Source organism: Anser cygnoides, chromosome 20, assembly GCF_040182565.1.
Source record: "Anser cygnoides isolate HZ-2024a breed goose chromosome 20, Taihu_goose_T2T_genome, whole genome shotgun sequence".
Lineage (NCBI taxonomy): Eukaryota > Metazoa > Chordata > Aves > Anseriformes > Anatidae > Anser > Anser cygnoides.
This window is the reverse complement of record NC_089892.1, coordinates 9452975-9563969: the sequence shown is the minus strand read 5'-3', so window position 1 is coordinate 9563969 and position 110995 is coordinate 9452975. Positions and strand designations below refer to the sequence as shown.

Here is a 110995-nt window from a genome sequence, read left to right as displayed (position 1 = left end):
TGCCCTCTCGGGCCCCACCACAGAGGGGCGGGAGGGCAGGATCCAGGGCCAGACGCGCTCACCTGGCTCTGTGGGATTGCTGAGGGCAGCAGCCCACCCGCTCGTACCCGATCCCCACCTCATCCCTGGTGCCTGCTCCCAGAAAGGCATGCTGGAATGGGGGGTGCAGACCCAGGGGTGCTGGAGCTGTGACCGTGCAGTCACACATCTGTCCCCAAGGGGCCCCCGGGGGGGACGGAAGCAGCGGGCGAAGCTGTGCCCTCTCTGTCCCTGAAGCCGCCTTCCCTGGGGACACATTGCAGCCCCTGGGGCAAGTCGTTTGGTGGCTCCCTGGGCTGTAAGGTGGGACGGGAAGCTGTAAGGTGGGAAGCTGTAAGGTGGGAAGCTGTAAGGTGGGAAGCTGTAAGGTGGGAAGCCGTCCAGCATTTTGGTTCCTCTTTACCCGTTTATGTCTGCCTCCAGCGCTGGCGAGGTGGAAACAGCTTCCCCTTTTCGCGGCCTCCGGAGCAGGCAGCAGCCGTTTGCGGGGAAGCCCTTGGGGTTTCAGCCAAGGTGACGGGGCTCCGGTGGCATGAAATGGCCGCTGCAGGGCAGGATGGCTGCCCCGAGGCGTTTTGGGTGCCGTGGTCCAGCCTCCGGTCCCAAATCCAGAGGCTCCTCTTGATTTCTTGAACGGAGCAAATGCTGCTGCTTGGTTATTTATTTTTTTTCTGCCAGATGCGATGGAAGCAAGGAAAGCCACACGGACGCTGGGGCGCCGGGTGTCCCCGAGGGCAGGGCCGGGGCCGGCTCGGACACGTGCCGTGTTTTTGCCTTCAGCCTGGTGATGCTCGGCCTGCCCGGGAAGATTGACGGGGCGATGGGAAGGCAATATAAATACCTCGCTTGTAAATAGCAGGCTGGTATTTATAGCTCGTGGCTGGCACCGAGTCCAGGAGCTCTGACAAACCAAACTCCGGCTTATTTTTAACAAAGAGAGCGGCGTTGGGAGCGGAGGATCGATGGGGACGTCCGCCCCGGGGTGACTGGGGGGGGGGGGGGGGGGAGCCGGGACGAGCCTCCCACCCCCTTGGATTTCCCCGAGGCCCCCATTTTCCTTCCGAAGCACCAAAACGCGCCGGGAACCCGGCGTGGCAGAGCTCAGCCATCCCACAGCATCCCGGTAAATGGAGTGGAAGCAGAGTGGAAATAGAGCCAAAGCTGGGTGCGTGACCCCACAGCAAACACCCAGCCCCGCACCCGCACCCATGGGGGGGCCTTCGGGAGCCCCCCGAGCCCCCTCCCCACCCCCCTGCCCCTTACACCCCGTTACACCCTGCCCCCGAATCCGGCCCTGGGAGCCGGCACAAGGCTTCCACAACCCCCCCCCCGGGACCCCCCTGTCCCCCACCCCGGGGAAATGCCCCCCCCAGCAGCACCCAGCATTGCCCCCCCCCCCGTTTACACCCCCCCCAGTGGGAGCAGGGGCTGTGCCCATCCCGCGTGTCCCCATCCCCAGCATCCTGGGGGGGGGGGGGGCGCGGATATTTTGCCGCAAAATAAACCCAAAACACGCTGGGGACCGGCGGGGGGGGGCACATTTCCCACCGCCCCACCAACCGCAGGGTGTGGGTAGAGGGGAGACTGGAGGGGGGGGGGGCAGGACACAAATACCGCGAAATATGGCAAAATATGGCAAAAATAGTCCAAAACATGGCCAAATACGGCCAAATACGGCAAAATACGGCAAAATATTGCGAAATGGGGTGCGGGGCTGGGGGCGCAGCGACGGAAGGGGGGGGGATGCTGGGGGGGGCGGTCGCTGCGGGGGGGGGGCGGGGAGGGGGGGCGGGGCTAAGTGACGTGTGTGCCCCCCCCCCCCCTTGTCCCCCCCCCCCCCCCGTCCCGCCCCCTGCGCGCAGTCAGCTGAGCCCCGCCGCGGCCACCACCGGAGCCCGGTGTCCCCCCCCCGCCCCTCCGCGGCCCCGGTGTCGCCCCCCCCCCATCCCTTGCCCCCCCCCCCCCGCATCCTCTGTCCCCGCATCCTCGCTGCCACCGCCACCCGCGGCGGCTGTCCGGCTGTCCGGCCGTTTGTCCGGCCCCCCCGCCCCCCCCATACTCCTCGTTTCCTTGCGCCCCCCCCCCCCCCCACCCCGGCACGACCCCCCCCCAGGCACCATGGCCCCCATCGGACTCAAGGCTGTGGTCGGAGAAAGTAAGAGCCCGGCCGCGCGTCGCTGGGGGGGGGGGGCTGAAAATTGAGCCGGGGGGGGGGGGGGGGGCAGAATAAAAAAGGGGGGGGGGGGGGAGATGAAAAAGGCCGGGCTCCGGGCTGGGGGGGGGCAACCCGCGGGGAGATGCCCCCCGGGGGGGGGGGGGGGGGGATGCTGCGGATGCGCCAAACGGAGCCGGGGGGGGGCGGGGGGGGGGGCAGCGGCGCCGGGGGGGGGCTCGAGGGACAACGGGCAGGACGCGGGGACAGCGGGGGGGGGGGGGGGGCGGGGGGTTGTCCCCCTCCGTTTTTTATTTTTATTTTTTTTTTTTGGGGGGGGGGGGTGTTTTGAAGCCGTCGGGGTTTGTCTGCAGTGCTGAAGGGCGGCGCGGGGGGGGGGGGGGAGCGGCGGTAAAAAAAAAAAAAAAATAATAATAATAAATAAATGGCGGGGGGGGGGGGAAGGAGGAAGCGGGAGGCGCCGGAGCCTTTTTCCCCGGATCTGAACGGGCGAGAGGCGAGCGGGGCGCAAGCAGCAAAAGCCGAACGGCCCCCAAATGGGACCGGGGGGGGGGGGGGGGCACCGAGGGGGGGGGCATAAAAAGGGGGGGGGGGGGGGGGGGCACGGGGGTGTCCGTGCCCAGCGCCGCGCCAGGCCGTGCGCCCGCCGCTTTGTCTGCGCCAAAGCCCTCCCCGGGGGGGTCCTTAATGCAAATATAAATAATTTTTTCCCCTCGTCCGCGGGGAGGGGGTGACCCCCCCCCACCCCGATCAGCCCCCCCCCCGGGGCCGAGGGGATTTCGGTGCCCTCCGGGGTCGCTGTTTTTGGCCGGGGCTGCGGGGCGGAGCGGAGGAGCCGCGGCTCCGCTTCCTCCTTCCCCTCCTGCCGCAAGCCCAGCTGCTCCCCAACGGCCTGCAGCGGGGGGGGGGGGGCTCCGAAAAGCCCCCCCAGGCTGGACGTGGTGGTGGGGGGGGGGAAATGTCTGTGCCTCCCTTCCCCGGTGCGAAAATCTGCGCGGAGAAAATGAGGAAACCGGAGCGAAAAGGGCAGGAACCGGGGGAAACTTCCCCCGGGGCTCCCCGCAGCCTTTCTGCCCCCCCCCCGCGCCCATCTTGCGGGACTGATTTCCGTAGCAGGGGCTGGGTTTTATTTTATATATATATTTTTTTTTTTTTTTGGGGGGGGGGGGGGAGCAATGGGAGCAATGGCGAAAGCCTCCCGCAGCGGTGCGGGTGGTGCGGCCGGGGCTGGTGGCGTGATCGGGTGGGTGGGGATGGAGGGGGGGGGAATCCCCCCCCAAACCCCGAATTGATGTCCCCCCCCCCGGATTGATGCCCCCCCCCCCCCGGATTGATGGCCCCGCTTTGTTCCCAGCCGGCACCTGCCCGGGGAGGGGGCTGCGCAAGTGTCCCCCCCCCCCCCCCCAACCCACCCTGGGGTGCTGCATTAAGGGGGGGTGCTGGGGGGGGTGGGGGGGGGTCGGAGCCGAGCAGGTTGGGAAACGAAATGGAAAATGCAGGAAAATGCCCCCCCCCCCCCACCCCCCCGCTTCTCTGCTGCAGGATGGGCTCAGGGAGGGGGGGGCTTTGCTGGGTGTCAGCTGGGGGGGCTGGACCCCCCCCTGCCCGAGCAGGGGGCTGGGGAGAGAAAGGGGCAGCCCCCAGCTGGGGGGGGGGGGGGAACGGATCCTGCGCCCCCCCAAACAGGGCCCCGGGACCTTGCCCTCGGTGACGAGGGGACAGAGACCGGCACCGCTGCGTGTCCCCTGTCCCTTATTTTCATTCATTGTCACAGGCTGGGGGCGATCACAGCTGTGCACACACACACACACACACACACACGCACACACACGCGTGTGCACGCACACGGGCTCAAGCCAGCATCGTGGAAATCTGGCCGGATCCGTCCCTTCGGGGTTTGGTTCCCCAAAAACAGGGGTCCGGGCTGGGGAACGTAAGGGGCAGCAGGGCGCCAGCCCCCCGGCCGGGCTGCCTGCGGAGCGTGGGTGGCTGGAAGGAGAGGGCAGGGCTCCGCGTGCGGGCAAAATGCTGCATAGGATGGAGGGATGGGGCCCCCGCGGGAGCTCCGGGGGGGTCCAGCCCACCCCCACCGTGGGGCTGGGGGCTCCTCAGGCTGCCGTGGGATGCTCCGGGTCTCACTGGGGCCGTTCCTGCTTTGTGGTGCTGTTCTCAGCCGGGGCTGCTCCCCGGTGCCAGGAGCCGCAGGGTACCCGGAGCTCCCCCTCCCCGCTGCGGCTCTCCCCCACTGCGCCAGGGCAGCGATTCCCCGAGGGGCACCCACCGGGGGGGGAGGGGGGGGGAAACGCTCACCCAGGAGAGCAGGAGGGCTGAGCCCGTGCCCTGGGGCTGACCCGAGGGCAGGATCCCTCTGCGGGCATCCTCGGAGGAGGGAAGGAAGGAGGGAGGAGGGATGGATGGAGGGATGCTGCGCGCTGCCACGGCCCCACCTCCAGAGCTGCATTCCGCCCTGGCTTCCCTCCAGGCCAGGATTATTCCTCTGACCAGCTGGTGCTGGAGCGAGATGCGCTCCGGGGGCCCCCAGAGAGCTGGGAGCGGGTGGGCAGGGTGTCGCAGGTGCCACGGGCACCCGTTGTCACCCCCCAGCTGGGCTGTCCCTGCACCTCCCCGCATCCAGCAGCGATGGCCGCATCCATACCAGGACCTGCTCTCCTCTGGGGCCGGTCCTTCAGGTGTCTTCGGGTGCCAGCTGGAAAAATTTTGCCCGATCGTGGCAGCTGGGCCCACCTCCGAGGCCCCCCATCCCCAAACCTTCACCTAACCCCCACCAGGTGGACGTTCCTCCTGTCCTCGCCTGTCCCTGGGCTACACGCTGCCCCCAGGCAGCCTCAGAGCCTCTTTGGGTCCCCGAGCCTTCCCGCAGCACCCTGCGGTGAGGAGGAGGAGGAGGAGGAGGAGGAGGAAGGTAGGCTTACTTCACCGAGCCATCACCAGCGAGGCAAGCTGCCACCACGGTGCTGGGTCTGAAAGCCCCCGGAGACCTTCACCTGCAAGAGGGGAGCGACGTCCCCGGGGGGGCCCTTTTGTCACCAAGGGTGGCTGAAGCAGAGCAGCCCCAGGAGAGCTCCAACCTCAGTGGTTCTGGGACTCTGGCAGCTGCCCAGCGCCCTGCTGCCCCCCGGGGCCACCCCGCCCCAGGGCAGAGCATCCTCACGGCAGCTCCCTCCAGCCCACGCTAAAATCCCCCCTGGACCCCCAGCGCCGAGGCCGTGCCATGTCACCCGGTGTCCCCATCTGTCTCTCCGGGGAGGTGACAGCCCAGGGAGCGGGTGCATGCCGAGCTGGGTGGCACCGGCAGGGCAGGGCAGGGCCGCGGGCTCGCTGCCAGCCTCAGGGCACGGCCGGGGCCCCCGGGGACCTGCGGAGCTGGTGCGTGACTCACCCGGGCGGCTGGGGGCACCTCGTGCTGCCAACACCTTTCTGAGGGCACGGGAGGATTTTGGGGCCAAGTACGGGATTCTCCGAGTCCATCTTGGGGTATGGGGCTTGTGTACTGCCCCAGAGCCAGCTCCGGGCAGGCCCCTGCCACGCACAAGAGGAGGAAGAGGAGGTGGTGAAGGGCATGGGACCGGGCCAGCGTGGTGGGGACATGGTGTGGGTGCACGTCGCATCCTCCTCATCCTCCTCCCTGCACGGGGCAGAGCCTCCAGCCCTGCCATCAGCTTGGCACGCCCCGTCCTCACAGCCAGGAGCAGACCCCACAACTCTGATGGGAGCAGGTGCTTGGCAAAGCCCCTGCTGGGGCTTTTGTGTTTGTCCTCGGGGATCGTTTTGCCTTGCCTCCAGCATCGGCTCCAAGTTGGGTCACGGCTTGAAAATTTAGCACTTTTAGCCTCCAGTCCATGGTCTACACCTGGGCCTGAAAAAATTCTTTTCCATACGTCGCTGTGAGCGCTACAGATCACTTCGGCAGGTCTGCGTCCACCCACTGATGTCTGCATGTGCAAGAAATCTGCAAAAGCCACCAGACCTAGAAATTTCCTCTCTTAATAAATAAATAAATAAGGTCTGGGCCCAATTCCCTGGCGCCTCTGAGGAAAAATGGCCTGGGAGAAATCCCCCCAAAAACCAGGCGTTTAAGAAGAGACTCAGCACCATGCGGCCGTCAGATGCTGCGCCCACCAGCTCGCTGTGCAGGGGGGAGCTCACGGCTGCTGTGTTCTGGAGGGAGAAAATAAATCGGGCTGAAGGCGCAGTGACGTGGGGGCTTCCGCATCAAACACGTAGAAACACACACATGGGTACGCACAGGTCGGCACACGTACGGCACGGAGGGTCCTTCGTGGAGCCCATGGGATGCAGAGATGTGCCACTAGGGGACCGCTTGGAGTTGGACCCGTGCAACCCCAGGTTGTTGGCGTTTTGCTCCCTCTCGGTCAACGCGGAGGAGAACCAGGGCAGAAAGCCATGGCTGTGCGCAGAGGAGAGCATCGCCTACCCCTGGGGGTCATCTACCCCAGGACGCGGTGGCCCTGCATGTCCCATCCTGCCACAGGAAAGCTCCTGGCTCCTGCAGCTGCTGGCAGCCGGGTACGGCATCTCTTCAGCATCTCCACCAAGGATGGGAACGCCTCGGGGAAGAGAACAAGCACAGGGAAGGGCCGTGCCTTCAGAAGGGACCTGCTGTGGTCTGTGCCCCGTTGAGCACCCAGCAGGAGAAGCTCTGCTCGACTCCCAGGTCCTCATGCAGACCTGAAGAACCCGTGTCAGGAGCGGTCCCGCAGTGAAAATCCTTATGAATTTTACCATTTTTTGATTTTTTGATCGTGCCTTTCATCTTCCTCACGTCCTTCTGGCCATGCTCCCAACGTCCTGAGCCATTCTTCAGGTCTCTGCCCTGCCCCTGTCGAGGCTGTGAAGTCGTTTTGGCTCCCATAAATGCAGTTCTTCTCTGTGCCCCAATGGGTTCGTGGCCTCCTTGCCACCCTCTGGTCCTATTTGACCAGGGACTGCCTGCGGACGGGATGCTGGCACCTGTAGGTCCCCAGCTGAGGGCGGTTTGGAGGTGGATACGTGGTCTGCTACATCCGAGTGTGGTTCTGTCTAGGTAACATTCGCACTGCCTTCACCAATTAGTTAACGAACCAGCAAAAAGCAGTTGCCAAGCCAACCCGAAGACAAACACGCTCGTCTCAAGGATGCGTCGTGACAGCTCCGTGAGGGAGGTGGGTCTGGAGCAAACCTCACCGTGGGTCCTGGGGTCCAGCTCCCCGGGTGGCTCCAGGACGCTGGATCTCAAATGGAGGACACAGGAGGAGGGTGAAGGGACTGAGCCCTGCCTGTGGCAAGGAGAAGCCCGTGGTTAGGGTCACCCAGCCCTGTAGGACCACGGGCAGTTCTGGTCTCCTGCCATCCCTCATGGCACTCCATCCCACACCACACCAGGACAAGGTATGCTGCACACGAGGGCCAGGGACATGGTGGCAGAGGAGCATTTCCGAGCAGCAGGAGTTTGGTTTTGTGATTTCTGCGTTAGGGAAGGGCTTGGCCATCGCTGCCAAACACCCCCGGGAGCAGCGCCCCCGTCCTGGTGCTCCAGCACCCGGTGCTGGCCGGGACCCGGCTCTGCTGCTTCCACTGCCGGTGGGCTTTGGGGCTGCTCACCGGGCTCCGGGCTCTTGCTGAAGCACGACAACTGGCTTGGGGCACCCCAAATGAGTCTGTCCCCACCCAGCCTGAGTTGGTCACAGCTTTTTCGGTGCCTTTCCCCCCAGGAGCAGAGGTGTGGGGTCGGACCCCGGGTCAGTAACACCGCTAAGCCTCTTGCAGCGACGGATGGGCTCGAGTCCTACTAGGCCACCGTGTCACCAGCCTCTGGCCCTGGCTGAAGACGATGCGGTGGGACATCTTCCTGCCACCCGTCACCCCAGGAGGAGCCCTGCCGAGGGAGGTAGCAGCTCGTGGGTGCGTCGCTCAAGGTGTCCCAGGGTGGCACAAAAGTGCCACCGTGTTAGGACCATCTTAGTGGAGGTCCTCCGTTTGAGGTGAGACGGGCTTCCTTGTCCAAAGGTGTTGGTGTCTTCTCTCCATCGGAGGATAAGCCCCGAGCCGTCTGCGTTGTCCGTTCTCAGCAGAAATTGTGATTAAAATCCTTCCAGCCTGAAGGGAGCAGAAGCAACGCGTTGAAGGCGTCCGAGAGGTGGAGGCACTGGGTGGGTTGGGTACACACACGTATTCCCCCCTGAAACCTGGGCTATCTCCAGGATGAAAAGCTCGGCTGCGGGCGTCACCAGCTGACGTTAGAGCCCAAAAGCTCTGGCTGAGACCATTTGAGGGCACGGGCTGCAGCATCTGACCTGCTGTCGTGTGTACGTGAGAGCATCTCTTCCCAGGAGCGACCAGGCTTGACTCGAGGCCGCAGGGAACAGGGGAGCTGCTGTTTCCCCTCTTGCCGAGTGCCGAATTGGCTCAGGGATGCCTTTGCATTGCTCATCCTCGACGGCTCGTCTTCGCTGGCATCCCCTCTCCCTTGCCATCCTCACCAGTTTTGGTCCACGGACAAACAGCTGCAGGGCCAGCAGCAGCTGAGGCACCCGAGGCACCTTCCCCGCAGCCCCTGGCTGCAGGACGCTCATTCCCAGCCTCCTTCCTTCTTGTTCCCAGCCTCCTGCCTTCCTTCCTCTCCCTGTCCCGGAGCAAAACGCTGCTGCAGGGGCAGGATTTCTGCCCGGCCGTCCGGCTCCAGGAGCCCAGCCGTGTCCCCACCGGGATCGCCTCGGTGCTCTGTTTGCGTGGGGTGTGGGACGGTGCCTGGCAAACAGCGCTGTTATCCCCGGGTCCTCGCTCGGGGGAAGGAGCCAAAGATGAGGAATGAAAAGAGGGAAGGAGCCTCTGGCAGGAGCCGGCAATGTTTGTCACCGGGCGCTGGCTGCTCAAAGCTGAGCGAACGCAGCCCCGGTGGGGACCGCGGCTGTCGGCGCAGTGCGGGGGCTGCGGAGGGTCCCCAGCACCAGCAGGGAACCAGGGGACAGCGTGGGCAGCCCTCTCTGCTGCATCCTGCCCACGGCAAAGGAAGATTCCCCGTTAAGGCATTGCATTTTTGCTGCTTGGGTGACCTGGGTCTGGGTGCACCACGGGGCTTGGGGGCGCACAGGGCGGCCCCACCGCGGTACCAACGCCGCCTGTTCCCAGTTACACCCCCATGGCCTGCAGGTGCCCCGCACCCAAGGGAGAGGCTACGGGATGTGAGCAAGGCCGGGCAGCACCCCAAGGTCACGGCCAGCATCTTTTGGGGTTCCCCAGGGGGACCTAGCAGGGAAGGAGCCACGTGTGCACTGACAGCAGCGGGAACCTCCGAGTTCTGCAGCGGGTTTTACGCTGCTGCCAGCCCCGTGCCCCTGCAGCACCTGGTAGGGCAGGAAAACGGGGCTGTGCACCCAAACTGAGCATCACCCAAACACAGACATTTATAGGGCCGGGAGCTCCCCAGGCAGTCCCCTCGGTGTGCCTCCCTCAAGCCCTGTCCTGGAACGAGGCAAATTCAGGCCCCCAGCTGCCCCATATAAACCTGCGTCGAGCTCTGCCCGTGGGACCAGCACCCGTGGGGTTGCTCCCGTGGGGGAAGCTCCCCAGGATGAGGGTGGCACCTGCACCAACTGGCCCCCACAACCCTCCACATTATGTAATTTAGAAACATTTCCTGATGGGGTTTTAATTGGGGTTTTAATTGGGTACCCCCATCCCTGTCCTGGGGACCAGGGGGTCGGAGCAAAGCCCCCCAGGAGGGCAGCACCGGGACGTGGCACGGCACCACACGGACGCAGACCCTTCCCCAAGCCCAGCCAGGCAGTGCACCAGCTCTGCAGGGGGTGGCCCTTCATTTGCCAGGGACAAAGGGGACCTTTGGGGCTTGCCCCCCCCACCCCAGCGCTGATACCGGGGTGCCTGCTCCCAGGGGACGGGCAGGGGTGGCCCGGCCGCGAGGGGACAGCGCGGGGACGACGGCCCCGGCTGGTTGTGTAAGCGCGGCAGGGACGGGTGTGAAATGAGCTTGCGGGGGATTACAAGGAGCAGGCCGAGGCCGCCTGGGTCTTGTTGCTAAAAGGAGCCCTTAAGCCGCTGTTGTTTTCCCGGCCCTTCGGATTAGGGCTGAGGCGCGTGGGGTGGCCCCTGGGGACCCCCACGTCCCTCTGCCATCCGGGGCGTGCTTTTGGGTCCTGCTCCCTGCTCCCCGCTCCGTGGGCTCAGCTCCTGTGCTCAGCCATGTGTGGGTGCCGGGGGCCACCCCTCTTGCCAGGTCCCCAAAACACCCCTGCCACCCCAAAAAGAAACCCTACTGAGCGAGTGGCTGCCCTCAACCGTCCCAGGATGGCAATTTTAGGACCCCCAGGAGGGGTGCGGTGGGGCTGGCACGGCCCCATAAGCAATGGGGGGGTTGCAGCGCCCCCAGTACAACCCCCCAGCTGCAGGTGGGCACCCCGGGGTGCTGCGGGGAGGCTCGGGGTGCTCACACCACCCCCTGCTCCCTGTCTCTTGCAGAGATTATGCACGATGTGATCCGGAAGGTGAAGAAGAAGGGAGAATGGAAGGTGAGCAGGGGGGCTGGAGGAGGAGGAGGAGGAGGAGGAGGATGAAGCTGGGAAGGGGTCGGAGCGGGCTGGGAGCCCCAGGGCACCGGTGGGGTGCAGGGCAGGGCTTTTCCCTGCTTCCCCGTCCCCAGCTGGTGTCCGCTCTCCCCAGGTGCTGGTGGTGGACCAGCTCAGCATGCGCATGCTGTCCTCCTGCTGCAAAATGACCGACATCATGACGGAGGGCATCACGAGTGAGTACAGCGCCGCGCACACCTCCCGCAGAGCTTGTTGCGGGAAGGGCAGGCGCACCCCTGGCGCTCAGCCCCCCGTCTCCATCCCGTGCCGGGTGCCTGTGGGCCCCCTCCCAGCCCACGGGGGCCGAGGGAGCCCGAGCACCTCACCTCCTGGCAGTGCTTGGGTCCAAGGAGGATGGCGAGGAGGAGGCCAGGTGTTATTTTATCTCAGCCCTATAAATAGCTGCCTGCGGCACTCGGAGAGGAGACGGAAACACTGGCGGTGCCTCGGGAGGTGCTGGGGGCTCGTCCCAGGGGGTACCACCAAGTCCCAAGCCACAGCATCACCCCCAAGTGTTCCCCTGCAGCACAGGGACACGGGGACGGACCAAAGCAGCCACGGCACAGCAACACACAGACAAATCCACCGCCCCCACCCGGGACCTTTCCAAGCACCCAAGTGCCTCCCGTAGGGTGACAGAGGGCTGGGACGGGCTGGGGACAGCCCCAGCTGCCACGTGGGCAGGGATGAGCAGCCGGGGACGTTTTGGCCACCGAGGGGCTGGCAGCTGGTGCCACCACCCTGGCACAGCCCCTGTGTTTCCCCCCCCCCAGTCGTGGAAGACATCAACAAGCGCCGGGAGCCGCTGCCCAGCCTGGAGGCCGTCTATCTCATCACGCCCTCCGAGAAGGTGAGCAGGGGCTTGGGGCAGGAGGAGGAGGAGGATCTGCACCCATGGGAGCCACCCGGGCTCTGGCACGGGTCGTGGTGCCGAGGGGGCTGTGCCAAGCCCGCGGGGTGCAGGGCTGGGGGTGCAGGGTGCTGCTCCCCGCGCTCGGGGGTGCCGCGACGCGGGGCCGCCCTGCCCAGCCCAGCCGCTCGCGTCTCTCTTGCAGTCCATCCACTCCCTCATCAACGACTTCAAGGACCCCCCCACCTCCAAGTACAGAGCTGCCCACGTCTTCTTCACTGACTGTGAGTACTGCGGGGCCGGGGCAAGGAGCAGAGAGCGGGGGGTGCCTGCGGGGAGCTGCGGGACGGGGCTGGGCCGTGGCCACGGGCGGGTTTGTGCGCACCAAAAGTGGGATCTGGGCTCCTCACCCCCAGGCGTTGCAGGCAGCGTCCCCCCCATCACAAAACACATCATGCAACCAAGAGAAGGGAACGATTCCACTAAAACATGCACAGAAAAGCAGGTGGGAGGGATGCCTGGGCAGGGCAGGACCACGGGAGCACGGCCACCACGCCCTGAGCCCTGCTTCCTCCTCTCCCTCCCCTCCAGCCTGCCCCGATGCCCTCTTCAACGAGCTGGTGAAATCCCGAGCTGCCAAGGTCATCAAGACCCTGACCGAGATCAACATCGCCTTCCTGCCCTCCGAGTCCCAGGTGGGTCCGGGTTGGGGACGGCCCAGGGGACGGGGCAGAGGGGGGTGCTCCGGGTCCCTCCCCAGCCCAGCAGGATTTGCGTAAGAGCCACAACCCCCCACGAGCCCTCTCCCCACACTGCTCCCACCGCCCTGTCTCCTTCGATTACGTCTCGGGGCTGATCGGCTGCGGGGGATTTAGCGCCTTGGCCCCGCGCCCGTGCTGTCAGGCTCTGCCCCCCCGGCACGGCACCAGCCGGGGGCACCGGGCAGCCAGCCCCCTGCCAAGGGGGACAGGGAGGAACGGGTGGCACCAGATTTCGGGGGAGACCATGGTGAGGGCAGGTGGAAGATGAGCTCCTAGTGGCCCCATGCATGCCAAAACTGGCTTTGGTTTTACCGTCCCTGCTCCTCCTCGCCTCCCTGGTTCCCTGCCTGGGCGCAGGTGATGCTGCATGCAGGGGCTGGGCGAGCTCCTGGGGGCTCCGCACGTGCCTGGGGGCTGCACCAAGGAGCAGGGGATGGGGAGGGGATCGGGGCACGGAGGTGGCAGCCGAAAGCCCAAGGGACACCCCGAACATCGCTGAACCTGCAGCGAGGACCCGGCATCTCCCTGGGTTTGGGTTGGGTTTCCCAACCCGCCAGGGCTGCTCGAATCCCCCCGCAGCCCGGCCCCGCTAAGCGCCCTCCCACCACACCCCCCAGGTCTACTCCCTGGATTCGGCCGACTCCTTCCAGAGCTTTTACAGCCCCCACAAGGCCCAGATGAAGAACCCGATCCTGGAGCGGCTGGCGGAGCAGATCGCCACGCTGTGCGCCACGCTGAAGGAGTACCCGGCCGTGCGGTACCGCGGGTGAGGACGGGAGGGAGGTGGCACAAAGGGGCACGCCGAGGCACCCAGGAGCCGGGGACTGGGAGCCTGGCATCCAGGTGACGCCTCGTGTAGGACGGAGCAGGGCAAAGCAGAGCACCAGATTCCCCGGGGAGAGGGGAAAAGGCAAATTCCCTCCTCCCCCTTCCCCAGGGACTACAAAGACAACGCCATGCTGGCGCAGCTCATCCAGGACAAGCTGGATGCCTACAAGGCTGACGACCCCACCATGGGCGAGGTGAGCAGGGGGAGGCACGAGGGGGGGCATTTTGCTCGGCGGGCGCTCCCTGACCGGGGGTGGCACCGGGGACCGCTGCTGACGGCTGCGGTGGCTCGGCAGGGCCCGGACAAGGCTCGCTCCCAGCTCCTCATCCTGGACCGCGGCTTCGACCCCGCTTCCCCGGTGCTGCACGAGCTGACCTTCCAGGCCATGAGCTACGACCTGCTGCCCATCGAGAACGACGTCTACAAGTGAGTGCTGCCCCCGTGGTGACCTGCCCCCGCGGAGAGCCCGTCCCCAGCTGCAGCCTGGCGGGCGCGATGTTGGCCCAGCACAGGGCTGATGCAAAAGCCTTTTCTAAACCCCTTCCCAACCTATAAATGGGTAGAAGGTGGTGGGAAGTAAAATCAAATTGTGAAATAACCTCGCCCCGTCGCTGGCAGAGCCGAGAACAGCCCCCACCTGCCCCCCTGTCTCCCCCGAGCCACGTGTGACCGTGCGCCCCGTCCCCTCCACCCCGCTCCTGCCCTCTTCCCAGGTATGAGACGAGCGGCATCGGGGAAGCCCGGGTTAAGGAGGTTCTCCTGGACGAGGACGACGACCTCTGGGTCTCCCTTCGCCACAAGCACATCGCGGAGGTGTCCCAGTGAGTGTCCCCGCGGCGCCTCGCTGCTGCCCCTGCCCCACGTGGGTGCGTTTGGGCACCCCACCGGCCCCTCGGGTCGGGCCCTCCCCGCTGACGGCTGCGCCCTCCTCCTGTCCCCAGGGAGGTGACCCGGTCCCTGAAGGAGTTTTCATCGAGCAAGAGGATGAACACAGGCGATAAGGTGACACCTCCCGGCGAGCACAGGCACCCAAGGGCCAGGATACAGCAAAGCCTCTCGGGGACACCTGCAAAGGGTCCCTGATGGGCAGGGGGGCAGCCGTGGGGCACTGGCCCCACACCTGGGGCTGAGGGAATGGGGAAAGTGCCCTTGGAGGGGCACCAGGGTCCCCCCAGCACGGGGTGCACATGTGTCCCACCAAACCCCGACAGAGGGGGATGTTTGGGCAGGGTCATCTCCTTCCCGCTCAGGGTCCTGGCCCCAGGTCCCCCAGGGTGACCTCGTCCCCTTCCCTCACAGACCACCATGAGAGACCTGTCCCAGATGCTGAAGAAGATGCCGCAGTACCAGAAGGAGCTCAGCAAGGTAAAGCAGGCGGGGGAAAGGTCCGAGCAAGGCCACTGGTGCTGAGCCTCACGGGCAGCACCCAAAGGTGGCTTTCCCGGCGGGTCCGTGGCCATGGGAGGTGGCTCCGGGCTGGGGCTGGCAGCACTGGGGTGGTGGCACGGGGACCTTGGGCTGCTCCAGCCCTGCAAGGGTGTCCGCCCCGCGCGTGTCTCCCCAGTACTCCACTCACCTGCACCTGGCCGAGGACTGCATGAAGCACTACCAGGGCACGGTGGACAAGCTCTGCAGAGTCGAACAGGTACCAGCACCCCCTCACACCCCCCGGCATCCCCAAGGGACAGCGGCTCCTGCCCGGCAGCCCAGAGCCACCACTGAGCAGTGACGAACGCGCCCATGCTCTGCAGGACCTGGCCATGGGCACCGATGCCGAAGGCGAGAAGATCAAGGACCCCATGAGGGCCATCGTCCCCATCCTGCTGGACGGGAACGTCAGCACCTATGACAAGATCCGCATCATCTTGCTGTACATCTTCCTGAAGAACGGTGAGGAGGAGAGCGGGGCGGGGGGAGAAGGGGCACAGGCAGCTCTGGGAGCAGGGTGCAGGATTGGGCCAGCAAAAGCTGGGTGGAAAAGCTCAGCCCTGTGTGACCGCCACCCAGCCAGGTGTCCCGAGGTGACCACGGAGGGGCCGTGCCCCCGCTCGCAGGCATTCCTCAGGAGGGCCCGTTTTCCAAAATTTCCCCATTTCTCTCCAGGCATCACCGAGGAGAACCTGAACAAGCTGATCCAGCACGCCCAGATCCCGGCAGAGGACAGCGAGATCATCACCAACATGGCCCACCTCGGGGTGCCCATCATCACAGACGTGAGTGTCCGCCCCCCGCCCCCCCCTCGGCCCCTGGGAAGGCCCCCACCCTGCTCGTGTCCCCCGGGACGTCCCCGGTGGGGTGGCCCTCCTGTGGCTCAGGGTGTCCCCATCCTCCTTGTGCCCAGTCCACCCTGCGCCGCCGGAGCAAGCCGGAGCGGAAGGAGCGGATCAGCGAGCAGACCTACCAGCTCTCCCGATGGACCCCCGTCATTAAGGACATCATGGAGGTGAGACAGCGACGGCAGGGATGGGGAGCACAGCAGGGACCTCAGCACCACCGGGCAGGGACCTGTGGGGAGCAGGGGGCTCCCAGCCCAACGCCCCCAGCACATCTCCCTGCCACGCGCCCTCTGCGCCGCTCGCAGCCCCGCGGTGCCATGCAGGCAGTGGCTGCGGGGGGTTTCTTTGAGATAGCACCAACGTAGGGGGGATTTTGGAAGCTTTCCTGGCCCCCATATGCACGCTGGGCTGTGGGGGGGTTGCACAGCCCCCAGAGCACGGTGTCCCAAGCGTCCCCGCAGTACAAAGCCCAGCCCTGCGCTCGGGCAGAGCCAAGAAATGATTTTCTCAAGGCATCGCCTTCCTCCTCGCTGCTTCCCCTCGGCCGCCCCTCAAATCTGGGTAACCTTGTGGGGCTCACCCACAGCATCCCAGGCACCGAGGCTGCACCCCAGCACGGGCATTTCCCACCTGCTCCCACAGACAGACAGACAGACAGACAGACTGGCCAGCCGGCCCCGGGGCCATATTTTGATGGGGGGACACGGCAGCAGCCCAGGCTCTGCCCAAAGGCACCCTTCATTGCCAAAAGCACACAGCCTCGCTCTTGCCTTCCTCCACCCAACTCCGTGCAAACTTTCTCACCCCGTTTTGCACCTGGGGCACCCTAAAGCTGATCCCCCAGATCTGTGGGGACTGCACAGCGCAGCCAGGTCCCAGCAAACAGCTCGTTAATCCCCCACCTGCGATCACCGAGACCAAAGCAGCAGCTTCCTTACCTTACCCCAGGGCTGGGTCCCCCAGCTGGGATGCTTGGAGATCAGCTCCAGCCCTTGAGGCTCTCAGAAGGCCCCCGTCCTCCTTTCCCCACCTCGGCAGGCACCTCGAGGTCGGGGTGAGCCTCGAGCCCACGCCCCGCTGCAGCCCCTGTGCTGCCCCTGCCCCGCAGCAAAGGCACCACCTTCCCCCTCCCAGCTGCGCTGAATTTCAGGAGCTCAACCAAATCCTCCCCAAAGCCAGCCCATGCAAATGTATGCAGATATATGCAAATGGATGACACCTAATTGAATTGACGGGGCTTTGCCTGCCCAACGTCTGTGCCGTGAGGCTGTACCCTGGTGGGGTTTGGGGACAGGGAAAGGGAGGAGTGGGGACGTGGGCATCGGGCAGCGCCCGGCTGCTCGCTGAGCGCCCGCGTGGGGCTCTCCCCTGCAGGATGCCATCGATGACAAGCTGGACACCAAGCACTACCCGTACATCTCCACCCGCTCCTCCGCCTCCTTCAGCACCACCGCCGTCAGGTGGGTCCCGCCGGGGCGGGCACCCAGCCCCTGCCCTACCCCTCGCGGCCATCCCGTGCCTCAGTTTCCCCACCCCTAACAGAAAAAGAGCCGCCCTTATGGCTGAAAAGCCACCCAGGACGTCACCTGCTTTCGCAGCAATTTGGGAACTAATTAATTTGGGATTTTTTTAATGAGATAATTCAATGCGGGGTGCGCTGCAGAGCCAGCCCTAACCCCTCTCCTCTCTCTCTCTAGTGCCCGCTACGGCCACTGGCACAAGAACAAGGCCCCCGGCGAGTACCGCAGCGGCCCCCGCCTCATCATCTTCATCCTGGGGGGGGTGAGCATGAACGAGATGCGCTGCGCCTACGAGGTGACGCAAGCCAGCGGCAAGTGGGAAGTGCTAATAGGTGAGTGGGGGCCCGGCCCCGCGCCCCCCGCCCGCTGCTCATCCCACGCTCGCCCCGCGCCGCCGCCGCCGCCAAATCCGGCCTCCGGGGGACTGCAGGGCCTCTGCGCGAAGGTGTCCTGCTGGTGTCACCCCCCCTGGGGGCACAGCGTGACCCCCCCAGCCGCCCCCCTCTCTGCCCCCCTCTTCGTCGCCTGGGTGAGTTTTGCTCCGCGACGTGCAGGAGCTGGGGAGGGGGGTGCAGCTGGCGCTGGCCCCGTCGCACCCAGCGCTGCGTGCTCGTCTGGGGGCGTGTCGCAGGGAGGAAGGAAGCGGCGTGCAACCCGGCACGCTGACCACAGCATGCACCGGGTGTGCAACGCACCGGGAGTGCAACAGGGCGTGTGCAACCCGGCACGGCTTGCAGGATGCGTGCCGTGCGTGCATCCTGCCCTGCGCAGCGCGCCCGCGTTCGGCACCCGCCGTGCTGTCGGAGGGGCTGCAGGTCAGATGTGATGTGCACGGTGGCAGCGCTGCCTGCTGCCAGCGGGGGCTCCGAGACCCCCCCCCCAGACCCCCGGGGGAACGCAGCCAGACCCAGGACAGGCTCAGGCAGCCGGTCGCCGTCCCCACCTGTCCCCTGACCCGTCGCCGTCCCGCGTCTCGCCCATCTCATGCCGCGCACCTCTCCGCGCCCACCGTCCTCGCATGCTCGGGGCGGGCGGTGCATCCTTCGTTGTCCCCCCCCTTCCCCAAAATGCGCCCGAGCCACCGCGGGCTCCCCGGCCGGCGCCGGTGCATGCTGTGTGCCCCCCGGGGCTGCGGCCGGGACGTCAGCCCCGCTCTGTTCTCCCGCAGGTTCTACTCACATTCTCACTCCCACCAAATTTCTCATGGACCTGAGGCACCCCGACTTCAGGGACTCCACTAGGGTATCATTTGAGGATCAGGCTCCAGCAATGGAGTGAGCCAAAGAAACCAAGTAAAGGCAGCCTACTAACGAAAAAAGAAACTCTTCCTCCCCGAAGGGCTTTCTTTGATTCTACCGTCCTTCCGTTAATTATGATTTCGGTTTGCTTTTCCTTTCGGGTTCTTTTGACGAGAAAATGCTTGCAGTTCCTCCTGCCTCCTGGGCTGGAACGCCTCCAGCGTCGCCTCCATCATCCCGCCGCCATGGCTCCGGCCCCGCCGGCCCCCTCATGCCATCCGCTCCCCATCGCGCGCTCCGGAGGGGCCGGGACGGCGGGGCAGGGTCCCACGCGCTCGGGGACACGTGGAGCGGTGTCCCTGGGGGGGCCGCGTGTGCGTGTGGGGCAGCCCCCGCCGCCTGCCCCGGCTCCTCTCGCCGTTGCGGTGCGTCGGGGGAGAAATTGGGCTGAAATCCTTGGTTCTGTAGGACATCTTGGTTTTGCTCGGCTCTTCGTGGTGGCGGCGTGGTGGCCCCCCCGGGATGGGGCAGGGCCACGTGCTGTCCCCCCCCCCGGGGCACACGGGGACAGAGGTCCCTCCTCCTGCCGCAGCAGCGGTCGGGCACAGGGCGCCCAGCATCGCGCCGGCCGCATCCTGCTCCGGGCACAAGCAGCCCCCTGCAGCCCCCTGCGGGGACATGGGGACCAAGCAAGGCACAGCCCGGGGGGGCAGCCAGGCAGGAGCAGGGCTGCAGAACTCAGGCCCCCCCCCTTCTCCTCCTCCTCCTCCTCTCCGACCCCTTTTTTCCCCCCCTGTCACCCCTTCTGCCCAGGGATGCTCGGTGCCATGTCCCGCCGACCCCCCCCTTGCGATGCGTCCCCCCCACCCCAATGCCCCCCCGCCGGCTTTCCAGCAGGTGCCCGCTGCATCCCGCGGTGGGGACAGGAGGGTCCCCATCGTCCCCGTCCCCGCTGCGCCTCCGGCACCTCCCGGCCCCCCCGGCCTCATCCCGCCGCCCTCCAGCTCCATCCATCTCCTTCATCTCTCCTGTTCCTTTTCCTTTCCCCGTTTTTCCTCCCATGGGCGTTCATTTCTGTGCAAGCATTTCCAGTAGCGTGCGCACCCTCCCGCCAGGTAAGGCCTCGCCGGGGGGGGACGGGGACCCTTTGGGGGGGTGGGGGGAGCGGGGCCATCGGCCGGGGCGTGGGGGGAACGCACGAAGCCGGCGCTGACGCCCTCGCCCTCTCTGCCCCCCGCAGGGTCCACGCACATCCTCACCCCACAGAAACTGCTGGACACGCTGAAGAAGCTCAATAAAACAGAGGAGGAAAGCAGCAGTTAAAAGGAAACGCCGCCAGCGACCCGACGCCGACTGCACCCCCCCGCCGGGCACCCGGCCCGGGGCGCGCTCCCGTGCCGAACCGCGTCCCCGTCCCTGTCCCCGTCCCTGTCCCCAAACCCAACCCGACCCCGGCCCGGCCGAGCTTTCTCTCTTGTTCTTGTGTTGAGCCCCCCCCCGGCTCCTTCCCCGTCTCATTCTGACCGCAGGGAGGGGACACCAGATGCAAGCGCGTTCAGAGAAGCGCTGCGTCCTGGCTAAAGAGGAAAAGGAACAATAACAACATCCGCATCCCGAGCTGCCGCTGTCTGAGGAGCTCACTTCCCAGTAACCCGCCAACGGCGGCGACAAAAAACAACAGGAAAAAACACCAAAAAAAAAAAAAAAAAACAAACCCTCCCTGAAATTTTCACTCCTCCTTGGGTTCCTGCAGGGACAGTCGGACGGACGGACAGCCGGCCGCCCCTCCTGCCCCGCATCGCGCCCGTGCTGCTGCTGGCGGTGTTTCCCCCCCCCCCCCCCCGGCTCTTTTTGGGGTAGAAGCCTCCCCCCGGTGCCCTTTCCCTTGTTTTTGGGGGCGGCTGCCCCCCCAGATGCGCGTGCCAACATCTGGCAGGGGACGGGGGGGGCTCTGCCCCACGCTGCCCCAAATCCCCACGCAAAAAGGGACCAGAACGGTCAAACCCCGCAGACGGGACCCGTTTGCTTGCACGGCCCCTCCCTCCCCGTCAGGCTGCGTACTCCTTCAGACGACAGATATATATATATATTTTTAACAGGCAGCACACGTACACACATATATATATATATCCCTGCAGACAAGGAAGCTATGAGGCCCCCACCCCGCTCGTGTCCCCCCCGTGGTGAAGCGTTCCCGAGCGTGCCGTCGCCCCGAGGCCCCGCAGCCCCCCGGGCCCCCCAGCGGACCCTGTGTATATGAATTATGTGTCTCGTGCAGTTCTTACAGCTTGGTGTATAGTGATTTAACCAAAACTCCTCTTATTTTGTTTTTTACATCCCAGGATTGCCCCCCCCCCCCCCGCCCCGCCACTAGATGCACTGCAATATTTTGGGGTCCTTCGTTTTGTTCTCTTCTGTTCCCTCCCTCTGAAGGCTGTGACCCCTTTTCCTTCCCCAAAATCTCTTTCTTGCCTCGTTGGTGGTTCTCCCCCTCTCTCCTTTCCCTGTCTGCTCCTTGCCCATAAAGTTAAATATATATTTTTAGGGCAAAGGCTGTATCATTGCACTGATATTTGTTGGTTCCCCCTTGGTCCTCCTGCCCCGTTTGAGTTCCTTCTCAGTTTAGCAATGCGAACGCTTCAGGATCCTGTATGTTGGACATTATTAATTTTTTTTTTCTGTTACAGTTATTTATATAAAAAATAATTTATCAAAAAGAAAAACTAAAAAAAAAAAAAAAATCTAGTCTGTCTTGGAACTTGTTTACCTTGAAGTTACTGGAATCTAAATGTTTGACGGTGTTGAAGCACAACCATGTATCATCTCTGTATAGCTGTTCTGTACCAAGCACTCGAGTGGCTCAATAAACGCGATCTCCATACCCAGTGCAAGGAGGCTGCGCCTGCCGCTTGCTTGGGGGCTGCGGGGAGGAGGGAGGCAGGATTTGGGGAGCACCCCCCCCCCCCCCAAAAAACGCCTCCGGGGCGAGGCGAAGCGGTGACCCTGAGGGCAGCGTCCCGAAGAGAGAGCTTAAAAACGAGAGGGAAAACCAGAAGCAAAACAACCGCGTTTATTTCGTTAAAAAATAGGCAATTATCTTATTACAAAATACCATCTGGATGGCTCTGTTGGGTATCACAAAATAGGAAACGTGGGGAAAAAAAACGACATCTTTGCTCCTCGCCGCTGCATTTCAGGCTCTTTGAAGCCAGGCTGGGGGCATCCCCCCGACCCGGAGGCTCTGCTTGGGCACCGTGGCGATGCCCGCAGCGCCCGACCCCGGCCCCATGGGGTGGCCCCAGGAACGGGACAGGGGTTTGGTGGCTTTGCAAGCCCTCGGGGAGGCTCCCGACCTGAGTAAAGTCGCCTTGGGCGCGAGCGATCCCCCCCCCCCGAAACGGGTCTTTGTACGAGAAAGTTCAACAATAAATAAGCTTGAGGCGGGCACTTCAGGTAGGTCCTACACAAACGTAGGTGGGGGGCTCTGAGCAGGGAGGGTGGGGGCTGGAGGGGATTTTGGCTGTCCCCAACCTGGGGACAGGACCTCGTTGGGGAGCTCGTGCTGATCCCCAACCATTTTGCTAAAAATCAGATGTTATCTTATTATAAAACCACCTGGGACCGCCTCGGGGCCGCATCCTGCCCAAGTCTGGGTCTCACCGGACTCATTTCCCTCTACCAGCCCACTTTCCCTGGAAATCCCAAGGAAAACACGAAATCCCTTCTTTTTCTGCCTGGACACGGGCACAGGCAGCCACGTGCAGGGCCGGACCCCAGAGACCCCCCGGCACCCCCATCCCCACCGCCAGACACCCGCTCAGGGGCCGCTTCAGAGCGGCAGCAATAAATTACGGGAAAAGCCCTCGAATGCCCTCGGGATCCTGCTGGAAATTAAAAAGGAACCGCATATACGTACCTATAAATAGATACCTACACACACAGCCCTATTGTACAGCCAACAGCCCCACCGGAGCCTAGGGAAAGCCACACGAAGCGGGGCCGCGGCGCTTTGCCGGGCAGGACTGGAGGCAGAGCAGAAAGCACAGGGCAGGAGAGCTGAGCTGCGGGGGCTGAGCCCCAGCAGCGTGCCCAAAGGGGCTGGAATGCAGGGACAGTACCTAAAAACCCCAGGTTTGGACCCAAAGGAGAGGCTCGCGACGCAGCAGGGTGGGGGTTAAGTGCGGGCGCTGCCGGGGCGAGGTCTGGGGGCAGCCGGTGAGCTGCAACGTACCAAAAAAAAACCCCTAAAAACACCTGGAATGGTCAAAGCAGCGAGACGTGGCTGCAGAAAAAAATGGCTAATTCTGCACGGGCATGGCACCGGGGTAAACGCAGCCGCAAATGGGGCCCGGCCCCGTGTTATGGTAGGGCCTACACAAAGTCCGAGCCTCGCCTCAGGGTGCCCAGCTCAGGGCAGCCCCACGGACACGTCCCCCTGGGGGGGCTGTGCCCTCGGCGCGGTGTGTGCGTGGCCTCACCCCTTCCTGCAGCACGGACAGACGGACGGACGGACGGACAGACGGACAGAGGGCCCAGCGGTGCAGGAGGGGAGGAATAAAGCGAGCAGGACGGGGCCGGGGCAGCTCCAGAGCCCCACGGAGATGCCTCCAGCTCCAGATCTCGTGGCGAGCATCCACTGCGGGGATGCTGACGGGAGGACAGCCTTCCTCCTCCTCCTCCTCGTCCTCCTGCCCCAGAGACGGGCCGGGGGGGCCCTCAGAAGAGGCAGGACCCCCGCAGGCCCCGCGCCCTGCTCAGCTCGGAGGCCAGCGAGCGGCCCATCCTCTTGGTGGTGAGCCTGGCGCGCTGCGCGGCCTCCACGGCGCGGCCCAGCGACCGCTGCAGCTCCTCCAGGTCGGCCAGGGGCAGGCCGAGGGGGGGGCGCTGCGGGGGGGCCGGGGCTGAGGTAGGTACGGCCGGGGAGCAGTAGCTGGGGGGAGGAAGAAGAAGAAGGGGGTCATCACATTGCTTTGCACCCCCGCAGTCTGCTCCCCTCAATTTTTTTTAAATCCCCCCAAATCTCACCCATCTCCCCCCCCCCCCGACACCTCAGCCCCCCCAGAAGTTGCTGGGACCCCCCTCCCGCAGCCCAGCCCCGGTGCCTGGGGTCCGTGGCCACGCCAGGGGATGTGGGGCAGCCCTGGGGTGCTTGTGGCCCCCCCGGACAAGTTGGTGTCCCCCCCCCCCCCCGGTGCAGAGCATCCTTACAGCAGGGGGGGCGCGTAAGGCACGAGGGGGACGGGGGCGAGGTAGCCGACGGGGGGGCCGCCCGCCAGGTACCACAGTCCCGGCTGCTCCGGCGGCTCGGCTCGGGGACGGGGACGGGAGCCCGGCGAGGACGCGGCGTCGGTGCCAAGCTCTGCTGTGGGGAGAAAGGTGCTGGGGTTAATGGAGGGGGTGTCCCCTGTCCCTGTCCCCCCCCCCCAGAGCTGGGCCAGCCCCTGCCACGCACCGTGCGCGGCTCCGTCCCTGCTGCCTGACGTGGGGACGGCTCGGGGTGCCCGGCACGTGGGGCAGCGCCGTGTCCTGGGGGTGCTCTGCCGGGGCTGCCGCACGGCGTCGCCCGCCGGGGAACCGGCTGCAGGGAGAGGGAGGAAACACGTCCAGAAAATAGCACACGGAGAAGGCACGAGGCGTTTTGGGAAGAGCGCAGCAGGGAGCATGGCGGGCACCAAAGCCATCTCCCCGCAGGAACCCACGGCTCTGCCATTGGGTCCAACCAAGGGGCAACCCCAGCTCCCTGTGCATTAAGTAATTAATGCCTGAAGTCATTAATTAACAGGCTTGGGAAGCAGCCAGAATGGGCCAGGGATGCTCACCCGATGCCGTCCTGTTCCCGTGGCACTGGGGGCACCCCGGGGTGCTGGGCTCTCCTCGGGGTGCCGGGGTGGCGGGCGGTGGCACCTGGTACCGCGTCCCTGCAAATCCCGGTGTCAGCACGGCCAGGGTACGGCAGCACCCCGTCACCCGCCGTGTGGGGTCAGCCTGCCCGGCACCCACCTGTGTACTGCCCCCGCACCGTCCCCATGCCCGGGGGGCTCCGAGAGCGCTTCTGTGTGGCCGGGGTGCCCTGGTGCCGCCCGTCCCCGTGCCCAGCCAGCGAGCGGCCCGACTCGGAGCCTGCAGGGGAGGAAGTGGCGCTGGTCACAGGATCTGGCCGTGGGCCGTGCTGGGTCCCATGGGGTCAGCGGGACGTGCCCGGTCCCCTTGGTCCCCCTGGCCCAGCCAGCAGCCCCTCTCCACCGCCCCCTCCGCCCCAGCACGGTCCCCACTCACTGAGGTCCAGCTCGGTCCTGTCCCGCGGCAGCGATGCCGACCTGCCCCTTGTCACAGCGGCGGGGGCCACCCTGCCCCGTGCCGGGGGGCTCGGCTCCCTGCGGAGGGCAGGGAGCTGTCAGCACCCAGCCGGGTCCGCAGCAGGGCCCAGACTTCGGCAGCAGAGTCACGGGGAGAAAACTGGGGTGTTTGTGACCCCCGGCGTGGTGCTGCTGGGAGGGGGGCACCTCAAGGGGCCTGACCCCACTCTCACGGCATCCCTGGGGACCCCCGTGTGTCCCCTCCCCACCCCACCCACGGCCAGGCTGCTGTCCCCCTCCCGAGGTCCCACAGCACTATCGGGACGGGCTTGGGTCCCGCTGTCATGTGGGGAAAAGCCGGGCCCTGCCGTGCCACCTACCCCGCGGGCGCTGCGTCCCGGGGGGACGAGGGTCCTCTCGCCGCCGGCTGCCTCCTGGCCTGGGCGCTCCGCGGGGCGGCCTTGCCCTCGGGGTAGCTGCGGGACCGGCGCAGGCTCTCCTCCAGCCTCCGCCGCAGCCGCCACACCTCGTCCCGCAGCGCCCGGATGGCCCGGCTGGGGGGGACAGGCACGGTGAGGGGGGGCTGCCGGCCCCAGCCCCAGCCCCACAACCCGTCCCCATAACCACCTCGGGACGCGGCTGATGCCCACCCTCAAAATGAGACCGGGGCTGCTGTGCCCGCAGAGCTGGGCCAGCCCACACGTGTCACGAGTTTGCCGGTCTCAGCCCTACCCAGGAGCTGCTCTCCCAAGCCCAGCTCCCCCCCCCCCCAAAAAAAACCCCCCACCAACCCGAGGAATAAACTCAGGGACCCGCTTCCCGTTCGCACCCCGCACCCCGTCCCAACTCACTCGCGCTCCACGCGGGAGCCCAGCAGGTCGCAGGGAGCCGGGGCAGGGGACGGCGAGGCGGTGCCCCCCCCGGGCAGGGGGCCGCAGGCGCTGGCGCAGCTCCTGCCCCCCCCCTCCGAGTCGCTGCGAGCTGGGGAGCAGGGAGGGGGCGGTGAAGGCGGCGGCGGGGGGCGCAGGGCAGCGCCGGGTGCCGGCTGCTCGCCGCCGTCACCGTCGGGTCCCAGCTCGCTGCCCAGGCTCTCGGCCCAGCGCGGGGGGGAGCTGCTGTGCGAGGCGGTGCTGGGGGGCAGGCTGGGCCCCCCAACGCCGCCCCTGGGGGGAAGGTGCCTGGGGGACGGGTAGGTGCCCATCAGCGCCTTCTCGGGGGGCAGCGGCTGTGCATCCTTCTTCTGCGGAGGACGGAGGGGTGCAGGGATCGGGGCGGGTGGTCCCAGCGAGCCTGGCGTCCTGGGGAGGGACAGGGCATGGAGACAGCCCCCCACATCCCACCCACACCCCAAACCCCCCCAGCGCCCCTTTTCCCTGCTCCCCTCCGCCTCTCTCCCCGCACCCCGCTGCCCTCCCGTGCCCCAAACCCCATCGGATGCAGCAAGCAGCCGGTGCCAGGGCCGTACCCGGTGCCCAGGGGACGATGCTCGGGGGTGCGCACCAGCGGGGACACGCGGCTGGCCTCCGAGCCCACGAAGCCGCTGTCCGTCTCCGGCGACACCATGCGCTGCTCCTGCAATGGGAGCAGGATTGGTGCTGTGCACCCCTGGGAGACCCCGGCAGGGTGACGGCCAGCGGGGACCCACCACCCCCAGCGCTCACCTGGCGGCAGGGCTTGAGGGGACGGCGCTGGGTGGCAGCGGTGCCCGCCCCGCTGCTGTGCCGGGACAAGGGCAGCCGTGCTGGCAGAGGCTCGGGGAGCGCCGGTGGTGGCGGCCGGGGGGCAGCTGGGGGCTCCTGGTGGTGGCCACGCGTCCCCTCCGGCCGCAGGGGGTCCCCGTGGGGCAGCGGCGCTGCTCTCCTCTGCGGGGGGGGCCTGTGGGGAGAGGGCAGAGGATGAGGAGCGGGGCCGAGCAGCCAGCTGCCCCACGGAGGCTGTTAACCCTGAAGCCTATCGATGCCGGTGAGGACCACGAGAGCCAGCTGGTCTCCAAAGGGATTCAATCCCCGTGCGCCCACACCCAGCACACCAAACAAACGATGTCCAAAGGCTCCTAAACACACCCAACCTATAAAGCCGCATGGGGAGCATCGGCAGCCAGCTTGCTTCGAGACACAACCCCTCCCTGGGCCCTCACGCTCACCCTGCCGGGGCATCCGTGCGCCCGCAGCACTTACGAGGGGGAGGTCTCGAGGTCAGTCCCCTCCTCCAGTGACCGTGCCCTGCAGGGGACCTGCCCGGGGCCGCCGTCCCCTGCCACGGGGCCATCCGCCTCCTCCAGGGAGCCGCTGCCCGCCAGGCTCAGGTGCTCCAGGCTCAGCGATGCTGGCAAGGACTTGAAGTGCTGGTACCTGTGAGAGGCGCAGGCGGGAGCGGGTGGGTTTGGGGTGCCGGGAGCTGCCCCCCCACACCCCCATGAGGGGCACTTACTGCTCCAGCAGGTCCCCAAAGTCATCCTCCGCTCGTAGCTGCTTGTGCCAGAGTGGCCGGGGCAGCCCCCCTGCCACCATCTCGCCATCCCCCGATGTCCCCTGGGTGCTGGGGGGAGCCTCGGTCACCGCTGGGCTCAGCTGGGGGCGCGGGGAGCCCGGGGGGCGTGCTGCCCACTCCAGCCGCTCCTTCAGCTCCTCCAGGCGCATCCCCAGGCAGAATATTTCTCCTTCCACCGCACTGAAAGACAGAACCCATCAGGACACCGAGCCTGGGGGGGCTGCTCCTGCAAAGGGCTTGGAGCAGTGGGGTTGGGGTGCTGCTGGCTGAGGTGCTGCTGGCAGGTCACCGGCACCCCCAGGAAACGCACACAGCCAGAACCAACGAGCAGGAGCCCAGCAGAGCGCTCCCACCCCACAGCCGGGGGCCAATTAAGCAGCACAACCCCAGGAACCCCCCGTGTGCCCCCCCGTGTGCCCCATGCCGAGCCGCTCACCGCTCCGGGTCAAAGTCCCCCGAGGCTGCGGGGCGCTGCCGCCCGTGCTCCTCCCGCGCCCGCAGGTACGCCCGCTCCAGCGCGTCCTGCGCCTCCTTCAGCCGCCTGAACCGCTGCAGCGAAAAGGCAGCCTGAGAGCTCGGCCCCACGCAGCCCCAAAACCCCCCTCAGCGCTGGGACTGCACCCTGCCTCTCCCGGCATGGGGATGGAGCCCCTGGGGACAGCAGGGGGGTAAAAGCGAGGGGCTCAGCCAGCCCGGGCACCCGCGCGGCCCTAGGAAGGACGCACCTGGAGCTGCTCCTGCGGCACCGCGCTCCCTGCCCGGACCCAGCCCTCGAAGGACTCCACCTGGTTGGGAGAGCAGGGGCTGAGCCGGGGTACGAGCCCGCTCCGTGCTCCTGCTGGAGGGTCCAGGTCTGACCCCCCCCACCCCCCCCACGGCCACGCGGGACTTGCCTGTGCCTGCAGCTTGCGGGTCTGCCCCGCCAGCGTCCGCGTGAGCTGGGGCCCCGGGCACCGGCACTGCCCCGCGCACGTGGGGCAGCCCCCCGAGGAGGAGAGGGGCGAGCGGGGCCTCTGCGACGCCCCCCATTTGGCCGGTCCCAGATCTGCAATCAGCACAAGGTGATGCTGCTGGGGTGAGCCCCCCCGGCACTGCTTCCCCCTCTCTGGGGCAAGCCGTGGGCCCCGATGCGTTGGGTCATGGCCAACCCCCCCAGCGCTCAACCCACCTCCATCCACCGAGAGCGGCGGGGTCGGGGCCGGATTCGGGTTTGGGGCCGGATTCGGGTTTGGGGCCGTGCTGACGGTGGCCGTGCTGGCCCGCGGGATGCTGAAGGCCATCACCCTGCAGCCGCTGCCCAGGGTGCCGGCGTGGGCGCTGCGGCTGGCGCGCGGCGGGTCGGCGTACAGGCTCACCTGCGCCGGGACAGACGGCTCGGGCACCCCGGGGAGAGCACCCCAAACCCCAAACCCCGACACGAAGGTGCCACGGGGACGGCACCCGGTCTTTGAGGCACGGAGCCCCTCTGAGTGAGAGCCTGGGAGCGCAGTGTCGCACCCATGGGTGCCCCCCGGACCCCCGTGGCACCCTGAGCACCGCCGGGTGCCCTGCCTCAGCGCGGGAGGACACGGGGACACCCCCGGCCCCGCCGGCGCTTCCTGCCATTTTGGTGCCCTGCGTCAGCCTCCCCGGCCATTTTGGGGAGGTTTCGGCACCGCCCCGGCGCAGGGAGGAAGGGTGACTCGCTGCGGTGACAGCGCTGTCACCGTCCCCACCGCCACCCTTCCTCAACCGCAGCTCCGTCGGGAGGAAGAGCGCGGCTGGGGGAGGAAGGCGCGGGGGCCGCAGGGGAGGCGCTGCGCAGCTGCACCGCTGCCACTGCTGCGTGTCCCCTCCAGCAGGGCCACCGCCGTGTGTCCCCTATGGCAGTGCCCCTCGGGCAGTGCCCCCCCACGTGTCCCCCCCGGGTCCCACCCAGCACCCACCTTGGCACCCAGCCGCAGCTGGTCGATGGTGTTCTCGGCCTCGGCGTACTTGGTCAGCAGCTTGTGGTAGTCGTCCTGCGGAGCCGGGGCGGGGGGGACACGTCCCCGTGTCATGGGGACGGCCACCGGGGTGGGGTGGCAGGAGGCATCCCAGTGCAGTGGGGGGGGAAAGGGGCCCTGAATGTGGCCTCACTTCCCTGCGTGGGGGGGACGGGAGCCTCCCTCTCCTCCCAGGGGACAGGAGGGCACCGGGGGGTACACGAGCAGCCCAGGGCGGGGGACACAAGCAAATGGGGGGGACACAAGCAGCCCAGGGGGGACACGAGCAGCCCTGGCTCCAGTCCTGGAGGTGCTGGGTCCTCGCAGGACAGGGAAAAGCAGACCAGACCCAACGCCCCCACGCCGCAGCTCCCCAGAGGGGTCACGCCATTCCACTGGTGGCCCGAGGTCCCCCCGCAGCCCCTCCCAGTACGGCCCCAAACTGGGAGAGCTGGGCCTTACCTGCAGCTGCTGCACCAGCGCCGTGGCCTGCCGGGGGGACCTGAGCTCCTGCGGCACGCCGGGGGGCGCGGGGGGCTGCGGCGGGGCCCCCTCCCCGCTGCTCAGCAGCACCTCCCGGACGATTTCGGCCGGGGACTTGGGGATGAGGGGGCCGCCGGGGGTCCTGGCGCGGGCGGGCAGGGCTCTGCTGGGCGGCGGGCGGTAGCTCTGGTCGAACTTCACCCGCGCCTCCACCTTGGAGAGGTCGGGCAGGGGGTGGTTGAGCTGCCCCCGGCCGTACCGGCACCCGTCGGTGGCCTCCTTCGGCTTTTTGGTGCCGGCGTGCCGCCGGGGGCTCAGGGACCGCGACAGCCGGCCGGGCTCGGGCACCCGGGGCCTCTGGTGCAGGGTTTGGGGGCTCCCCAAAGGGCCAGGCTTGGGGCCGGGCTCAGCCCTGCTGCCAGCGGTGTTTTGGGGCGCTGAGCGGCTCTGGCTGGGGCCCCAGCCCTGCCTGCGGCTCCCATGGGTGTCCCCGGCCCTGCCCCAGCCCCGGCGCCGTCTTGAGGGGGTGGCGAGGCCGGGGCTGGTGTCCGAAGGCCCCGAGGTGTCACCGCCATCCGTGGTGACACCCGGGGCTTTCTGGAGGGGCCCTGCCTCGGGGTGCAGCTCCCCATCGCTCTCTGCCCCCCAGGGCCCCTCCAGCCGCTCATCCTCCATGGAGCTGCCCCGCTCCTCCTCCTCCTCCTCCCCTTCCTCCTCCTCCTCCTCGGTCAGGTCCTGCCGTGGGTGCCAGCGAGCCGGCTCCACTGGGGACCCCTCGTCCAGGTCCTCGCCGTCACCTGCAAAGCGCCACTGCCACCAGCCAGCCCGCAGCGTCCCCACACCCCCCTGGCTGCCCAGGGCGAGCTCCTGCTGTCCCGAGACACCCGGGTCCCCCCCCACGAGGGCTTTGGGGCAGCGGGAGAGGACTCACCCGATGGGGGGCTCCCGGCATCCTCCCGGCCCCACTCCTCCGAGCCCGAGTCCTGCAGGTCGCTGAGGTCCATGCTGCCGGCGGGTGCCTCCCCGAAACGGGAGCTCCCCGGCCGGCTGGTGACAGCCACCAGCCCATCCTCCTCCAGGCCGATGACACCGTTCTCGTCCATGTGTCTCTCAAAGTCTTCCTCCTCCTCCTCCTCCTCCTCTTCCTCCCAGCGCTTCAGCTCCTTGCAGCCGCTGCCCAGGTCCGTCTGCGTCCAGCGCAGCCACGGCGCTGAGCTGGCCATGGCCGGCAGGGCAGGGCAGGGCAGGGCACGGCGTGCCACGCTGTCCCTTGTCACTTGTGCCGCTTCATGGCAGGGTGGCAGCGAGGGGCGGGTGCCCGCTGGGGCTGGGGACCTCCTTGCGGCGAATGTAGGTCACATCGCGGCGCTCAGCGCTGCAGCATCCTGGAGGGAGAGAGGGAAGGATGCTCAGCAGGACACAGCGGGCTCTGTTCGAGGTCCCCCCTCCTCCCCACACGGAGATGTCACCCGCTGCCAGGGCTTTTCCCTGTCCCTGGGGACAGGAATCGCCCCCATGGTGGGGACCGTGGCACCCTGGGGTGTGCACACCACATCCCAGGGGAAGGAACGCGCCGGGGGGGTTTCCAGTGCTCCCCCCATCCCATCACCTCCTTCCCGCGCTGCCACCCCCACGTTCATCCCCGTCCCCCCCAGGACACCAGCCCCGGCCCCATTTCTCCTGGCCTGAGGACCCCCCAGCCCCCCCACAAGCCCCCGGTGGGCTCCGATCCACCCCAAACAGCCACGAGCCCGCGGCAGCGAGGTCCAGGCTGGGGTTGGGGGCGAGGAGCAGCGAGCGTGGGGGGAGCGGGGTTGGAGGGGGGGACCCAAATCCTGCCTCGCCGAGGCCCCGCGCGCTTGCTCCGCCGGGGCCCTAAAAGCAGGATGTGTCCCGGCGTTCCCATAGCAGCAGCGGGACAAAACCTGGCCGCGGCGGGGGGGGGAACGAGGCTCTCCGGGGTTTTTCTAGCAGCTGGAACGGAGCCCCCAGCCCTGGGAGCAGCCCAGGTCCTAAGGGGAGGTGGGACCGGAGCCCCCCCGGCTGCGGGGCTGGGGGTGCACGCGGGGCTGGGGACGGGCGCGAAGCGGGAAGGCAGGAACCCCAAACGGGGATGGGGGCTCGCAGCCCACCCCCCCCACACCCACCTCAGCGCGTCCCCGTCACCGTGAGGTCCCCACGGCGGCCCCCGGAGCCCTGCCGCGTCCCCCCCGGGGCCGGGAGCCCTGCGCCCAAGTCGGAAACGTGCTCGGAGCTTCCTGCGGGCCGCCACAGCCGCCCTCAGCCCAGCAGGCTCCGCGCGGCGCGGCCCAGCCCCGCACCGCCTCCGCCGGCACAGCCAGGGGAATAAAAATCTCTTCTTGCGTCTAATCCAGCCGGGAGCGAGGCGCCGAAGCGAAGCGGGGATGCCCGGCACCGTCGGCAGCTGCCACGGGGCCGAAGGTCTTCGAGGACCTCCCCGATGTCACCGGTGGGGACAAGCGGCCCCAAAATTCAGCCAGGCTGACCCCCCCATGGAAAGCAGGATAGGGCCGACGCAGCGCAGGCGGTGTCACAGCCCTGTCCCCTGTCACCCCCCCCCGGTCCCACCCTCCGGGCCTGGGGGTCCCAGCCCCACACCTCCACCCCATGGGGTCTGGGGGACTGGGAACAAGGGCAGGGCCGGCAGAAGCCCCGCAGCGCTCGTCCCCGCATCCCCTCCCACCCCAAGCACCGTTCGGGACGGCCCCAGGGGGGATGCAGAGGGGCAGAGAGGGTTCAGGGTCTCCGAGCTGAGGCCTCCACGCTTCTCTTTGGCTCCTTGTCCAAAATGCAAGCTTTCAAGTGGGATTAAAACCCTACACACATACACACTTGGGATCGTTTTCGTTTGCTTTGTGGTTTGCTGAGTCCAGGGCCACATCGTTTTTCGCCAGGCTTTTCTCTGCTAGCGACTCGTTTAAAGGGAAGTTTAAGAAAGAAAAAAAAAAAAAAAAAAGGGTTTTCTCTCTTCCCATCATGCCGTCTGGTGGTGGGCTTTCTGGAAAGGTGATAAACGCGGCTGAACTCGGAAACAAACCCCAAACCTGCAGCTGTGGGCAGTGCGGGGGGGGGATGCTGCCTGGGAAGGGGGGGAGGCGATGAACACGGGTACCACCGAGGAGCTGCAGCTCTCCCAGCCCAGCAGAGCCCAGAAACCAGCAGCACCTGGGGGTCCGCAGCCCAGGGGGCTCCCCAAAAGGTGGAGGGGGCCGATTTAACCCCCCCCCCACCAGGGCACCTCGCGGCGCAGGGCTCTGGGGCTCCCCTTCCCCCCTGGGGCTCGAGGCCACTTTTCTTTTGCCGTGCCAGGAAGCGGGCCAGGATCTGCGTTTGGAAACGTCCCAGCTGAGACAGGGGCCGGAGCCAAAATTGCTCTTTAGTCGCATTGAGAAGATGCAGAGCCCGCAGCATCCCCGTCCTCCCCGGGCAGCGGGAACGGGGAAGAGCCTCAGGGCGAGGAGAGCGGGGCTGCCTGGCCAGTGTATAGGAAAAAGCCTCGTGCGGCCTTCCCGGGAGGGTTGCAGGACCCTAAGGGAGGATTTGGGGTTTGCTCGGTGCCCGGACAGCTCGGAGGGGGCAGGCAGGGCTGGCAGAGCTCTGCCTGGCTTCGGGATGACCGGGTCGGTGCTGGGCAACAGAGGTTGCATAGAAACAGCATCCAGGCACCTCCAGCGGGATTTATGCTGGGGGATTTGCAGAGCTGGGGCTGGGATTAGAGGCTTTCCCCCAGCAGATGCACCGCAGCGGGGTCGGTGCCGCAGGTCTGCCCGTCACCGACGAGCAGCCGCCCCCAGGGCACCCGCAGCACCCCAAAACCATCTCCATCCTAAATGTCCCCTCCCCGGGGCCATGCTGCGGCTTCAATAGCAGGCAGGAGCTTGCGCAAGGTCTCGTCTGCGTGCCACTAATTACACAGTAACGGGCTGGATTAATTACGCCCTGCGAGCGCGCCAGGACGCGCCGCGGCTCCTGCTTGGTTACGGCCACGGTGCCAGCCGGGGGGGGCAACACTGCCATCCTTGGGGGCTGTGGGGACAGGGGGGGGCACGGAGACCCCATCCCCATCCCTGCAGAGAGGAGGTGACGTCCCCCGAGCGAGGAGGGACAGCTGTCCTTGCACCCCAAGGGACGGGTTTCTTGGTGGGGACGGGGACGGGGTGAGAGGCTCGGGGGGGCTTTAACCCCAAGGCAGGCAGGGCTGTGGGGGCAGCTCCGGGTTCACGGGGACCCCGCAGCGGTCCCTGAGGGGACAGGCGCCCGAATCGCTCCCATCCCCACCCCAGCAGACCAAGGGGTGGGGACGTTGGGCCTGGAGGGGACTCGGGGACAGCAGGCAGCACGGGGGGGGGGCTTAGAGGAGACCCCGGTGAGCCCTCACGTGCCCGCGCCCCATTCGCAAGGGCTGCGGGCGAGCAGCTCGGCTGAGCTCCAGGCCCACGGCAGCGGGGACATTCGCAAAGCAGCAGCTCCAAAAACTAACCCCAGCGATCCCCCAGTGGTGCCGGACCGGCACCTGGGCGCATCCCAAACAGAAAGCTGGTCACGTCGGCAGCCCGCCTGGAGCCGAGGACCTCCAAAATCACGGGGACCTCCAAAAGCACGGGGACCTCCAAAAGCACGGGGACCTCCAAAAGCACGGGGACCTCCAAAAGCACGGCTGTTGGACCGACAAGCACCGATCTCGCCTCCCCGCACAGCCCAGGGGCACTGCACGGCGGGCACGCACGGCAGGAAAATAAAACCTCTTTGTGGCCGGGAGCAACACACATCGGCACGGGTCAAAGCGGGGGCGATGCCCCCCCGGCCCCGTCCCAGCCACCTGCAGGAGGAGCTGGGTTTTCGGGGTCCCTGCTCTCACCCCACTGGCACTTCCACCCACAGCCTCTTTTGGGGTTTAGGCAGGTCCAAAGCCGTCCTCCTGGCCGAAACTCGGCACCGGGCCGCCTGTTTTCAGCGGGAGATAATTCCTGGGTTACAAGGCTTTTTTTTTTTAAAGCCCCCAGAGTTTTTTGTGAGCGTTGAAGGAGGGGAGAGGACAGGACCCGCTGCTGCCGTAGCACCCCTTCCCATGGGGACAAGGAGCTGAAATCACGGGGCCGTGTCACCGCCTGACCGCTGGTGGGTGCCCCGGGGGCCCCAAACCCTACAGGTGGCCGAAGCCCAGCTCTGTAGGGCCGGGCGCGCAGCTCCATCCCCACGTCCCACCCTACAAAGCCGCGGGCTCTCACCCATGGCCGAGCCACGGGGTGGCCGTGCAGGGCTGCCACCGGCACCACGCAGCCGGCGGCACCGGGACCCCCGGCCACGTCGGGCAGGGGGACGCGGGCGGCGTCCGGCCCCCGCAGCGCGGGTCCCGTGGGTGACACCGGTGACGGGTTTGGGGTGGGGGCGATGGCGGGGCCGGGTCCCAAGGGTGGCACAGCGTGGGATGGCGGGTGGCAGCGGTGGCAGCGGTGGCAGCGCGGCGCGGCGGGGTGGCGGCGCTCAGCACGCCCCAGCACGGGAGCCCCAAGGAGGAACCGAGCTGGGGGCGGCCCCGCGACGTCCCTCGGGGGGGGGGGGGGGGGGGGGGGGGGCCGGACCCCAAACCCCCGGGGGGGCTTCGCAGCGCTCCCGGTAGCGATTTTGAGCACCCCCCGCGGCCGGAGCCGGACCAAGGACCCCACGAACGCCCCCCCCCGGGACCCCCAAGCCGCATCCCTCCAGCCCCAGCCCCGCCCGGCCCCCCCGAGCCGCTCACGGGGACCCCCCCCGCGCCCCCCGCCCCGTGCCCCCGATTCCCCCCCCGCCCCCGGTACCCCCAGCGGGGAGCAGCCGGGGGGGGACACCCGGACCCCCCCCCCCCCCCCCCCCCCCGGTACCTGCCCCCCCCCCCGCCCCCCCTCACCTGCAGGGCGGGGCCTGGCGCCCCCCGGCCCCCCCCGCCTCCGGCCCGGCCCGGCCCGGACAAAGCGCGGCGCTGGGCGGCGGGGGAGGGGCTCCGCGCTCCTCGCGGACACGCCCCCCTTCGGCCCTTTCCGCCAATCGCAGCGCGCCGCCAGGGGGCGATTAGCATAAAGCCGCGCCCTTTGTAGATTTGCATATCCCGCCGGAGCTGGCCAATCAGAGGCGGAAGAGACGGCTCATTGGCATAATTTATGCAGCGCCTGCAGCGCCCTGGGGGCGCCAACGGGGGCGCAGCGGGGACCGAGCCGAGCCGAGCCGAGCCGAGCCCCGAGCCCAGCCCAGCCAGGCCCAGAGCCCAGAGCCGAACCGGGCTGAGCCCAGCCAAACCCAGCCCAGCCCAGCCAGGCCGAGCCGAACTGAGCCCATCCCAGCCAGGCCGAGCCAAGCCGGGTCAGGCAGAGCCAAGCCAAGTCCATTCACCCCCAACCAAGCCAAGCCAAGCTGGGCCAAGCCCTGCCAAGCTGAACCAAACCGAACCGAGCCGAGCCAGGCTGAGCCGAGCCCAGCCAGGCCAGGCCAAACCAGCCTCCTCTTAACCCGACAGCTTTATTGCAAAACGACAAGCACAAGCTCTGTCCGTATGAACACAACAACAGCGCCAGCAATTTACACGGTGTCCGGCTCCTTTCGGCCTCCTCTGTCCTTCTTCCCACCCCGGCCTCGCCGCCCTCCGCGCCTGGCCCTGTGGGGATGCGGCCTCTGCCCCAGCGGAGGCCGTGCGCTGAGCTGTGCCCGTCCTCAGCCTGCCCCACGACCGGATGGCCCCGTGGGGACAGCGGGTCCCAGCTGGGTGCGTGGCGGCGGGGCAGGGGAGGGCATGGGGGTGTCCCCGTGTCTCTTCTGGTGCCCGTCCGGAGGCTCTCGCCGGGCTCCTACAGGGCGACGTTGAACTCTGTGACGAGGAAGTCGATGTAGTCCTTCTCCTTCAGCTTGAAGGCCTCGGCGATGATGCGGGCGGCCTCGCGGTGCTCCTTGCCCCGCAGCCCGGTGCCGTTCACCTCCAGGATGACGTGGCCCACCTTCAGCTTCCCACAGTTGTGCGCCGAGCCCCCGCGCTGCGGCAGGGATGGGGGGTTAGTGGGGGGACACGGGATGGATCCGCATCCCCCCGCTTGGCCCAGGGCTGAGCCGCAGCCGGCTCTGGGCACAGGGAGGGGAGACAAGGCAGGGTCTGCTCCTTGCCGGGTCAGCGTTAACATCGTGCAAGTGAAATGTTTTGGTTTTGGGGAAGAGGAATTTGGCTTCGTCCCTACACCGCTGGCTTTCAGCTGACAGGGCAGCGCCAGCTGGGAAGGCCAAGAACAACCAAGGCTCAGCTCTGCCTTGCTGGTGCTGTAATGTGAATTTTGCCCCAAGTAAACAGCAGGGGGAACAGTGCAAGGAGACAGCTCCTGAGAACGGGGCTGTGGGCTCAGTTCCTCAGCTCTCATCCACCATTCCCCCTCCCCAATCCTGATCTGAGCAGAAAAAGAGGGTTCCCAGACATCTGGCAGGCCAGCCGAGCTCTGGGGGCTGCCCAGACCCCCCAAACACATCTGCAGCAAGTCCTGAGTTCCCAGGACATGCATTATGGTATGGTATCACCCATGGCACATGAACACTTCTGCTCAGCAAATCCCCCCCCCCCGCAGAATGATGCTCTGGCACTGGGGACATTTGGGGCTATCGAGGGGCAGATCCATCCCCCAAAATCCCCCTGGGGCAGGGCTGCAGCTGCCGTGGCTGACGGCGGGCGGCTGCAGGGCACTCCTGAGCCTGCCCATGGCCAGCGGGGAGCAGAGGGGTGGGATGTGCACCAAGCTTTACCCACCCTCAGCCTGCCCTACCTGGATGGTGACGATGCGGGGCAGCGGCTGCCGCGTGTTCGCTCCACCCTCGATGGCGATTCCCAGGGTCGGCGCGCTCTTGGACACCCGGATCAGGCACGAGGTGGGCTCCAGGAGCCCCGGCTGTGGGCAGACGGCAGGGGCTGCCGAGGGAGGCCGGGCACCATCTGCCCGCTGCGCTCCCTCGGTCGGCAGGGGGACAGATGCCGACCCCTGGCAGCCACCCCAACCCGGGGCAGGTCAGGAAAGGCCTGGGGAGGAGCACAGCAGCCCTCTGATCCCCAGTGTCACAGCCAATTTGCTCTGTGTCAGGCTGCCAGGTGACTTCAGCCGTGGGACACTGCCCTGGAGATGTCCCCTCAGTGCCAGGAACGCTGCCGTGTCCCAGGCGGCTGCTTGCTGGAGCTGGCAGGGATTGGACTTACCCAGATGGGGTAAATCAGCCCTACGGTGCCCCTCTCAGCTGCTCCTGGCTGCCCTCCCAGCAGCGAGCTGCCTCAGCTCATTAAAAAACAAAATCACCCATCGAAACCCCCAGGCGGGCTGCGGCCTGCAGGCAGAAGGAGCACAACCACCTGCACCACAGTGGGACGAGGCGGTGGGGACCAGCTCTGCCCTACAGCAGCCCCAGGAGCCCTCATCCCACAGGACCCTGGCCCGCGAGCACCCCGGACCCATCCTCACCGGCTTGGAGGCCCCCTCTGCCGCCGCCTCGCTCCTGGCGGCCTCCTTGAGGCTTCGGCTTTTCCCAGGGACCGGCTGCCGGCTCTTGTCCTTGCCGCCCATCTCGACCTCGCCGATGTCCACCCCGCTGTCCTCGCTGAGGGTCTGCCCGCTGTCCGACAGCTGGGACAGCGTGGAGGCTGGGGGAGAGGGGGGCTGTCAGGGGGGAGGCCGGCGGCGAGGCTCTGCCTCCGTGGGCCGAGGAGAGGGCATGGCACCCGCTGCCAGGGCCGGGCGGCTCCCCGGCACTCGGACGTGGCTTTAGAGCGGGGTTCCCAAGTGAACCCCTCCCGAAGAGCAGAGCTGTGTGCGGAACTGATGGCCCCGAGGCTGGATCTGGGATCCAGCCGGGATCCCGAACTGGGCTGTGGGAGAGCACGGCGAGCTCCGTGATCCTGCTGGGGCCAGCCCAGGGCCTTCATTCCGCCTCCAGCCCCTGGGAGCACGAGGTGCCGGGAGGGAGCTGCCCCCCTTCGATCCCCGAAGGATCGGGGCGCAGGTCCCCCTGCCTCTGGGGATGGGTGGCAGCAGCACGGGGACCGGGGGAAACCCCCTGGGGTCCCCCCGCCGACACCCCTCAAGCAGGGCCCTGCCCAGGGGCACTCAAGCCCCTCGCTCCCTCATTACGCTGAGGTTAATGAACTAATTGCAGTGGGAGGACGGTGCCACCGGAGGGCGACAGTGCTCCTCGCACCGGGGTCCCAGGGAGCCTGGAGGCACACAGGGCATTTGGGGGGGCTCGGGGATGCTGGGGTACCCCGGGGTGCTGGGGCACCAGCACCAGGTCTGGGCTGAAAGCACGGCCCAGCGTCCTGGGCACCCTCAGCACCCCAGGGCACCCTCACTTCCACTTTTCTTCCCAGGATATGCTCAGGATCAACCTGAGCCCCATGCTCAGTGTTGGCACGAGGTTTTCTTTTCAAAAAGCTGGAGAAAATGGGAAAATCCTAGGTTTTTTTTTTTTTTTTCTTTGAAAACTCCACTGGAAGCAGGTTATATTAACACAGCAAAGCCCACGCACGAAGGATGCTGCAATCAGCTGCCTACGGGAGCCTGGTCTTTACGTAAAGGTCAGCCTGAATTGCTTCGGGGACCCAGGGAGGCTTTAAGGAGCATCCCAAAGGCTGGTGGGGAGCTGGCATGGCCATGGGCTTCGCAGGTTTTCCAGCTCTGCCAGAAGCCAGAGCTGAGGGCTTTGTCTCAGGGCTTAGCACTACTGCTGCGAGTAACACTGCCAAGGGCTTACGTGTTGCCTTTTTCTTTTTTTCTTTTTCTTTTTTTTTTTTTTTTTTTTTTGCCATGATGCTGTCAAGCTGTTTTCTGAAACTGAAAATTTTTCTCCAAAAAAAAGCAAACCAACCCACAAGTACCGAACGGCAGCATGCTGCCACACCAACCCGGCCTCCGCAGCCTTCACCCAGCTTTGCTACCCCAGTTTGAACAGGAATCACCAAATTCACCTCTGCGGCCACTCGCTGGCGCTCACTGCCAGCCACGTCCCCGCTGAGAACAGGGAAACCCGCAGCAACGCCTCATGCTCGGGTGGAGACCTGAGGCCTGGCGCAGGGCTCGCTCTCCCAACACCCTCCCTTGGGACCTCGCCTTCTGTCTTCTCTTCTCCCATTCCTCTCTCTTGAGCAACACCAACATTTCTTTCTTTTTACCCCACAGCCAGTAACAGGCACTGAGCGTCCCAAGGCCAGGGAATGGCTGCGTGCACCCACGGTCCCACACCTGCCCAGATGGTCAGAGGCCACGGGTCGGGCCAGAGGACGCCATGGGTTGGGCTGGTAGAGGCTGCAGGTTGGGCCAGTGGAGGCCACAGGTCGGGCAAGTGGAGGCCACAGGTTGGGCCGGTAGAGGCTGCAGGATGGGTCAGCAGAGTCCACAGGTTGAGCCAGAGAAGGCTGCAGGTTGGGCCGGTAGAGGCCACAAACCGGGCCAGCGGAGGCTCCAGGTTGGACTGGTGGAGGCCACCTCCTGCAGCACTAGCAGGACACACGTCCACCCCTCAGCCCAGCTTGGCACCAGGCCTACACAACCAGCCGGAGCACGTCCACAAGCTAAAGCCAAACGGGCCTGACAGCCAGCACCCCCATAAATAAAGCAACAGCAGTGAGGACGCCCCCACCCCGCTCATCCCTGCAGGACACCCACCTCTGGCCTGGGGCAAGGGCCTGACTTCGTTGACGTCGGGCTCGCTGTTGGGCTGGTGCACCTCCACCATGATGAAGTGCTGGTTGGCCACGGCCCGCGGGCTGCCCCTGTCGGGGGGCGGGGGCGCGGGGTGCGCCGGGGGGGGCGGAGGGGACGGGGAAGCGGGGCTGTGGTGCCCAGCGGCTGCCGGGCCCTCCGCGGTGGGGCTCTTCAGCCTCGTTGGGGACTGGACCCTGGGGAAGGGCCCGATGGGGTGCTGGCTGACCAGGGAGAGCTGGGCATCCATTTGGCGCCGGGAGCTGTGCAGGGATGGGGAAATGGTAGCATAGATGGGGCTCGGGGCAGACTCCTCGGTGGATGTCGTAGCGGTGGAGGTCATGCTGGCTGTGTCCTGCTCGGAGTGGTTAAGAGGGGGCGTGGGGTTTCGGGGGGCCACGAAGAAGAGGCCGGACTGGGAGGACTCGGAGGACGGGCGCTTGGGCTTGTCCTTCCCCGGGTTCCGGTGCTGGGCAGCAGAGGGGTCCAGCATCTGGGGGGCTGAAGGAGGAGGGGGAGGCTTGAAGTTGGGTGGCTCCTCTGGGAAGGACGAGAGGTCATCCTGCCGAACCAAGAACGGAACTGGTCACCTACCTCTGTCTCCAGTGACTGTGGCAAAGTAACCCATTTTCACAGAAACACCCATTAATGGCGATAAGAAACTGACTCACAAAGGAGGACATAGCACGCAACTTCTGCCCTGGTTCCTACAACCACAGACGTTACTCTTATTCAAACATCCCAAACCTTTCTTCTAAAGCAATCCAATTAATTTCCTTCGGTGATACCCATCGGTCGGTGATATAGCAAAGAGAAACTGAGGCAGAACCCAGTACCATCGGGCTCGCCTCCAGCCACCCAGGCATGGCGCGGTGTCTTACCAGGGAGATGTCCGGCAGGGTGTTGATGCTGCTCTGGTGGCCGTCTCCACCTCCCTCCAACTCTGACGTGTTCTGACAAGGCAAAGGAAGAGACAACCCGGTCACAGCATCAACAAGCAACCACCAAAGGGCCAGCACGATAGGGAACATGCAGAGTGATGCAGGGCATCGCCCTACCCCCTGTAAGGGGCCTTCAGCCAGAGGGTTTTATTTTCTGGGTGGTTCCCCTGAAGACTCACACACCACACAAGCAAAGCAAAACAGTTGGGAACTGCCTGTCCCAGGGTAAGGAAGGTGCTCAGCGCATGCTGTGAACCTGCCCGGTGGGGCAATGTCCTCTGCCCTCTTGAGCCAGAGCTCTGCTCCTTGTGCTCAGCTTGGAGGAGGGGAGGAATGAGCTCTGAGGCTCAATACCTGGATCTTTCCAGGGAGAAGGGCAATGGAAAAGATAAATCCTCCCTCCCCTGCAAACCAGGCGGTCACAGATGCAAATAGACGGGAGCTGCTGCCACTGCCTCCCTGTTACGAGTCTAAATGTCATTAGGAAATACTAGAACACAGCTCGGAACGCATCACGGCTCCAGGAATCAGGGAAGGGCCATGAGAATCGGACAGCCTGCCCCTGCAGGGCCAGCACAGGTCCCGCAGCAGAGGGCATGGATGCAGCTGGAAGTGCAAAACATCCCCCTGGCAGAACCAGGGGCTGGCTGTGGAGCTCTGTCCTGGCGAGCCACACTTGGCCTGGCCCCAAAAGGGACCAAACTGGTCCTGAGTCGAGCCCAGAGCCGTGGCTGTGCTGCTGGCTGTGTCCCCCTGTCCCTCAGGCTCCAGGTACCCAGCCCACCTCGTTCTCATCACGCTCCCGGGGCTGTTTGTTCATCTGGGGTGGAACGGGCAGGGTGCAGCTTGTGTTTAAGTGTGGGTTATTTATCGCAGGATAAACAACTGATTAGTTGAAAAGCTGGTGTCTCTGCATTTTCCCCATCTGCTGGAGGCTGCTGCTGTGCCTGTAAGACGTTAGCATCCCAAAATAGACATGGGAGACAATTAAAAGCATTAGAGAAGCAGCAAAAACATTGATGGAAATTGCTTTTATCTCTGTGTCTTCCGAAGGAGCCCTGGAGAATGAGAGCTAAAAGAAACAGCTTGTTCGGGGAGCGGCGGGGAACGCACCAGCCTGCGAGACTGCGCCTTCCCCTGACGAGGGTGATTTCACCCCCGATTCGACCCAATGGAGACTCTGGGAGAGACAAATCCACAGATCCCCAGCCCGCTGGGTCTCCGACCCAACTGTGGCAAGCCCGGGCTGAGGACAGATGTGGCTGACACACGGCGGCAGCAGGACGATCAGGCTTTGGCCAGGTCTGACGCACCGCAGGACTGTGAACATCCAAGTGCTGGCATGAAAGATGGGAGATACCACACCTCTGGGGCTGGGGAAGAGATGGATGGGACTATCCCGAAAGGAACCTGCCTTTAAACTGATTAAAACAATCGTGAACTGCACCTGCAAAGCCAGGACCGTGCTGGTTTGAGCGCCCAGCAGAGCTGACCAGGACTGGGGGAACTCGCTCGGGGCTGTGCAACGGGACGTCAGATTGGACAGAAGCGGCAGCGAGTGCAAAAAGCTGCAGCGCCATCACATCCCTGCGTGACACCATGGAGCAGAGAGACTTGGCTGGCCAGGGCCACGCACAGAGCTGGCAAACGGCACCAAAATGCAGAAAAGTGCCCTAACGGGCAAGGTGCCCTGCACGAAGCTGCCCACGCAGCACCCCCCTGCGCCAGCCACCTCCCGCTGCTGCCCACAGCCTTTAGTCCAGGCACAGGGCTGTGTGCACGGAGGGGAGCCCAGGCACAGACGGTGCCACTTCTGCACCGACTTGGCCCTGTTTGAGATCTACATCCCTAACTCTTCCCCTTCCTGCCCTGCCTCTGCCAGCCTCAGAGAGTTGCCAGAGGAGCGAGGATCAGAGCCTCCTGACGCAGGCAGGAGCAGCCTGCCTCCAAACCTGCATCGTTACTAAAAGAAAAACCGCCCTACGATCTGCCCCACTGAACCCTGCGGCCCTCACCACGGCATTGAGCCCATCCTGGAGCACGTCACCAGCTACGTCCCAGCCCAGGCCTCCTGGCACACGGTGGCTGTGTGGACGCAGCCAGAGCCCCCGCCAGCCCCGATCCTGCTGCCCAGCTCGGTGCCCCCTGACACCAGCGCTGCTCATCCTGCCCGGGCTCTTCTTTGTGCCGAGGTGTGCCAGCAGGAGATTTGCCTTTCCACTGCTTGAGTGCTTTGGGGGCAAAAGTGATTACACAGAAATTGCTCCAGGCTGTAAAATGTAATGGCTTTTAAGCTGAGCACACTGCTTTCAGGAATTGGCTATTTTCAGACCGTGATTTCCTGGATCTCCCTTAAAAGACCCATCGAAGCCATGTGCCGCTGCTCTGAAAAATGGGCAGTGGAATTTACTGAGGCGGCTGCTGCTTCTCACCGCCTCTCCTTTGCCCCATCTATTTCCTAGTTATCTACAGAAAGCGGGAGCCAGGCGGGGCCTTTCCAGCCCCTCTGCAGGGTGCAGCTGGGGGACTTCTGTCCTTCCCATCTCGAGCACAGCCCCCGAGTGGAGTGACAGAGCTGGAGAGCATCTTTCAGACAGGGAGCCCATTTCCATTCACGGATTAGCTGGTGGAGAAAACCACCGGCTCCCCAGGGGATACAGATCAACCTTTAATTAACCTCACAGTTCCAAATGAGTCCCTTATTTTCCTGTAACTGCTAACAAGAGCTTTACAGAGCCACGCAGCCCAGCTCCCGCAGGGTTTTTAGCTCTTGAGTAACTGCGCCAGCCTGAGCGGCAGCCCAGCCTTCCCCCTCTCCTCCCTTCCTTCTCCCTCTCCCGTGCATTTGCACGACTTGAGGACAAAGATGAGGGTGCCCAGAAGCCCAGGTCCCCAGGAGCCCTTGAGCACAGGCATCTCAGACTTCGTGATGTGGAGGGCTCTTTTGGTATGGGGAGCAGTGATATCCTCCCACAGGGGGCTGCTGGACCTGGAAGAGGTCTCCTGTTCCTCTGCTCTTGTTCTGTGGACTCTTGTGCTTGAGGTTCTCTTTCCAGCAGAGGAACAGCTCAAGACTTCACACCATCATCCTCTCCTTATGCTTATGGTGACACGGAGACCGACGGCAGGCAGAGGCCAGCGAACGAGCTGAGTTACTGCACTGGGAGCAGCCCTGCAGCTTCAGGGAGCTGGGAGCAGCTCCTGGGGAGTCAGACCCTGGGAGGAGAAGGCACTTTCGATGACAGTCTGTTTGCTAGGAGGCAGTGGAGAAGAAAAATGAAATCAACGGGGATCTCAAATCCTTAATCCTAATAATGAGTGCTGGGACAGGAAGCAGGGACAAAGGCAATGCTAAATCCCTTAAGGACTGCCTTGGTTGTAAGCAAATTAGAAACTCACACTGCTCTGATCAGACAAGCCACATCTGATTATTGCAGTCTACAATTAACCTCTGCTTTGCAGGTCTCATCTTGAGATCAAAATCTTCCAAATCTTCCATTTAGAAGAGGTGGCAATGACGATCAGGCAGACACACAGCCAGTGGGTGGCACAACCGAACAGGACTTTGTCTCATCGCCGAGAATCCTTCAGACATTCCGTAATAAAATCACTTTTCGTCACAGTCCCCATCAGCCCCATACAAGCTATTTTTGGCATGTTTGCCCACCAAATCACTGACTTTGTTCATGAAATCAAAGAAACCTGTCCCAAGGCTCAGGATGTCTCTGATAAACCTCACAGCTTTCTTCTTCTAGGCAACTGTTATTCCCAGAGGGATGAGGCATTTGGGTCAGGTTCTCAGCTACCAGAGGTCCTGTGTCGCAAAGCACTACTGGTGAGTGGTGGAGCTGAGAGCTGCTGTGTGTGCTCACCCTGCTGACCGCCACCATTCAATGCCAAACAGCCACGGGAGAGGGCAACGCACCCCGCACAGCCACAGCGAGTCACACTGCAGGGCACGAGCATGCAGCCCTTAGCCTCCTCCCAACCCTGAGCTCTGTGATTACACGGAGATATTCGAGGCTCTGAAATGTGTGCAGGGGTTTCTCCAAGGCTGAACACGCACAATGTGAGTACACCAGCCCCTCCTGCACAGACCTTTGCACACCTGAGGTCTGTAAGGGAAAGCTCTCCAGTCCCTGGGGATGCGTGATGCGATGTGACAGCCCAGCGGTGCTTCACCAGGGTGCCTACACAGGGAGACAGGGCAACAGCAGGGAGAGCTGGCACAACAGGGCCACGAGGCAGGGGGCACAGCCGGGGGTCCCTTGGCTATCAGTGCTGCCGGTCCTTCTAAAAGCCCAGGCCTGAGATGGGATTTTCATGCAGACAGGACATTGGTACCAGTCAGGGTTGGTTCACAGCTGAGCCTGGCCTGCACTGCGGTGCTGAGACCCGCAGCCTTGCTGCTGAGCTAGGCAAAGGGACTTAGGAACAGCTCTGTAGAGCCACAGGGAGAAGAAGCAGAGCTGGGAGACACGAGGTGGCTGCTCACGTGGCTGAGACACGTGCTGGCACCGGGAAAGGCCTGTCCCCTGCCTCCCGCCCAGCGCACATCCGCACGCACTCGCAGCTCGCCTCCTATGGCAACTGCGGTACTCGACCTCCCCGACTCGCTGCTGGTCCCTACCTCCATCAGGTCTATTAGCCACAAGAGCCGCTCCTGGGGATGTGCGAGGGGAAAGCAGATTAAAACAAGCATAAAAGCGAAAACATAACGTCAGGGAGGATGCAGAACAAACAAGCGAGAGAAGCAAATCCCAGCACAATGCATCCCTCCTCCCCCAAGCCCACCCTGCAGAATCCACATCCCTGTGCTGAGCATGAAGGTTGCAATCAGCCCCTCCTGCAAGAGCAAACAGTCCACGAGCTCTGTGCCTCCTCTCTCCCCTGCTAGCTGCTCAGAACCCGCCACCCAGAGCCCCTGCTCCTTGCTTGGCAGCAGCTTACCACCTCTGCTTGCTACCACACCTCAAGCACTGCTGTTCCCAGCACCCGGAGCAGAGCAGCAGGCATGTGTCTGTCCTCACATCCACGCTCAAAGGACATGGGAAGAGGAGCCACGCTGCCAGGGAGTAACAGGGTGTGGTGTAACAGGGACATGTGGCCTTGCAGGAAGATTTTACATACAGGGCGGCAGTGTCCACTCTCTGCTCTGTGCCACAAGGGCATCATGGAGCTGGAGTGTGAGCGCGGCACACCCGAAGCACAGGGTACAGCCTGGGCACGGGGCTGGTAGGACCAGGGTGTCACGCTCAGTGCATGAGCCCTGGCAGGCCTCTGGGTCAGCCCTCTGATGCTTTGGAAAGATTTCTTCCTTCGCAGAGCAGCGTGAAACTCGCCCTGCTTATCCTGATCCAGGAAGGCCCTCGCTGCAATCCATCCTGAACACCGCAATCCATCTTTTGGGTATTTCTGAAGTCAGCAAGACAAAAACATGGCTCTGATGCTCTGAACCTCTCCGAGGCCTCTTGGAAGGCTGGACCAAACTGTGGGAAAGATACAGCCCCAGGAAAGCCCCCCACCTTGCTGCCCCTCTGCAGCACAATCCCACCCGCCCCGCACGCGGGCCGGTTTGCTTGCTGTCGAACAAGCAGAAAGCCCATCATCTTCTGTTCTTTTCAAGAACGTTTTAATTTCCAAGGTTGCTAATGCATTTGTGATGAAAGGCATTTTATGGCCAGGAAATTAATTTGGGGGCTGTGTGCCTGCACATTCTGAGGTGATTACGATAACTTAATTAGACGGTGCGTGCAACGAAGGCCTGGCAGCGAGACGTGGGAGCGCTGCTGCTTAATGCTGGAGTGGGCGGAGGCTGGGACAGGATGCAGCTGGCCTGGCTGCTGGGGACCTGCTGGGACAGGGAACAGGCAGCCAGCATCTCTGAGGAGGTGATTCAGGAGTGGCAGCAAGAGCTGGTGAACGGCGGCAGGGATGGCGTGGCAGCGGCAAGTCGCTGAGATTTCTGTGTGGCTGCAGCCCGCACCGCGCGCTGGAGGTCCCGGGTGGGAAGCAGACTTGCTCCCTCCCTGGGGACAAAGGGATGCTCAGCCCCCACGCAGAGGACAGGGCATCTATCTCATCTCAGGGGCACTGAGAGATACCAAGCATGTGTCGCAATGTCACCTTATTGTCCCTACAAATCACACACTTGTGACCAGCCTGCGGGGACTTCAGAGCATCTCAGTTTGAGTACCTGCAGTGCCTATACGGGACACCAAACGTGTGCAGGATCCCTCAGAAGGCAGGCAACGCTGGGGCATGGCTGTGCCTGCCCCTGCACTCCTGCTCCCTGCCTCCTTTCAGCTCACCCAGCTGCTCTAGACCCTTGTCTCTCTGCTGCGAAGCAAATGGATGGCAAAGTACTCTCACAGCGAGGCTGTGCTTTCCAAGTCAGCAACAAATCATCGTTTTCCTGCCCCTCCGGGATACTCTAGGACCCCTGCCTCTAAAACCATGAGTGCTGTGACAGCCTGCAGCCAGAACTGACTGGCAGCTTGTAAGGGGATAAAAAAGCTTTGGAGGAACCCAGCGGGGAAGCAGACTTCGTGCTGGGGGAAATGCCTTTGGAGCACTTGGGGGAACTGAGTTTGCTGCAGGGCTGCCAGGAGCTGGGCTTGAAAGGAAAAGGAAGAGCTGGAAGAGACTTACCCGGGCCGAGCTGACGGTTGTGGAGGTGAAGTGGCTGCTGGAGGAAGAGACGGTGTCACTGTAGGACATCATGGAGTAGGAGTCGGTGCCGATGCTGGGCCCCGAGGGCTGCCGGGCCTTCATGGACTCGATCTCTCTCTTCAGCACCAGATTGTCGAAACGGTCAAGGTCTTGCGGGGAGATCACGCCCCGCACCTCTGAAAGCAGTGAGAACTGGGCCAGGCAGACAGACAACCAAAGAGAGGTTGGAGCATGACCACACTCCTGGGCACGTGAAGCCCCATCCTCCCCCTGTTCAGTGGTGGCAACGAGATGCACGGGCAGGTAACGAAGGAAAACGTTTGGTCCTGAGCTTTACCAGAAGCTCCTCTGCCACCGAACGCCAGCTTGTGCCTCCCATAACGTCCTGCCCCTGGATTTCACTCTCACACCCTCACCCTCAACCCTGTGCAAATACCTGGAGGTGCTGAGCCACGCCGTGACGATGGCTCTGCTCAGGCCGCTGGGAGAAACTGTCCCTGTCCCCAGTGCAGAGCTCACCTTAGCGTGCGTGTTGAGCAGCTCGAAGAGCGCCATGACCAGAGCATCCACGGAGATGTTGCCTTCCTTGTACTCATCCAGGTAGTACCCCATGGTCGCTCGCTCCTGCTCGTTCAGCAGGTGCCGCGCTTGTTCCTCCAGCATGACTCGGGTCTGGTTCACCATGCTGCTCAGCGTTACCTGCGAGCCCGCCAAGCCCCGGTAAAACACAGGCTGCGGAAGAAAACTGGGGATTGGATTTGGCCTGAGAAGTGAGCTGGTGAAAGCAGCAAAGTCAGGGCCCAGAATTGCCCCCATGCCTGAGCTGTGTGCCTGTCGGACTGCTGCTCCCACATCACCTGCGGCACGGCTGGCAAGCAGGATGGGCAGGGGGATGCCAAGGAGCAGGGGCAGCTACCCCTGGGGGCCACCAGCACAGCCACTCAGTGTCACTGCTTCTCTGAGTAACGAAGCCACGAGGTTAGGCAGCTCCAGCTGAATAAACAAACCAGCTTCCCAGCTCTGTTCGGCAAGCACAGGCACTACCCCTCGGCCAGCCATTGATTTAACAGCAGGCTGCATTCCTTCCTGGCACAGCTGGGGGAATGGGTGCCATGAGAGCAGGCAAGCTTTCCATCTTGTGCAAAATGCATCTTGTACAAAATGCACAACTCTCACTGCAAGCTCAAAGCAGACTTTGGTGAAGAAAGAGCTAACGGACCCAGAGGAGTCCCAGGGACAGGGATGTCTGACTGCAGAGGCAGTCCGACAAAAGGCTTTTTTCTTTGGGGAGGATTTCTGACGGAGGAGGTCCTTGCTGCTCCCCTCCCCGGCAGGGCAGCGTTAGCAGTCAGCATACAGATATGGAGCCAGACAACATCTCGACTATCCTGGGGACACTGAAAAGAGTTGAGGCTGGGGAGCATGTTTTGCCAAGCAAACAGCATAAAGGCATTATCAGTGCAAGCCACCTGTGAAACCTCCTGGCTTCATTTCCATTTAAAGGGAGAGCACTTTGCAAAGGGCTGGCTGGAGAAGACAGGCTGATGTGGTGCTGCAGGCACAGCCCCGGGCAGGGCCCTGCTACCCTCGTGCTGCGGGGTGGGAGAGATCCTGGGATGGGATGGGATCCCCACGCCCTTGCCCCCGTGTGTCATTGCCCGTCGCCCCTGCCCATGATCATCCCCAGGCTGGAAGGCTCCACACAACTGGCCCAGCAGTGGTACAGGAGAGGGGGTTCTCGTTACGCCAGGCTTTGTAGAAATAAAACTAGCAAAGCGAGATAGGCAGGAGAAAGGCTAGAGCCAGCTAAAAGGCAGCGGTCCTCATAAACTAACATCCCTTTTACCGCCAGGAGCACATAGCCCTCCCTCCCACAGAGAGATGGCTCTCTTTTTCACAAGGCACCGGGGGGGCTGGCATCTCTTACCCTGGCTGCCGCCTCCGCAGCGTGATCGCCCGCTGCCCTGCGAGGAGGGAGAAGTTGAGTTAGCACCGAGTGCCATGTGTCCATCAGTCGTCTCCTGGAGCAGTCATCACCTGAGGAGATCTCTTATCTACTCTTCTCCCTGTACCCATAAGCTAATGGGGGAAAGCTCCCAGCCTGAGAGATCAGGGAAGGAGCTCTGAACGGCGCAGCAGCATGCTGCCCAGACCTGACCCACCTTACAGGGCGCTGTCTTCTGAGCAGCAGACATGAGGGCCACCCAGCTAAGCACCGGGGGTGCTCCCACAGACAGCTGGCAGACACATCGGGCTGCCAGCATTTCACCGGCAAAGGACACGCTGCTGCTCTACCCCACCCTGCGTGGCTGCACGTACCCTACGGGATCCCTGGCAGCCCTATTTATTGCGTGGGGTGTAGCAGGCACCTACCCTGCTGAGTTGACCAGGGTCTCTCCGATCTGGGAGCTTGCTATCCACCTGGTCTCGTCCACGGTGGTGCGGGCGTGGGGCAGCCTCCCAATGTCCTTCACAGTCATGATGAGGTGGCGGGAGGACTTGAGCAGCTTCACCGCCTCGTCGTGGGGGATGCTGAGGAAGCTCCGGCCGTTCACCTCCAGGATCTGGTCTCCTACCTGCAGAGTAAGGGCAGGGTGAGCCCGGCAGGCCAAATTGCTGGGCATTGCTGATAGGAACGTGCCTTCCTCTTCCACTGGAGAGGAGCTACTCACTTCACACCAATGCCAAACCAGGGCCACGGCAATTGGAGAGATGAACAGAGATGAGGGAGAGGGTCCAAGTGCTGGTGGCTGGAGAACAAGCCCTTAAGCCAACAGCCAGTAACGGGCCAGGCTGTGAAGCCTGAAGGAGCCTATTTAGGATCCCGAGTCAGACCAATCTGCCCAGTCCCCTCCATTAACTAGGTCTGCAGATCAGGCTGGAAACAGTCCCCAGAGAATACAAAGAAGTCCAACCCACTCCTTCCTTCTGAGCCGGGAGGCCAGGAGCCATCTGCAGAGACTCCAAACCCCAGATCTCTGCGTGCAGCCCCAGGGGCTCGTTCTGAGTGTCTCACCACAGCCCCAGCTCAGTCACTGGGGGAGCTGGGACAGCCGGGATTTCATCTCTCCTCTCCCCCCGTTTCCTCCCCAGCTGCTCCTGAGAGCTTTCATCTTGTGGCCACAGCCTTTGTTGTACTCAGGGGCCTCCTGACAGCCTGGCCATGTTCAAGGCACAGCATTCGTCTGGAAGATTCTCCTTCATCCCAAGTCCCCTTTTTCTTTGCTTCTAGGGCATGCAGTGCACTTCTCACTCCCATATCAAAATCCACCCCGTTCCTGATAAGCCACCTCTTTGAAACTGCTCCTTCATATCTTTGCTTAACCATAGGCTTCTGCTCAGCTTTTGTGAAAACACAATCTGGTTTTCTTTATGCTGCGATACCAGCAGAACAAGATAGTTCTTTAAATAACTCACCCCCATCTTGGAGGAGAAAAGGGAGAGAGCGAAGTGTTTCTGAGGCTAAAGTAACAGCACAAAGAGTCAATAGGAACTTTTCAGCTCCGTCCATCTCACTCTGCTGCTGCTGGGTCAAGGAAGCCTCAGAGAACTGGGATTAATTCCCCAGACTCTTAAATTTACTCCGGCCAGAAGCCACGACTCACTGCTGCCAAGCTTACTGCTGGCGGGCTGCGGCTCTGCTGCCACCAAGCTTCCCCCATCGCTACCCAAACTTTGTAGAGTTGAAATAAAGGACACCAGGACTACCACCAGCAAAGCTCCACTCGACACGGAGTACACGAGAGACCCGGTGACTGGTCCAGCAGAGAGGAAGCCTCACCAGGCCCTAGCACCCAGCAGCAGGGCCAGGACGTGCAGCACGCCCCCTGCCCTCCATTTTGTGCTGCACCTCACGGGGTTATAGGGCCGCGCCGGCTGCTCTCCAGGCCCAGCGCTGTCGGCTGAGGGGCAGGGGGCTGCAGCAGGACTGGCACACATACAGGCCCCCTGCACACACACACTCCTGCCCGTGCTGCTAGGCCTGTGGCAGCCAGTTCAGCCAACAAGAACTGGCAGCTTCAAGGCTAGAAGGACCCAGAAAGGCACTTCCCAGGGACCTTTCCCTTCCGCCAGCAATCACAAGCCTGGCGCAGAGCGTGACAGCAGCATTGTCCCTGGGTGAGAGGGGCCCTGACAGTACCAAGGCCTGTGGTGTGACTGGCACCCCGCAGCCCCCCGAGGGGCGATTTTATGAGAAATCAAGTGGAGAGAAGGGGAAGAGCAGCTGGTGGGGAGTCCCAGGGTGGCCGAAGGACCACGGCTCCGTGCTCATCTCATGAGCCACCTGAAACCACTGCAAATCGCATGCCCGGAGCCCTACTGTGGTGAGTATTTCACAAGCAGAATCTGGCCCTGTCAGCAGCCACGTTCAGGGACCGATACCCAGCACCGAGAGGCTGTCCCAGCTGCCGTGTAACCAGCCAGGGGCACAGGGCACAACCGTGAGCGCTACCCAGGGCCTCAAGGGGAACACAATCACCTCAGCCCGTGGGGATTCTGACCCCAGGGCTCACACCAAAGCAGTGGCCACAGCCCGGCTCCACGTGCCCTTCCCATACTCCACAGTGCCGTGGTCTCAGCCTCCCGTTTCTGCCAGTTTTACGTATTTTTGTGGCACCAGGAGACCTCCCCCACAGGCTGCTGTAGAGCAAAGTTGGCTTAATAGCAAAGAAAACCACAATTACCTTAAATTATGCTCCTCCCAGCAGTGCTCGAGGGGAAATTGCAGCAGCCTAATTGTTATTACATTTTGCTTTGTTTTCTTTTGAAATGCGTCTTGAAGAAAATTCCAGATGCCTGTTACAGAGGCCCCGGGCCTGTTCTCCCTAGTGGCACCCCAAACCCACTGTATGGCACTTGTGCAAGCATTGCTAGGGCTATTTTAGGGACCACAGAGGCAGTTTCCAAGTGCCGAGGATGCAGGGCAGCTTCCCTCCTTGCTGCCTGCACCGATATCGGCCATCAGACCTCCACAGTGGCAAGCTCCCCAAACAGTGCTGGCATGAGGTGGGCATAAGACCAGTTATTGTTGGGTCAAAGCAAGTGGCCAAGAAGGGGAATTTGACTCGCATGGCCAGGATGTAGAGATTAGAGCCCTGGGTCTCGGGTCAAACGTGAGAAAAGCACTTGGGCTGCCACCTCTGCAGCTGGCCCAGAGTCCAAGCCAGGGCCTGGTAACTCATCCCCAGACAGATCTCTGGGTACAAGGGCAAAACCTCTCCTCTTCTCCTCTGCCCTCTCCACAGTTTGAACTGGGATGGCAGAGCTTTTCAGGAAGAAATAGTGGGAGGAGGAGGAACATGCATGGCAAATTCCACAGAACTTGCTCCTTCATCTTTTAAAGGTCGTGGCTGGGTGTGAGCAAGCCTCAATGGGGACCTGCGTTCGTCCCCGTGTCCAGAACTGAGCCTCAGCAGGCAGGTCGAGGTGCTGCACAGCTCAGGAAAGCCTCCTGACTCGTGGTCACCATAAGGAGAGCTGTTCCCGAGCGCCGTTTGGCCTGCCAGGAGACCTGTGCTGACCATGTCGACTCCTCCAGTCTCAAGCTCCCCTGCTCTGCTCGTAGCCAAAGCAATGCTTGGCCTTGGAGGGTCATTCATGAAGCTCATTTTGCTCCTCTGGCCTTGCAAAAATAGATGCAGAGCTAGCGATGGCGCAGGGTCTCCCTGAGAAGCCACAAAAAGACAAAAGGAATTGGAGAAGCTGAGGATTACTGAACATCTGGGAGGGGGGAAAGAGAAGGGAAGGAGATCCTAAGATGCCTGTAGCAGCAATGTGAGACCAGTCAGGATCTACCAGCACCACTCAGCTATCTGGGTTAGTTCAGACTAGAGGTGCCAGAAGGGGCTGGTAAAGGTGGTCTGAAAGGACCAGGAAGGTGTTTGCAGCTGGCCAAGACATGAGTGATGCCTCTTGAACAATAAGAGCAGACACAGGTGACGGACTACGACCAACAGCTGAAGGAACACTGCTACTCAGCGTGCAGCTGTGATCTGAGAAGGATCAAATAAGCATGCAAAAGAAAATCTGCGATAGGAAAGAGTGGTAAGAAACATCTCAAGAACAGCTCTAAAACCAGTGTACTGGAGATACCCACGTGAATGTGTGACCTTGCTGTGAGTGCATTCCCTGGTACGTCCCTGCCTGCCCAGCAAGGAGACACAGAAAGGAAAGCTCCAGAGAAGGGAAGTGATGACTGGTGGCGATGAAGGTGCCTGTGAAAGGACAGATTGTAAAGATTAGGCCTGTTAAATTTAGAGAAGAGGCGATGTGTGGGGACTTGATGGAGCTATATAAAATAATCCTGGCAATAATGAGAAGTCAAGGGCTCTTGTCTGCCTTTCCATCTGATGAAAGGACACGGGATGCTGAGTGAGGCTGGAAAAAAACTGAGTGGAGAAAATAGGAAAGGAGCTAGAGCAAAGGCACCAAGCGCACCCCAGATGCACCAGAGCTCAGTTCTGTGTTCAGCCCTAACCAGCCACCTCAGGCTGAGCTGCCTCATTCTTCTGGGGACATCTCCTTCCTCTGTGACGTGCAGAGGGGCTGGTGAATAGAAAGGGCTGTGGCAGCCCAGGACAGCCCAGTCTCCACCACCACCACCGTCAGGGCCTCTGCATTTTGGCCTCAGCATGGTTCAGCCAATGCCCTCTGCTTACTGTCTTTGTAACCATGATTAATGGGTCAGCTGCACAGCTAATAATGCAAAAGAGATGTTGGAGATGAGAGAGAGACCCAAAGTCAAGCCTGGGCTGATGAAGGGCTGATGAAGTCCCTGAGCAGAGGGAGCATGAGGCAGAGGCACTGCACCAGCTGCTGCAAGGCGCTGCAGGAGGCATGCTCCAGGTCCTGCTGCACCTTCTTTCTCCTTTCCTTCTTTCTCCTCTGGCTCCAGAAAGGTTCTCAAAGCAGCAGCCCCTGCAATCAGAGCCATCTGCTCTTGGCTTGCCTTTCCCTCCTTTGACTTTCCCTGTGGAAAGACAAGACGCAGCACGGGGGATGCGTTGGATTTGGCAAGGTCATGATCAGAGGATGGCCCCTTGCAGTGGCTGGCAGGGAGAGCACAGAGCAGAGCTGTGTCAAGGTGCGATGCTCACACCTACTCCAGCAGGCTGTGGAGCAGAGACCGACTGCCAAAATCACGTGCCGGGGATGTGAAGCTTCCCTGGTCTGAAAGAAAAGCAGCCTTGCTTCTATGAACCAGCTGCAGGAAGAGCCAGAGGCACCAGCTCCACCTGAGCTGATTCGGAGAGACCCAGAAACAGGGAGGGAGGGAGCCGAAGAGAAGGCAAACCCCGCAGACAACCACATTCCCAACCACCAGACAGCAGAAATATCTTAGGTTCCTTTCAAGATCTTTTCCAGATCTGTCAGCTTGAATCCAGCAGTCAGAAAATTGCTGACCACCAGCATAACAAGGAGGGTGGATTATGGACGTGACTAAACTGCCAAGAGAAACGCACCCAGGTGTAATGGCCATCATCTCCCAGGCCGCTTTAATTTACTGGGCCGTCCACTGGAAGGGATTTATTTTGCTGCTAGCACAGAAGGAGCACTGGGCTCACTGCAGCATCAAAAGAATGAAGACCCAAATTCGATTAGATACGTTTATTGTAATCATGAATCTTTAATAGTTTCCCATATCGGGGATTAAACTTTCATGATTTTTTTGTTCAAGACAGTTACACAGATTTAATGAACCATTCTTTAGATTTTTCTCCTCAAGAGCCGGCCAAAAGGAAGCTGGCAGGGAGACCAGAAGGGGCCCTGGCTGAGCCACGACGTCTGTCTGTGTCTTCATTGCTTTTTTATCATTTATTCTCCCTGGTTCTCTGTGGCTGTCTGTTCTCGTGTCCTGTTAGTGCGGTGCCCAGCACCAGACCACCTCTGTCTGGTGCTGCCTGAATATTAACAAGGGGTGAGAAGAACCTGCCACGAAATCCTTGGATAAGCGAGCACCTCGTGCAGGGGAAAAAGACCTTGCAAAAATAATTGCCGCTGAAGGGCAGATAAGGAATCACTGGACAGCCTAAACGACTGCAAATCAGCCTATCTAATGACACACTCCTATTAGGGCAGAAAAGGATTTTTGCTAATTAACATCGATATCTTTTTTTTTTTTCCTCCAAAAGTCAAGGACAACTGGGAAGGGAATAAAAGAGTGCAGAAATGCAAACAAACCATCTGTTAAAATAAAGGTTGACTCTAGCAAATTATTTGCTGTACGCGCAGGTCCTGACCAGCACAGAATAAAAGAAAAAATAGTAAGACACAAAAAAAAAGTTGTAAAAGAACATGCAGAAAAGCTATTGCCCTGAACGTTTCAGGGACAAGTTTTCAGTGGTGCTCAGCAAATTGTGGGGGGACACTGAGGATCCAGTGTCTGATCACTTCTGGAAATGGGATTATTTTCACTTTCTAGAGAAATATCTATCCTGAAATGCAGGGGCCGAACATAGCGTGCAAAAGGTGACCACAGAGAAGAACCGAACAGAGTTGAGAGAAACCGTACCTCAACGATGGGCTTGGCCCCTTCTCTTTCTGGAGACAGACAGAATAATACGGTAAAGGGAGGTGCAGTCAAGAAAAGTTAATGGAGTTACGACTAGGGCTCTGATCTCCTCAAGCCCCTTAAAAATGATAAAAATTGGCTCTGGGAGAAATTCAGTCACACAGATAGAAAACTAGGTGAGAGATTTTAAATATGAGTTAATGTTAAATGACACCAAATTGAGCTGGGAATAACAGGGCTAGCAGGATGCCAGGCGGTTTGGCACCAGCACCAGTCTTATTTAATGCCACTAATGGGCCAGAAGAGAGGTTAAATTACCCTCACAGACACCACTGAAGTAGAAGGAATCTCTCTCTAGCACAAATAATTAACGAAAGCAGACCTTAAGAAATTAAAAATACGGGCAGGAAAATGTATGAATCAATTTACCAACAGCTGAATAGAGACTCGCAGAAAAATAAGGAGGTGCTCAACTGCCCCAGGAGGGAAGTGGTCAGGGCAGATGATCCGCGTCGAATGAGGCCACCGCAGGCTGTTGGAAGGATCAGACAGATCCGGGAGCAAGGCAAGAGAGCAGCATGTGCCAAGTGCTGTCAGAAAACATGTTCCTTCCCCCAAACACCTTGCAGTACAAATACAGGGAGCAAGGCAAACACAGACTAGATACAAAAACACACAAGATGTCTCGTGGGGTTCCAGCGCTGCTGCGGGGAGGTTTCTGGTGGCCTCCCAGCAGAGGAGCAGTATAAGCAGCGACGTGTCCCCACAGAGGGGACGTCTTCGGAGAGGCTACACCTTGCACACCACAGGCACGCGCCTCCATAGTCCATCTCTCGCCTTACAGCTTATTGCCCATGAGGCTCTTTTTTATGTTCTCTTTATCAGTATCTTTATCTCTGTGCGGACCTCAAAATGTGAGCCACTGTTCAAGGGACAGCTTCATGAATGTCACTGCTGATGCAAAATCACTCACGTCTTCTTATTTATAGTCCCTCTCTCTCCTTCTCTTGTATGAGAATATATAGGGATTGTGGCAGCCTCCTTCTACCCCAGCCTTTGTGCTGCAAACTCAATATCGAGCTGTTTGCTCAATGAAAGCTACCTGAAATCTGCTATTTCTGATGTAAAGGTCAAGGAGAGAACAAAAAAAAACAGCCTAAAAAAACATCCTGATAAAATACAACACTAGGAAAAAATGAATGCGGAAGAAATCAGGATGAGCAGAGCCCCAAGTGCCAACAGAACAAGCTCACCTCCCGGAGGCATCGCTGTGTACGTCACGAGGGAAGGGCAGAGCTGAAAGCAAACAAGGCTGGCTCACGCTCCAACTCTGCAGCCCTCTGCCACCCTGCACTTCTTCAGCCCGGGAAATTGCACTGAAGCAGCAAATTTTCAAGCCCGCCTGAAGAACGCACTGTCCGAAGTCTCAAGAATGAATAAACATACAGGCCGAGGCCAAGAGGGCGAACATTTAATTACTGACTGCAGTGATGCAGCCTGCTTGCTGCTGGCACCGGCACAGCACTCAGATGGTGGCCGCGGTGCCCAGACAGCGTCACCTCGGCCTGACGGTGGCAGAGGGGCTGGTCTGTCCCCCTGTTTCTGCAGGGGGGACGGCCAGGTTATAGCTTCAGGTCTGAGAGCAGCTGCCTTGGTTTCAACTGGTTTGACGTTGTTTTATTTGCCCTTTAATCAACATTTAAGGGAAATTAAAAAAAAATCCCAATACAACATTCTAAAATTCTGATTTGGTGCCATGGACACAAGAAGGCTTCCCGTTTTCTCTTTTTTCCCCCTAAAATTAAAGATTTGGCAGAATCAACTCAAAAAAAAAATCTGGTAACAAATTCAGTATTGCCAAATCTTTGCTTTCCTTTTTTTTTTGAGCAAATATTGTTTTATGCAAAACAATGTCTTGGTTTCTTAGTCTCATCTTGCTTGTCCCCTTGCCCCAGAGCATCTCTTCTCCCCACATGCTACTTAAAGGACACTGGTGTCCAAAGGCCTCTGCCAGGACAATATGAGGACTGGCCCCACCCAGAGCAGCCTTAGCTACGGCTACGCAAAACAGGGCAGAGAAGTACCTGAAAGGAGAAGATAAACGCATGGATTTATGTCAGAGATTCCCCTAAAATCCCTGTCCCCCCACTTAGGCACCATTTCAAGAGGCTGGAGTTCAACGGTACCACCAAGGCATCGGTTGCTGAGCTCCACTGCTGACAGCAAGTTTCCCAAGGTCACTGTGAATCTGTGACAGCAAGGAACAAACACCAGGGCTCAGAGACCAGGCACCAGATTTGGCAGCCCATTCCATGGGGTTTTATTCTCTGCCCCGTTCCATGGGGTTTTATTCTCTGCCCCTAAGCACTGAAAAGGGCTGTGGTTAATTACCCACTGACAAAACACTTCTAATGGATGTGGTGAGCAAGAGACATATCCCGACATTGGAGGAAGCAGCAAAACCCTCAGGTGGATCCTCTGCCTGTGAAATCAGCAGGAACATTTCCACCAACTCCAGCCAGGCCAGGCTGAGCTCGCCCTGAACAGAACCACAGATTTTCTGTTTCAGAGAGCAACGCGTTACCTGGCGATCGCATTAAGCCATCAGTTCCCTCCTCGTGGTACCACATGCCTTGCACCACCACCTGCAGTAGCACAGGGAGCTTGTGGACGCAGTCTACACCCAACTGTGTCTAACAGCAGAAATTAAAAGGCCTTTCTTTATCTCCAAACCTCCAAGCGGTCCTAAATCTATAGCTTGCAGCATATACAACTCAGGGGGAAGTGTGCGTGCGTATTTGAAATCACACAAAGCCTGACGTTCAGAAAAGCATCAGCCTGCTGGCGTGCACAGATCAGCAACTAGCAACCAGAACAGCAAGGACAGAGGGATAAAGACCAGACAAGCAGAGGCTCCGGCGTGCAGCCAGCGCTGCGGCACGGCCCCTCACACCGACCGCACGGCGCGCAGCGTGCCGCCCGCCTGGACTACGTGTGCATGTGATTTTTGTCTTGCCTTCGTGGCAGGCACAACAGGAGAGGCGGAGGGCTGGCCGTGTGGTGCTGCTGTGACTTGTCTGCCTGCATCTCGCGGTGCTGGCTGTCTGAGCCCACCGGCTGGCAGACTGAGAGCAGGAAGGCAGCGACGTGCCCCGTGCGGCGGGGAGCGGGGTTTGGGGCAATACAGAAGCACTGCACGTGAAACAAAAGGAAACAACCTCAGGAAAACTGTGACTTTTCCCTTTTCCTGCCTTTAATCCTTCTGGCTTTTGGTGTTTGTGAGGTGAAGTCTGACCCTGGGGCACAGGGACAGGGGACAAGCAGGTTTGCTTCCAGACGGCTGCTCCCCTGGCTCCGCAAAGCGACCTAAGTGACACACTGGCTCATGCCAATCCCTCTCCTCAGCTCTTTAGGAGGAAAAATTATCCCATGCTTCTCATCGTCTGTCCTGAAATCCTCATGCCCCAAGCACTGTCCCTGCAGCCCCTTGCCACCACCTCGTGTTCCACCAACACCCCTGGGGGACGGCTGCATGCTGGGGCAGGGTGCAGGCGAGGTGCCAGCCCAGGGCAGTAGCACAGATGCAGGACAGGAGGGGGGTCTGCAGGGAGCCTGCAGCAGCAGCTTTCACTCCTCGCTGCCCTGCAAGGGGCACGGCCCTTCACAAGTGAGCTTCCACCTTCCACGAGCCCTCACACACAGGTGCCGTCAGCACCCACCCCTCCCGGGCCGTGTCTGCCGCACGGCCTCGGAGCAGTGCTTTAAAGGACGGGTGAGCAGAGAGAAACACCAAGGTGTCTCCTTGGGATGCTCCCCCAGTGACCCTCTCACACGGCAGGGCCCAAATCCCCATTTCCCTGCTGAGGACCTGAGCCGTTAAGGCTCTGACCCAGACCTCCAAGTTCAGCATTTTCATTGTGTCAAAGAGCTGGCAGAGAGAAGTGGGAGCCTGGAGCAGACAATTAAGTTCAGAAGTGGTTGGATCACCCCAGCAAAGGTCTCCCTCCTTCTCCCGTGTCTATAAAGGGGACCCAAGTGACCTCAGTGCTGACAGATGCAACCGGTTTGTACAAAGCTGTCTGAGAGACGGGATCCTGTCTGTCCCAGCCCTCTCCACCACTGCCCACCCTCCTCACCCCAGCAGCCCTGGGGGATATAAGTAACTTTACGAGGCCGATGGGACAAAGCTGAAGGCTTAGCCCTAAACTGGCCAGGGTTGATCAAGGGAGAAACGTACCGCTTCGTGATGCGGAGAGGGGATCAGAGGGGATTACCCCTCGATATTCAGCAGTCCAGCACCATTGCAGTGGACTGAGGGGACACCAGGGAGTTTAATATCCATCCAGTCTTGACTGACACAAGTAGCAGGGAAAGAGCTGGCTGTAAGAGCCCATGGGACTGCACTGGAGACAGCAAGAAGTGCAGTGAGATTGCAAGGAGCAGGGTCTCTTAGGAGAAAAATGACAGAAAAGAACCTCTGAGTGGTGAAGTAAAATGCTACAGCCTGGAGAGTTTGAGTCTCGAACACACCCCGCCGATCAGCAGCATGGAGATGCACCTGACGTCTAACAGCTCCCTTTTCAACTTATTTTACTGGTCAGTGCTATAGAACAAATAAAAATTTACCCCCAAACACCCTGACCACACACAAATGAGGTCCCACTGTGTCCCATCATATTCTGAGACCCGGTACAACAGGAAGGATGGGGGAGCTCTGAGGTGATGCGTGCATTGTACGTGGTGGGATTAAAAAAATGTATAATAAAAAAGAGATGTAGCATCTTGCTTTGCAAGAGGTCCATGACAAAACTGTATCAAACTCTGGCCTAGAGCAGTCCAGCCTCAGAAGGGCCCAGACAACCCCTCAGGAACCTGTTTGAGCATGGAGGGTGCCTGCCATAACCCCAAGTCACACCAGCTCTTAGGCTGCTGACTGATCGGCTCTGCTCCAGCCCCAAGGGTGAACCTGCTGCTCCTGCTTGTTAAGACACGATCCTTGCAAATGACAACGCTGCGGGAGGAAAGTGGCACACACCTGTTCCCACTGCAGCAATCCCGCCCTCCTCGCACGGCGGCAGCTAACCGCAGCCCTGCAGGCAGGCTCGGAGCTCCTTGTGTGGAAAACGAGCTCCAAACTTAATGGGTTTGGATGCGAGACGCGAGGAGAGGGCACAGGACCAGGAGCTTTAATGGAAAACTCGTCCCTGCCAGCTCAGGGAGGTGAGAGTGACTTTCTTCACCTGCTAGGTCTGTGCTGCAGCCTCAGGTACCTGTACCGAGAACAACCCCAGGCTGTCTCAAGGCGGAGAAATCAGGCAGGGGGTGAGCTAAGGCAGAAGGTGGGTACAACCTACTCCACAGGCCGTAAGGCTGCACTTCTTTCTGCATGACAGCCTGACTCCCGCAAGCCTTAGTACCCAAAACGTGACACCAGCCTGCCCTGAAACACCACCTCCAGAAACACACCACTTACCTCTCCACTGACAGCCCTGCAGAGCAGGAGCAGAGGCAGCTGTGTGCCAGAGCCCCGTGCCTGCAGCCCCGGCCGTGTGAAGCTCTCCTTCCCCCCCCAGCCTGCTCTGGGGTCGCTCTTACCTTTAAGCCCGTGCTCTCTGCTTCGGAGCCTTTGTCCACGCCGGTGATGTAGATGCCCAAGGAATATTCTGCCCCTCCTCGGATCATAAGCCCCAGGGACTTCCCTTCGTTCAGGACCAGATTGACCTGCAGAGGAGGAGGAGCAGACGCTGAGTGGTGTCCGGGAGCTGCACCTCAGCTCCACGCTTCTGACAGACTTGTCCATCGCCCCATCTAGAGGAATTGTCGGGGTGGCTGTGGCTCAAAATATGCTTTGGAGGCAAACGGACCTGCAGGGAGGGCAATGCCCTGTGCGCCACCAGGGGACAGCACGACCAACCCCAGGGCAACAGACGGGGTGATACTTGCAGGGGACATTTTCCAGCGGGTCATGGAGAACTTGCAGCGCTCGTGATTTGGGTTTGTTTTGTCTTTTCCTGTCTTTCAGCGACTCAGGGACTCAAATGGGGCGGATGGGCTGATCGTGCTGGGAAGGCGTGGAGGACAGCAGCTCTCCGAAAACTTGGAAGAGAAAGAAGGTGGAAAGGCCCAGGTGACAAATCCAGCAGGAGAGCACTGCAATGGCAGGAGGTTAACGTGAAGGAGGCATGAGACAGCCGATGTGGAGGAGCAACGTTATTCATGGAGGGGTCTGCGATTCAGGGAAGGAGACGCTCAGCCACGGACCAAGGCCGCTCTGCGGGCTGGAGCCCAGCAAGGGGATCAGCCAGACAGGGCACTGCCAGCACCGCTGGATGCCCGTGCTCCTTTCTCCTCCCTATATTCGACAGAAAACCAGCCCTTAGTGTTAAGGACTAAAAACATCAACCGAAAAAACAGGCTCTTGGTTTTACCTATGGCAAACACCTTTCACATCCAGGAGCAGCTCTCTTAGCTGAGACAAACCCCCAAAGCACCGCTGACACTGATGGAGCAGTGCTGGTCTGCGCTGGCTGCGAATTCCCCCTTGCCCTGCCTGTGCCCTGTGCAAACATGATCACACAGTAATTACCCACAGCCATCCCGGCTGGGAAACGGCCCAGCTCGACTTTTCTGCCCTTCTCTCACACAGCACGACTGCAAGGGGCTGCCCCAGAAGCTCTCTCCCTGGAGGGAGGGCAGAGAACAAGCAACAGAAAAACTGCTCCAGCGAGGACTTCGTTGCAACTGCTTCACCAAGGAATACCATGGAGGAAGGGACGAGATGTCCTAGCCCCAGCCTGTCCTGCTGCCTGTCCCTGTAAAGGACTTCGGGGCTTGCAGAAGACCCAGTGGCACTCCTGCAGCTCATGCCTGCAGCAGGGGCAGCGCCTGACTCTCCCCATCAGGGAGCAACCAGCAACCAGGGCCGCAAAGTTGATTTCCCTTCCAAATCTGGCCCTGCCTGTACGCTGTGGTGTTGTGCTCCCAACCTCCAGCTCAGGCTCAGGACCTGAGCAGAAATGTGATGTGCAGGTACTGACTGGGGACACCCAAACAGCTGGGCGTGATCCGGTCACTGCTGGAGCAAGCAGCACACCCTCGTGTACCTGAAGCCTCGCTCCTACAGGTACCCGTGGTCCCCTCCATCTCGCTGCTAAACCCACCAGGACGCCTCGCCCGTCCTCAGAGCATCGTGCACAGAAGGCATTCAGGAACCCTCCGCACAGCCACGTGCCTGATTATCTCTCATTAATAACGCTAGGGCAGATGTTCCACCTGTGCTGCTCAGGACACCAGCACATACCACAACAGATGCTCAGCGCTTTCCGCAGCGCTCCGACAGCAGCAGCACCGTGCAGCACCCGAGCCGCCGTCGCTGATGCTGCAGGGGTCCCAAAGCCACCAGCATCGCCAGCTGCCCGCCTCCCACCTCCCCTGCCCGCAGGGCCCGGCGGTGGATGAAGGTTCGGGTGAGAATTTAGTGGGGATGAGCAAGCCTGTGTTTAGCTCCCGTGGGGGCTCTCAATTTAAAACGGCCTTTGTGCAGTCACCGCATGACATTTTCTAAATTAATAACTCCAGGTTGGTGGTGGGTTTTTTTTATTTCTCTTTTGTCCCAAGTTTCAAGCCGATTCTGGAGAAAAGCAGACAGCAGGAATAAAAACAAATGGGAAAAGCCAAGACGCATTTCATTCTGGCAGAAACAACCAGAACCAGGCCTGCTTGTGAACGGGTTTTTATATTTAAACTCTTCAGCCCAGTCAAATCAAAAGCTTTCACGTTTACCTGGATGGGAAAGTCATTTCCAGCTTCAGTTCATTAATTAACCTGCCTTTTTGGAGGACACCGCATTATGCAGAGAATTCAGCCCAGCTTTAGGGAGACTGGCAATGAAAATCCTTTTTATCTGGGTGGTAAAGCAGCCGCAGGACAGAAGTCTGCCTAGGGACTGGCAGGGAGTAGGAGCTGCAAAATTGTGTACTTTACGACGTGGATGCCAAAACAGTTCCTGCTTTTCCATGCTGGGATCACAGCCGGCTGGAAACTCCACTAATGCCTCATCAGCTTGTGCTTCGTGGGGCTGTGGGCCAAAGCTGGGGTGATCCCACAAACACGCCACCGCCGCTCTCAGCACAGCACCCGCTGCTCGCACTCGGTGAATGGCTGTGCCTCGGAAAGCCAGGCACGGGAGCTGTGAGAAGTTATCCACCCGCATCACCGCCCTCGTCTGGGGCTGCACAGAACTGAAATCCCCTGGGTTAATCCCTCACCTGCTTTGCAGCGCACAAATTGCTGGAAACAATTTTAGGATTGAAGCATTATAAAGGAACCATAAAGACACCTTCATGCTCCAGGCTGGAGAGGAAAGCTGGCAGACTACCCACCCAGCAGAGCATTTGCCTGCCAAAATCAAGGGCAGTTTAACTTTTTTTTTTTACGTGAAAATGTTGCTCTGACTGAACCATTACATTACAGAAGTTTCACTGTGCTTTTTTAAACCAGAAGAACATTAAACTTGTCCAAAATCTTTCTCTTTTCTCTCCGTTTGTCCTAACAACATTCAGGGTTTTCCCCCCTACTAGAATTTCTTCACCACACCATTGCCATACATTTCAAAAATTCCCCAACTTTGATAAAAATACACATAGCAGCAAAGCACACAAAACCACAGATCAGGGTAAAAATAGCCTGGTTCTGGCCACACTCCCCCTCCGTGCATCCCTGAACAACAAATAAATTCACCAGCACTGCGCTAAGGCTAGCAACGCAAGCAGTAGCTCCGTATCAAGACATTTACATTTCCTTTTAACACCGCCCGAGGGATTTGGAAGCTCATCTCCCCACCCCAGTATCATCGGATTGAATAAGAGATACTCCTTCAAAGCTGGGGTGGTGCTGAGAGAGCTAGTTTATGTTCACACACGTACCAGGAGAATCTAGTCCTCAAGAAGCAGCAAGTGGAAAGCAATGAATACAGCCCCGAGCAATAAAGGTCTGAAAGACCTTCCTCCCTGCAAGCTTCAGCTGTGTGGTTAAAAAAAAAAAAAAAAAAGCATTACTTAAAAATGTTACTGCTGGCAATCCCTGCAAGTTGGGTTGTTGAAGGCTTAATTGCGTTTCTTAATCAACAACTACCTACGCCTCTCCAAATAAACGCTGCAGAAATTGCAAGAGAACCTCGGGCTGCTGGGAAAGCATCACAACAGCAGGGGCTGGAGGAAAAAACAACTCTGAAAGCGTTCGGCTTATTGACAAACGGCAGATTTAGGGAATAGCCGAGAAATGAAGCGAGCGCACACAGGCGGGAGGCTCGGTTTGATCAGGCGGAGGACGGGCGAGGGAGGCAGGAAGGAGGCGCAGGGAGATGGCGCTCCAGGAGCCAAACCCAGCGATAAGCCGATTGCCAGGATGAAGCCCCTATCCCTGCTCAGGGGCTTAGGGATAATGGGGGAGGCAGTTTGCGGAGTTTCTCAAGGGCCTGCTGCCTCCAGGAGGCTGTCTGCAGGGACGGGGCCTGCCACAGACACGCTGTGAGGCTGCCGCTGGGGTTGGCATCGTCACACCGGCTCCCCCAGGCACGGGATGGTCCCCAGCCATTGCGATGCCCTCCGAGGGCACCTCTCCTGCTCCTCAAGCCCATGCTGCAAGCATGGCCACGGGGTGGGACGGGGGCTGTGGCACAGCTGCAGAGCACGGTCCAAGCCGTGCTGTCCCTGGGGCTACACAGCGCTCACCTCCTCCCCTGTGCCTCACCAGGGCCGAGGCCAGCCCTAAGCTACCCCTGCACGTACAATGCGGCATTTGGAAGGTCAGGGACACAATTTTAATCTCAATTTCAGCACTGAAACATCCTCCTCCTGCTGCTGCAGGAAATGAAGAAAAAAAAAACCACATAATCGATAAGGCGTTTGCTCTGAGTTGATTCTTGCATGGGATTTCTTTTCTCTGGGTTTATGAAATTACCTGTTGACAGATTCAATTTTACCATTAGAAAAAGCACTTTCAGACAAGAATTGCTCTGCATCGGTACAATTCAGCGCACAGCTGCGTGACAGACGGAGGAGGTTTCACCCGTGCCGACAGCTATTTCCATGCCATTACTGCTAACACGCGACAAAAACAACACTTAAGGGGGCTCGCGGGGCTCATCTCCCCTCCTGCTTACGGAGGGAACCCCACCGGCTCATGTCTGGACATCGTGCCGAGGTGCGAGCCCACCTCCCACGGCTGAGCGGTGACACCTGGCGCAGGGGGACGGGCAGGCCAAAACAGCGGCACCACACGACGGTCTCCAGGCCGGGCCATCCACCCGGCTGCTGTTGAACCCCACTGGGGCTTGTAGTCCCCATGGCTTTGGGAACAAACATCACTTTTGGGTGTTGTTTCTGCTTAAAGTGCCTGTAGCGAAGGACAGCACCCCGGCATGGGTTGACCTGAGGGCCGTGCTGAGGTGAGGCCTGCCAGGGCAGTGCGGCCCAAGGCAGAGGGATAATTTTTACCTCAGGGACCGAGGGACCAGCCACCCATGGCACATGCTCAATCTCCACAGAAAACCTGCAGGCAGGTGGGGAGGTGACCACGAGTCGGCAAGTAGCCTGGGCAGGCCTCTAGCCACAAACCCAGCAAGGTCAGAGCAGGCAAACAGCAGGAGAAGCAGGGAGCTGTGCTGCTCCGCGCTGAAAACGTCATCACAACCCAAGAGAAAGAAATCTGTCCTTATCTCTCCTGCATCTCTTATCCTTCATGCTCAAGTAGTCACCATTAGCCTCCCGAAAGCATTCAAGCCACACAATGTTATCACAGATGTATTTTTTCTTTTTGTTTTTTGCTTTCTTTTTTTTTGGTAACAAACTAGCTACTTTTGAATACAAAATTGCCTGGAGGCAAAGAGAGGTTCTCATTCTCTTCTCTGAATATATTTTTCTTTCTTTTGCTGCACCGAAAGCATAAAGGAGTAAGCAGCTCCCTTGGCAATCAGCACATTAGAGCAACAATTCAGCTGATGAAATGGCATTTCTCGGGGAATTAGCAGTGCAACACTTGCAGAGCATTTCGTCTTCCTCCCAGCTGAGCAGCACCTATGAGTTTTTGCTGGCTGATGGTTTCCAAAGTGCTTTTAATGAAATAAGCTGTTGATCCCAGAAGTGCATCAATGACAATTCACAGCATAAGTGGTTTTTGCTGTTGTCAAAATCCCAACGGTTTGAGCCTGAACAGATCATAAACATTAACCTGCTCTGAAACATGGGGTGACCACTGCAAGCAGGTCCCACCTCCCCAGCAAGGAGTTTGCTTCCTCCATTGGGATGCTGCCGAGGGACTGTGTCCTGCCGCTGTGTCTGTCCTGGAGACGGACAGCTCCAGGAATGTCCCCTGACCTCTGCAGCACCGCAAGCTCTTCCTTTCAAACTAGCTACTGCCCGCCATCCCTGGCTACTTCACCTATGGGGAAGATGTGCACAGAGTGCACAACAAGCCCACTCATTCTGGCTGCAGGGAAGGCTGCCTGTTTGTGACCACAGGAAACTAGTAATAGGGAAAACTTGGAAATACAGCCATCTCTTCAACCTGGCACAGACAACGTGAACATGGACAGCATCAAGATTTGCAACAACTTGCACAACCACAGGTGCATACGTGCCAGCACCTCTTTCATCCCTCCGTTCCCATTAACTCTTGCACCCCTTGTGCCTTCTCCTGACATATTATTCGTACTACGTCAGGACTACACTGAGTGACTGACCCAGGTCTTAGCATCCACCTCCTGCTTGTCCATTCAGAAGAGCTCCTGACCCAAGCTGCGTTTTGGCCCAGAACCCCTGCCTGGAAAGGAGGGTGAAAGCAAAGTCAGTGGACAGCCCACTGGTAGCTTCCCAAATCCCCAAAACAGTTCCTTTCATAGCCAAAAGCAACTGAATCCCAGCGTCCATACAAAGATCCGAAGCCAAGGGTGAGCAAAGCACCAGCAGTGCTGGCTGCCTTCTGGGCTGAACCTGTGCTACAGCCAAGCTCCCCGAGGAGGTGAGCCTGCCGGTGAGCTGAAAGCCCCCCCAGCCTGGCCACACACCGCTGCAGCCCATCTGCTCCGTGCCTTCATCCACCGCCGGGTGCCCGCCGCGGGATGGCAGGCAGCCACGTGCCCGTCCCTCCGCCGCCAGACAGATCGCTTACGCTGTCACACGCACGCCAACAGCAGCGGTTTCCATTTCAAGCCTTTTGATAATGAATGCTCCTGCCTGCAGATAAGCAAACTTGTTAAACTACGCTACAAAATCCATCCTTTCAGCAGGAACAGCAGCACTGGGGAGAAAGGTAGCCAGACAGGGATATCTCTATTGCCTGATGAATGCAGGACACCTCCAACCTCGAATTTAACCTTGCAAAAGCTGGAAACATCTCCTTAACCACGGCAGCACTGCAGGTTTACTGAACTGTAGCAAAGCATTAACAAAGTTCCTGGTTTACATCCTCCTGCTGTAGGGCTGAAGCCTGATCTCTGCCCATTTTCCCAAACAGTGCCTGCTAGAATGCTTTTGCGTATGTGTTCCAGGACATTCAGATCGATTAGCAACGGGAGGGGGGGGGTGGAAAAACCCCACTAATCCCCAGCCTTTCCCTTAGGATGTAAAGCCATCCAGAAATCAAACAGCCCTCAGGGATACCTGTCAATTCCAGCTGACTGGGCTGAATTAACCACGTTGCATTTATTTGCATGATATTTGTGAACAGAACAACCCCATTTCTAACAGCAATATATAAACAAACACAAGTGGAAAAGAAAAAAGCTAGAGGCAGACTGATCCCCTGTTCTGGGGCATATTTTCATCTCTCAGTGGTGCACAGAAATGGCAGGACAAAACAACTCTGTAAATTCATGCCCCGAAGCACATATTCAGACCAATAACATGCAGTCACACCAAACAACCCCTCTCAAAGCCACCGGCCAGGTCACGCTCTCCTTACTGCCAGCCAGCCTTTGATCACGGTGGGGCTTGCTTTCACTGCCCCACATCACGTCTGGAGGAGCCGAGGAGCCAAGGGCCAGGCGCAAGCTGCGTCGGGCTCCCAGGACTGGAACACCACCCAGCCCACAGCTGCTGGGAAAAGGAGGGTAACGTGGCCAGTGGGGCCCGGGGGGTCAGATGGGAACAGCAGTGGCAGCTGTGATGTGCCCCAGAGGAGTGATGCCAGGAGAAGGTGGAGTAGTGCCTGCTCTCATGGTCCAGCACTGCCCTCTGCATCAGCTCTTTACAAACCCATTTCTGTGAGCTTCAAACATTTTCTGCAATTGCAATTGACTCTTCCTGGTTAATAGAGGGGTGCTCATGCCCTGCCCTGGGATCAATGCGTGATCCTCCATTAGAAGGACTCAAAGGGCTGTCTGCTTGCCCAGACTGCAAGAAGGCAGTGCCAGGGAATGGAAGAACAAGCACAGATTTGGGAAAAGCCAGCAACAGCACCAGAGCACAGCTCAGAGCGAGGACAGCCTCTCCTACACACCAAGGTCCTGCAGCCAGGCTGAGGCCAGGATGGTGCCACACTTGGAGCTGGGGGCCCTCGCACTTTGGGAGTGAGTTTGGGCAACAGCATCCAAGCCATGGATGCTCTTAGAAGTTTAATGTGGCCTTCATTCAACTTGGCTTGAATTCCCTTCTGAAGCAAATGAAGCTACGGTAATTAAGGCTGGTTTAACTTGCAAAGTTCATTCATTTTCCTGTGCACCCCCAGGATACAGCTTTGGCGAGCCTGGGACCAGAGCAGCAAAGAGGAGGGTGCTTTGGTCCAACGGCAGCCCATGCAGCACCAACCCTGCCAGAGAGCCCCGCAGCACATCTCCCTGGAGATCAGACGCTTGGGAAGGGACTTGCACAGCAGCAGGCTTCTGAGCATCTCATGTTGTTCCACAGCAAGCTGTAAAGGAACGACGTGCAGAAACACCTCCTATCTGCAGCTTCAAAGAGCCTCTGCGTGCTCTGCAGGGGCTGTATCAAGGTGACACAGAGTGGTAGGGGGTGGGGGACACCAGCAAGCTAGCAGCAGTTTCTCTTCTTAAAGTAAAAATAATGTGCCCTTCTCCCTTGTGGCCCACATGAATATTTCATCAGCAAACTGCCTCATCCTGAATTAGATTTTTTCCCTCTCTGGCTGAGTTGGGAGGCCCCAGCTTACAGCTTTCCAGGCTGAGCTGAGGACATTTGGGGCAAACAATCAAAGCGCTGGGGGCAGCCAGAGTGATCTCAGGATAAGCAGAAGGAAATATGTCGAGGCTCCAGGTAACTCCATGCCTTTGGGCAGCAAGTGCCCCCACTCTCTCGTATGACAGTACCTGGATGTCCCACGAACACCACAGAGGCGATACCATCTGCTGGCACGGGACAAACAGGTTACCTATCCATCACTGCTGAGAGCAGCATCTGCCCCTCTAGCCCATGCCCCATCGCGAGGGCATCGAAGCGCTGTTCCTCTGCATCTGCAATGAGTCTCAAGGTCTCTCTGTGCACAAGAAGCACAAAGGAGAAGAAAACTAAATCCCTGAGATGAGATATTGCACAGTGAACACACAGTCAGGTGGCTTTGCTTATTATATGGCCTATCTCAAGGGATGATGGGCTCACAGTCAGAGAAGAGGACTGGGAATGAGACATGCTGATATGCTTTCTGTTCTGCCACAGGCCCCGCTGCAGTGGTCCACCAACCACTGGCCAGATCCCGCCAGCTCCCCTGGGCACCAGTATGAAAACTGTTCCCTTCCTGCTCCGTTTTCACTTGCCAGGGCTTTGCACGGGCACTGTCCAGGCCCCTCCTGGCTCTGCTCGCCTCTCCCCAAGCAGAAAAGTATCTGTTTTATTTTATAGCAATTTTGGAAGCAGTTTATTTATTTATTTATTTATTTTTACTTAGGCAAACCTGCCAAGACACCCAAGAAAGCCTGATGGAAACATCTGAGGAAAGATCTGAAAGGCCAGCAGAAGGACAGTAATGCACGCTGGGATCCAGCCCTCCGCACCCACAGGCCCTCCCGACCAGAACAGAGGGTCAGTCTCCCACTGACCATAGTAGCAAAGGGCCTCGAGCCAAAACAACAACCTGCTTGGGAAAAGCCTCACAAGCAATTTCTCATTTAACCATCCTGACAGCACTCTCACTGCCAGACAAGTCTGCGTCTGGACGGCGCCTCGTCTCCAGCTCAGGAAGGATTATGGGCTCAAGTTGTACTTGCATCAGACGGGACCAAAACCAATCCGTCTTGCCTCACACAGCTCCCCAGTGGAAACTGAAGGAAAGCTACAGACCCGGGGAGGAGAATGGGACACGGCATATTCTGCTATAAAGGCTGCCCCAAGGGAAGCCAGAATATGGCACTCGCACTGGGAACAGGTAACTGCGGACGGGCCTGCAGGGCCGTGGCTGCCCCCCCCGCTCACCTTTTTCTCATCGCCCTCCTGCAGGAGCTGGAGGTGGCTCCTCTTCTCGCTGTCCTTGCGCAGCGAGCTGTTCTGGTGGTGCGGCAGGCCCAGCGGCGGGGACACGCTGCGGCCCTGCGGGTCCACCCAGGTGTAGATGTGGTTGGTGACATAGCCCCCGGGGATGCGGCCCACCGAGTGTACGGACAGGTTCAGCTTCTTGCAGCCTTTCAGGACCTGGAAGACAAGCCAAAGACAAGAGGGGGTTAATGCCCGCGGAGGCAAAGGACAACCTGGCTCCGGGCTATGGAGTGACACGGCTTTGTCTTTCCTTGAGGGTGAAAGATCTCTGTCAGTGTTTGCAGCATGGCTTGAATGACTGAGCTACATGAAAAGCTAGTGAAAGATCTGGGATTTTTATATTCTCTTGAACTACAGCAGGACCCAGGCCATGTTGCTGCCAACAGAGGAAATGCTCTCTCCACCAGCCAGGGAGAGAGCAGCTGAAGCTGAGGCTAGGAGGCAGGCTGGGCCGTGACATGCCTAGGGGAAACCACGGTGTGGACCCAATCCCACACTGAGCCTTTTCAGCAGCCTCAGAACGCGGTCAAAGCAGGACAGGGATCGTTGCTTGGGGAGAACAGCACCGTTGGTCCCCCCCAGCCTGGTCCCAAACCCCATCCTGCCGTCAGGAGTAGGCGCTGCTTGACAGCACACCCAGAAATTTCGCCTCTCTTGCCATTTCGTTACCAGCTGCCCTCCCAGCACAAGCAGCCAATTAACGAGTACACTCATTAACAAACATATATAAATATGTATAAGACAGCACGCACCAAGATGGCCTTGAGATCCAGATAAGGCCATTTGCAATTGCTCCTGTGACTCCCCAGCTTCCACTGCGAGGAGCTGACAAAGCTTTTATCAAAACACCATTAACATTACAGGAGTCCTCCCTGGGGACAGCTGTAAGTGCTGATCCCTTCTGAGGCCTCGGCAACATCAGCACTCAGGACCTGCTCTCATAAAGGAGCTGCTTTGTTTTCTTCCATACGTGCATCCTTTCACTGAGGTGCCCCCGCAAGGTCTCCTCTCCCCACCGAGCAGAAGCTGCCAAGCAAAGATCGTGATGGGGAAGAACAAACGCCGGCAGCTCTTGGGGAAGGAGTAATATCATCAGTAATGCCGGGCTGGCCGGGTCCCAGCTCTGACCTGGCACCGCTCCTGGTCCTCCCTGCCAGAGCGAGGATCCAGCTCGCCAATTCCCCGTTCAGCATCTCCGTCCTGCACCGCGGTTTGGCTGCCGGTCGGTCACACGCTCCCAAGGTCACCGCATGCCTGGAGAGCTGAAGCGAGCACCACGAAACCAGCAGCCCCAGCAGGACAAGCGCAGAGAGCTACAACAGCCCGGGCTGCTTGCTGAGCCAGCCCCCATCCCTTTAGCTCCCCCAGACCCTGTAGCACAGCCAGGGGTGCTGCTTCGTCCCACGGCAAACTCATTGTGCACCTCCCAGGCTACCCGGACCACCAAGCTCTGCCACAGGTAGGTCAGCCTTTCTGAAGCAGACAGCGAGCTTTAGCTAACTGGTACGCACAACCAATGAATCGGTCTTTCCAAAATAAGCAAACCAGGAGACAAATCCCTCCTTGTGGCTTCACTGGGCTCCATCCTGCCAGGAGTACCACAGCTGCGTCCCTGCACTTTTACACCTCGCTTCTCACCATGCCAGCGGCAAGCACTGGGTTCCCCTGCCCCACCTCCGCGATGGGGACTTGTCCCAGCCCTGCCACCAGCTGCCACCCTGTCCCAGCAAGCTCGCAGAGGCCAGGCTGGCTGGCTGAGAGCAGAGCAGCACGCCCCAGTGCTTCAGGGTGCACACAGCTCAGCTTCCCAGCCCAAAGCCTCGCGCACAGCCCTAGGACACCGCACCCATGAGCTGGGGGTGGCAGAGTGGTTCTCACCTGCCCTACAGCCACCAGTGCAGCGTGATCCCTGCTTTCTGTGGGGAGCTGCGCCCCATCTCCTGTCTCGTTGTTCATTCATTCAGACTGGAGCCATTTCTATGAAATCCTCTTTTAAGTCTGAGTAATGCTGTTTATGTAACTAGGTACCGAGACGGCAAAACAGCACTGAGAGTCCCACGAGGAAAACCTCGTCTCTAAATGAGGCTGCAGCTCCTCATCAGGAACCAGCAAACAACGAGGACAACGCGATCGCACCAAACACACGGGGTGACCAAGCCACGTCCCGAGGGACACAGGGTCCGGTCCCCGCTCCACCCAGGAACACCGGGTGACCCTATCCACTGATGTCCATGCTCCCACCCTTCTGCCCCTCTAAATGAAAGAGGGGGCTCTGCATGCTCTGACTGGGGGCACTCCTCGCCTGGGTGTTCATGCAGCGCCCCAAAGCCAGCAGCTGAACGTCGGTGCAATTTAAATAAGGAGCGAATGGAAATACCTCAAGAGCTGCGGCCAGGCCAGGCACACAAGCAGGGACCCCATTTCTTCCCTTCCTCAGAGCACCCATCCTGGCAGTGACACGGGAACCGAAAATAACCCCGCGGTTTGCACCACACAGCACAGGCACCAGGCATGGGAGAAGGCAGCAGGCGCAGGCAGGGCTCAGCACCAGGACGTGTCCCTAGCCCCAGGAGCTCCCGCCCTGCCTGGGCTAATGTCATCCACCAAAAGCACAGGACAGCAGGGCTGTTCTCTGCAGACACAGCAAACCTTCCCATGATGAGAGGCCAGAAATTTACGAGGGACTTGTTATGTTTCTCTGCAGTTCCCTTGACAAGGCCACCAGGAGACGGGATCGCCGCCAGCGGGGAGATGTTTTATGCATAGGGGTGACCGCAGAGCGCCGCGGGGAGCGGAGCAGCTGCCGGGAGGCAGCAGCACGGGTACAGGAGGAGCTGGCAGGAGAGGAGGGAGCCAGCAGAAGCTGGTGGTGCCATCGGGATGCTGCTGCTGACAGACCCCATGGAAGGCACGGTGGTGGCTGGGGCTGCCACGTCATCCTCAGCAGGTTTCCAGGCATGAAGCAGCGAGGCTCACGCTTCCTCTCCCCGATGCTCGAACACTGCCTGGCTGTCGCAGAGGACCGCAGCTGCTCCACTCAGCACCCAGACACCCCCACCCAGGGCTCTATAATATAACAATTTGGTCCTACAAGCCGTGTGGTTTCTGCCCAAATACTGATGGAATTGCTCCATTTGTTCCTAACTTCGCAGGCAAGGGGCTCCTAAGATTTTGCCCTCTGCTAACAAAACCCTCCTCCCTCAGCTTTTACAGGCAACTCGCCGCTCGCCTCCTTCAAGCTGCAGCATTACAGAGGGAAGTTAATTGCCAGAGTCAGCAAATTAATCAGCCTCTTAGCACCAACAAATGCATCCTGTTACCTAGACTGGATCTTTAGTGCAACACAAACAACACTTCGCTGCCAACAGCACCAACCCTCCTCCCTCCCTTGCCTAGAGGATGCTCAAGCACAGCTCTGAGACGCAGCCGGTGAAGCACAGTTGTAGCTGATTTACAAGAATAGATCTGATTCATGGTCGTGCACCAGCTTGAAAAGACTTTATTTTTAATATAAGCCTGGGTTTGTACCAGCTCAGGGGGTAAATCCTTTGGCTGCGAGTACAAACAGCTAAAGGAATCTGCTTTTCCCCTCCTGTACAGCCCCTGTTTGAGGGGGGGGAGAGCAGGAGGTTGAGGAGCACAAGGTCTGCTCAGCACCACCTGCATCCTCCCTCGGGCCACCCGAGCCTTGTCAAACATCGCAGGGAGGTCAGCACAAACGGCTTCTCCAACGCAGTGACCGTTAAAGTCCATTTTGCTCAAACACTTGGGCCTCCAGGAAACTTTCTGTCCATGAGGCAGCCACTAGAGATTTAAACACAAGCTGGCGGGCTGTGAGCAGAGATGGGAAGCAGTGTTTTCCCCTCGGATGGCAGCACCACAGGTGTTCCATAAAGCACAGCAGGCAAAGGAACAAGATCTGGCATGAGCCTATAAAACCTTGGCAGGCAGAGCTGCAAGATGAGGAAGCATCAGGTGAGCCAAGTGGGAGAAGCTTCCATAGCACATCCAGAGACAGAAATCCCCACCAGCTGCTTTGTTGAGCTCCAAGGGAACGGAGCAGCTATCCATTTTCCTGCACAGGGAAAGTTTCTCCTCTTCACTCTCTTTTTATTTTTTTCTGGCTTTACCGAGGCTGGTTTCATCCTCTGGTTCGCACCAGTTCCCCTCCTGGTACCTGGGGAGATGAAACCCAATACCCTTGGGAGAAACAGAGGAACAGTGATGTTCCCAGAGGCACCGGAGAGACCCCTGGAGCAGAACCTGCTGGGGGGCCAATCCCTGGAGGCACAGGGCCACATCAGATCAGGGCCCCAGATGGAAAGGGACTGTCTTGACACTGCACAGCCTGCGACTCACCTGGAGGTGAAGGGCTGAGGCCAGTTCCCATCCTACGTGCAAAGCCAACCCCACGCTGACACCAGGCTGTATCACAGCAGGGCTGTATCACTGCAGGGCTGCCAGGCAGCAGAGCTGAGCATTGCCACTGCCTTTTGCTATTTTCCATCCTGGTGCCTTGACTGGGAGCAGCCTTTATTCTCTCCGTAAGGAGGCTGACACGTCTTCCCGTTTTGGAAAGAAAGCTGAGGCAGCCCCAGCAGCGAGTCCCCTCCAAGCTGCATAATCTGGATTTTCCATCCAGGCACCCAGGCAGGCTCTCACCATGCCTGGTGCATGTGAGAGATGGGTGCCCTCCCCTGCTCCTCCCCATTTAGTCCCTTCAGCCCTGCAAACATACACGGCCAGCAGGCTCTCAGCAGCTTTCAGAGTCCAGAAGAAACCAGGGTGATTTGACATCCCAAAGAAGTTGGCAGGTAATTTTCTCATCCACTGAGCATGATTACCAAGCACCTTTGGAAAGTTAGCAGCACGAGATAATTACTTTCCAGCTGTTCTTCAAACCGTTACAGCATGCTTTGGGAGAAGGCACCCACTAAAGGGGGCTCTAACCCCAGTGCCGGATCTGAAGAGGAACCCAAGTGACCACCCTAGCAGAGCATTTGCAGTGAGTTTCTTACAACACCACCTTGGTCCTGTCAATTTTTATTGCTTCAGCACTGAGATATGAGGTGGATTTAACGGGGCTGTTTATGCCAGCTGCTGCACCGCCACAGGCATTAGGGCCAAAGCAATGCGAAGTGCAGCCGGGACCCCCGCGGGCTGGCCGGGGGCTGCAGGGAGCTCCCACAGCACTGCTGCTCCCCAGCTCGGGACACGGCGAGGTGCTGGAGCATCCCAGGGAGATGACTGCAGAATGAGAGCAAAATCTTGCTTCTAATAAAGGAAAGTAGAAATAGCTGGCATGGAAAGAAAAGTCATTTCAGGGGAGGCAAGCAGCTCAGCCTGGTGGCACAGGGGGCTCTGGGCTGAGCCAGGAGAGGAACCGAAGCTCCAGCATGGAGAAGCCAAGCCTGGGCATCCTTCTGCTGGAGCTTCAGCAGCCCCACCTGGAATCACGCTTTGCAGCCTTTGTTTTCCATCCACATTTCTTGCTGTAGCTGACATCAGGGACCTCTAAAGTCTCCTCACCTCCACCCTGCTGTCCCAGGATTGTTCTGTTTCATTTTAATTTCTTGGGGCTGGTGAGAAAAAGCCAGCTGATGATCTGGGATCAAAGGTGCTATTTACTCACAGACCGTGCAGGCAGCTTCCTCAGCACATCTTTCCCCGCCATCACACAGGGATTTCAGCCAGCAGGGACAGTATCTATGGCAAAGGACAGGGTCCATTTTCCAGCTGGTCTTCCTGGATGTCCATCAATCAACAGGAATCATTTCTCATCCCTACCACATTGACTTCTCCCACCTTGTACCTCCTGCAATGTTACGTAGGGTCCCAAAACCCCCCCTGAGCAGGGTGTTTTTTGGCAGGCAAAGCTGCACCAGCCCCTTGGTGAAGGGGGCTTTCTGAAAGGTTTCCATCATTGTACCTCCCCCACTTCAGCCTTCAGGCTGCTTGCCCCGTGCCTAGCAGCTGTTCCAACATCAAGTGCTTTGCCTTTCCCTGCTCCCAAGGTGCCACAGTGCTACCAAGCTGGCACAAGTCCCCTGACGTCAATTTTGCCGTCAGCCCTACTCATAAGGCACAGCAAGGTCCTGGACCCCCCTCAGCATCAGGAGAGGAGCCACCAACAGCACGCAAGAGGGCCAGCGCCTGCCCATACGAACGAAGCTCTAGCCCTAAACAGGTCACCCCAGCCCCCTGGGGCAGAGGGAAGAGCTCACCAGACCTGAGCTTGCACATACCAGAGAAGGCGTGCGGCCCATGGACAGGCTCTGGACGAACTTCTCCACCAAGTTTGTGCCCAGCGACTGCAGAGTTAACATCACAAAAATGAACAGCACAATTCAGCCTGCAGGCTCTCGGGAAAGCATGCTATTCGATGGGCATACTAAACCTAACCCATTTACACTGGACCATTAAATAAAATAATTCCACCTCCTTAATCCCCTCTGCAGCATCAGGCAGCGCAGACTTTCCTTTCTCGAGCCGTTTCAGGGACCTGCACCACGCTGTTCGTGCTGCTGCGTTCTGCTCCAGGCTCAGATATTTGGCTCTGTCCCACCTATAATGCATTGGAAGAGCACAGTGTGAAAGCTTTAACACTGGCACCACAATGCACGAGCACACCTGCTAGAAGAGCTTAAGGAAATAATTCAACCGAATGTGGAGATCAGCGCCAAAACATTTAGCAGGGAAACAGTCACCAATTGCCTGGAAATATTATTAGAAAAAGCAAGTGCCAGAGAGAAGGGCAGACTGATTCCATACAGCCACTGATCCTCTGACAACACATTATTTAATTACCTATCAAAGCCTTTGGGAGTGAGGTAGACTGCTTAAAATAAAAAAAAAAAAAAAGGAAACATCTCATGTACTCACTGCTATTACCTTCGGAAAAAACACACAACACAGCGTGTTCTTTGCTGAGACCTACTGACAGCTGCCACCCTCCCCGAAACCCATCTGTGCCCAGCAAGTCTCACACTACTGAAGACTTTCCCCTTCCACCTTGAGAGTTTTCCCCCCGTTCTTTCCACTTGAAGGGAGCTGAAAGGCTTTGTAAAAGCATCTTCCAGACCTCCAACCCCCCCCAGTAGGAACACAGATGTCAGAAATGAATGGCAATTAATCACCAGCACTCTTCTGGCAGCCTGAATAAAACACGCGTCTCGTACAGATACAGCCCACTCACTTACCTCCGTCGCTAATGAAATGAGCAATCTATTCCAATTCACTCTCTTAGTGGGTAGATCAGTCTGAAACAAGCAGCATTAACCGGGAGCCATCCTCCCCCTTGCCGCAGCCACTTTCTTTTTGATAATAGACTTACAGGGGCTGTTCGGCTTCTCGGGCTGCTCAGATAATGGGCATCCACGCACTCCCTCCATTTGCGAGCTGGAAAGGTCAGCGGGGAGGTTATCGATCACCGAAGTACCATACAAATTTGTACTTAGTCCAAAAAAAGTGAGGCAACAGGCTTGAGAGGAAAAAAAACTGAAGGGGAGAGAAATGCAGAAGTACCACAGGATGGAGGCAGAGGGAGCTTTTACAGCATGTAACAGCACCGTGGTGGGAGCAATTTGCAGAAGTTTGTCTAAATGCTGTTTCCTGTGCTCCCCTGGGATGTGCCGTGGCATTTGGGTGGACCCAGGTAAGTTTTAAGCTCAGGGAGCCAGCAAGGCCGAGCAAAGCCACCTCGGTGCCAGTGGGAACGAAGAAGTTCCTGTGGCTGCAGGGCAGGACCGTGAGACCTTTTGCAGGGGACTGCTGGAGGTGTATTGGCAAAACGGTTCCTCTGCAGGCAGAAAGGACAGGGCAGGAGATGGCCCCAGCACCTTGCTCCAAGACTCGTCCTGCCTGCAGATGGTGAAGAGGCTGTTAAAGCCGCAACTGCACGCCTTGGTTAACGCCAAGTTCACCAGGTGCCGTACAAATGCATAGGGAAGGACAGTCCTCCGCTGCAGACCGCAGCCTGGGGCTGTAAATAAGAGGCTTTGGTCCAAGCGCACGCCCTCACCTTGCCTGACAGAGCCCGGGGAACGGCTTCAGCACTGAGGGGCCGGGAGGGCCTGCACCAACCTACCTGAAGGCGCAGGAAGGGCATGGGGCTGCAGCCAGCAGGGACGAAGGAAACTCGTGCAAGGGAGAGGTGACACAGGCAGGAGGAGAGCAAATGAGGGACGGAGGGGAAGAGGAGGCACCCCAGATGGAGTACAGGAGGAGATGAACAAGAGAGGAAGGCAGGGGGTGACAGGCACAGGGACGGAGGTGCGAGGTGGACGCCTCAGCAAGGCCAACAACTGCAGGAGGCCTGGTCCAGCCTCTCCCCCTCTGCCAAGGCAAAGGTGACAGCAGTTTGGTTTTCAAGCAGCAGTACTTATGCAAACATATGCAAATGGATGCATAACTATGGTGACTGCACACATTTAGCCCCAGGGTGGCAGGAAGCCCATGTCCCTTTCACCTGGGAAGGTCAAATGAAATCTTAGCCCTGGGGACTTCTCAGTGACATCCCCTCCCTGCTTCAGGACGACAGCTCTGTCACCTCCTGCCCCCTCAAAGCCGGTCACCGCCCAGCTCATCCCTCACACGAGTCCAGACAGCTTTAAAAGCAGCAAAAACTTCAGAGCTTTATTTCAATGTAAGCCTGGAAACCTGTCCTGTGCTTTCTGAAAAAAAAAAAAAAAAAAGGATCAAAGCAACCCCTCCCTTCTGTTTTTCCCCTCTTCCCCCTCCACACCAAAAAGCACTGAAGTAGTATTAAATATCACAAGAGCCATCAGCAAACCCATATTGCCTAGCTATGGTTCGTTACCTGGTGAGAAGCTAACTTTGGAAGAATCTAGGTGAAGAAATGAGCCAGGCACTTGACCGAGCTCCAGAGGAAACGCAGGCAGTGCCTGCAGGAGGCAGGAGCCCTGCCCGCATGTCCCACCCCAGGGGCTCAGATGCGGTTTCTGGGTCCAGCAGCAAGAAGCCGGCAGGAGCTACAGGCTGCCCACTCCCTGCTTCTGCACCTGCGACAGGAGAACTCACGGGGCACCCAGACAGATGAAACCGAGCCAAATCATTCCAGCAGATACGCTGTCAGTTTAGGAGAGGGGATTTAGAGCCCAATAACTCTCCGGGGAGACATGGCATTGAGGAAGGTGTCAAGAAAATCCATCATCTTCCCCGAGGCCAGAGGAAGTGAGTAAGAGAGATTTTAACTCCCCAGCTATGCTGCACACTAATGCTTTCATTTTCCTCTAACGGAGGCTGGAAGGAAAGGCAGGCTTTTATCCTTTGGGTTATCGTATCAATCTCTCCAGTGAGACAAAACTATTTATTTACAGCAAGCGCACTGAACACCATTTATACTCCAAGAACTCAAGGATGTCCTAGCAACGCTAATCCCGATGAACACGCCGATGCCAAAACCAAGTACTATCACCCTTGTGTTACGAAAGGAGCTATCAAGGACTTCATTCTAATCTTTTTCATCAGTACGATGCCATCTGATTTCATTAGGGCTGATTGTGATTTGCTGGTGGAACGGAGGGAAAGAGATGGCTAAGTTGCCACTGGGGGAACGCAGCGGCAGAGCAGCGAACGCAGCCCACCTCCAGCACCAGAGCCAAACCCCACCTCTGCAGGGCCAGAGGATGCTCTCCAAACACACACCCCAATGCTACCCACCACATTAATTGGACCAGCTCAATCAGTGCACAGTGACAGGCATCAATCCCCAGCCGGACCCTGGGTCCCAGGTGAGGCTGGGCACTCGAGCCTGCCCCACGGTGTCACCGGCTCTGCCCATGCAGCGCTGGCTGCTCTGCGCTGTCACTGCCACCAGCACCTCCCTTTAAGGAGCAGGAGAACTCATTTAAAAGGCAGATGCCTCCGAGTCCAGGAGCAACCTCTTTCCCGTCCCCTTTTTCCTGGGGAGGGATCCTGGTGACATTACACCTCCCACCCCCCTCCTCCGAGCTCTGTGAGTTAAAATGGAAACCGCTTGCAGGACAGAGCAGCAGAGCAAACGCTTGCAGCACTGCACAACACCTGCCTTCTGCCCTGCGGGGGCTTCTTCTGTGTGCAGTTCTGGGGGGTTCAGTTTCTAAGCAGGTCAAGAGACCAAGGAACAGGTTACTGCTTTAGCTATTGGGACAGATGCCAGTCACGTCCTTTTCTGTGCTCCAGATACCGGAGAGATCCCTTGGGAAAGGGAGAGGTTTCTAGCTCTGGATCAGTGACTTTAAAACACAGAGATAAGCAAGCAGGCATTTAAAGGAGCAAACCTGACGCTCTTACAGAACCAGGGCACCGATGTACCGCTCTTCCTCCCCACCCACCCTAACCGTGACCATCTGTGATGATCCACAACTCAGAGGGTTAAAAACCCAAGAAACAAACTGTGTTCGTTCCTACTAGCTGTTATAATTGCACATAAATTAATTGCACATATTATAAATTGCACATAAAGTACAGTGGTGATTACTGACTACAGCACATAAGCAGTCTCGGATAACGATAATCAATTAATTGGGCATCACAAGAAACATTGAAGTGAGATTCGCGTTCTTGTAAACCGCCTGGGAGGTTAAATTGTTGTAGATTTGCTTCCCAGGCTCAGGGCTGCACGGCCCTGCCATCTCCCCATCTCCGGGGTCTCAGCAGTGCCACAAGCGCCCCGTGCACAGCAGCTGGGCCTCCCTGCCTCCTGCGAGGTATCAGGCCACCGAGGAGACCAGCTGGCTTGCCATCATACGGCCAAATGAACAGAATTGGAATCTCCTTTTTATTATTTCTAAGCTCCCAAAGGACGAGATGGAAAGGCTGCTTTGGGAGGCACGAAAACCCCCGGCAGACAGACAGAAACTCACCGTGGGTTCAGCCTAAGACAGGCAGAAGGACCGCAGAAGCACCATGCTACGGAGGACGGCTGCACACAAGTCAGCCCAGCTGCAGAGGTTTTTGTCAGGCTCCTCTGTTCATGCTTACAGCCAGGCAAACGCAGAGAGACGAGGCAGGGCAAGCGGTCTGATGGCAAGAAGCAGAGCAGCTCACGCAAGGCTGGCCATAACTCATTAAGCCCAATCCTCAATCAGCAATCAGTCATAAGGCTTCACACCCACACCTCTCCCTTTCCCAGAGTCTTTCAGGACGTGAAAACCCACTGCAAAGCAACATCAATAAGGGGCTGGGGTAGAAAGGGGAGTGCGAGTTTAACACAAACCCCCAGGAAAAGGATAAACACCCCCTGTGTAGTGCTTTGACGGTCTAAAGCCACAGGCACCTGGACAAAACGTTACAGCTTTATTAACACAAACTTTCAGCACGACTGCGTCAACGTCAAGCGTGTACTGCGGTAAGGCTGCTGAAAGCCAAGCAAGTTCTAAAAATATGACAGGTAATACAAACTTCTCCCCTTACACCATAATTCAAATTACGGTGATCTTTTTTCTAAAGTGCACTCCTGAACGCCGGAATGATAGAGCTCTAATTGTAATGGAGTCGTTTAATTTTGATTTGAATGAAACAGCACAAAGCAGCCAAGACATAAAACTCCACTACCAACATAAAGGTTAAGAAGCTGGTCATTAAGTGAATTGATTTGGAGTGCTTAGGTAATCTTGTCATTTAAGTTTTAAAAAAAAGGAATTATAAATGTAATTTTCACTAAAAATATCTACAAGCCCCACTGCACTGGTCACAGGCCACTGGTCACTTTCCAGCCAGAGCAGCGCACAGCTCATTACTTCTGATTTCTTTGCCCAGCATCGCGGCAGTTTTCATTCAGTGCCACAGTTCCAATTTTGGTTTATGCCTGAAAATATAAAGCGGGAGACGAGAAACTGCTCTCACCCCTCGGGACAGCGCCTTTCTCCTGGAGGGGAGCACTGGACAAGGCCGGGGCACTCCTGCATTGCACACGTGCACAAGAGGAGGCAACTGAGCACCACAATTTGTGAGATGAGTGCTCTGATCGCCCTGTGAGTGCACTTACCAGATTTCATGAGCAAGATGGTGCTGCGGGGGTACTCACTGCTCCGCCTCACCGCCCGTACTCACAGCTGGGCACCCCCGAGCACCCCAGCGGGCAGAAAGCTGATTTCTGGCTCCGTAACTCTGGCTGGGGGAACACAACGTGCCCGGAGCAGCCCAGGCCAGCAGCGGGAGGGCTGGAGGGGAGAAGGAGCCTTCCTGGTCTCTGCAGCCATCTCACGCCCTGCAGAACAGCTTTGACAACTTCTCCCACAACACCACGTTCTGCATACTCCGCATAACAAGGCTGCCACAGACGGACAGCTCCTTGCCGCAGGACAGTCAAGATGGAAACGCAGCGGAGGAAGGGGCTCCTTTTCAGGCAGAGCCAGGCCATCGCTGCCGACAGAGCCAGGAGCCATGCTTTCCCCCGGCAGCTCCTGGTGGACGACGCGTTCACCACATCTGGTCCAAGGCAGACAGACAGCATTCGGGAGACCCAGCTATGCAGCTGAGGCTTTGCGTTAGGAAAGCCTCCGCTCACCTTTCTTCACCCTCCGAATCTGATCCCAGGACCAAACCCAGCCCAGTTTCACCAACACTTTCCTCTCCACGGATCCAGTACAGAGCAGACCAACAGGCACCAGCAAGGACACCAGAGCACCAGGGCAAAGTTTGCTCTGGTCTCACAGACCAGAAGGCAGCCAGGGGACTCTGTGAAGCTGCTAACACCGGTTTCGAGGCTGAGCTGAGGTCCTGGTGTCCAGGGAAAGCAAACCACACGGGTTCTGCCCCCCCGTACACCACCACCTCCCTCTAAGGACACAGACACCCTGCTCCGCATCCAAACGCGGGCATTTGTACCTCAACCCCAAGGAAGCCCTCCAAGGACAGCCCTTTAGCATCACTGGTTGCAGTCTCCTCTTCATCCCCCCCCTCCACAAGAGGCAGCAAGGACGAATTAGCATTTGCTTCATTCTAAAGCCTCCCAAGAACTATTACAGCAGTACTGTAAATCACGCTGCGGCTCTTCCCACCACCACGAGTGGTCAGAGCACCCTCGTGGGATGCGGCAGGAGCCCTACAAGATGCCAGCACAGCCGGGTGAGTGACAAGACTGTAGCTTAAAGAAGTTCAACTCACGAGCAGACAATTTCTAAGCTTCTCTTTATATCAAAAGATCACGCTGGCAAAATATAGCTCTTGTCACAGAGCAGCCCCTTGGCAAATTGCATCCTACAGGAATTATTTCTGTGCAGGAAGCACTTATTTCACACAATGCTAATAGAGCCTAATTCAGAGTCTAAAAGGGAGTACATTGTATTAGAGAACAAACTGAAAGTTATTACATGAATTACCCAGCACCGTGGGTTGAGTTGGAGGTGAAGTCACTTAACAGAGAATTCCTGACGCCTGGCTTCCACCCATCCCATCCCTGCACACAAAGGACGTGGCTTTTGCAACCTTAAGAGCACACAATTGCAGGACAAACTTCCAGAAACTTACACCCTGTGACTAGAACAAAAAAGCAGCGAAAGAGAGAAGTCCCGCAAACCTCTCCTCCAGCCTCAGGGCTGCCCAGGACTCGCTGCCAGGCTGGAAGCCGTGCCATTGCCCGGGGCACAGACTTATAAAGCCCATGTGGGGAGCAGGCAGGCTGGCTGTGCAAGGCACGGCTCAGAGCCGCACAAGATTAACGCACAGCTGGAGAAAGACGCCACGCGAAGCGGGCTGCGGACAGCAGTGCCTTAGCTCATTACGGAAGAATTAAAGCACAAGCAGCCCCGGAGCAGCCCCGTCGCCCACCCACCTGCTCTCCGCACGCCGCCCACAGACCCCAGCCCTAAGGGTCGGCTCCCCAGCTCCGCAGGTTTCCTGTGCCACGGGAACGCCGCGAGCCGAGCCCCGCAGCCCAGCCACCAGATCGTGGCTACGGCATCAGGGAAGGGCTCGGGTCACTTACAGGTGGATCAAACCCCACAACGGCACCGGGTCAGCCCCCCGGCTGCCTGCCCCCCACCTACCTGCACACAGGGGCTTTTGCCTGAGGCACCTTGGCTGCACCAGAGGCACCTCGGCTGCATACCTGCGCCCCAGGACCTGCACTACAGGACCGCTTCTGGCTTCGGCACTTCCACCCCCTGATCTTGATGGGGGAGATGAGTTCCTCGGTTTCCCCGTGCCTCAGTTTCCCCACCTTCGGGAGCAGGCGGCACAGTTTGCTGGCCGATTACACACCTTAAAGCCGAACTCCTGTGCCCAGGACCTGCACCCCAGGACCAGTTCTGGCTCTGGCACTCGCCCCTGCTCCTGAGGGGGGGGGAGATGAGCTCCTTGGTTTCCCCGTGCCTCAGTTTCCCCACTTTTGGGAGCGGGCAGCACAGTTTAGGGACGGATTACACACCTTAAAGCCCAGCTCCTGTGGAATCCAGCAGCACCACAAGCCACGGGAGATGAGGGGGGTCCCCGAGGGGACCGAGAGGACCTCCCCGCGCCACCACATCCCCCTCCGGCCACGGGGCAGAGCCCGAAGGCGGCGTTACCTTGACGGCCTCGGCGTGGGTCGCCCTGTCGAGGGGCTTGCCGTTGACCCCCAGGATCTGGTCGCCGACCCGCAGCCCCTCCCGCTCGGCCAGCGAGCCGGGCTCCACCAGGGACACGAAGATGCCGACGCCGTGCTCGGCGCCGCCGCGGATGCTGAAGCCCAGCCCCTGGTGGGCTTTGCTCCGCCGCAGGCTGACCTGGCGGAGCTCCCCGGGGGGCTGCGGCGGGGGGTGGGGGGGCGCCAGGTAGGGCCCCTCGGCCGTGTACTGGTCGAAGAGCAGCTGGTCGGAGCGCGGCAGGACGAGGCGCAGCAGCGGCAGGAGCTGCCGGCGGCGGGGCCCGTCGAGGAGGGCTCGCAGGGAGCGCACCAGGTCGCAGACGTTGCGGCGGCCGTGGTAGGCGTTGAGGCACAGCACGAAGCGCTCCCGCTCCGCCTCGCTCAGCAGCGCCGTCAGCGCCTGGTGCAGCCGCCGCACGTTGGACGACAGCGGCCGGGGGGGAACCGGAGCCGGCCCCGCCGAGCCCGACGACGACGACGAGGAGCGCAGCGAAGCCGAGTCCGGCTCCGCGCTCATGGCGCCGCCGTCGCGGGCGCCGCCGGGATTCGAACCCGCGGCCCGCGGGGCTCCGAGCCCGGCCCGCAGCCGGCCCCGCGCCGCTCCACCTGGCCGCCCGCTCCCCCAGGAAGTGACGTGCCCGCGCGTTGCTAGGAGACGGCTTATACAGAGCCGGGCCGCGCCCCCCCCCCCCCCAGCCTAGGCCCCGCCCCCGCCGAGCGGCAATTAGCGAGGCGCTAATTAACGCCCCCCCCCCCCAGCACACACCGCCATCACCAGCCCGAACCGCGGGGGGGGGGGGCCGCTGGGCGGCTGCAGAGGGGTTACGGCACCCTGTGACCGGGCTGAGGCCTGCGCGCAGCTCATCGCACGGATGGGCCGCGCAGCCAGCCCCTGCCTGAGGGAGGATGGGGGGAGGCCAAAGGGGAGGCCCGGGGGGAGGCAGGGAGCCTGGGGGGGAGTCCCGCCGCCTCCCCAGCCCGCTCCCCTCCGTCCCTGCCAGGGCTGGAGCATGTCGGGCAGATCAGCTTGCAGCCCCACAGGGCCGGCCGGCCTCCAGCCCGCCGTGACCCCGTTATCTGACCCGCCCGGCGGTTTTTTTTCCATTGCCCGGCACGCCAGGTGGAATGGCGGCCGGCTGTAGATAACAGCAGGAATTCACCTGTTTGGCTGTGATTCGGTGGGGAGCTTCAGTTGTTGTGGTGTAGTCACACGTCGGTGGGATTTAGGCAAGTGCTCCACGGAACGGGGATGGACTGGCTTTTCGGCTGGTACTGGAGCAATTCACGAAGCCGGGCTCCAAGTCAAACCGACACTCACCACACCTAAACACCCTTCCGCTAGCTCGGGTAAACCTGATCAAGATGTAATTCAGCTCATGGACAGCATTTAGCAAGGAGCAGCCAGGTGAGCCCCACAGCACCATTCCATGAGGGATCCCCAGATGCAGCCACAGCAATCAAGAAGCCAGCAGGGCCACGGGCAGCCAGATTGCAGATCACAGCACAGACCTGCAGGATTTAGGGGAGCACAGGACTTTGCCTCACACCTAGCCACCCACTTTTCTACTTCCACATCAGCCAGTTTGGGCTGTTAGCTTTCAGGGAGAACTGGCTTTATGTGTGTCTAGAGAGCCTAGCAAGGAACTTATCTCCTGGCCACCCAGCTATGCTGGGACAGAACACGAAAGCCAGCAGCGCTGCAGGTTCCCCAGCACCGGGAGCGCCAGAACCATCACCTGGCTACAGCTGAGCTTTGCCTTTTGCAGTTACTCGCTGCCAGACAGCAGAACGCCCAGAGGGTGGAAACCTGGCACATTCTTCCCATCGAATACCCTTCAGATCCAAAAGTGATCCTTCAAGATTAGAAGTCAGTGCAGAAATCCAAAGACTGCTTTTCCGGTTGCTAGATAAGTTATTTCTTACTACCTGAGATCTTAGCTTCTTTCACATCTCTGAAGCAAAAACATTTCTCATCTCATCCATATGAAATCTTTCTATCTTTGCTGAAGTGCCTTCTATCCACTGCAGTCAAGGAGGATTAAACCTAATTTATCAGACGCATCTTGATAGCAATAGAATTCATTTTGTTCGTGGATATGATCGAAAAGCTGTAACAGCTGCATTACAAGTAGTTTCATGTATTAAAGCTTTGTTGGAGCTTTCAATGCCTCGTATAAAACAAGACCAAACAAAGCAGATTGGTAATTGAAATTCGGGTTCTAACTGTGGGTGATAAATAAGCAGATGGAACAGTCAACATTGCTGGGAAAAAAAGGGGCAATATATGACAAAGTGAGTAAAAACAAAAATACGCCCACATCAGCCAAACAAAATGCGAAGGGCAAACAAGATATTTCATGTCTTCACATTGCATGTAAACAATTTTAATTTTAGGAAATCCCTTGAAGACTCTGCTATTTAAAGTGCTGTGACTCTCACTAGCACAGTATCTGAGCATCTCCAAATTTTTTTATTTATTTTTTAATCCTACCAGAAGGTACCGAGGACACCGACATGAGCCGACGCAGAAAGAGCAGCCCTGCAGCGCGCTAGCCCCGGTCTGGAGCAGCCCATCCAGGTCTTCCCTGGCAGCGTCAGAACCACAGCCACCGCTGGTATTCAATGACCCAACGCTCCCCAGTGGTGGAATTTGGCCCTGATCTTTTGACTGCTACTCTTGAAGCTATCACAAAGGCGGTTTCCCAACTGCAGACAAGCTGAACCCAATGCTATCCCCCAGAAGCACACACAAAGTCAACAGGAGGAGCTGTGCTTGGGAAGAATTCTGTTTTCTTGCTGCTGCGAGGGTTCTGCTGGGGGAGGCTGCTCGTCCCTGGGATGCCCCGTTCAGCTGCTGGTAGACACAGGACATCTCCAAGGCACCCCTTTGGAGCAGGGCTGGATGCGACACCTCGACACCTCTTCTAGTTCTGCTTACAGCTGCTCCCAAAACACCTGCAACATTTTATTGCCAGATGTTCTTCAGATTGAGGTTGTTCACACAGTGTGCGAGTCGGGTCTTCACCTTGTACCATCCAACCAGGGGCCCCCACTGCTTTTCCTTGGGAAAGGGATTGAGATCTTCTCAAAGACCCTCAGCTTTGAAGCGAGGCTGATTAATTTCTAGAGGCTTTATCCTCTCCACTGCTTTAAGCACTTAAGCTGTACAGTTGAGGGCCGCGCACATCTTTGGACCAGAGAAGAAAAGGGGCTCATCCTGCCCTTAGGCACAGGAGCGTTCCCACACCCAGGCAAAACCTCTCAGAGCTCTCAGCAGGAGTAAAGCTGCTGAGCAAGGGCCCCACAGCTGCAGGGAACGGCGGCTCGCAGTGCCCTGGCAGGGCTGCTCAGCAAAACAGGCCAGCTTCTCACCACCATAAATCAGAACAGTCCTTTTGGAAAGAAAAGAGCTCTGCCAGCTGGATATTCGGCAGCAGGTGCTCAGGATGGAAAGTTGATGCCATTTACAAACAGCGTTATTCTGCAAACACTCAGGCAAGTCGTCCTTTGGAGCTGAGTTCTGTGAGGGCTGGAAGAGTCCACGTTCAGTCCTGACTCAGCTGGAGCTTCGGTAGCCAGAGGGGCTGGTGCAGACACCAGGAAGGAAACCACAGCACCTGCACGTTCGCCTCAGCTCCATTACAGTCACTGCATGCAGCACAGCTCTACTCAAACAGCATTTCAGATCCACCACCTAGCTCGTGCAGCAGGGTACCTCAGGGCTAGTGAGAGCTGAAAAGGTGTTGTTTTCTTTTTTAAATCATCCCCGCAGCACAAAACAATCCAACGCATTTGCTAAGTGCCAGATGAATAAATTGCCTAACCTTTCCACTTTAATCCATTCTAATCACTTTCCAGCACACTCTGAAAAGTGAGCTCCACGTTTCCAGAGCAGCTGTGCTCCTAATTAAAAGGCAGTGTAGCAAGAAGATGGGGAAACTTATTTCTGGTTGGAAATCCCTTGCTGCAGAGCTGGAGGATTGGGCTGAACTGTGAGAAGGGCCTGGAGGAAGCAGAGGCTCCCTGTGCTGCTTGGGAGCGGTAGGAGACGGCGGCACTCGGGGCTGCCTCTTGGTTAAATCCCTGTTTAGCAGATTGGCTCCCGATCCTCTGTCCCTGGGCGGCTGGACTGGTCTGCACGGCTTGAGCACGTGCTTTCCTCAGCACGGATGAGAATCAGCTGAGTGCCGCAGTTCAGCGGGCGACAGAAACGGCCAATGCAGAGGAAAAAGCGTCATTGGGGGTTTTTAAAAAGGTCCCAGGCACTGCGGGGTCCAGCAGCATCTCACCGTTTGTTTTGCTTTGCAGGAAGGCTGAGCACAGCACAATGCAGGCACAAGCTCCCCACCACGCCGGGTGCTACGTGAACAGCAGAGACGCGTGCTCCGTCGCTTCAGCTCCAGGTGTAACAGGCAGAAGTCACATTTAAGCAAAGCTCAAGGAGCAGTGGGAAATCGTCATTTCAAGGGGGATTTTCTGAGCCCTGAGTTACGAGCACAAGTGTAATCCACTCACAACAGGACCATTTCCAAGTTGTCGGCACTGCCGTGCTTAATCAGATGAAGTTCAATTTGACGTGCTCCAGCCAACGGCAGATGCTAAGAGCAAGGTTCAGGCAGGCAGAGGGGCAGGAAACTCAGACGCTTGTTAAACCCTTCTGTAGCTGCATACCTAGAAATCCATATGCTCGCATTGCTCAGTGCCACACTGAGACTGCTGTGAGCAAATCCAGCCCAAAACAAATTCGGTTGGGTGGGAATTTCATTGTTCCCCATTATGCAGCAGATCAGAGGCAAGTATTTTTGCTCCAGACCACCAAGACACTGTTTCCACAGGTTGGACACCACAGGATCACTTATAGATACTACCTACGTTAAAAAGTTAACCAAAGAGCAATAGCTTCACCTATATTACCAGGCATGCTTTTGTTTCAATGCTGTTGGAATGCTTTCACACCCATTAAATCCCATTTCACACCCCTCTCAGTCCTGTTGCATGTGAGCTGTGGCACTTAGAGCAGTCGCTGTGGCTGAAGGGCACCAAACGCACTTGGGGGGAGCGCAGTCCCTTCCCGAGGGGGTCCCTAAATGCACCTGACGGTTTCTGAGCTGGCCTGAGCACCGCAGGGCTCGTTGGTATGAGCTCAGCCTCCCAGCAGATGGGAATTTCAGGGGGCTTCACTCACACTGAGAATTAATGAACCCACACAGAGCTAATCTAATTTGAATAAATTTATCTAATTTGAATAAATGTATCCCAGTCTGCTGCTTGTGAAAGCCTGTCAGTCTCCTGGGCCCACCTTGCGCTCCTCGGGCCCACCTCCCCACCACCTTTTCTGCGGTGCTGAAGTCCCTGCGGGCTGCACTGCCGCACTCCGTCCCTCGCGGGTTTCCACCGGGAGCACCGCTCAGCCCAGCAAGCCACGGAACTCGCCTCCAAGGGCTGGTCACACAGATGTGGGGGAGCAAATGCACCGGGGAGGAAGGGAGCGATTCCCCACGGCCGCTCACTTTGTTTTTTCAGTGCATCTGTCACCACAGAGGCTGTAAGTGCATCCTAGGTGAAAATGCAACAAGTCACAGGGGAGCAATGCTCTCCCGACTGCTGTGACCACCCCGAAACAACACCAGAGCGTCAGGCCGTTCTCTCTTCCTGGGGAATTTCCCCCACGCCAGAGATTTTGCACCCCTGAGGGTTTTGCTTCCCGCTCAGCCGTTGTCACAGAGCTATGGGGCTGAGATGTTTGCCTTGGGAGCTTGGAGGTGAGCAAACCCCGAGAGGATTTGCCACATCCTGGTGAGGATGGGTGGCACGGTGATTCTTCCTTAGTGATAGGGTCACAGTCCTCGTCAGAAGCACCTGTGCTTCCTTCTGCAGCCTACAGAACCACCTCTGGCTGGCTGGAGAGGGATGCTCTGTTATTACAACACTGCAAGAAGACAATCAAAAGAACAGAAAAGGTTAATGAGGTACTAATCACTATTGATTAGTAGTATATAAGGCAATAAATACCTACTGCCGCTGATTAAATGTAGCAGGGCAAAGGCATTTCAATCACATCAGTCATTTTATTTTCTTTTACAAAATTAATCCCGCGCCATCAGGGGCAATGCTGAGAGGTGCCAGAGGACCGTGGCTGACGGAGCAGCTCCCAGCACCCACCACAGCTCAGCACCAAACCTCACCAAAAAGGCCGTGGAGGGGAATGAGGAGCATAGAAGGGGTATAAAAAAAGCCAGGGCAAGCCTGAAGCCTGGCTCCTGTCCCTGCAGGCTTTTATTTGCCTCCAGCCTGGTGGTGCCACCAGCGATTAAACAGCACGGTCCCCGTCTCCAGTGCAGGGAACAGACATGGGCACCTCGGCAGAGCGCAGCCCTCACAGTGCCTTGGTGTGCAGCACCACGGCCAGCTGCAGTGGCTGGAGCACAGGCACCCAGCTCCAGCAGGGCTCCGCACCACGAAGGAGCTTGCCAGAGCTCACAGACCGCGCTGCAAAAGGCTTCAGAGAGAGTAACTCATCCTGAGTTTGCCTTTGCTCAGCACAGCCACGTTTGGCCACACGCCCCGTCATTTCTAATCGTCCCCTTATCTGAAATCTCTGCATCCTCCCCTCCACCATATTTGCTCCCACAACAGCCCCTGCGGAGATGCCTGCGCTGTCTCGGTGAGGAACGAGCACCCACATCTCTTCAGAAAGGTCAAACAGATTGACAAGCTGACTTCTGGGACTCAGCTGAGCATCCTCCCTCCACTAAATGGTCAGGCTTTGTGAAGGTTTTCCCCCAAACCCATTTTCTTATAGTAATTATGCATTTGGGGGAAGCAAATATTGTTTTTGGAGGGGAAAAAAATAGCTGTTCAGGATGCTGAAAGTTCTCCTAAAGTGAGAAACAGCCAACAGAGCATGAAAAAGCCTCTAAGCTGTCATCACATTTCTGAAACTCTCCAGAACAGAAGTGGTTGCTCAGATCTCTCTAGGAGCCAAGATGAGCGAAGCCCGCACAGCCAGCCGAAGGCACTGCCCGGCAGCCCCGAGGCACAACGGAGGCACCGCTGGGCTGGGCACATGTGCAGGGCACTCGCGGGGCACTTCTGCCTGCACCGGACAGCCGAGTGGCTCGGCTGCTGGCAGAGGACGAGGCTAATTACGGCTGCGATCCCCTGACTCACACACAGTAAAGCCCGCGGATACATCTCTAATGCTCCCAAATCGTACTCATTAGCAGAGGCAGCAGAGACGAGACGAGCACGTTATGTCATCATTTAAATCCCGCCGCATCTCCCCAGTGACTGATTATGTTTTGGAGTGTTTGTTCTCTTCCCCTGCGGAGGATCGTCCGTCGCTGCAGGCTCTGAACCCAGGCTCGCTCCAAGCAAAGCCCCACACAGGCAGCGACGCGCGGACCCCAGCCCTCACGTTCCCCTGAAGGAGAGCAGTTTCACTGGTACAAACTTTCATCCTTATGGATTTTCAGCATGACTTTATATTTCAGACGAGAATTAAATTATTTCCTAGTCACCTGCGCAGGAGGATGGAGAACTGCACCGCTGGACGTGCAGGTGTGTACACAGGTCTGTGCGTCCCCGTGCCTGAACTCCAGATAACACCACCCAGCACAAAACCTTTGCAGGCACAAGAAGCCAAATTTGTAAGCCAACTAGCAGGAGTGAAAAGAATAAGTATTTATTTATCATCCTTCACTAACCGCTACCAGCTGTATTTACACCAACCCCCCTGGGCCCTGGAGGGTGGTTTCAGCCTTCTGCCCCCTGTGCCTGTTACATGGTGCAGGGTGAAATCCCCAGAGACCCAGCGGCAGGGTTGAAGAGGGATGTGAAATAAGCCTCTGTGCTTTGAAACCCTGGGACAGAGTGCACTACAGAACTCCTCCTAGGAGCCAGCTATTTCCACAGTTGTTTTGCAGAAGCTACAGAGGAAGGAGATCTGGCCAAATGCCATCCCAGGAGGGCAAGGGACAGCCTGGAGCACCCTTGGCAGCCACCAGCCCTGCAGCACATCACTCAGCCTGCTCCTGCTTTGTGTCCCCAGCTGGGCCGCAGAAGAGTTGGTGATGCATGTCTGAGACCCCCGGGTTTTTGCTTTCCTCCTGTTAGCACTGCAGGCAGCCCCAGCAGGCGTTCGGTGAGGTTTTTACTGCAGCATCTCCCAGGGGAAGGTCTGAATCTCTTTAGTTACAGCAGTTGTGGATTTTACATCCCGCATATCAAAGCAAGGAAAGGCAGAAATAACAGAAACCTGGACGGAGTCACATCTGCACTAAGCAGTTGGGTTTACACTAGAAGGCACCTGGTTGCATCCTTTTAGATGCAAAGAGTAGAAAGCCACCGGGATTATTACACCAAATGATGTTATTCTTTTTCGAGGAGCTGGCTTCGTGGCCCTCGCTGAGCTCCCGGCAGCAGTAATGCATGAAATGCAGGAAGCCCAGCAGCCAGCACGCTGCCGTGAATGCTAAACACCCTTTGCATAACCCAGCCTGAGCCTCCTTCGAGATGCTGGAGTTCCTGGTGTGCTCGGCCCAAGCTGCTTTACAACAGACTTTTAAAGGCTAAAGCACACCCAGTCTCTCTCCAGCAGCTTTCCAGCCAGCCTCCATCCACCTGGAAACCCACCTTGCTCGGGGGAAGCAAAGGGAATGGGAGGGCTCCGTCCCTCAGCGCATGAACCTGGTGAACAACCTAACAAGCACTGCTCCTGCTGTTCCTCACCTCCCAGGTACCTCTCCGACACTCGAGATAAGCAGGACAGGCTCTGCAGGCTGCAGCGTGGTATGGAAAAAGTCAATTGGCAATAAATCTGCACCAAACAGAGAGTAAAGTCTTCCTAGAGCAACACGCTGAGCGTGAAGCAGCAGGTACGGGATCACAGCACAGCCAGAACTGGTGCTTCAGTCTGGCAGTCTCTGGTGTCTTTAGCCTCCAAGCCTGCATCCACTGACTCTGAATTTTAAGCATATGCTCCACTACAAAGCAGTTTAAGATGCATCCAGGCAGGACATGCTGCCATCCGGGACGGGGAGGAAAAAAAGCTCAGCCTCAGGCTTGCTCCTGGTGCAGCATCCTCTCTGCCTCTGTCGCGCCGGAGCAGAACACACTGAAGCTGCTCTCAGCCAACAGGACAGTCAGTGACTGTTATCCGAATTACCAACCCCAGCCACTCTGTTCCTAAATACTATTAATGAGATTCCTATCTAAATAAAAGCTGGTACGAGCTAGAAAAAACCTACACGGGTGAGGCAATGATCCTTCCACAGACTGGTGGCAGAGCCAGCAGAGCTCAGCCCAACACCCTGCTCCTTCGCCTGGGCTCTTTGCATCTCGGTGTCTACCTGGAGAGGGGAAGAGATTTCTGCCTCTGGCAGCTCCGCAGCAGGTCTCGGAGCAAGGTCACCGCCGGGCTGCCCTGCAGACACTCGCAGGGAAACGGCTCCTTCTCTCCCAAGCACAGGCATTGCTTCAGCAGGAGGCAGCAGCTAGATTACACGAGATAATTTACTAGCTGGCATTAAGACATCTCGTTTAGCCTGGAATAAAGATGTCTTCATTCAGCCTAAGCCATACTGAGACAGACTTCGCAGTACGTTTTGCACAGCTGCTCACCTGGGCAGCTGGAGGAAGGCTGCCCCCGAGCCAGCATCGCCCCCAGCATCATGTCCTTGCTGGAAATCAGGAGCAACAGCAGGGACTTGGGGAGTAAATGGATTCTTTTCCTGTCTAAATCTTCCTCTCTTTAGTAGAACAGATTTAATTTTCTACCTTTTCTATATGAATTACTTGTTACCTTGTTCCTGGTTGCGGGCTCTTGGCCTACAGCTAACAGAAGGCTGAGATGAATTCTGCTGCAGCTCAAGCAGCTGATGCTCAATTTTGACTTAATGCTGTGCTGTAAGCAGAGCCAGGACTGAAGCCATTGAGTTAATAGTATCCTGAACGAGACCAGGAACAGGGAGAAGAGATGTAATGGGATGCAGCGAGGAAGGATATTTTAAGCACGGGTTTATCTGATAAATTCTGTAGTTCTACATCCTGTGCTCCGCTTTCCCTGCAGCCCATCAGCAGGCAGATGAAAACAATTTTTACATAGCATAAGCAAAAGAGAAGCAATCAAACCCTTGCTCCCAGTGCAAGATTCAGCTGAACAGGTGCCACTTCTATAACCTTTGGAGACCTTCAGAATAAAGAAATTGCAAAAGATATAAAGTTATAATCCTTGTCCAACCCCCTTTTTGCTGTTTGGAAGCATTGGGGATTCAATCAGGCACCAGCACGAGAGGATTTCCCCCCAGGCAAAGAAGCATGAAGGGATCGTGGCTTTTAGTAGCAGGACCCAGAGTTCCCTGCACACAGCAGTATTGCATTTTTTAAAAACAAAACACTATCACAAGGCCCAAAACCTTCCTTATGGCTAGCTTGCGATTCCCCATCTCAGCATCTTTTTGTAAGAGCTCAAGCTGAAGAAGCAGAATTGAGAGGCCACCAGCACTTCCAGCTTGCTCTTGCTCCCTGTGGCTGCCCGCCTGGAGAGCTCTCACCTAGGGGTGCAGGAGAGCTGCTGACACATCCCAAAGCACTGCCCCCCTGAACCTAACCCCTAGCCCTCTTCCACCAGGATTTGCTCTGGGCTGGTGTCTGTGGATCAGGTGCTCCTGGAAGCGGTGGGCAGAGGGACTTGCAGCAACCTCACCTGTGTAGACTGTGACAGTGCTGCCCAGCTGGCACTAGCTGAGGACCAGACCCTAAACAGTGCAACCCCGAGAGCCTCGTGAAACTGATCTCTGCGTGTCCATGGCCTCCAAAAAAGGGTGAGAGACCAGAGCGAACCAGGGGTGTGTCCGTCCTCTTCTGGATTTGCTCTCCGGAGCTCTGTAAGGGAGGTCAGAGACCTTCAGCACATGTGGTACTAAACTTCGAGTGAGGATGTCTGGGCTTCTCCCCACACTTTAAGCCTGCCAGGTTTGCAGACTCCAGCCGTTCACCTTCCTCTCCAGGCCCGGCTTCTCGCTGCTCTGCAGCTCAGCCATTTTGTACCTGCGCGCAGCATTAACCCAACCAGAACATTTTGTTCAGTTACACGGTTGCTGCATTTTAACAGCAACAGAGGAGCACTTCAGACCTCATCTAATGAGCCTTTTCTACTTTGCATAAAAACTTGGCAATAAAGCTTCCAGGGATGATAAAGGAGGAGAGCAGCCAACGAACGGGTGGGCAGGGACAGCCGGTGCTTAACGCCCTCCTCTCCTTTGTGCACAGGGCAGGGGTTACACAGGGAACCCAGCACTGCACCAGGCAGCCCTCAGGACCGAAGTCAGCTCCCCCAGCCCGTGCAGGGTCAGCATTAACAGATGCTTTCTGCTCTCCTGGTGCATCCACCCGAGTCCCAGCTCACCTCCTTGACCCCGCAGGAGCTCTCTTCCCCAGCACCACGCGTACCGCTGGCCAGTCCAGCGAGGAGACCAGCAAGGCTGGGGGCTCATCAGTACATCTGCACCAGGTGTATTTTTTTCACTGCCTTGAAAAGGCACTGAGCCTAAACCAGGGCTCCCTCAGAAAGCCCCAGCTCTTTGCCAGCAAGGCACGAGGCAGCCGCAGCCACCCCGCTCCTTCTGAGCTTCGCCAGGGGCTCCTGCCCTCCTACAGCCAGGGGACCTCCTCCTGCCAATAAACGCTCATCGGGGCTGAAGTCTTCCACCACCCGAGCTCTTCCCTTGTTCTGGGATGCCCAGGGGACTGCTGACTCCTGAACTAACCATTATACTTAAATGAACAGCCAGTGCAGCTGTCTGTGCTAGAAGCAGGAGCTGCCCTGTTACCTTTGTAGGGATTTAGCTCAGAAGGAGCATCCAGAGCTGCAGGGGCGTCTTAGGGTGATTTCCACCCGCAGCTTGCAAGCCTTTTTATGTGTTTTAGGGTCACAGAAACAGCAAGTGTCCAACACCACCATGTCTTCCCCCCTCCTTATTTATTCTTGTGGTGTCCACAGTCTGGTAGGCATGGGACGTGCTCTTCCTTCCCTGGGGGAGGGGGTCTGGATGCTTCCCTGCACTAATCCCACACAGTGGGCTTCCCAACAGCACCAAGTTTACTGAGTTTGGCACAAGTAGGTTCTGTGTAGATTAATTTGTCTCTGATCAATCAGGACCGAAGGTGAAGTTGCAGCTTCCATAGTGAGCTCCGCAGTGCTCCTGTCGCCTGGTGTTTGGTGTAGGCAGTGCTCCTTTTGGGGACAAAATAGAGCATTTAAGCGGTAAATTAGATCCTTGGGATGCATAGAATAATTCAGAGAGAGGCGGGGAGGCTCCTAGAGCTGTTAACCACTGCAATTCCAGATGGCCATTTGTTTCACTGCAGACAGGAGACTTTGCAAGGAGCATCGAACAAAATGCTAGGGACAGAAACACAAGACGAAATCTTTCAGGTTATCAGAGTTGCCTGTCTCTTGTTCTAACAGAGGGGACTGTGTCCTTCTGACCAGCAGAAAGCTGCAGCGGGTTATTCTTGTGAAAACCATCCCTGCCACCACCGCTGAACTTCCTTTGGTCTTCCGAGAACCAAATCAATTCCCTGTTTCAGGACAGATGGGTCAGGATCACAGCCTCCAAAAGGAGGGTTGTCTGTAGTGCTGTACGCTCGGTTACTGACCTCCCACATCACAGATCTCTCTCCAAGCACCAGCCTCCATCACCTCTTCCCCCCAAAGGGGAAGAAACCCAGCACTGCCGTACGCTGGGTGTTTGCACGCAGATAGGAGCTTACCTCTAAGCTGTCACGAGGAAATCCTCAGCACTACGGCTAGCGAAAGAACAGCAAACAGGACCTTTTATTTGATATATAACATGCCATGTGTTAGAACAAATTTGAGAGAGAAAACACTTAAAGCCCAGACTTAAGTGGAAAAGAGCCTAAAAGTCAAAATGGCTAATGGTCTGACAAGGAACATGCAGGACTGATTTAGTACTTCTTTCCTAGGATCCTGGATTTAATAGGCAACAGAAAGACATTAAATCATGTAGGTGCTCCTTGGTAAAGCACCTGTGATGAGGCTGTAGTGGGAAATTTTTAGTGAAGGTGAAGCAGAGACAAGGAGAAAAGCAGGGAGAGGATCTGGTGAAAGGAGGGAAGGCGACAGCCCCTGACAAGGGGGGCTGTGCTTGCCAGGAGAGCAGGGATGGAGCTCCTCTAAGGGCTGATTTTGCTTAATATCTCTTTAATTATCCTGGTGGAAGGGCAGAACTGTGCAGGTGAAGTGTCCTGCCTGGGCTCCAGCTGGCTCTGCTTGTCCTGAGCAGCCCGCCTGGGGCTTTTCCCCCCTTGGCTCAGGAGATGTATTTCAGCTCAGCCCAGGAGCCAGGCTGTGTTTTGTGTGGCTTTTTTTGTGCCCAGGGATGTGTGGAGGTCACTGGCTCTTATCAGCAGAGCTCTTTTGTTGCCTAGGTAGGGTGTCACTGTCCCCTGCCCTTTGCTCTGTGCCCTTGCAGAGCCATGCCCTGCTGCAGCTCCCTGCTATTTTCTCCCAGAGCCGCAGCACGAGCCCAGCTCTCTGGGGAGCTGTGATGCTGTGGCCGGTATCTGCGTGATGGGATGTGCCGAGGGAAGATAATGTGTAATTACCAATAAATGACGCTGTAATGCAGAAAACTCTGGAGTAACGGTGCTGGTTACTAGGCAAAAAGAGGCAAATTAAGAGCACTTACATGAAGTGTTGCTCCACGAGCTTGTTTCCATCTTAATCCTGGACACGCAGTTACCTTGTGGGAAGCCCATGTTTCCAGTGTTTCTGCAGATGGGCTCCTCTTTGAAGCAGAAACACTGGGGTTTTGCCGTGGGGGTGCAATGCCAGCAGCATCCATTAGCTGAAGCTGGTGCCTTTGCCACATGTCTGCAGGCACCGGCGGTCAGGGAGGTGCTGCCTGCCCCCTTGCTTCTAGGGGCAAGGTGTTGTGTGGGGCACGGGGTCCTGCTTTGCTGGCCTCCTGTGCTCACAGAGGAGGTCAGAAGCTGCTGTGACGCCAGGAGCAGCCTGTGGGCTCCACAGTCCAGTTTGTGCCATGGGATGATGACAAAATCCTTCCACAGCAGAGGCTGTGCTTGTTCTACTTCACTTGGGTGGCCGTGGTGTCGGATACACCTTCTGAATGACCAGTGCATGACAAATAACCAGCTGTTTTCCCGTGTGATTACAGCCTTCATAGTCTCAATAAATAAAATGAGCTTGAATAGTCCATTCCTGCGAGTTCTTTAAAATAATATGCTCTATTAGAGGCACCAATCAATAGTGCTTACTCCAGTTTAGCAGCGATTACACGGTTGTTACTGCAGAAAGGCACTGGCGAGGCAGGAGGGGAGACCTCTTTTCTCTTGGTGTATAGCACATGTGCCTGGCTCTATAAATATTAGCTTTTAATTAAAGTGAGTGAAATGCTCTAGAAAATGCTATGTACTTATTTAAACACCAGTCATCATTCACGGGAAATGGATTTAAACAGGGAGGTCTGAGCGTTTTGTAATGAACTGTGTAGCTGATCGTGCGGGGTGTTTCACTTAGCTGGATGCAATTCCTTCAGTGCGTCAGCCCAAAATGGGAGGAGGAAGGGCGTGGAGGGATGTCTGTGTATATATACTTTTTGTATGTATTAAATGTTTGGAGTTGATAACAGACATCTTTTTATTAAAAAAAAGAAAAGGAAATTACATAGCAACCGAGCACGGTTGGCGCTCGCTGCCCTCCTATCCCAGCAGTTTCCATACAAAATGAGGAACATCACGGGGTTAAATTGCCTGCTATTAAACACAATTCCAGGTGTGGATATAGCAGATATCTGCACACCTGTTATCTTGAATCTGATCTTCTGGAGCATTGTAGACAGACAAAAAATTCCTTTTAAACAAAATGCCAGAGCTTAGGTATCATGAACCAGTAAACTTGGGCTTGAACAGAAAAAAACTGATGGTTTTACCCATCACAGCTATTTTTCAGTATCAGTAGCAGCAGCCAGACCATGTTTCCCAGAGCTATGGACGCCCCACCTGTGGTAGGAACAAGCAAAACTTTGATCTAATCCTCCTCGCCGGGCTGGCTGAAACAGAGCTGGAGCTCGGAGTCTGCCAGAGTCCTGCCCTGGAGCAGAATGAGATTGCAAAGAGAAATTTCATGTTTTTTTTTTTTTCCTTTTTATTGCAAATTCACTTTCTTGTATTTCATGTTGGGCAGAACAACAAGCGTGGCAAGGAGCCCAGCTGGGGCTTGCTGCTGGAGCCAGGTAGACTTAATGTGTACTGCTCCACGGGGCTCCATCAGCAGCAGGTCGTGAAATCAGTGCAGTTCGGATGTGAAGAGAATGTATGGCACCGATGCCTCCGGGCTCTGCCAGGGGATCCTGGCTTCCACACCAACCCCAGGCTCACGGAGCCCCTTCTAGCATGCTGCCCGGTGAGCTGCTGGGTTAGGTGTGTGGTCTGAGGAAGGGAGGTTTTGTCAGCCTTTATCTAAGGTCTGCTGTTCTGCAGGGATCTGCACAGTGAGGACAAACGGGCAGCTGCTGTGTAGGTCAGACTGGCACCTAGTGCCCTGCAGGAGGGGGCAGGAAAGCTGCGTGCTCTGCCTGCACAGCTCCACCTGGAAGAGTGGCACTTCTACCTGTGCTACGTGCTAATAACGTCTTCTTTCCATACAGCAAGGACCCATGGAAAACTTGTCAGAATTAATATGCAAAAGTTGCTGCCAAGTACCAGCAGTAAATAACTCTGTCTCTTGAAACTAGCAATGCCCAAAGTCCCTAATCAGGGGTCAGTCCTTATTTAATGCTTCATGTGAAGAACCTGAGAAGAGCTTCTATTTTTGTGTATGCTTGACCTCCACTTGATTGTACGGCTTTGCTACATAAATCAGCCAGAAGCTCCCACTAAAACAGCTGTGGATAACTCCACCATTCATCCTTTAGTACAAGAATCAGTGCAGTCACACCACGCTGAGACCTCTGTCTCATTATGCTGGCATCTCACCAGGATCGTGGCTGGACCATGAAGGTTACTGACCACGTAAGTAAAGGCTGCAAAGGTGGACTTTTTGCCAGGTACAAAGCAGAGGTTTTTCAGACTCTGCTTGAATACAGATGTCGCTCAGACAATGGATTCACGTGTGGCAAACTAAGCTGTCCACACCTGAAAATGCTGCAAATACATGGGCAGGTGTACTGTGAGTCTAAAAACGATGGATCCATACACCAGGAGTGGCAAACTTATCCCTGGATGAATCAGCTGCACTTCCCTCCGACTTCCTCATGCCTGCCTCTAGACATGCAGGCACGGCTGCCTCCTTTGTAGGGACGTTGCTCCAGGTCTCTTCCTCGGGGTTCACTTCTCTCCATGCATCCATCACCTGAGTCTCCTCCTGTCTGTTTAGTGATGCTGATGCAAGGTACAACTCCGTGGGTGAAGGCAGGTTCACTTGTATAAAGATGCCTCCACTGGCAGAGCGATTCCTTCCTCTGGCAGCAGCTGGAGCAGAATAAATAATCTTAGTTGTATTTGCATTCATGGTAGTAAGAGTGGGTGTCAGTTTACACGTGGTTAAGTCTGTGCAGCTCTAGTGTACGAGCAAGACCTAAAGGTTTTAGGCTGTCATCTTTGTGAGGAGGATTTAGGGACTTTATTCTGAGAATCCCAGAAGAGGGATTCTTACTAAGTGGCCTTTAGTGTCATCTGTAAATGCCCAAATGGTTTTAAAAGCCTGGCCTTGCAGTGTTCAAATGTTTCAGCACCTGTCTGTGAAGATAAGGTGTGATTATCACAGGCACCTGCTACTACTGAGCCCTTTCGTCTCAGTGGGAAACCCTTTCAAAGCCACTGAAAGCCCCACACATGCAGCCCCTCAGGGTCTGTGCTTAAAAGGGAGGTGGATACAACCCAAATAACAGTGCTGCAGCACTGCCATCCAGGCTGGCTGCTGAACTCCATGCCTATCGTCTTTCTAAGCCCAGACACATTGATTGCAGAACGCAGTGAAAAGATCAATCCAACAGAACACCTGATGTGGGGAAAGAGCAAGCTCACGCACACTGGCAAAACCCAAGTGACGATTTAAAGCCTTAAGTAAGCAAAGAAGTTCTTGCAGGAGCATTGTTCTGCCTTGAGCATTAGGATTGCCATCAAAATCCTGCTGAAATCAATAGGTTGTGTTGATCCATGCTGTTGGAGCTCAGGTGAGGCCAAGGGTGAACGCAGAGCTCCAACACAGCCACGGCAATTCTGCTCGCGGTGCTGAGGGGCCAGCGATGCTCTGACAGACCTTGTCCTCCTCAAAGTAATGGCCTGGGTTCCTAAATCCTGCTGTTATCTGTGAGACAGATTTGTAACGTCTCTCTTGGGATCCCATGTCTGGTCACCGGCAGGCTGAGGGAATGGATTGCTCTTCTCCACTTTCGCCATCAGTTCGTGGCAGTGAGCTGAGGCTGCAGGGATCCTGCCCTGCTGGGAAGGGAGTGCAGGGGAGTTTGGGGAAACCAGTCCTGAGTCCGTGGCCTTTGGATTTTGGGTGTCCTAGGAGCAGCGAGGTATTTTGTCCATTTAGCCTGCAGGTTCCTCCGTGGGAGAAGAGTGCTGCGGTGACTGGGTGGCTCTGGGGATGGCAGCAGAGCTAAATTAAGGTGCTGGAAGCTGTTCTACGGGAAGATGCAATGGGATGGAGTGAGTTTTACTCCCAGAGGGGAGCCTCACCTCTGTGAGCAGGGCTGCCAATGCTGGAAGAGGGCAACTTCTCCCACCTGCCCTCTCGGTCTTCCCTGGTGCCGACTCCTCCAGCACTGCAGTGTGCAACAGGCTTTGGGATGCCCCACCTGCCTGTCTCCATCTGGATTCCTCCTGGCCCAGAGACCTCTGCAAGGGTCTCCCGAAGAAGGGGGCAGTGAATGGGGTGCAGGGCAGCCTTCCTGCAGTTCCCAACAGGCCTGAAAGCCTAAATGGGTCACAGTCTGCCTTTCCTCTGATGCCAAAATTCACACAGGTCAATAGACAGCATGGTACACACTTGCCCTGGCTCAGTCCCTGGATGTCTCAGGGCTCTCCTTGACTTGGATCTAATTTCTGACATGAGCTGTAAATTTGCCTCAAATTAACACGGGGAGCTGTGGCCCTGAATCTGAACTGTTTTGCTAAAGCTGCTTCGTGTGCCTTGCTGACAGCAGCAGTTGGTGCTGCTTGTCCCGTCTGTCTACGTGGAGACTCCAGCTCAACACTTAGCCTCGTACCAGGAGCGACGCAGCTGCTCCATGCTCCTCACGCACCACAGAGCCTGGGGGCTGCCACCCAGCTGTGGTTTGGCTGATGGAGGGCACCCGGGCAGGGGCTGCAGCCCCAGCACCCTCCTGCAGGGCTGCTACAGGTGAAGCACACTCCAGAGCACCCAGGAGATGGCTGGCAGCAGAATAAGCCCTGGCCCAGCCCTGCTGCTGACTCCCTGCATGCAGATGGTGGAAAGGCAGCTGGATTCTTTGGCAATGTCCTGGAGTCTGCATTTGGTGGTTGTGTAGCGAAAACTGCAGGAACCACCCTGGATTGCTTGGGCCTGGGGTATGGGGGTCCCCAGCCCACCACCAAGCAGCTCAGCACATCCTGGGGCTCTGCATTTCTCAGTGCTGGAGGATGCTCTTGCCCATGTCCTTCATGCCCGGAGCAGCCACGTCTTGTCCTGGCTCCAGGCCCTGCAATGTCAGTCCCAAAGTCTTCCCCAAAAGGACTGCCCTGTAGATTGGGGAGGGGAAATGGGATGAAAGCTGTCGCATTACTTGTGTCCTCACCTTAAAGACCTAAAAGCCAGCAGCCTTCATTTTCTTTGTCTTCTGCATTCCCAAAATAGTGTTTAATCAAGTGCTTTTGGTCTTTTCCTGGGTATTGCTCTGTGCTGAATTTGTTATAGTCTTATAGACAGACTCATGGCTTTCCGAGGCACAAAACAGCCCAGCAAGGAAAACCCCAGGCCACCTATGTAAGAAGACAATTTATTGTTCTTGATAACCAATTTGTTACTATGGTTCTTTCAGGTTATTCACACTGTTAATGTCCTGAAACCTCCTGAACTGCAATCTCATTACATGGCACCCAGCTCGGCTCCCGTGCCCCTGCCCGTTACACAATTAAGCAGATGATGATTGCAGCCTCTGTAATGCAGCAAACCGAATGGCCCTGGGCTGGCTCCACTGTGACCAGCTGCTGAAGAACCCTTCCTGGCAGCAGAAGGGAGAGCCGTGAAGCTGATGGATGAGGTGGTGGGGAAAACACTCTTATTTTTTTTTTCCTGCAGCTCAGAGCTGTCTGGAAAACTGCAATTGAAGTGAGTGGGATGGAGCTGGGTTTTGGTCTGGTGAGGGAAGAGCAAGAGGAGAACGAGGGGTAACTCGGGTAAGCTAGGTGGATTTAATTCTGCAATGTTGGTAACCGGGAGTCAAATAGGTGTTGAGCACTGCCAGAGCAGAGCAATCTTTGGGGCTTGTTTGGCAGGAACATCAGGAGCATGGGAGGGTTGTGCTGGCTGCCGGCCTGTTTCTGGCCTCTTCCCACAGCCCCGTGTGAGGGATGGGGCCGGTAAGCGTGGGGATACAGAGCCCAGGCTTCCCAAGGTGTTTAACAGCCTAAAAATAGAAGCTAGTTATTAGGATTTTTCCATGAATGCTGTGAACGAAGCAGTTGCAGCAGGTAGCGGTGTGTAGGTGCTCGCACAGCTCCGAGGGCAGACACTTGCTGTCTGACCGCAGGCTCCGACCCCAGCTAGGCCGGGAGTGGGTGACGTTCCCCTTCCCGGGGCCATCCAGGGCACTTGGCTGAAATTCGGCAGGGAAGCTTCTCGCTGCTGCTTATGGAGAAACTCTGCTTCATTTAGCAGGCAGGCGGCCTGCGGCTGGCTGAAGCGAGCAGTGCTGTGAGGAGCCTGCCTGCGGGGAACTCCTGCTAGGCATCTCCTCGAGCCCGGGGGCAAACAGGGCCCTTGCTAGCACCCCAGGTGCTGTTCCTTTGGAGGAGAACGTGTTAGAGAAGCATCCCCCAGCAGCCTCATCTTCCCCTGTGGTCTAGTAACAAAAGAGCTCTCTCCCACTGCTCGATGCTGGCTGGCATCCCTGTGCTGCTCGGTTCTGGTGTGCCACAGCGTATTTGTTTCCATTTCTCCAGAGCCTGTAATGAGCATCCAAATAAAATAGAGGCGTCAGACACTTGATATTTCTGAGCAATATTGATAATGAATGAGACTTCTACTGCAGTCTGTCATTTACTCAAACATGTCTCAAAGCACCAGGCAATCTACATACACGGGGTTTATTTCATCCATCACTGAAATGCAGCCACCAGAAAGCAGTGGTTTGGGGCAGACAAAGCCAAGCTGAAAAGCCCAGGGAGAGGCTAAACAGTAGGGGAAGCCGCACTGAGCAGGTTTCCTTCAGGTGGAACAGGAGCAACACTGTGTTCTTGCAGAAGCTGATGAAGAATTGATAGTTGCCTTCAGCAGTCAGAGCTTTGGTGCTACGTGTTAGAGGATAAACCACTTACCAACGTGCAACAGGACCTGACTTATTTTGCCATCATCACGTCTAAAACCCTGTCCCAGGCAGCGCTGTATGGATGTGGCTGACTGCCAGCCATGCTCCCTAACACTGGGATACTGATGGCATTGCAAGCATCAGGCTCGGGGGTAATTATTTTTTGTCACCTGGGTCACAGAGGGGCTGTGGCATGGCTTGGGGAGATTGGGATGCGGCGGTGGGCAGGAGGATCTGAGGGGAGCATATGTGCGGTGGGCGAAGCCTGGGAAGCCCCCGTGCTGCCTTGTTACCCACTGAGGCGAGCCTGCACGGCTTCCCTCGCAGCATCCCAAGGCTGCACGCTTGTCCCAGAGAAAGGTAATGAGAGCTGGCACCAGAAATATGGTTTCTTGAACTGTTTTTTTTTTTTTTTAATCAATTCTTTATGGTACAAACATAAGTCCATTCTGCTGGTGTAATTCTGTCACTGCAATTGGGTTATTGCAGGCTTTAAATTGCCCTTGATCACAGACTACAAATGCAAAATGAAATGTTTTCTTTTATTTTGGGTATTTTGGGCCAAATTCTTGGTGTAGATTGGGTACATTCAAGCAGTATCAACTTGTACAGTTGGAGGTTTGATTTTTCAATTTTAAATTCTACTGCCATGCTGTGCTTGGATTTCTATTACTCAGCTCATAAATGTAAAATATTCCCCGAACTATGAATTCTAGTTAATTATTCATTGGTAGTTTTTAAACTATCAACCGACGATCGTTTATCCACAACCAACAGTTGCATCATCTCAATGCCGCAGTGATTTGTGTTAATGAATTAAACCTCAGAAGAGAGAAACCAGTTCAGTTCCCAGGCGTTCAACACAAAACCTTTTTGAAAGAGCAGACAATTGCACAGCAGAACATAAGTCAGGGAATGGAGCATAACGCATCCAACTGAAGGTGCAGGGGAATTTAGAGAGGGGAAATGTGATTACCTGATTTGGAAAGAAGCCAAACATAATGGTTAAAATCTCATTCCTTATGAAATGCGTTGGAATCCGTAATGACTTCAGGTTCAAAAAACATCGTGCATGTTTTCTGTGCTTAGAAACTGAAAGAAAAACAAAGACAAAGGAAATCTGTTCCCTTTTTTTTCTTCCCAGTTCCAGAAATATCTGATTTATTGATTGATTCTGAAATCGGTTTAGCATGTGCCTAGAGTCATGAGCCAGTACAGAACAAAAGCAGAAAGGCAACAGGCACCAGTCCAAAATGAAAATCGGTCTTCAAGGCTTGCAAGAAAGAAAACCCAACCTTTTCCTGACACCGAGACAGTATTTCTGAAATACTGAACTTTTCCTGCTGCTACCTATCTCAGTGCACGCACAGGCAGAGCCAGGCTGGGGTGGGTCAGCCCTGGCAGGGCAGTCCAGGGGCAATAGGTTTGTGTCAGAAGGATTTTAGCAACTTATTTTCCCATGGCAGAGAATGGGGCTAGCCTTTGTCTTCTAAAGATGCTCTTCCTACAGTCTTCCACTGAATGTGGGGTACGTGAAATTTAGGATGAGTTGAGTTTATGGTATTAATGAATCAGCACCAGGCAAATAATGGGGTGCTAGTACCAGCTGCAGCAGCAGCCTCTTCCTCTGTACTAGCTAGTGACAAGCTCGTGTACAATTAATCTTGGAGGAATAAAAGACAAGTTCAGAAGTACTTGCGCTGCTCAATTGTAAATCCTTTGCTGATAGGGTTAAAGCTGTAAAAGTATCTCTTTATGCATGCCAATGCAGGTCTGGGAATTGGAAACCCATTTTTCACAGTGAGTGAAAAATTCTTTTTCAAAATTTGAAGCGGAAAATGGATCAAAGAGCTCTGAAATTCACATGTGCTTCATGTGACCAACACCAAGAGGCTTCAGTTAGCTTTTGAACAATCTTAAGCTGAAAATCAGCGCAACCAAAGGAAGAATTGTTTATATACAAGCTATTATTATCTTATTTGTTAAGCATCAAAACGAAGTTGTCAAAAGCTCATCATTTGGTCAACCCAAAGCTGTACTTTAGGTGGGATTTTTGCCTGAAAGCTTTGTGCAATTATAACCAGAATATGTCTGGTGGTAGAAAAGGGAATCGTTATCTTAGGAGCAGCAAGTCCAAAAAGCCCAGTCTTCCTGGAGGAAAATAACATCCTGGTGACTGTTGCTTTTCTGCAAGCCCCTGGGATGAGCTGCAATGCTTTCAAAGCATTCTACCGCGGAGTAATTTGTGGGTTCAGCTCAAGCGCTTTAATTAGCAGCATACGAACATCTCTGAAGACTGGCAGCAGCTAACAGGGACGGTGAGTTCCTAGATGGAAATGGGAACAACGACCATTATCCGAGGGCTGCGGGAGTTGGAGGAAGAGTTTAATATTTGGAGACTTTTGCACAGGTGGGAGAAGGACAGGGGGCTCCTCTTGGAGCAAGATGAGAAGAATTTCATTTCTGGGCCATTTCTGTTTCAAAACAGCCTGGTTCTGCACCAGCTGACCACCACCAGACCTTGAGGTGGCTTTTTTTGGCTTGGCCAGGTCTGCTGGATATCCCCATGAGGCTGTCAGTGCCTTGGGGACGTGCCCACATCTGCACCCAGCAGCTGCTCCTGCTCCGTGGCCACACACTTTGCCCATCCCCGGCTTGCTTCAAAACAGAGATTTATGGCCAGAGCTCTTCTCCCCATCTTTATCTTCCTTTCGCTGAAGCGAGCGTTAGGCTAGGTTGACAGGCCCACTTAGTTAATCTCCGGGCCCTGCTGAAGGTCACCCTGCTGCACGCTCATCATTCCCATTCCCCTCTGTAAATAAGTATTTGATTCATTGTCTCGTGTCCCCTCCATCACGGGGAACGGGAGCTGTGTACCAGCCACCACCCTGAGGGGATGTGAGTCACTGCCTCGGCTCTGGCACTTCCACCCTGGCAATATTCGTGATTTATGCTCCAAAAAGTACCAGGGAGTCGCGGTCAGGGCTTTGAATCGTCACGGGGATGTGAGGGCCGAGGGCTGGGTGGGGTAGTACTGGTGCCTGTACATGGGGCCGGCCTTCCAGGTGCCCTCAGCGCAGGTATTTGGGGTGGCCATGAATCCTGTGTGTCGGTGGCTCTGTGCTCGGGGGGCAATATGAGAACTGTGGAGTGGTTTGTGTTGGCAGGGACCTTAAAGCCCGTCTGTTTCCAGCCCCTGCCATGGGCAGGGACCCCTGCCCCCAGCCCAGGCTGCCCCCAGCCCCATCCAGCCTGGCCTTGGGCACTGCCTGGGATGGGGCACCCACAGCTCCTCTGGGCAGCCAGGGCCAGGGCCTCGCCGCCCTCTGAGTGAAGAATTTCCTCCTTATATCTAATCTAAACCTACCCTCTTTTAATTTAAAGGCATTACCCTTTGTTCTATAACTGTACCCCTGACAAAAAGTCCCTCCCCAGCTGTCCTGCAGCCCCTTCAGGCCCTGGAAGCCCCCTGTGGGGTCTCCCTGGATCCTTCCCTTCCCCAGCCCAGCACCCCAGCACACAGCTGGCCCCGCAGCGGGGGGCTCCAGCCCCAGGACAGCCCCGCGGCCTCCCCTGGGCCTCTGCAGCAGCGCCATGTCCCTGTGCTGGGGGCCCCGGGGCTGCGGGTGGGGTAGCACTGACATCAGTGACAGCAGCACTGACATCGGTGACGGCGACATTGACAGCATTAACGTTAACACTGACAACATTAGCATCAGCATTAACATTAGCGCTGCCGTTAGCGACAGTACCGTTAGCATTAGTGACATTAACATTCGCATTGCCATTACCGTTACCAACATCCGCATCAGCATTAACGTTAATGCTAGCACTACCGCCAGTAGCACGCCGCGGGCTTCCAGGGTTGCCACGACAATTAAAATGATCAAAACCCATTAAGTTTTTTTAGTTATAATTTATAAATCTATAAAATCAATTTATAATAAATAAAAATAATTTTAATTTTATTAAAAAATGATCCATGATTTCAACTGATACCACTATTTTATTAATTATTTTTACTATTTCGTTAATTTTATTAATT

General features: G+C 58.3%; 3 protein-coding genes across 8 annotated transcripts; 1 reads left to right on the top strand and 2 right to left on the bottom strand.

Annotated features, from left to right (window-relative positions):
* Positions 1-2093: 2093 nt before the first annotated feature.
* Positions 2094-21180, top strand: LOC106037152 (syntaxin-binding protein 1). Of its 2 annotated transcripts, XM_066980635.1 has the most exons (20): positions 2094-2194; positions 10709-10758; positions 10910-10991; positions 11589-11665; positions 11871-11949; positions 12257-12360; positions 13044-13192; positions 13364-13448; positions 13551-13681; positions 13969-14076; positions 14197-14257; positions 14555-14620; positions 14820-14900; positions 15007-15145; positions 15359-15468; positions 15597-15698; positions 16906-16991; positions 17229-17383; positions 18220-18343; positions 19530-21180. In XM_066980635.1, exons 1-19 carry the CDS (start codon positions 2158-2160, stop codon positions 18327-18329), a joined length of 1812 nt encoding a protein of 603 aa, XP_066836736.1. In that variant the 5' UTR covers positions 2094-2157; the 3' UTR covers positions 18330-18343; positions 19530-21180. The 2 variants fall into 2 exon arrangements, with proteins under 2 accessions (XP_066836736.1, XP_066836737.1); XM_066980636.1 differs by lacking the exon at positions 18220-18343.
* Positions 21181-21344: 164 nt separating this feature from the next.
* Positions 21345-35562, bottom strand: AKNA (AT-hook transcription factor). 3 transcript variants are annotated; one of them, XM_066980633.1, is made up of 20 exons: positions 35431-35562; positions 30454-30907; positions 29502-30319; positions 29001-29075; positions 28244-28430; positions 27969-28120; positions 27801-27860; positions 27512-27624; positions 27016-27255; positions 26763-26936; positions 26247-26460; positions 26051-26157; positions 25437-25883; positions 24966-25139; positions 24566-24663; positions 24290-24409; positions 24109-24207; positions 23742-23867; positions 23498-23651; positions 21345-23219 (listed from the first exon to the last, which is right to left on the bottom strand). In XM_066980633.1, exons 2-20 carry the CDS (start codon positions 30743-30745, stop codon positions 23006-23008), a joined length of 3864 nt encoding a protein of 1287 aa, XP_066836734.1. In that variant the 5' UTR covers positions 30746-30907; positions 35431-35562; the 3' UTR covers positions 21345-23005. The 3 variants fall into 3 exon arrangements, with proteins under 3 accessions (XP_066836734.1, XP_066836735.1, XP_047912157.2); XM_066980634.1 differs by lacking the exon at positions 35431-35562 and adding an exon at positions 31670-32074 and having other exon boundaries at positions 23498-23648; XM_048056200.2 differs by lacking the exon at positions 35431-35562 and adding an exon at positions 31670-32072.
* A 457-nt stretch (positions 35563-36019) lies between these two features.
* On the bottom strand, positions 36020-87022 carry WHRN (whirlin). 3 transcript variants are annotated; one of them, XM_066980711.1, is made up of 13 exons: positions 86349-87022; positions 71779-71994; positions 61952-62077; positions 50218-50420; positions 49772-49808; positions 48364-48576; positions 47824-48036; positions 45803-45835; positions 41113-41184; positions 40196-40793; positions 38000-38178; positions 37316-37438; positions 36020-36544 (listed from the first exon to the last, which is right to left on the bottom strand). In XM_066980711.1, the coding sequence occupies exons 1-13, from the start codon at positions 86922-86924 to the stop codon at positions 36362-36364; spliced, it is 2772 nt and encodes a 923-aa protein (XP_066836812.1). In that variant the 5' UTR covers positions 86925-87022; the 3' UTR covers positions 36020-36361. The 3 variants fall into 3 exon arrangements, with proteins under 3 accessions (XP_066836812.1, XP_066836813.1, XP_066836814.1); XM_066980712.1 differs by lacking the exon at positions 45803-45835; XM_066980713.1 differs by lacking the exon at positions 61952-62077.
* Between the last annotated feature and the right edge of the window lie 23973 nt (positions 87023-110995).

Bases quoted from the DNA above. Each gene is read 5' to 3' on its own strand.
- LOC106037152 (XM_066980635.1), top strand. From the start codon at position 2,158: ATGGCCCCCATCGGACTCAAGGCTGTGGTCGGAGAAA. The intron at 11,666-11,870 runs GTGAGCAGGGGC...TCTCTCTTGCAG, and splicing joins TCATCACGCCCTCCGAGAAG to TCCATCCACTCCCTCATCAA. The intron at 13,682-13,968 runs GTGAGTGCTGCC...CCCTCTTCCCAG, and splicing joins ATCGAGAACGACGTCTACAA to GTATGAGACGAGCGGCATCG.
- AKNA (XM_066980633.1), bottom strand. From the start codon at position 30,745: ATGGCCAGCTCAGCGCCGTGGCTGCGCTGGACGCAGACGGACCTGGGC. The intron at 26,937-27,015 runs GTAAGTGCCCCT...CGCCTCTCACAG, and splicing joins TTTGGGGACCTGCTGGAGCA to GTACCAGCACTTCAAGTCCT. The intron at 23,220-23,497 runs GTAAGGATGCTC...TCCTCCCCCCAG, and splicing joins CCTTACGCGCCCCCCCTGCT to CTACTGCTCCCCGGCCGTAC.
- WHRN (XM_066980711.1), bottom strand. From the start codon at position 86,924: ATGAGCGCGGAGCCGGACTCGGCTTCGCTGCGCTCCTCGTCGTCGTCG. The intron at 48,577-49,771 runs GTAAGAGATGCC...TTTCTTCCGCAG, and splicing joins CTGCGGAGGCGGCAGCCAGG to CCTGTGTTTTACCGGGGCTT. The intron at 38,179-40,195 runs GTGGGTGTCCTG...CCTCTCCCCCAG, and splicing joins GCCCTTGCCCCAGGCCAGAG to CCTCCACGCTGTCCCAGCTG.